This window comes from Amblyraja radiata, chromosome 41 (assembly GCF_010909765.2).
Source record: "Amblyraja radiata isolate CabotCenter1 chromosome 41, sAmbRad1.1.pri, whole genome shotgun sequence".
NCBI classification, from domain to species: domain Eukaryota; kingdom Metazoa; phylum Chordata; class Chondrichthyes; order Rajiformes; family Rajidae; genus Amblyraja; species Amblyraja radiata.
This window is the reverse complement of record NC_045996.1, coordinates 9,368,773-9,490,528: the sequence shown is the minus strand read 5'-3', so window position 1 is coordinate 9,490,528 and position 121,756 is coordinate 9,368,773. Positions and strand designations below refer to the sequence as shown.

At 48.3% G+C, this 121,756-nt stretch overlaps 8 protein-coding genes across 18 annotated transcripts; 3 read left to right on the top strand and 5 right to left on the bottom strand.

Moving 5' to 3' along the window:
* Positions 1-5,982: 5,982 nt before the first annotated feature.
* mia (MIA SH3 domain containing) lies at positions 5,983-11,884 on the bottom strand. The gene is made up of 4 exons (XM_033014458.1): positions 11,630-11,884; positions 9,241-9,374; positions 7,973-8,083; positions 5,983-6,164 (listed from the first exon to the last, which is right to left on the bottom strand). The coding sequence occupies exons 1-4, from the start codon at positions 11,784-11,786 to the stop codon at positions 6,144-6,146; spliced, it is 423 nt and encodes a 140-aa protein (XP_032870349.1). The 5' UTR covers positions 11,787-11,884; the 3' UTR covers positions 5,983-6,143.
* A 4,596-nt stretch (positions 11,885-16,480) lies between these two features.
* On the bottom strand, positions 16,481-24,781 carry snrpa (small nuclear ribonucleoprotein polypeptide A). The gene is made up of 7 exons (XM_033014457.1): positions 24,624-24,781; positions 22,879-22,989; positions 22,092-22,264; positions 20,850-21,017; positions 19,382-19,555; positions 18,434-18,522; positions 16,481-17,171 (listed from the first exon to the last, which is right to left on the bottom strand). The coding sequence occupies exons 2-7, from the start codon at positions 22,949-22,951 to the stop codon at positions 17,012-17,014; spliced, it is 837 nt and encodes a 278-aa protein (XP_032870348.1). The 5' UTR covers positions 22,952-22,989; positions 24,624-24,781; the 3' UTR covers positions 16,481-17,011.
* On the bottom strand, positions 24,591-25,151 carry LOC116967732 (glycine-rich protein DOT1-like). Its single transcript, XM_033014339.1, has one exon. It carries the CDS (start codon positions 25,149-25,151, stop codon positions 24,591-24,593), a length of 561 nt encoding a protein of 186 aa, XP_032870230.1.
* A 621-nt stretch (positions 25,152-25,772) lies between these two features.
* On the top strand, positions 25,773-34,657 carry c41h19orf54 (chromosome 41 C19orf54 homolog). Of its 3 annotated transcripts, none has more exons than XM_033014452.1 (7): positions 25,773-25,823; positions 26,432-26,776; positions 29,420-29,488; positions 30,003-30,127; positions 30,683-30,812; positions 31,993-32,063; positions 33,720-34,657. In XM_033014452.1, exons 2-7 carry the CDS (start codon positions 26,514-26,516, stop codon positions 34,076-34,078), a joined length of 1,017 nt encoding a protein of 338 aa, XP_032870343.1. In that variant the 5' UTR covers positions 25,773-25,823; positions 26,432-26,513; the 3' UTR covers positions 34,079-34,657. The 3 variants fall into 3 exon arrangements, with proteins under 3 accessions (XP_032870343.1, XP_032870344.1, XP_032870345.1); XM_033014453.1 differs by having other exon boundaries at positions 25,796-25,823; positions 26,427-26,776; XM_033014454.1 differs by lacking the exons at positions 25,773-25,823; positions 29,420-29,488 and having other exon boundaries at positions 26,304-26,776.
* Positions 29,888-51,397, bottom strand: gemin7 (gem nuclear organelle associated protein 7). Of its 6 annotated transcripts, none has more exons than XR_004410334.1 (3): positions 51,302-51,397; positions 49,324-49,823; positions 29,888-29,938 (listed from the first exon to the last, which is right to left on the bottom strand). XR_004410334.1 is itself a non-coding variant. In XM_033014459.1 (2 exons), the coding sequence occupies exon 2, from the start codon at positions 49,811-49,813 to the stop codon at positions 49,412-49,414; it is 402 nt and encodes a 133-aa protein (XP_032870350.1). In that variant the 5' UTR covers positions 49,814-49,823; positions 51,302-51,384; the 3' UTR covers positions 48,880-49,411. The 6 variants fall into 6 exon arrangements, 1 of the variants encoding a protein (XP_032870350.1); XR_004410335.1 differs by having other exon boundaries at positions 49,324-49,826; positions 51,298-51,370; XR_004410336.1 differs by having other exon boundaries at positions 51,298-51,370.
* On the bottom strand, positions 36,655-47,775 carry yif1b (Yip1 interacting factor homolog B, membrane trafficking protein). Of its 2 annotated transcripts, none has more exons than XM_033014455.1 (8): positions 47,676-47,775; positions 44,488-44,708; positions 43,031-43,135; positions 42,423-42,501; positions 41,889-41,946; positions 40,146-40,301; positions 39,352-39,445; positions 36,655-37,503 (listed from the first exon to the last, which is right to left on the bottom strand). In XM_033014455.1, the coding sequence occupies exons 1-8, from the start codon at positions 47,728-47,730 to the stop codon at positions 37,348-37,350; spliced, it is 924 nt and encodes a 307-aa protein (XP_032870346.1). In that variant the 5' UTR covers positions 47,731-47,775; the 3' UTR covers positions 36,655-37,347. The 2 variants fall into 2 exon arrangements, with proteins under 2 accessions (XP_032870346.1, XP_032870347.1); XM_033014456.1 differs by having other exon boundaries at positions 47,685-47,775.
* Positions 51,398-53,883: 2,486 nt separating the features above from the next.
* sympk (symplekin) lies at positions 53,884-89,774 on the top strand. The gene is made up of 26 exons (XM_033014507.1): positions 53,884-54,042; positions 55,925-55,990; positions 57,638-57,691; positions 58,105-58,178; positions 58,285-58,411; positions 59,257-59,506; positions 60,510-60,680; positions 61,927-62,166; positions 67,954-68,105; positions 69,581-69,731; positions 70,950-71,163; positions 72,931-73,081; positions 73,686-73,921; positions 74,657-74,738; positions 74,843-74,956; positions 75,746-75,893; positions 76,817-76,977; positions 78,099-78,207; positions 78,552-78,652; positions 79,703-79,793; positions 80,978-81,085; positions 82,675-82,862; positions 83,077-83,253; positions 85,712-85,801; positions 87,413-88,096; positions 88,604-89,774. The coding sequence occupies exons 1-26, from the start codon at positions 53,884-53,886 to the stop codon at positions 88,877-88,879; spliced, it is 4,374 nt and encodes a 1,457-aa protein (XP_032870398.1). The 3' UTR covers positions 88,880-89,774.
* On the top strand, positions 80,169-101,338 carry LOC116967874 (radial spoke head protein 6 homolog A-like). 3 transcript variants are annotated; one of them, XM_033014510.1, is made up of 8 exons: positions 80,169-80,179; positions 80,668-80,672; positions 91,127-91,684; positions 92,534-92,768; positions 95,210-95,971; positions 98,298-98,436; positions 99,549-99,666; positions 100,925-101,338. In XM_033014510.1, exons 3-8 carry the CDS (start codon positions 91,485-91,487, stop codon positions 101,160-101,162), a joined length of 1,692 nt encoding a protein of 563 aa, XP_032870401.1. In that variant the 5' UTR covers positions 80,169-80,179; positions 80,668-80,672; positions 91,127-91,484; the 3' UTR covers positions 101,163-101,338. The 3 variants fall into 3 exon arrangements, with proteins under 3 accessions (XP_032870401.1, XP_032870400.1, XP_032870402.1); XM_033014509.1 differs by lacking the exons at positions 80,169-80,179; positions 80,668-80,672 and having other exon boundaries at positions 91,013-91,684; XM_033014511.1 differs by lacking the exons at positions 80,169-80,179; positions 80,668-80,672 and having other exon boundaries at positions 91,028-91,684; positions 95,213-95,971.
* The last annotated feature ends 20,418 nt before the right edge of the window (positions 101,339-121,756 follow it).

Below are 121,756 nucleotides of genomic sequence, written 5' to 3'. Positions count from 1 at the left end.
CTCGTCGCAGGGAGGAAAGGGTTAATGTCAGACCAGCCGCCTGTGTTGTTGACCACCACAGATGGGAGGTAACAGGGCAGGCTTGCAGCGACAGCCCACCTCTGCCTGGAGTGGGAGAGCAGTCAGTGACTGGGGCGGGAGTGGATGAAATGTACGTTATGCTATTGGTTTATTATTGTCACGTGTACCGAGATAAAGTGAGAAGCTTTATTTGTGTGTTATCCTGTCAAATAATTCTATACAAGGGGAGAAGGCAGGAACGGGGTACTGATTGGGAATGATCAGCCATGATCACATTGAATGGCGGTGCTGGCCCGAAGGGTCGAATGGCCTACTCCTGCACCTATTGTCTATTGTCATATACATGTGTATAAACAAACCATGCATAAATCCAACACAAGAGTGCAAAGAAAAAAGTACCAGAGCTCAGAATGTAGTGTTACAACATTACAGTGACAGTGAAAGTGCAATTAGTAAAAAGTGCAAGGTCTGCAAGGAGGAGGGTTGGGAGATCTGGGTTAGTATGTGAGAGGTCCATTCAGTAGTCTGTTTACAAAAGGAAAGAAGCTGCTCCTGAATATGGTGGTACATGTTATCAACCTTTTGTATCCCCTGTTCGATGGGAGTGACCGGGGTGAACATGGTCCTTGATTATGTTGGCTGGCCAGGCGCACAGTAACGATTTTGAGGGACCTTACCCTCCCATGAGAGGGCAACACAGTGGCGCGGCGGGTAGAGCTGCTGCCTCGCAGCGCCAAAGACCCGGGTTCTATCTGAGAAATTGCCTGTTCTCCCTGTAACCGCGTGGGTTTCCCCCGGGTGCTCCAGTTCCCACATCCCAAAGAATTGCGGGTTTGTGGGTTCATTAGCCTCTAAATTACCCCTAGTATGTAGAGAGTGGATGAGATGACGTAAAACTAGTGTGAACAGGTGATCGATATGCGGTGGGCCGTAGGGCCTGTTTCCCAGCTATATCTCTGAACTAACCTAAACTCTGATCAAGTGTCAACAAACTAATTGCTGGGGTCCAGTCAGCAGCTTCTGTGGGGGTGGAGGAGGAACTGTCAATGTTGTGGGTCGATGTCGTGTGTTAGGACTTGGTGCAGCTTTCCAACCCAAAATCCCCTCACACAAATGCTTCTTGCCTTGTTCAGCTCCTCCAGAAATTTGTTTGTCGCTCCAGATTCCAGCATCAGCTTGTCGTCGGGTCACTTCATTGCTGCATGATAAAGTGCAGGGGTTTTTTCTCGATGCCTAACCTGTATGGAGCCATTTGGTACGGGAATGGACATATTAATTGTTTAAGAAGGAACTGCAGATGCTGGAAAATAGAAGGTAGACAAAAGGGCTGGAGAAACTCAGCGGGTGCAGCAGCATCTATGGAGCGAAGGAAATAGGCAACGTTTCGGGACGAAACGTTGCCTATTTCCTTCGCTCCATAGATGCTGCCGCACCCGCTGTGTTTCTCCAACACTTTTGTCTACCGATGGACATATTAACATGTGTGTCAGAGTAAGCCAGGAAGAAAGGTTGGAACAAATAGTTTGAAGTGTAATGTCAATTTTCCATCCCACATCTTACTGTGAAACCGGCCACGAGACTCTCTTCCTGAACATGTGCAGGGACTGCAAGCCCACTGTGTGAGGTTGGAGCGGCACAGTGGCGCAGTGGGTAGAGCTACTGCCTCACAGCGCTAGAGTCCCGGGTTCAATCCTGACCTCAGTTGCTGTCTGTGTGCAGTTTGCATGTTCGCCCTGTTTCCTTCTACACCCCAAAGATGTCGGTGAATTGGCCTGTGTAAATTGCCCCTAGTGTGTAGGGAGTGGGGTAACACAGAACTGGTCGCAGGTCGGGGTGGGCTTGCTGGGCCAAAGGGCCTGTTTCCATACAGTATCTGTAAACTAAGCCTGGGGATGGGGAGTGGCAATCGTGGCCAGATGTTAGAGTTAACAGTTGGCAGTCACAATGTTTGATATTAAGATTATAATAAAGATTTTAACCTCACACTGGAGACGAGAATTAATTTTAATCTGCAGTGGAATTTTTAATTAGGAAAACATTCATGGGATTTGCCTGCTCATTAAGAGTTTAATACGTTGCAGACTATAGGGTATGGTTGCTTGTAAGCTGGGGCTAGTTAGCACAGTACAGCACATGAAACAGAAAAATAGGTGCAAGAGTAGGCTATTCGGCCCATCGAGCCAGCACCGCCATTCTATATGATCATAGCTGATCATCTAAAATCAGTTCCTGCTTTTTCTCCATATCCCTTGATTTCGTTAGCCCTAAGAGCTAAATCTTTATGCTCCTGTCCCATTTAGGAAACCTGAACGGAAACCTCTGGAGACTTTGCGCACCACCCAAGGTTTCCGTGCGGTTCCCGGAGGTTTTTGTCAGTCTCCCTACCTGCTTCCACTACCTGCAACCTCCGGCAACCGCATGGAAACCTTGGGTGGGGTGCAAAGTCTCCAGAGGTTTCCGTTCAGGTTTCCTAAGTGGGACAGGGGCATAACTCTCTTGAAAACATCCAGTGAATTGGTCTCCACTGCCTTCTGTGGCAGAGAATTCCAGATTCACAACTCTCTGGGTGAAAAAATGTTTCCTCATCTCAATCCTAAATGGCCTACTCCGTATTCTTAAACTGTGACCCCTGGTTCTGGGTTCCCCCAACATCGGGAACATTTTTCGTACATTTAGCCTGTCCAATCTTTTAAGAATTTTATACGTTTCTATAAGATCCACTCTCATCCTTCTAAATTCCAGTTAATACAAGCCGATAATACAAACGGGGTACAGATTGGGGATGATCAGCCATGATCACATTGAATGGCGGTGCTGGCTCGAAGTGCCGATTGGCCTACTCCTGCACCTATTGTCTATAAAACAATCGTAAAGACATGCTGCACAGAATGAGGCCATCATACCCACACCTTTTCCATGCTGACTGTGATGTCTACCAACACTGATCCCACTTACCTACATTGGGGTTGCCCAGCGGTAGAGTTGCTGCCTCTCAGCGCCAGAGACCTGGGTTCGATCCTGACTACGGGTGCTGTCAGCATGGAGTTTATACATTCTCCCTGTGACCCGTGTGGGTTTGCACCGGGTGCTCCGGTTCCTCCAACACTCCAAAGATATGCAGGTTTGTAGGTTAATTAGCTTTGGTAAAATTATAAATTGTCCCTAGTGTGTGTAGGATAGTGCTAGTGTACGGGCTGATCGCTGGTTCGCTTGGACTCAGTGGGCCGAAGGGCCTGTAACTGCACTCTATCTCTAAAGTCTAAGGCCCATTATCCATTTATGTCTTTCCTGTCCAAACGCCATTTAAACACCGTAACTGTGTTACAAATGCTGCTACCTCCTCTCGCAGCTCGTTTCAAATATTCACCCTGTGTGAAAAATGTTCCTCTCGAATACCTTCAAATTTCTCCCCTCCTGCCTTAAAGCTGTGCCCTCTAGTTCTACTCCCATTGCCCTGTGAAAGGTTCTGATTATCTTATCTTTCTCCCACATGATTTTGTAAAATTCAATCCACTTCTTGCGAATGGCGTGCACAGCCTAATAGCTCTGTCCCACGGTACGAGTTCATTCCAAAATCAAACTCGTGGTAAGCACGGAGAATGAACGTAGCGGGTACGTCGGAGCTCGGGGACGTCCCTTAGCGGCTCGTAACGCTAACGGCAGGTACTCGGTAAGACTCGCTGACGGCAGGTAAGCACGGGAAGACTCGTGAAGATTTTTCAACATGTTGAAAAATGTCTATGAGAGCCCCGAGTACCGACGAGTGGCCATTACCATAAATCTCCAAGTTCAAATCAGGGCAAACTCGGGAGAACTCTTGGAATAATAATAATAATAATAAATTTTATTTAATGGGCGCCTTTCATACATCTCAAGGACACCTTACATAGTAATCGGAATAAAAACATATAATCGGAGTAAAACAAGTAATTAAAGACATCACAGTGACACAAATTAAAAACAGAATTCAATCCAAAAACAGAAAATCAAAAACACAGTGTGGAGAGAGAGCAGCGGCAACCAAATCGTGCCAGCGTCCACTCTCTCTTCACGGCAGCCATCTTGGACACAGACCTACAGGACTACAATTTGACAAAAAAATCATCCCCCCACAGTGGATAGCACTGTGGAGGAAGGCACAATGTCCAGTCCCCACCCCATGTTCACCCCAAAGTCAGGCCTATTGAGGCCACCGCAATTGCCTGTACGGAGGCCCGATGTCCCTGGCCGTTCTCACCGGGTGGTCTTGCCCCGGCGTCGGGAGAGTCCTTTCGGCGGCTGGGCCACTTGGAACGGCCGCTTCTTGGTTGGAGCCCGCGGCTGCCGAAGCCGACAAGGCCGCGCCGGTTTGGCGCTCCCAGGCTCCAGATGAAAAAGTCGGCGCCCGCTCTCCGCACTGCCGCCTTGCCGTCTCTCCGCACGCCGCCTCTCCGCTCCGCAAACCCGCAGCCCGGAGATGTTGCTCACGGCGGTCCAGCTCGCCAGAGCTCCAGCGCGGCGACCCAGGCAAGGCATCGCCCGCTCCGCTCCAGCGCTCCAATGCTGTGGCCGAGGTGCTGGGTGGTTCCCGCCAAGAAACGGCGCTCCAAGCCCGCTGGTAGGCCACGAGGACGGGTCGACGGGCAGCCCGGAAAAAAGGCTGCCACACCGACCAGGTAGGGACCTATAAATAAAGTAACACCTACCCCCCCACATTAAAAGACCATATCCCCTACAAACAAAAAAACAGGACTCACTAAAAACAAAAAAAAACGAATTTAAGACGGACGGCTGCTGGCTAGCAGCCGTTCACCAAGATGGCTCCTCCTCCTCGGAATGAACTCGTACCGTGGGACAGGACTTTAAAGTTGTAGGACAACTTGTTCTATTTGATTGTGCATGCCAGGTTGATTGCATTCATCAAAACAGGGCAGACCACATGAAGGTTGCATTCTCCCACCGTGTAAAACTCAATAATGTCTCCCCTCAGCCTATATTCCACTGAGAATAACCGCAGCCTGGTTAACACCTCCGTTTTGAAACCGGTAAATTAAACAAGTAAAAATTACCATCAATGTTGAGAGCCCTTGATCAGGTGGCAGCTCACAAGTGCCATCAACTGGCAGTTGTAAGAATTACAACCGGACCCCAACGATCAGCACAATCCAAATACAACCAGTGAGAAGAAAGATTCCACGAGCCCTTTGCATCAATAGTTTGCAATAAGATAGCCCAGGTAGAGATATTTTTTATTTGTGTTGAGAAACATTAAATTGCACCGATGCAGGTTACTAGCCAAAAAAAAGTTCTCCTGTAGGCACTAGAAATTCTGAGCCATCTGTAGCTATCACAGACTGTATGGACCCCAGGTGACGGGATAATTTAATCTCCCGTTATTACTGCCCTTGTCCCTTACTTTAGACTTTAGTGATACAGCGTGGAAACAGGTCGCTCAGCCCATCGAGTCCCCGCTGACCAGCGATCACATCTACATGCTAGGAACAATTTACAATTTTACAGAAGCCAATTAACCTATAAACCTGTATGTCTTTGGGATATGGGAGGAATACAGAGCACCCGGAGAAAACCCACACGGTCACAGAAACTCTGTACAGACAGCACCCGTAGTCTGGATCGAACCCGGGTCTCTGGCGCTGTAAGGCAGCAACTCTACCGCTGCGCCACCTGCTGTCCTTGTACACAGAACGGCACAGGACTTGTAGCCCACAGTGTCTGCGTCAAGCATTAATCCGAAGAAGGGTCCTGACCCGAAACGTCATCTGCTCATTCCCTTCATTGATGCTGCCTGACCCGCTGAGTTCCTCCAGCATTTTGCTTTTCTCTCACAGATACAAAGTCTGGGAAGAATAAGGGTCATTGCCATCCTGTGAGTGGTTCTGTGAGATGTTTTTTAAACAAAGGACGAGGTGTGGAAATACCGCCCCACCTTTAGCCACTGACAACGGCACAAACTAGAGAAACATTGACCAGCCTAGCAGCTATTTCCTGTTTATTTTGGATGTGAGTTAGCCATTATCACTACAGTTTACAAGGTGTTCAAATCTAATTCTACATAATCACTCGATGCTATATGGTTTGGTCTTCTGGTGACAGAATGACAGTCGCTCTCTTTGTCTTCCCTCTTAACAACGAAAATCCCAGTCCTACAAATGCAAGGAGACAGTGTTACAAAACGCATTGATTGTCAACCCACACCCCTCTTCAACATTCAACATTGGCGGCTTCAATGGAATAGGCTACCATCTTATGCTTTGCTCCAAATGTTCTCCTTCATGTGTGAGTCAAGTCCAGGGGCAGCTGAGGACAATTCCATAAGACCATATGAGATAGGTGCAGAAGTAGGCCATCGAGTTTTGTCCTCCGTTCAATCATGGCTGATCTACCCCATTCTCCTGCTTTCTCCCCCTAACCTTTGGTGCTCTTCCTAATGAAGAATCTATCAGTGGTAGAGATATGAGGATCAGAAGACACTGGACCCTTTGGATTCGGGACCTTTCTTCCAAAAGGAAAAACCTTTCTCCAACACTTGTTTTGCTCAATGTTCAAGAGTTTTGCAAACAAGCCTAAAATACACACAATTACACTCAGTACTAGACGGAGCAGTAGAAATTTCACCATCCTCTGCATGACTGGACTGTGAGTGGAAGGAGCACACCTGTCTGATAGCAGTCTGAACAAGGATCCCGACCCGAAACATCACTTACTCCAGCACTTGTAATTCAACCGGCATCTGCAGTTGTTCATATTCTAGTTATACAATGATACTCTATTACTCAGCATTCCCTAACTCGGTTGTAGTAGACACCATCCACACCCTGCCCATGGTCCCTCATTCTAATAACGGTTTACTGCAGTCAGAAGAGGGGTCTCGACCCGAAACATCGTGTATCAATGTTCTCCAGAGATGCTGCCTGACCCGCTGTGTTACTCCAGCAGTTTGTGTCTAACTTCAGGTTCCCCAGGTTCTATGTCCACTTGAGAAATAATGACTGAGCCAATGCAATGATAATCCAGGTGATGCTGTTGAATGGAGATCAGGGGTCACATCCACTGTTGTGCCACGTTAAGCTACCAGGAACTGCAAGTGCTGTTTTTTTTTTGTGTAAGCCAGCATCTGCAGTTCCTTGTTTTTACTGATATCGTTTGCTGTTAGCCAACTCCTCTTGCTCCAGTGATCCAGTGTATAGAGAGGACAGTGTAGCTGGGAGGAGATCACCATAACTCTGCCCCAAGCAGAGAGTGAGCAATAGTGAAACACATTGACTGCACCGCAGGACAAAGCATCGCCTTTATCGAGCGTCTCCGCTGATGATGATTGACCTGTTGAGAGTGTCCAGCACCAGGGTCAGGTCCCCAGCAGGTTCCCTGCTTAAGCCTGACGCTCTGAGGTGAAACTGAGGAGGAATTCGGCCTTTATATAGAGAATAATTAAACTACCCAAACTCATTGAAACCTCCCAAGTAATGAAGGGTCTGGATAGAGTGGATGTGGAGAGGGTTATACACAGTAGTGGGAGAGTTCAGGACCAGAGGGCACACCCTCAGAATAAAAGGATGTACCTTTAGAATGGAGATGAGGATGAATTTCTTTAGCCAGAGGGTGATGAATCTGTGGAATTCATTGCCACAGACGGCGGTGGAGGCCAAGTCATTGGGTATTTTTAAAGCGGAGATTGAGAGATTACATAGAAAATGTAACATAGAAAATAGGTGCAGGAGGAGGCCATTCGGCCCTTCGAGCCAGCACCGCTTGATTCTTGATTAGTGCAGGTGTCAGGGGTTATGGGGCGAAGGCAGGAGAATGGGGTTGAATGGGAAGGATAGATCAGCCATGATCGAGTGGCAGAGTAGACTCGATGGGCTGAATGGCCTGATTTGGGTCATGGGTCTTATGCCTGATGGCAGCCCTCGGAGGGGACGGGAAGCAGGGAGGAGAGAGGGAGAAGGCTCACCACTGTCGGCAGCTCTATCAGGTCGGTCACCAGGTGCTGGGTCACCTCCACCACCGACTTCGGGAAGAAACCGAGGACAGAGGTCTGCTCCCCAAAATAATCACCCTGGACCTAAACAGAGACAGGGATCAATCAGCCAGTGGTCAGTTACAATGAAACCCGTCTATCCCTCACTGGTAAACAGTCAGCCTGCCACGGCCAGAAACTGACCACACATGGTTTTGCCCTACATTCACAACACTCAAATGCCTCCCATCTTCGCTGTTGGAAGATACCTCAAAACAACAAACGCGGGCTGTGCAACGACGTTCACAAGTGATAGGAGTAGAAGTAGGCCATTCGGCCCATCGAGTCTACTGCGCCATTCACTCATGGCTGATCTATCTCTCCATCTTAACCCCATTTTCCTGCCTTCTCCCCGTACCCCCTGACACTCGTGCTAAGCAATAATCTTGTCAATTGCCTCCTTAAATATATCCAATGACTTGGCCTCCACAGCCATCTGTGGCAGACACTAAACTGCAAGGCAGAGACAGATCACCCCCCCCCCCCGAGACAGACAGGCCCACAGCCACTCACCTCACTGACCCAGACAGTGGGAGGACACACAGCCTAGACACAAACTCCAGACACAGACAGCAGCCAGACTTACAGCGCAGGCACCAGACACTGTAGATCCACAGTCTGGATCAAACACCAGGCTCATCCCAGGCACAGACAGCTGCCAGACTTACATCCCTGACCACAGACACATCGACAGTCTGGATACAAGCTCCAGACAGTCAGACAACAGCCAGACTTACATCCCTGACCACAGGCACACCCACAGTCTGGATACAAGCTCCAGTCAGACAGACAGCAGCCAGACACACAGTCTGGGCACAAACTTCAGATTCTGATAGAGAGCTGGCAGATTTACGGCCCTGATCCCAGTCAGACACACAGACTGCACACAGTCTCCAGACTCAGACACAGACAGACTTACAGGTAGTCAGTCACCAGACAGACCCAGACCCGCAGTCTGGATACAAACATCAGACACAGCCCAGCCACAGACAGCAGCCAGGTTTATAGCCCAGACCCCAGACAGTTTGTATCCGTTTGGATACAAACACCAGACGCGGACATAGACAGCAGCTAGACCCAGAGCTCAGACACTGGCAGGAGAGACCAGGCATGCCATGGTCAGTGCAGGAACCAAATGCCAGTGAGAGTCAGCAGACTCTCTGTTGCAGCATCAGACTGTGGAGACTCTGGTCCTCACTCACTGTGCCATGCCAGAAGTTGCGTCCTCTGCCTTTGAGTTTTCCGTACACGTAAACAATCTGCCCCTGGTGGATGTTGATGAACCTGCAGTCGGGGGCGGTGTAATCAGCCAGCGCTCGTCCCATGGAGATGGGATCTGTAAAGAGATGGACAGAATTCAATTCAATTCAACTTTAATGTCATTGCACAGATACAAGTATGGGTACAACGAAATGCAGTTTAGCGTCAGTCCGTAGTAATAGTGCAATATATTACTACCAGTCATTGAAAGTAGGCATGCAGGTGCAGCAGGCAGTGAAGAAAGCGAATGGTATGTTAGCTTTCATAGCAAAAGGATTTGAGTATAGGAGCAGGGAGGTTCTACTGCAGTTGTACAGGGTCTTGGTGAGACCACACCTGGAGTATTGCGCACAGTTTTGGTCTCCAAATCTGAGGAAGGACATTATTGCCCTAGAGGGAGTGCAGAGAAGGTTCACCAGACTGATTCCTGGGATGTCAGGACTGTCTTATGAAGAAAGACTGGATAGACTTGGTTTATACTCTCTAGAATTTAGGAGATTGAGAGGGGATCTTATAGAAACTTATAAAATTCTTAAGGGGTTGGACAGGCTAGATGCAGGAAGATTGCTCTCGATGTTGGGGAAGTCCAGGACAAGGGGTCACAGCTTAAGGATAAGGGGGAAATCCTTTAAAACCGAGATGAGAAGAACTTTTTTCACACAGAGAGTGGTGAATCTCGGGAACTCTCTGCCACAGAGGGTAGTCGAGGCCAGTTCATTGGCTATATTTAAGAGGGAGTTAGATGTGGCCCTTGTGGCTAAGGGGATCAGAGGGTATGGAGAGAAGGCAGGTACGGGATACTGAGTTGGATGATCAGCCATGATCATATTGAATGGCTGTGCAGGCTCGAAGGGCCGAATGGCCTACTCCTGCACCTAATTTCTATGTTTCTAAATACAGAGTAAGCAAACAATGTGGACGGAGAGACTGGAGAAATCTATCGGCGGGACTCCGAGTTCAGCAATGTGATAGTGTTGTTGTAGAAGCTGCTCCTAATCCTACTAGTACGAGACCTGAGGCTCCTGTACCGCCTCCCTGATGGGAGGAGGGCAAACAGTCCATGGTTAGGGTGGGAGGGGTCTTTGATGATTTTCCTGGCCCGTCTCAGACACTGTTTTCGGTGGAGGGCATCCATGGCAGGGAGCGGGGCACCGATGATGTACTGAGCGGTTTTCACCACCCGTTGTAGTGCCTTCCTGTCTGCTACGGTGCAACTGCTGTACCATACCGTGAAGCAGGTGGTCAGGATGCTTTCGATGGTACAGCGGTAAAAGTTGGTCAGGATCTGGGGGGACAGGTGAGCTTTCTTGAGCCTCCTCAGGAAGTAAAGGCGCTGCTGCGCCTTTTTGATCAGCTTGGAGGTGTTGAGGGACCAGGACAGATCCTCCGAGATGTGTACCCCGAGGAATTTGTAGCTGGAGACACGCTCCACCTCAGTCCCGTTTATATGGATGGGGGTATGTCTGCCCCCTCTGATCTTCTTGAAGTCAACAATAATTTCCTTCGTCTTCTTGGAGTTGAGGACGAGGTTATTGTTGGCACACCAGGTTGTCAGGTGCTGGACCTCATCCCTGTAGGCTGCTTGAACAGAGTGTACAGCATTGACCAGGGTCTTGCAGCAGCAGTTGGGAATAACCCAGGCATTATTCACCAGCAGTTTGAGGGTTTGCTCCTGGGCCTGGCCAAGATGGCCATCCGCGGGTCACGGCGCCAGGCTGAAGTGGGCTCTGCCCGAGTCGGCTGCCTGCCCCTTTTCCAGAACCAGGGGCCACACAGTTTAAGAATAAGGAGTAAGCCATTTAGAACGGAGACGAGGAAACACTTAGAGAGTTGTGAGTCTGTGGAATTCTCTGCCTCGGAGGGCGGTGGAGGGGCAGGTTCTCTGGATGCTTTCAAGAGAGAGCTAGATAGGGCTCTTAAAAATAGTGGAGTCAGGGGATATGGGGAGAAGGCAGGAACGGGGAACCGCGCCCGGGTGGCACTAGAGAGGGTCTACGCGCTGTCCACGGGCAACCTTTGGGGATTTCCGGGACCGCGGGGGGTGGAATGCATCCTCAATTAGGATGGTGATATTATCGTCTAATATTAGGTATCTAAGAACATTTGTTTTACGTATTTTGTATTGTACATATTATAAATAATTGTTTACATTTATTTTTGCTTTAAAAAAAACTTAGCCTCCCAACCTCTCTCTCTCTCCAAAGCACAAAGTTACAAAAGCAAAAAAAATCTTATGCATTCAAAAACAATGCAGTTTCCTGAGGTGCTACATTTCATTTGCACCCTGGTCGGTCTTGCAACAGCGCAAAGAAGGCTGTTTGAAGTACTTACAGCTGCATTCTTCATCGGCACACAGCTTCCTGTCTGCTAGTTTATGCACCGCTTGCTCCCTGCTGGACAAGACATCGCTGGTGCACACAACAAGCACACAAAGGAGAAGTACTGTCAAAGATGTCCCAGGCTGCGTTTTATTCCGTGGAGGAAGCATCCTTGATCCTCTGCAATAGACGAGGAGCCTGCGGGTGAAAAAAACCCTGAAATTCTGCCTGCCCTGTCCCAGGGACCCAGGCCAATGTTTGCTGAGCTCAAACGGATTGGTTTAGCAACCCAAATATCGCGTGGAATGTATTTCCCAGGGGGGACAGGCTCGAGGTAAACAACTTAAGAATAATCCCCTTATTGTAAACTTTTAAGCATAACAGTCAGAAGTGTGTTTACACTCTCTGCAAGGCGGAATAAAACTATTTCTACCCAAATCCTGCTATTTGAGCTGGATTGGAAAGTGTTTTGGAACAGCAGATTCAGGGGCAGTTTCTACCCAGCTGTTATCAGGCAACTGAATCATCCTACTACAACTAGAGAGCAGTACTGAACTTCTGTCCATCTCTTTGGTGACCCACGGACTATCCTTGATCGGATTTTGCTGGCTTTACCTAGTACTAGGTGAAAGGTGGAATCTCATGTAGATAGGGTGGTAAAGAAAGCTTTTGGTGTGCTGGCCTTTATAAATCAGAGCATTGAGTATAGAAGTTGGGATGTAATGTTAAAATTGTACAAGGCATTGGTGAGGCCAATTCTGGAGTATGGTGTACAATTTTGGTCGCCTAATTATAGGAAGGATGTCAACAAAATAGAGAGAGTACAGAGGAGATTTACTAGAATGTTGCCTGGGTTTCAGCAACTGAGTTACAGAGAAAGGTTGAACAAGTTAGGTCTTTATTCTTTGGAGCGCAGAAGGTTAAGGGGAGACTTGATAGAGGTCTTTAAAATGATGAGAGGGATAGACAGAGTTGACGTGGATAAGCTTTTCCCACTGAGAGTAGGGAAGATTCAAACAAGAGGACATGACTTGAGAATTAAGGGACAGAAGTTTAGGGGTAACATGAGGGGGAACTTTTTTACTCAGAGAGTGGTAGCTGTGTGGAATGAGCTTCCAGTGAAGGTGGTGGAGGCAGGTTCGAATTTATCATTTAAAAATAAATTGGATAGTTATATGGACGGGAAAGGAATGGAGGGTTATGGTCTGAGTGCAGGTAGATGGGACTAGGGGAGAATACGTGTTCGGCACGGACTTGAAGGGCCGAGATGGCCTGTTTCCTTGCTGTAATTGTTATATGGTTATACTAAATGTTAGTCCCTTATCATGTAAATTGATCGATTGTAACCATGTAGATTTAAAAAAATGCCGGAGAAACTCAGTGGGTGAATCTATGGAGAAAAGGAGTAGGCGACGTTTCGGGTCGAGACCCTTTTTCAGACTGATGTGGGGGGGAGAGAATCATGTATCCTCTCTCCGCTGGCTGCTTAGCACGCAACAAAAGCTGTTCACTGTACCTCGGTACGCGTGACAATAAAATAAACCAAACTTGTTTTTTAAATATTTCACCCACACCGGATGTGTTAGAATGACCCAGACTGATAACATCCTTTGAATGCATTCCTTGCATTTTATTTATGAGATTTCTCAAAGGTTCAATGATTCCTTTATTATCACGTGTACTGAGGTACATTGCAATTCTTTTGCATACAGATCAGTGAGATTATTGCCATACATAAGTACAATTCCTAATTTGAGGAAGGACATTCTCGCTATTGAGGGAGTGCAACGTAGGTTTACAAGGTTAATTCCCGGGATGGCGGGACTGTCATATGCTGAGAGAATGGAGCAGCTGGGCTTGTACACTCTGGAGTTTAGAAAGATGAGAGGAAATCTCATTGAAACATATAAGATTGTTAAGGGCTTGGACACACTAGAGGCAGGAAACATGTTCCCGATGTTGGGGGAGTCCAGAACCAGGGGCCCCACAGTTTAAGAATAAGGAATAAGCCATTTAGAACGGAGACAAGGAAACACTTTTTCTCACATAGGGCGGTGGAGGCCGGTTCTCTGGATACTTTCAAGCGAGAGCTAGATAGAGCTCTGAAAAATAGTGGAGTCAGGGGATATGGGGAGGAGGCAGGAACGGGGAACTGATTGGGGATGATCAGCCATGATCACATTGAATGGCGGTGCTGGCTCGAAGGGCCGAATGGCCTACTCCTGCACCTATTGTCTATTGTAATCCCCGGTTCAGTACATAATAATAATAATAATAATAATAATACATTTTATTTAATGGGCGCCTTTCAGACATCTCAAGGACACCTTACATAGTAATCGGAATAAAAACATATAATCGGAATATAACAAGTAATAAAGACATCACAGAGACACAAATTAAAAACAGAATTCAATCCAAAAACAGAAAATCAAAAACACAGTGTGAAGAATGCATAGAAACAGCCCACCTACTCTATATGTAAGAGTCGCCAGGTTTTGGCCATTTCCCAGTCCCAACTGCAGTTGACCATAAAGACCCGTTGTAGCCGTCCCTCTCCTCGCCCGCCTTCAACCTCCGTGCCCCGGGGGATGGGGCACCTCCCGTAGCCAACATTGACCCATGGCAAGAAATGGTGCATCGAGCCATTGCATAGGCTAAGGAGTTGCTGCAGTGTCCCATTGAATAGTGCCAGAATAGGGCCAGGACCTGCCCCGAAAGCAGTGGACAACCCTCAACCGCTTGAGGACAGGCATCGGACGCTATGGAGTAGCGTGGGGCCTCGTGGACAGCGCCTCCTGCAAGTGTGGGGACCCAACACAGACATTCGAGCACATAGTCACCATTTGCCCCAAACACCGGCCGCCGAATAGTGAACGAGGTCTGATTGACCTGGACGATGACACATTGGCCTGGCTCGCCTCAACGGAGCTGCAGGTCTAAAAGACACACGACAGAAGAATAATGCCAGTGTAGGGAGGGCACAGGAAGAGGGTGGGCGGATATGGGTTTGTTGGTGAACCTGCTCCCCTGACAGGTCATGGCAGCTGATGACCTTTCCAAGCTGCCTGCCTGCCTGCCGAGGTAATGCTTGCAGATACAAGGAATGGCAGATGCTGGTTTCCAAAAACAAAGTGCTGGAGCAACTCGTGTAAGAAAGAACTGCAGATGCTGGTTTAAATCAAAATGCTGGAGTAACTCAGCGGGGGAGGCAGCATCTCCAGAGAGAAGGAACGGGTGACGTTTCGGGTCGAGACCCTTCTTCAGATGTCAGGGGAGGGGGCGGGACCAAGATAGAAATTCTGGGGCAACTCTGTGGGTCAGGCAGCATCTCTGGAGAACATGGATAGGCAATGTTTCAGGTTGGGACCCTTCTTCAGATGGGGAGGGTGGGTGGGTAGAGGGGAAGAAAGCTGGGAAGATGTGGAGTGGGGACAAAGCCTGGCAAGTGATAGGTGGATACAGGTGGTGGCGGTTGTTTAGCTGGTGCTGGACAAAGGATAGATATGAAAAGGAGGCAAAAGGGTGTCAGATATAGTAGAGTGAAATGTAAAGCCAGAGGAAGGGATATATGTAGAAGGGGAAATAGGGGTGGGAGTGAAAGAAATGGAGGTGAAGAGGGAGAGGGTGCGAGGTGGGAATAGGTTGCTGGTTAGTTACCTAAAATTGGAGAATTCAATGTTCATACCTTTGGGTCATGTTTCCCAAGCAGAATATGAGGGAGGTGCTGTTCTTTCAGTTTGTACGTGGCCTCACTCTGCCAATGGAGATAGTGGTTGTGTCCGGGTGTTGCTATATGCAGTGTTCATTGATCTTGCTAGAGATCTTACAAGATCAGTGGGTACCACAGGAAACTGAGAGAAGGCCATTCGGCCCTTTGAATGCGACCGTGGCTGATCACCCAACTTCAGTCTGCTGACCTTACATGACACCTTTATCCAACTCCTTCCTGAATATATTTGGTGGGTTGGTCCCAACAGTCTTCTGTGGGAGAAAATTCCATAGATTCACCACTCTGGATGAAATAAATTATCCCAACTGATCCAAGATCAGTTCAGAGACCACCACCAATGAAATAAAATTGGAAGAAACATTTTTACCCAAGTGTCTAATGTGGAACTTGCTGCCAAATGGAATTGATGTGATAACTAGCCAATTCTTTTTAAAGATGTCAACCAAGTATTGGGGAAGGGTCAAGGAATAAAGAATCAATGGACACTGTTAAATTGATGGCAGGAGGTATCAAAGATTCAATGTCAGTCATACAGCATGGAAATAGGCCCTTCGGCCCAACTTGCCCACACCGGCCAACAGGACCCAGCTGTACTAGTCCGACATGCCCGCATTTGGTCCACATCCCTCCAAACCCGTCCTATCCATGTACCTAAGTTTCGTAAACGTTGGGATAGTCCAACTACCTCCTCTGGCAGCTCATTCCATACACCCACCATCCTTTGTGTGAAAACGTCACCCCCTCCCATATTCCTAGATCTTTTCCCCTTCAACTTAAACCTGTCCTCTGGTCCTCGATTCCCCAACTCTGGGCAAGAGACTCTGTGCATCTACTCAAATTAAATTCTATATGGAGAACAAATATGCTGATTATCCAAAACACAGTGCTGGTGTAACTTTGCGGCTCAGGAAGCATCTGTAGAGGTCTGATGGGTCTCGACCCGAAACGTCACCCATTCCTTCTCTCCAGAGATGCTGCCTGTCCCGCTGAGTTACTCCAGCATTCTGTGTCTAGTGGAGGGGATAGATAGATGACGCTTTGGATCGGGACACTCTTCAGCTAATTATCCAGCTCCGTAACACTGAAAACCAGATCTCAGGACATAAACAAACAAACACACACAGTAGGTTATATATAAAAAGTTTTATTTTTTGGAAAGCTCCAGGTGCAATGTCATTGAGACTCTGGGTGAACAGCTTTCTTGGTGCGATTAAGCAAACTTGCCTCAGTCAGCCAGACACTCATTTCATTCACTCAAAGCTGCAGGCAAATCAGGGCAGACTAACTGGAAGAAACTGAGTGGAGAGGAATCTCCATCCAATTCCTTCAGTCAGGGTTAAGGCCATTGCCAGTTTGGGAAGGATGGGGCGATTCAGATTGATGTACAGGGCCAGGTACACAACAACATCCACAACACAATCTGAACATGCAGCTCCACCAAGCAAGATGCTTGGCACACTCACACGGGGAATGCTGGAACTCTTGTCGAGAGTCCACTGGGGCAGGGTGCAGCTGCTAAGAGGGCCTCTTCACCCTCACTTACCTGAGGCACCTAAACGTTCGAATCTAATACACAAACCAATTATTTCACTAATTATATAAAAACACAAAAGGGCTTTGAAAGCAAAGCCACAATTAACCAGTGTGATCCACTTCAACCCCTCATTTCTTTGCGAATGAGATCTTCATTGCGTTCGACTGCGTGATCTTGAAGCCTTGCAACGCGTCTCGTGCTGCCCCCGCTTGCACCTCGTTATCGAACTCCACGAAGGCGATGTCGTGGCGGCCCGGCACCAAGCGCACCTCCTTAAAGCCAGGGAACCTGGAGGCGAGAGACAGACGGTCGGTCAGTGGAGCACAAGGCAACCGTCACAGCCAGCACTGCCCATCCACCCCCTCTCTCTGGGCACCCCAACCTGAGTTTACAGTTAATTAAATCACAAAGCAGACAATCTTCAAGACTTGCACCATGGGATTTATTTTGTTTTATATTCATCATGTGTAGACTGAAGCAAACGAGTGGCTGCATATCACTCCCTCAGTCAGTCTAGACCTTGCATCGCTTCTCAGTTGGGGGGCTCAACTTAAACTACCCTTTGACAAGGAGCAGCAGGCTACAGTGCAGCCCCTAGACTCATCATCAGCAAATATCTTTGCTGTACCATGAACGCAGGATGGCAGCATCAATAACCCAACCCCACAAGGAGCCTCTTGTCGCGTGAAGGCTAGTATATGGCTCCATAGGTTTTCACCCCTTCCAGCCCAAGGGAACTCCGTTTTAATCAACAGCTCCAGGGCAGCACAGCAGTACAGTTGCTGCCTTACATGGCATGCAGCGCCAGAGACCCGGGTTTGATCCCGACACGAGCGCTGTCTGTACAGAGTTTGTACGTTCTCCCCGCGACCGCGTGGGTTTTCTCCGAAATCTTTGGCTCCCTCCCACACTCCAAAGACGTACAGGTTTGTAAGTTCATTGGCTTTCTAGAAGTGTAAATTGCCCCTAGTGTGTGTAGGATAGTGTTATGTGCAGGGATCGCTGGTCGGCGTGGACTCAGTGGGCCGAAGGGCCTGTTTCCAGTCTGTATCTCTGGACAAATTCACCGTGTTCCTAAACAGAATAAGACTGCTCCTGGGTAGGAGGCAGCTGAAGGTTGAAATGCCGGTTAGTGGAAAATACATTGATGGAGGGCAAACACCAACAATAAAACAGAAAATACTGGAAACACTCACAGGCCAGACAGCATCTGTGGAAAGTGAAAGAAACCAACTTTTAAGTTGTTAAAAGGGACCATCCTTGCAACGTTCCTTGTTCTTAATGACCCAAAACATTAGATGTTTCTACCTCTACACCTGCTAAGCATTTCCAGCATTTAATTTTCAGCTTCCCCCCCAAAGCTGGAATGTTAGAAGGGGCCAGGGGAATCCTTTACACGCAGTATCACCACTCTGGGAACCTCAGCTCCCGCCCTTGCCACCATCAACTCCAGCCTCTCCGTCTACATCTCTACATTTGTTTAGCGCCTGTCGCCCCAGCTCAAAATCGTGGTTGAAGGACCAGCCATTTCAGCCCCATCTGGTACTTACTGGTTGAAAAGCATGGACAGCATCAGCTCATTGGTCTCCTCAGGCAGGTTGGTCAGGAAGAGGATGTGGTTGGGTGGATTTTCAGGCACCTGGAAAACAAAGATGGTAGTCAGCTTCCAAGCAAGTCACTCTCATCACAGGAGGTGCTGCAGTGAGACTTTATGTGTCGGAAGGAACTGCAGATGCTGGTTTACACCAAAGATAGACACAAAACACTGGAGTAACTCTGTAGGTCAGGAAGCATCTCTGGAGAGAAGGAATGGATGATGCTTCGGGTCGAGACCCTTCTTCAGACTGAAGAAGGGTCTCGCCCCGAAACAACACCCATTCCTTCTCTCCAGAGGTGCTGCCTAACCCGCAGTTACTCCAGTGTTTTGTGTCTATCTGCAGTGAGACTTTGCCCAACAAGCTGCTCCTCCAACTCTTCCATCCACTTCCCCAATGCCACGTCCTTCACTAACTGCCCCACTCCAACAGCTAAACCTAAAGCTGCTTAGCAGCTCAGCTCAAGCACTGAGCTCTGCTGTGTAACAGAACACTACAAGAAGTTAGCAGAAATAAACCATGGCCACAGCCAAAGGAATTGCAGGAATCCCAGTTAATCAAAATAGATGATATAGAATATTAATTTAGGCCAATCATTTCTAATTCAGAGAGTAATGGAGAGCAAATATTTAGTAATCATTTTATAAAAAATAACCGTAAAAGATTGGAGCATTACTTTTAGGGTCCCGTGCAGTGTTTTTTACCAAAAATAAAGTGAGGTTTTAAACACCTCACAAGGATACAATCTCTGGGCAGGAGGGTAGTCACAGAAAACAGGAAGGGAATTGGAGCATTATGAGCAGTTTTGAGCCCCATACTTAATGAGGGATTTACATTAGGAAATTTTCCAATTGCCAAAGTATTTGAACCCCCATGGTGCTAAAACACCAAGTGAACACTCACCGTCTGAGCAAGAGGTGGCATCTGCCCACCCATCATTTGGCCAGGAGGAATGGACCCAGGTGGCATCTGGCCAGGTGCCATCCCAGGAGGAGGCATCATGCCAGGTGGTGGCATGTAGGGAGGCTGTCCTGACATTTGCATCATCCGTGGGGCTTGATTCATCATGGGCATGCCCTGGAACGAACAAACAAACGAAGCAATGAATGAACAGAGACTGTAAACTTTACAGCAACAAACAGTGCATTAACAAGACACCCATCACCCTCTTCGCTCTGTACCCTCCACTGCCAATAACCATCTTAACCTAACCACAGATCCAGGTTCCAGACACCTTCTGGAGGTGCCGCTGAGAAGCAGAGGCCAGAGGTAGAGCCTCGCGGGTTGATGAAGCCCGAGGCCATCGGTGCTTGGGTTGACAGTGCCTGCGGCTGGGACCTGGGTCGGCGCCACAGAGAGGGCGGCCAATTAACACGCAGCGTTAATGGAGAGGTCGGCCCAGCGGTCGATGATGACGTCGACCGATGGACGAGGACGGGCACATGGAAGTGAGGCCGCCGCTGCCGAGGGAAGGAACAAAGGAGGACCCATGTGGGGGACCATCGTGAGGGGGGGGGGGGGGGAGGGAACAAAGGGGGAACTGGCACGGGGGGGGGGAGTGTTGTAACTTTGTAAAGGCCCTTTATGGGCGACAATGGACAAACAAAGAACTTCACTATGACTTGTCACATGTGACAATATTGTATTCAAGGGTTCTGCTGCAGCAGACCCTTGCCTCTCCAATATTGCCTTGATTGCATAAGCACACAGAAGACATTTTAGGAGGTGGTACCTGAGATGGTGAAACTTAAAGGTTACTAATAAACAAAGCTAGACATCGGTTCCTGAGAACGGCAACTGAGCTGGGACGCTTCATCCACAGAACCCCACTGGGATCAGCAGATGGAATGAATTGCAGGGAGGGGAAGGAAAATCGGCAACTCCGCTTTGCTCGCGTTTTAACTATTTTCGTTTTTAACTCGTTTTGCTCGAGTTTAAACTATTTTCTCCAGAGGTGCTGCCTGACATACTGAGTTATTCCAGCATTGTATGTCTACTAAATTGTGATTGTTCTTAAAAGAGACAACTTCTATTATTCAAAATAAAGCCAATTAAAAAAAATCAAGTAAAACACGCCGTTTAGATTAACTTGGAAAAGACACAAAACGCTATGCTGACTGGGATGAGCCTTTCAGAGTTGGCTGATCAACACCACGAGCAATGAAACATTGATAATGCAATGGTTCAGAGTGGTGGACAGTGACTACCTCATTAGTCTACAACCATCTCACTGTGGGTTACAAGTGTTGTCACTTTAGAGTATGAGAGAGCCTACTCAGCACAGCCAGTGTGTGTCAGACCCAGCAGGTCATATGAATCCTAACAAGTTACTTATTCCCCTTCAGATTGTGTCCTAGATGGTCACACTTACCGAGACGGACTGGGGTACAGCATTGGCTGTTAGTGGGGCATTTGCCTTCTTATTGACAGAAGGTTCCGGAACCTTCACCTTCCTCTTCTCCTTCTTCCGGTCACGCTCCACGTAGGTGCCCTTCATCTTGGCTATGATATCAGAATCAGTTTTTGAATACTGGATCCTCTGTTGACAAGGGGAAAAGTTGCATCAAATCACCGAAATGTCACGGGACCACTGACATGAAGGGAGATGCTAACTGCATTTCGTTGTCTCTGTACTGTACACTGACAATGACAATTAAAGTTGAATCTGAATCTGAATGAAGAGAAGTTGTGTCCCGTGGTTCAAACACAAGCTTCAGCAGAGTGGGCTCACTGCACTCCTCCTGGATCAATACTTTTGTTACATTTGCAGCCAAGAAAGCTGTGTAGAGAATACCAAGTTATAGTACACGAATACTATATTATAGTAGAGGAGAAAGAAAGGGATGAGTATCAGCTGAAAGCCATTCTAACTGACTAATGTGGGGATAGGACTTCAGTCAAGAGGCTCCATTAAACCTCTGGTTCAGTAGAAACATGCTGCACCCTGGATTAGTTGAAGGATTCAAGGCAATGCACATAGACACACATGGGAAACATTAGGAACTGCAGTTGCTGGAGTAGGGGGAGGGGGGAGGAAGGTATGGAATTTACTGCCAAAGGAGGTAGTTGAGGCAGATACTGTAACAACATTTATCAAACATTTGGACAGGCGCGTGGATAGAAAGGGTTGAGAGGGATATGGGTCAAATACAGGCAGGTGGGTCGGACTAGAGCAGATGGGGCATCTTGGTCAATTTGGGCCTATTTCCATGCTGAATGACTCGGACTTGAGCAAAATACAAAGTGCATTGGGAACATAAGACAGCATTTGTGATGGGAATGCACAGGCGACGTCTCGGGTAGGGACCCTTCTTCAAACCCAATTTAAGACCAGTCTGAAGAAGGGTCTCAACTAGACACACCACCCGCCCATTCCCTCCAGAGCAGCTCCCTATCCTGCCAAGTTCCACCAGCATTTTGCATTAAGCACACAAAGGAGAAGTTGTACTGACAAGGTTATTTAACTTTGAGCAGAGGGCATGCACACAGAGCAACCACACCAGGATATGTGAGGTGGGTCAAATGCTTTAACTGCAGGCCTGCCACAGAGGGGCATTATGTCACACACTTCAGTATAGCCAAGAATAGAACACAATCATCATGCGGAACTCACCATTGGCTTGTCATAAAACGGAAACCCTTGCATGGACCTCAGGGCATTGGTAGCACTGCTGACCTCCTTGAAAATGACAAAGGCCTGCCCTCGCATCTTCAAGTTCCTGGAGACAAGGATGTCCAGAATCTGGCCAAACTGGGAGAAGATGGCATAGAGGGACTTCTTCAGCTCTGGAGAGACACACACCTCAATCAGCTTCTGTTGCCACTCAACATAGATTACCAAGTATTATCAGACCTCAACCAGTACCATATTTTAGGTTCATTAGCATGCAGGTTGACAGCGATCCTTTTTGCTTACACACGTCACCACAGCACAGCAAATGGCTCCATGTTACAAAACGCTGAGGCACTCGGGCTGCAGGAACCACACTGCGACAGCATCAACCCAGTACAAGGAAAGAATCGATGGGCTGTGCTCCCTTAAACAAGTGGCAAGATCAAGGGAGAAATGTTAAATTATGATGGAGTTTTAAAGATTGATAGATGGAAGTTTTTTTTGTTGGCAGCTCCATAAAAAAGGTTGCAAGTCTTTTAAGGGGCGCATGAAAAACCCCAAACAGTTACATGGTGTGATTTGCTACATTGGGAATAGTTCAGTCCCTCTTGAAAAATAAGCCTGTTAAATACAAGGGAGAATGGAAAACAGTGATGAAGTATGGACCAGTTGGGTCAAATTGCATGATTTTGCAGTTTCCTTGCCACCCTCAATACCTGTGGTCAAACTCACAGAAGTGGCAATAGCAGAGGATGCTATTGCATCCAGTTGCTCCCCAAATACTTACCATCTTTCTTAATCTTCTCATTCAGATTATTGATGTAGATGGTGTGGTTGGGACGGGTGTCCTGGACAGACATGGCTCTTCACCAAGCTAAATGAGACCCGACAGCTATCCCTGCAAGACAAACCTTGTCACTGCGACAGAATACCAACAAACAAATCACTACAAGAGAGCAAAGGTTGACCTGAAATCACAAATTTAAATCCAAACGCAGCAACTTAATCCTAAAGTATTTTGGCTTTGACCAGGAAACAACCAAAGATCAACACGGACCCTGTAACCCTGATGTCTGTAAACCCTAACTGGTTTACAGACATCAAACAAAAGGATCCAATGTGATACGGGGATGCAAGAGATTGCAGACAGTGGAATCTTCAACAAACAAAAGATTGCTGGATGAACCCAGCAGGCCAGACAGCAGCGGCTAAGTGAAATTGTGTTTTGGGTCAGGATCCTTCTTCAGATCGTGAGAAGAGTCCTGACTGGAAATGCCTGTCCATTTCCCTCCATCTCACCTGCTGTGATCCTCCCGTAGTTTGTTTTGTTCAACATGGGTGCAAAGCGACTGTGAATGGATTGAAGACCCCCAAGCAGCCCAATCGTGCTGCAATGAAACAATGCCACTCCCATCCCAACTCAACCCATTGGGTTACTCCAGCACTTTGTGGCTTTCATTGGTAAACCAGTATCTGCACTTCTTTAATACTTTCCCTGTACCTTGTTCAGGGACTGATTCCTGGGATGTCAGGACTGTCTTATGAAGAAAGACTGGATAGACTTGGTTTATACTCTCTAGAATTTAGGAGATTGAGAGGGGATCTTATAGAAACTTATAAAGTTCTTAAGGGGTTGGACAGGCTAGATGCAGGAAGATTGCTCCCGATGTTGGGGAAGTCCAGGACAAGGGGTCACAGCTTAAGGATAAGGGGGAAATCCTTTAAAACCGAGATGAGAAGAACTTTTTTCACACAGAGTGGTGAATCTCTGGAACTCTCTGCCACAGAGGGTAGTCGAGGCCAGTTCATTGGCTATTTTTAAGAGGGAGTTAGTTGTGGCCCTTGTGGCTAAGGGGATCAGAGGGTATGGAGAGAAGGCAGGTACAGGATACTGAGTTGGATGCTGATCAGCCATGATCATATTGAATGGCGGTGCAGGCTCGAAGGGCCGAATGGCCTACTCCTGCAGCTAATTTCTATGTTTCAGTAACACCCCACACTCTGCCTCTCCTCAGAACTGTTCCCCACTATAGCCCTAAGGCTTATGTTAACAAGAGTCTCATCATCCCCACCCCGTCACCCCCGAGGCTAACACTCTGCCCCTTCCTCCCTCTCCTACAAACCCCTTCCCTCCCTCCTCTCCTCCTCACCCCAACTTTCCCTCTCATCTACCCCAGCTTCTTTCCTCCTTCCCTCCCTCACTTTCCGCCCCTTCCCTCACGAAACTAACCCTTTCCCATCCCTCCCTCTCCACGCCGTTCCCTCTCTGGCTCCACGCCGGCCATTACTCCCCCTACACAGACACAGTCTCCCCCAGCCACACCAGGCTCACCTCCCTCCCTCCCATAGAGGCCCATCAGACCCAAGCGCCTCCTCCTTCCCTCCCCCTGGGCCGACCGGCACCGTAAGCCCCGCCCGCCGGGACGCGGGCCCTCTCCCAACCAGCCCGGTAAGATGGCGGCCGTGAGGCCACGCGGGAGGGAGAGCCGGGTCAGCGCGTTACCCCGCGTACCCGCCGCTCCCCCGACTCACAATGGCCGCCGACGATCCTCCGCTCGATTTCCCGCCGCCGCCACCCGTGTCCCCGACACCGCCGATCCGATGCAACGACGCGCCAACTGCCGGCCGCTCCCGCCTTCCCGCTCCAACCGCCGGCCCGACGCTGCTCGCTCCCGCGCGCGACCCGCTCCAACCGCCAACCTCATCTTCCGCCCCCGCCCGCTCCCCATTGGCCAGCCCCGCCGCCCATCCGCGCGCCGATTGGCAGCCGCCACCGTCGATCATCACCCTCCCGTCCCATGTCCCGCCCCCGCCCACTCCCCATTGGCCAGCCCCGCCGCCCATCCGCGCGCTGATTGGCAGTCGCCACCGTCGATCATCACCCTCCCGCCCCCGCCCGCCCCATCCGCGCGCTGATTGGTAGCCGCCACCGTCGATCATCAGCCTCCCGCCCCCGCCCGCCCCCATTGGCCAGCCCCGCCGCCCCGTCCGCGCGCTGATTGGCAGCCGCCACCGTCGATCATCACCCGCCCGCCCCCATTGGCCAGCCCCGCCGCCCATCCGCGCGCTGATTGGCAGTCGCCACCGTCGATCATCACCCTCCCGCCCCCGCCCGCTCCCCATTGGCCAATCCCGCCGCCCCATCCGCGCGCTGATTGGCAGCCGCCACCGTCCATCATCACCCCCCCTCGCAGCGCAAAGACCCGCCCAAAATAACCGCCGCCCTTTAACCCCGCGGTTTCTCACTAAGTTTATTCACGCCCCGCCGCTCCGGCAGCAATCATCCTGTCAGTTATAAACGCCCGCATCTTGGTTTTTAAAAATTTTTTAAACGTTTCTGGCCCGTTAAATGATATCCGGAACCTGATTGGTGGGCGCCGATGTCAATAACGACGCTGTGAACCAATCGGGCGAGGGGTGCGACCTGAAGGGTCCCGCCCCCATCGCGGTGACGTCATGCCCCTCCTCCCCCCCCTCCATCTGTTGAGTTTAGCACTTCCTCTGTCCAAGCCCATGCACTACTGTGCAGGAAGGAACTGCAGATGCTGGTTTACACTGGTTACACTGGTTTCCAGAGAACCGGCCTCCACCGCCCTCTGAGGCAGCGAATTCCACAGACTCACAACTCTCTGAGAGGAAAAGGAAAAAGTGGTTCCTCGTCTGGGAAGAAACCGGAGCTCCCGGAGAAAACCCACGTGGTCCCAGGGAGAAGTTACAAACTCTGTACCCGAGGTCAGGGTCGAACCTGGGTCTCTGTCTCTGCCGCACAACCTCCCTAGTGACAACTGCCTTCCCCTTCCCGCACCATGCTCAATATCATCCTGCACTCTCTCATCTCTCCTCACCTACTCCGCTCCTTGCCTTAATAATAATAATAATAATGGATGGGATTTATATAGCGCCTTTCTAATACTCAAGGCGCTTTACATCGCATTATTCATTCACTCCTCAGTCACACTCGGTGGTGGTAAGCTACTTCTGTAGCCACAGCTGCCCTGGGGCAGACTGACGGAAGCGTGGCTGCCAATCTGCGCCTACGGCCCCTCCGACCACCACCAATCACTCACACACATTCACACACAGGCAAAGGTGGGTGAAGTGTCTTGCCCAAGGACACAACGACAGTATGCACTCCAAGCGGGATTCGAACCGGCTACCTTCCGGTTGCCAGCCGAACACTTAGCCCATTGTGCCATCTGTCGTCCCTAATGACCCTACATCCCAGTCTGTGACGAATACAGAATGTGTTTGGCATTAAAACCTAGACTAATTGTCACTATTTTTTCTCTTGCGTACGCATCATAACCTGTCGGTCAGGATTCCCAATTACTGAAGAAAAGTTGGCAAATACAGATTGAAAAATACCAACATTCAGAGGATGCCCAGCCTGTCTAATGAAACCATTGAAGCGTAAATTAACTGATGTCGCGTGCGAAGTCCAGAACACAAATGTCGCAACAATGGAGGGCAGGTTCCTGGGAGGACAACTCTGTGATCTCTTCAGAATCAGAAAGTTTGCAACCACATCTACCTCCCCCTCCCCCTCCCCCTCCCCCACCCCCACCGTGTTCCACCCCACTACCATCACCTGCAAAGAAGCTGTACCAAGTTCTTGCAGAAGGTCAATTGAAGCCAAGAAATGTCCGAGAAGATTTGAAGGCGCTATTCCAGAATCGATCTGACAGGTACAGAAACCTAAACAATGCGAGCCTGCTAATGGTTTGCATGTCTTTCATTCATTTGTTCTATATCTCTCTATACCACCATCTACATCTCTCGTTTCCCTCTCCCCTGACTCAGTCTGAGGAAGGGTCTCGACCCGAAACGTCACCTATTCCTTTTTGCCAGAGATGCTGTCTGACCTGCTGAGTTGCTCCAGCTTTTGTGTCTATATCCCCTGCTAATTGTTACCTCCTTTGTCTCTCTCTGGCTGGCTGCTAATATCAATAGGCCGGCACAGTGGCGGAACGGGTAGTGAAGCTGCCTCACAGCGCCGGAGTGCCGGGTTCGATCCTGACTGCGGGTGCTGTCTGTGTGGAGTTTGCACGTTCTCCCTGTGACTGCGTGGGCTTGCTCCAATTTCCTTGCACATCCCAGTGCTTGTGTGTGTGTACGTTAATTTGTCCTCTGTTAATTTGCCCCTGGTGTGGATGAGAGAGTGAGTTAACGTTGAACTGGTATGAACGGGTGATCGGTGGACTTGGTGGGCCAAAGGGCTTGTTTCTATGCTGTATCCTTCAATAACTGCAGCAGCATTTGGAATATTGCATGTGGTTCACCTTGCCCTGCTCCAGGGAGGATGTGGAGAAAGGGTGCAGAATAGGTTTATCACAATGATCCCTTGATTACAGCGCCTTAACTACAGGGAGAGATTGAACAGATGAGAGTCCAGTGTTTAAGAAGGAACTGCAGATGCTGGAAAATCGAAGGTAGACGAAAGTGCTGGAGAAACTCAGTGGGTGAGAGTCCAGTACAGTTCTATGTTCTATGTTAGGCGGTGGAGGCCGGTTCTCTGGGTGCTTTCAAGAGAGAGCTAGATAGGGCTCTTAAAGATAGCGGAGTCAGGGGATATGGGGAGAAGGTAGGAACGGGGTACTGATTGGGGATGATCAGCCATGATCATATTGAATGGCGGTGCTGGCTCGAAGGGCCGAATGGTCTACTCCTGCACCTATTGTCTATTGTTTATTAGCACTGAACAGAATAAGGTGCAGAAGGGCAGAATACATTTTAATAGATAAACCACTACCACATGCTAGTCAATGATAATATTGAACTCTGTGTGATTAGAGGCACAAACAAGGAACCTTGAATACAGCTAAGTGTTGGACAAGCTGGGTTTACATCCAATGCAGTTGAGAAGAGTGAGAGGGGACTTGACTCAGACACATACGCCATGAGGAGATTTGCCAGGGTGGATGTAGCGAGGATTGTTTGTTGTGGAGAATCCAGAAGTAAAGGTTGTTGTTTCAATGTAAAGGGACAGTAGCATAAGTAGGCCATTTGGCCCATCAAGTCTACTTCCCATTCAACCCGTACTAAGAAAGAGTTGAGGCACTTTTATTTCTTGAAGCGTAGAGTGTGTTTGGAACTTTCTTCCTTAAGGGGTGGTGGAAGCAGTCTTCCAATGGGGAGGTAGATAGATTCTTGATAAGAAGTGGGTGAAGGGTTAGCGGGGAGAGGCATAGATGCTGGCAGATCAGATGACAGAACTCGCTCAAGGGTCAAGTCTTATTTATAATCTGAATGTTCCTATTACAGATTAGTAATATAGCCTGCAGGTTAAAGCAAGTCAGTGTCACTCCCTGCGTGTCATTGCAAGTTAAACATACATCCACGCTAATGCATTTTAAACCACAAGTATTGCATGTTATTACCAACTAACACACGTGTTGCAGGCTTGTAAACTCCTGTTGTAAACTCCTATCTCACCAGGGACTAACTTTACTGTACCATTCTACTGTTTTTATTAAATTGCTGTTTTCTTTCCCCTTTTTCCTTCCGCCCACAATATTTAATATGTTAAAGAATATATGTGATTCTGTTCCATTCTGTTTGTAGTTTGTTTGTTTGTTTGTTTGTTTTTTGTACAAAGTCCGCGAGCATTGCCACTTTTCATTTCACTGCACATCTCGTATGTGTAGGTGACGAATAAACTTGACTTGGCCCTGTTCACCTCGGCAGGTTAGCTTTCTACCCGATTAGAGGCTGACAGTGCATCTTGTTGTCTTTACGCATTAATCTTGCACCCTTTGTGCTATTTAGTTTAGGTTTAGAGACACAGCGCGGAAACAGGCCCTTTGGCCCACTTAGTCCGCACCGACCAGCGATTCCCGCACACTAACACTATCATACACACACTAGGGACAATTTACAGAAGGCAATTAACCTGTACGTCGTAGGAATGTGGGAGGATAGCCGGAGCACCGGGAGAAGACACACGCAGGTCACGGGAAGAAGGTACAGACAGCGCCCGTAGTCATGATCGAACCCGGGTATGTGGTGCTGTAGGGCCGGTGTGTTACCATTCCGCACACATTGAACATCGTAACCCTGCGTGCTATTCAACATGGACCCTGTGAACTGTTTATCCCCAGTATATTAACATAGGTGACCTGCTACAAAGTGGCAGATGTTTAAGAAGGAACTGCAGATGCTGGAAAATCGAAGGTAGACAAAGGTGCTGGAGAAACTCAGCGGGTGCAGCAGCATCTATGGAGTGAAGGAAATAGGCAACGTTTCGGGTCGAAACCCTTCATACTGAACCAAAGTGGCAGGTGCTCCTCCAGCAATTAAGATTTTAGCAGTTTATATTTTTATTCTTTCAGTTTTAGCAAAGAGTTGAACTGGCTGCTGATTAACAACCCGGTGCCCTCATTGATCCAGGATGGTCCACAGTAAGTAGCCATTACCTTTTATTTGTAAACCATTCATTTGTCTAAATCATTGGCATCTTGATATTTTTAAGAAGGAACTGCAGATGCTGGAAAAATCGAAGGTAGATAAAAATGCTGGAGGAACTCAGCGGGTGAGGCAGCATCTATAGGGCGAAGGAATAGGTGACGTTTCGGGTTTGAGACCTTCTTCTGACAGAAGGAAAAAGGCAACGCCTCAGAGGGCGGTAGAGGCAGGTTCTCTGGATGGTTTCAAGAGAGAGCTAGATAGGGCTCTTAAAAATAGCGGAGTCAGGGGATATGGGGAGAAGGCAGGAACTGGGTACTGATTGGGGATAATCACATTGAATGGCGGTGCTGGCTCGAAGGGCCGAATGGCCTACTCCTGCACCTATTGTCAATTTCTCCAGAAATGCTGCCTGACCTGCTGAGTTACTCCAGCATTTTGTGTCTATCTTTGGTATAAAATCGCTGCATTCCTCAGCTCTGTTGTTTCAAAGGTTTTCTTCTATTCCAGGTGCGGCCTGGTTGCTCTCTGGATGGCTGGACACTTGCTGGACGCATCTGAAGCCGTGAGTCTGGAGAAGATTGTGAACTGTGCAGTGAAGAATAACTACACTGCTCAGGGAGAGATGTTCTCAGGTATCTATAACAAGCAGCAGGAGATAAGACAGTGACAGATAGATTCTTGATTAGTACGGGTGTCAGGGGTTATGGGGATTAAGGCAGGAGAATGGGGTTAGGAGGGAGAAATAGATAGAAACATAGAAAATAGGTGCAGGAGTAGGCCATTCGGCCCTTTGAGCCTGCACTGCCATTCAATATGATCATGACTGATCATCCAACTCAGTATCCCGTACCTGCCTTCTCTCCATACCCCCTGATCCCTCTAGCCACACGGGCCACATCTAACTCCCTCTTAAATATAGCCAATGAACTGGATTAGCCATGATTGAATCGCAAAGTTCACTTGATGGGCCGAATGGCCTAACTCCGTTCACATATGAACTTATATCGCTGCTTCCTCCGCATATCTGATAGACTCCCATCCTCTCTACTTCAGCCTGGTTCAGTGACGTAGGTCACAGAACTAGTTTAGGCATAGGCACTAGTTTAAGAATTTCTATATTTCAACAGTAGCTAAACTGTGACATCCTTATGGACTAAGGCAGTCTCTTGTGTATTTTCTGATTGCAGGTGATAATATGGTGAACCTGGCCAAAGAGGTCTTCACATGTCATGGTGAACTGCTCACTGATGGTTTAATGGGCAACAACAGATCCAGAATACTGAGCCACCTGAAGGCTGGTTATCCCGTGTTAATACCGTATCCTTGGAAACGCTCGTCAAGGTGTCCCCTGCCCGTACTGACCTGGAGACACCAGGAACTGCAGATGCTGGGTTACAAAAAAAAACAAAAACAAAGTGCTGGAATAATCCAGCGGGTCCAGCAGCATCTCTGGAGAACATGGATTTATGCCCCTGTCCCACTTAGGAAACCTGAACGGAAACCTCTGGAGACTTTGCGCCCCACCCAAGGTTTCCGTGCGGTTCCCGGAGGTTGCCGGAGGTTGCAGGTAGTGGAAGCAGGTAGGGAGACTGACAAAAACCTCCGGGAACCGCACGGAAACCTTGGGTGGGGCACAAAGTCTCCAGAGGTTTCCGTTCAGGTTTCCTAAGTGGGACAGGGGCATTTATTCTCCAGAGATGCTGCCTGACCTGCTGAGCAGCACCAGCACTCTGTGTCTTAGACAATAGACAATAGGTGCAGGAGTAGGCCATTCGACCCTTCGAGCCAGCACTGCCATTCAATGTGATCATGGCTGATCATCCCCAATCATATCCCCATTCCTGCCTTCTCCCCCTATCCGTTGACTCCACTATTTTTTAAAAGCCCTATCTAGCTCTCTCTTGAAAGCATCCAGAGAACCTGCCTCCACCGCCCTCTGAGGCAGAGAATTCCACAGACATTATTTTGCCTCCCCTCCCCCAGTCTCAGTGTGGACCAGCAATCGCCTCGTGTCTTATTGTGACCCCCACAATCCCCCAAGTCTCTCCTGACCACACTCCCCCCCCCCCCACAGTGACCCCACACTCTCAAGGCAACCAGTCCCACACACCACCAATCCAACCAAGGCCACAGGGTGAAGAGCAACCACCTCATCTCCACCTCCAACGCCCCAACAAGGAATTTGTTTAAGAAGGAACTACAGGTGCTAGAAAATCGTAGGTAGACAAAAATGCTGGAGAAACTCAGCGGGTGCAGCAGCATCTATGGAGCGAAGGAAATAGGCAACGTTTCGGGCCGAATGAGATGGTGCTTGACCCGCTGAGTATGTAAGCGGTATAAACCAGTATAAACTCAGTATAAACTAGCATCTGCAGTTCCTTCCTACGCATTTAAACATCCGTGGGGTCGAGGGTTGCTGTGGAACTGCTAATGCCGGGTGAGAGGGCGCATGCTGCTAACACAGAGTAAATCGGTGTAATTCCATAACGACAGGAAGCTATGATGAAGATTTCAACCACGAGCCGTGCCTGAAGAAAGGACACCGAGCCCACTGGGCTGTACTCACAGGTGGGTCCCCCTTCCCTTCCCTTCCATTGCAATTGACAAGATACAGTGCAGCTTCACTGCCGATATTCTGGCAGTTTGTGGTCCGCGGCGCCTCCTTTAATCCGGACAAAATTCCGAGAGCGCACTTGAAATCCCCCTGTAACTGTGCCGGGTAACTTCCACGGCCGAGCGGCGGGTCGAACTTGCCCCCTGTGGCCGGGGCTATGGATCTCTGGCCTGGCCGGAGCCGGCAGATCCACTCCCATAGCCGACTTCAGAGGCCAACTCGGTCCCCCGACTGCTGAGGCGTACTGTTCCGGTACCGTCCGACTCCTCTTGGAGGTCTTGACCTCTGTTGGTCCGGTACGACGGATAATCCAGCAAGGTTTGGGAACCAAGGGTGCCAGAAAATCGGTGGTGGACCTGTATCTAATTTGCTCCTGATAGAGATAAAGCATAGGAAGAGGTGCTGGAGGAGGTAGTTGAGGCAGGTACTACTGCAACGTTTAGAAACATTGGGACAGGTACGTGGATAGAACAGGTTTAGAAGGATATGGGTAAAATACATACATGTTGAACTAGTGTAGGTGGGACATGTTGGGCGGTGTGGGCAAATTGGGCCGGTTTCCCTGCTGTAGGACTCTGTGGATGACAATAGACAATAGGTGCAGGAGTAGGCCATTCGGCCCTTCGAGCCAGCACCGCCATTCAATGTGATCATGGCTGATCATCACCAATCAGTACTCCGTTCCTGCCTTCACCCCATATCCCCTGACTCTGCTATTTTTAAGAGCCTTATCTAGCTCTCTCTTGAAAGCATCCAGAGAACATGCCTCCACCGCCCTCTGAGGCAGAGAATTCCACAGACTCACAACTCTCTGTGTGAAAAAGTGTTTCCTCGTCTCCGTTCCAAATGGCTTACTCCTTATTCTTAAACTGTGTGGCCCCTGGTTCTGGACTCCCCCAACATCGGGAACATGTTTCCTGCCTCTATCGTGTCCAAGCCCTTAACAATCTTATATGTTTCAATGAGATCTCCTCTCATCCTTCTAAAGTCCAGAGAGTACAAGCCCAGCTGCTCCATTCTCTCAGCATATAGAAACATAGAAAATAGGTGCAGGAGTAGGCCATTCGGCCCTTCGAGCCTGCACCGCCATTCAATATGATCATGGCTGATCATCCAACTCAGTATCCTGTACCTGCCTTCTCTCCACACCCCCTGATCCCTTTAGCCACTAGGGCCACATCTAACTCCCTCTTAAATATAGCCAATGAACTGGCCTCAACTACCTTCTGTGGCAGAGAATTCCACAGATTCACCACTCTCTGTGTGAAAAATGTTTTCCTCATCTCGGTCCTAAAAGATTTCCCCCTTATCCTTAAACTGTGACCCCTTGTTCTGGACTTCCCCAACATCGGGAACAATCTTCCTGCATCTAGCCTGCCCAACCCCTTAAGAATTTTGTAAGTTTCTATAAGATCCCCCCTCAATCTTCTAAATTCTAGCGGATTGAGGGGAGGATCTTATAGAAACTTACAAAATTCTTAAGGGGTTGGACAGGCTAGATGACAGTCCCGCCATCCCAGGAATTAACCTGGATGGGTGAATAGCCTAAAGTTGAATTTCCTGTACAATAGCTATTTCAGCAGGGTTGTTTGTTGCTTCTTGTCGTGCAGGTGTGCTGCTGGGACTGAGGTGTAAACTGCTGGAGGATGTCTATGAGAAGGACCGTGATATCCCTGGCCTCCACCACCTGGCTGGAGGTGCCGCTGGAGCCTCCTACCCCGAGGACCGTGTGGTCGAGGTCTACCTGCTGGCCAAACAAGGGAAGAGTCTGAAGTACCAGCTGTGGGAGTACGAGCGGGTGCACCAGAGCAATGTGCAGCTGGCAGAATTTAGTCCCAAGCGAGGGGACGACGGAACGGCCTACATCGTGCCCGACGGCGGTGTGAAGCTGGGGCTGTGTGGGGTTGTAATTCTCCTGCAGCCATTGTTCCCAGTATCAAAGCTGACAACCCCCACTACTAATAACTGAACAATAACCTTTGTCATATCAAGTCTACAGCATCTCAGGGTCTTCCAGCAAACAAAGCACTATTATGCCCCTGTCCCACTTAGGAAACCTGAACGTAAACCTCTGGAGACTTTGCGCCCCACCCAAGGTTTCCGTGCGGTTCCCGGAGGTTGCAGGTAGTGGAAGAATGACAAAAAACTCCGGGAACCGCACTGAAACCTTGGGTGGGGCGCAAAGTCTCCAGAGGTTTCCGTTCAGGTTTCCTAAGTGGGACAGGGGCATAAGTCACTGCTTTTAATGTAGGAAATTAGCAAGACATGCTCACAATCCCCCTCCTTATCTGTTTGCAGTGATGCTTAAGGGGGCAACACACCTTTTCACACAGAGGTGTATAAAACAATCTTGAGGGGAATAGATAATATGAATGCAGATTCTTTCACCTCGAGTAGAGGAATCAATACCTGTACAACATAGGTTGCAGGTGGAAGGGAAAATATTTAATGGGAGCCAGTCTAGAAGAGCAACTTTTTCACTCAGAGGGTGGTGGATTTGTTTAGTTTAGAGATACAGCGTGGAAACAAGCCTTTCAGTCCACGCCGACCAACAATCACCCGTACACGAGTTCTAGTTCTTCACAGAAGGGTTTCGGCCCGAAACGTTGCCTGTTTCCTTCGCTGCATAGATGCTGCTGCATCCACTGAGTTTCTCCAGCATTTTTGTGTACCTATAATTTACAGAGGGCCAGGTAACCTACAAACCTGCACGTCTTTGAGGAAACCAAAGCACCCGGAGAAAGCCCATGTGGTCACAGGGAGAACGTGCAAACTCCACACAGACAGCATCCAAGGTCAGGATTGAACCCGGGTCTCTGGTGCTGTGAGGAAGCAACTTTTCCTCAGCGCCTTCCCGATATTTGGAAAGACCTGGGGAAGTTGAGGGAGGTGCTATAACAACATTTAAATGGCATTTTTATAGATACGTGGATAGAAAAGCTTCAGAGGGTCCCGGGCCAAACACAGGCAGGTGGGACAGATGGAAACTTGGGCCGAAGGATCTGCCTGCAAGCTGTATGAATCTATACGAGAGAATCAGTGTGGACTAGGACAAGACAGACAATTCCATCACCCTTTAAATTAGTGCTACAGATTGCACTCTCTTATATGAGAGGGTAGGTTCTTTTAATGGACAATTGCTCCATTGCAGATCATTCTATAATACTGTGAGGGTTTGAATAATGCTGAGACCTCGATCATTTAAAGCATGCAGCTTACATAGGGGAAAGGCAATATGTTGGAGGAGTTGGACATTGTGCTGATTATTACTGTTGAACTGCTCCAGATATATCGACTGTAAAGCACAGGAAATACAAGGAACTGCTGGTTTACACTTGAAAAAAGGACACAAGATGCTGGAGTAACTTAGCGGGTCAGGCATCATCTCTGGAGAACATGGCGATGTTTCAGGACAGGGGCCCTTCGTCACACTTGGACAGCATTGCACATCGCTTGGACCTACCCGTCATGATAAAACGTTGCCTGCACACAACACCCACGCTGTATTTCTGACATTTCTGCAGATTTATGATCCTTTGGATCAAATGGGTAACAGTTGCCCTTCAGTACTGCAGTAAGGAAGGTGCAAGACCTGGCACTCGTGCTAACACAACATCGGTATTCTCCCCATCAGTCTGAAGAAGGGTTTCGGCCCGAAACGTTGCCTATCTCCTTCGCTCCATAGATGCTGCTGCACCCGCTGAGTTTCTCCAGCACTTTTGTGTACCCTCGGTATTCTCTTCTCAACTGCTCTGTGTCACAGCACATCTGGCAAAACCGCACGGTTAGAGAACGTGCAAACACCACACAGATAGCACCCGAGGTCAGGATTGAACCCGGGTCTCTGGCGCAGTGACATCCTCACTGGGGATCTCATTGAATCCCACCAGATAATGAAAGACCTAGATAGAGTGTACTTGGAAAGGATGTCTCCGGTAACAGGAGGTAGACAAAAATGCTGGAGAACCTCAGCGGGTGAGGCAGCATCTTTGGAGCGAAGGAATAGGTGACGTTTCGGGTCGAGACCCTTCTTCAGACTGTACTTGGAAATGATGTTTCCAGTAACAGGAGAGTCTAGACCAGAGGGGACAGCCTCAGAATAAAAGGACGTACCTTCAGAGGAAAATAATTAGTGGTGCTAGAGGATGGTGAATCCGTGGAATTCATTGCCACAGACGGTTATGGAGGCAAAGTTATTTGGTATTTTTAAAGCAGATTGATAGATTCTTGATTAGTAAAGATGTCGAAGGCAGAATGGAGTCGAGGGGGAATTGATCAGCCAGGATTGAATGGTGGAGTTTGACCCGATGGGTTGAATGGCCTAATTCTGCTCCTGTCTTATGGTCCGTTACCAGCTATCCCCAGATTTATTTCTCCAGTGTGAACCAGGTTCTATCCTCCCTGCCTCCAATGCGTGGTGGTGGGAATTAACTGAAAGATGCTAAAATAGCCACCTCATAAACTGGAACAAAAATGGGCTGTGAACTGAAAAGAGGAGCAGAACATTCTTCAGTCCTGCTGAAATAAATGGCTAAGATTCACCGATTAATACATTACAATTTTTATTTGCTCAATGTGTTTATAAATAGGTATTTTTTTTAAAAATCCCATCGTGCGGCAGGCAGAGAGCACAGTAGATATGTCCATTAGCTTGTGTTTCCTTGCACATTGGTAATCTGGGGCGGAGGTGATCAGTTAAACCTGTGGATGATTATATGGGCAGTCCAGCAGAAAAGGTTCACCAAGGATGGATTAAATCCACATTCCAAGTCCATCCTTTGAGAAGACAAGAGTTCCCTGTGTTCCCGACTTCCTCCGATTTCCTTGCTTCATGAGGAATGGGTTAGTCACACCCTCACTTGGGATAGGGTGTCAGGAGCAGTGAGGAGAATGGGGTTGAGAGGGAGAGATAGATCAGCCATGATTGAATGGCTGAGCGGCCTAATTCTACTCCTATCACTTATGATCCCACGACTGTCACCCAGGGGAAAGCACACGCACACATAAACACAAAGATGAACGCACACACAAACACACGCACGCATACACACAAACCGCGCACAGACACAAGTACCCCATCTCGCTCAGTGAGATGGCCCACCCACCCTGGCCCTAGGAAGGCAGCCGGCCTGTGTCACCCGCCTGGGGTGATGGGCTCTCCGACCCACTGCCCCACCCCTACCGCGGTGGGAGATCAACGAGCCCCAGGGAACGCAGGGGGTTTTCTTTGCAAGCGTCCTATCTGATCAAGTGATAGGTGAGCCAGTACATGAAGAAAGGCTGCACTGCAGCGATGGCCATGGTCAGGTACATCCGCAGCTGGTTCCTGGTGCCCCGGACCAGAACACCCTCGGCCGCAGCCTCCGACAGAATCTTCAGCCTCAAAGTCCGGATCTGAAAGATATTTCGAAAGAAAATTAAGGGATTGTGAAGATGAAGTAAACAGTCTGGGAGAAGCTGGTCAGCTGTGTTATTGGTGTTTAACTTAATTCATATCAATCGGTAGTAGGACCTTAGAAACACTAAGCGAGAGGTGACTTTTTCCACACAGAGGAGATGGTGGGTGTATGGAATGAGTGCCATAGAAGAGGTAGTTCAGGCAGGTACTATAACAGCATTTATAAGATACTTGGAAAGGTACATGGATAGTAAAGGTTTAGAAAGATATGGGCCTAACACAGGCAAATGGGACTAGCTTAGATGGGGCATCTTGGCCAGCATGCGCAAGTTGGGCCGATCGGCCTGTTTCCATGCCATAAGGCTCCGAGTCTCTAATGGCACAGTGGCAGAGCTGCTGTCCCTCTCCGCCAGAGACGCAGGCTCTAGGTTGACCTCAGATGCTGCCTGTGTGGAGTTTGCACGTTCCCTCAGCGACTGCGCCTCTGGGTTTCCTCCCACATCTCAAAGACGCGCGGGTTTTTTCGGTTATTTGGCCTGTGTAAAAATTGCCGCTGGTGTGTCAGGAGTGGGATAACATGGAACTAGTGTGAACGGGTGATCGATAGTCAGTGTGGACTCGATGCTGTCTCCATCAACTTAGCCCAGGATGGGAGGCGAGTTCATGGATGGCAGACAAGGCAATAACTGGAACAACCTCATGACCGTGATGGTGGAATGTCCTTCAGGGGCAATGACAGGTACAAAGGGGACTGGGAGAGAGAGCAGCACCTGGCACAGGTAGATGCTGCTTCACCCTTTGGGGACCAATATTCAATCTTGACCTCCTGTGCTGTCTGTGGGGAGTTTGTGTATCTCCCGTGACCGCATGGGTTTCCCCCAGGTGCTCCAGGACACAACAAAGGACGTGCACGTTGGTAGATTAAATGGCCGCTGTAAATGACCACTGGTGGGTGGGTGGCTGGTGGACCTTGGGACAATGCGATGTGATTACTATAGGATTGGTGATAATTGTGGTGGTGTCTGATGGCACAGACCTGTTGTGCCGAAGGGCCTGACCATATGTGATGTGACTATCCCTAGCACTTGAGCCTGGAGCCATACCCAAGGGAGAGTCAGTGCTCCAAGAACCGTCCTGCAGAGAAGCCAAAAATGGAAGCAGGAGAGTTGATATTCCTGGAACTTTACTCTAAAGAGTCATCAACCCAGGAGCAGCACAGTGGCCCAGCAGTAGAGTTGCTGCCTTACAGCGCCAGAGACCCGGGTTCTATCCTGACTACAGACGCTGTCGATACGGAGTTTGTACGTTCTCCCCGAGACTCTGTGGCTTTTCTCCAGGTGCTCTGGCTTCCTTCCACATTCCAAAGATGTGCAGTTTTGGAGGTTAATTGGCTGATGTAAATTGTCCTTATGCCCCTGTCCCACTTAGGAAACCTGAACGGAAACCTCTGGAGACTTTGCGCCCCACCCAAGGTTTCCGTGCAGTTCCCAGAGGTTGCAGGTAGTGGAAGCAGGTAGGGAGACTGACAAAAACCTCCGGAAACCGCACGGAAACCTTGGGTGGGGCGCAAAGTCTCCAGAGGTTTCCGTTCAGGTTTCCTAAGTGGGACAGGGACATAAGTGTGTACAATGGAACCAGTGCACGGGGTGATCGCTGGTCGGCGCAGACTTGGTGGGCTGAAGGGCCCGTTTCCACTATGTATCTCCAAATTAAACCCCGACACTCAGTCGGAATCCTGATTTGCAAGAAAGAGATGGAGGGAAAAGATTTTTATTCCCTTAATGGGATAAATATTTTTGTGGAGCTTTTGAAGCCAAAGGAGAAATGAAGTGAAGTACACCCACCATGAACACCACAACTGAGATGCAGCACCAGGCCAAAGCAATGTAGTATCCCATTCTTCCAAATATCAACCCAGCTATGATTCCAATGATCATCCTGTGTGGGAGAAAGCAGAGTAGAGATGAGGCGGCTGCAACATTGCAATATTATCAATGTCCACCCTCCCACTTCAATGGTAGTCTATTCCCATACGTTTTAAGCGCAGAATTAGGCCATCCGGCCCATCAAGTCTACTCCGCCATCCAATCCTGGCCGATCCATCTTTCCCTCTCAACCCCATTCTCCTGCCTTCTCCCCATAACTCCATCACCCAAACTCATCAAGAATCTGTCAATTTCCACCTTATAAATATCCATTGACTTGGCCTCCGCAGCCGTCAGTGGCAAAGAATTCCACAGATTCACCACCTAAAGGAATTCCATCTCATCTCCTTTCGAAAGATCCGTCCTTTTATTCCGAGGCTATGGCCTCTAGTCCGAGACTCTCCCACTAGTGGAAACATCCTCTCCAAATTCACTCTATCCTGGCCTTTCACTATTTAGTAAGTTTCAATGAGGCCCCACTCATCCCGCCAAACTGCAGCGAGTACGAGTCCAGTACCTTCAAATGCTCATCATATGTTAACCCACTCATTCCTGGGATCATTCTCGTAACGAGTCACATGTACCCAAGTCATTGATGCCCTTCACAGTGCCTGACCCAATACCCACTCAGTGCCAGGACATGCTTGCAAACTGACCCAGCCTCAGCCCAAAGACTCGCCCTGTCCGCCCACCCCCAATGCACACACACCTACCCAACGTATTTGTACCCTGCAAAGGCGACAAGGTCGATGGTGGTGAGGTCCGTGTTCACCGTGATCAGGTACAGACTGAGCAAGACGGCGAACACTTCGATAACCAGCCAGATCATCGCGGTGCTGGCCAACATGCCCAGCATCTCTGGGGAGAACCTGTGGGAAAAGACAGAGCAAGCTTAGTCAATGCTCGGCGTGAAGGAAAAAAATGGTGCAGGCTCGACACATCTTGCAGTGACACAATGCAGAGCCATCCCACCCACAGCACAAGGAGGCAAACTCCCAACTGGAAATGAAAACCATTCCACAATTTACCCATGTATTCCCAGCAACCAGCTGGAATTTAGTTTAGTTTAGAAATACAGCATGGAAACAGGCCCTTCGGCCCACCGAGTCCATGCCGACCAGCAATCCCCGTACCGCTTAGCACTATCCTACACACAATGGACAATTTAAACCTAGTTATTAACAGCGGGTCAGACAGCATATTTGGAGCGCATGGATAGGTGACATCTGACTAAGGTTAGATGAAGGAGTATCTGAAGAATGGTCTCAACCTAAAGTGCTACCTATTCATGTTCTCCCGGATGCTGCCTGACCTGCGGAGTTACTGCAGCATTTTGTGTCTTTCTTTAATAAACCAGCATCTGCAGTTTCTTGTTTTTACTGGTTATTGCTATCCTGTTCTATACAAGAGCTTCTTGTCAGGTACATTGAACAGTTTGTTTTGCACGCTATCCAATCAAAATCAGATAACACTATAAATAAATACAATCAAGTCACACTCAAGTACAATCAGCGGAGCAAAGTAAAAGGTACCGAGTGCAGAATATTGTTCTGAGCATTATAGCGCAACAGATCCAGAGACAAAGTCCAATGTTCACAGTGTTGTAGAGGAGAATCAGACAATGCCCTAACTTATGGAAGGATCGTTCAGAAGGCTGATAAGTCAAGTCAAGTCAATTTTATTTCTATAGCACATTTAAAAACAACTCTTGTTGACCAAAGTGCTTTACATCAGTGCAGGTACTAACATGCTACATACAGTGGTACATAGATCTACAATACATACATAAATATATACATACAGCGCTCCCTCCGAGGACCTCAAGAAAGGCTTGAGTAGAAATAAGTTTTAAGTCTAGACTTAAAGGAGTCGATGGAGGGGGCAGTTCTGATGGGAAGAGTGATGCTGTTCCACAGTCTAGGTGTTGCAACCGCAAAAGCGCGGTCGACCCTGAGCTTATACCTGGACCGCGGGATAATCAGTAGCCCCAAGTCGGCCGACCTGAGGGACCTGGAGGTGGAATGGTGGGTTAACACACTTTTGATGTAGATGGGGTCAAGCCCGTTAAGGGCTTTGTATACATAAAGGAGGAGCTTGAAATTGATTCGGAACCGCACTGGGAGCCAGTGGAGAGAGGCCAGAATCGGGGTGATGAGGAACATGACCGTGATGGGACACGTCTTTCATTATGTTGGATGTTTTACCCGTGGCTGCGTGAGGTGTAGATGTCAATGGTGGAGAGTCTGGAGCGTGCAAAATAGAATACATCTATAAATATGCGTCCATGGCTGGCAAGACAACACACCAACCAAAGACTAACATTTCCTGGTGCTCATGTCCTTTAAGCATAGCACTGATTACTGCAGTACTCCAACTCCAGACATACCACGTAAACATGCTCAACTGTTGGATCAGAGAATGGGGAGACACGACTGTCAGTGATAAAAGGTTTTTACCTGCTCTGTATCCCAAGAGCAAATCCAGCCACCAGTAAATATGTGATGAATGCCATTGCTGGAGAAGGAAAGAGAAACAGAACCATGAATGGTATCAATTCACAACAACATGCCATGATAATTCAACATGTTCACATGGAACAACTTGTACCTCTATGGTATTTTAGTTTAGTTTAGAGATACAGCGCGGAAACAGGCCACCCGTCCCACCGACCAGCGATCACCGCACATTAACACTATCCTAAACACACTGGGGACAATTTATACTTATACCAAGCCAATTAACCTAAAAAAAACATGTACTCTCTGCAGTGTGGGAAGAAACCGGAGATCTTGGAGAAAACCCACGCAGGTCACTGGGAGAACGTACAAACTCCGTACAGACAAGCTCCCGTAGTCGGGATTGAACCCGGATCACTGGCATGGTAAAGCTACGCCATATCGCCGACTGACTAATGTTGACTATAGTGAGGACCCTGTGAGAATCCATAGACCTGGTTATAACTATGAGCACTACCGAGTTCAGACACTCACCTGGAATATACAAGTCAGGAGCATTTATTTCCACTCGAGGGGCCACTGGAGTGTCTTGTTGGTACTGTACCTCCCAATTCTGTCAACAGAAAAGGTGAAAAGCATCCATTCTTTTTCCAAGACTGACCCTTGTTCCACTTTTCCATGTCACTGTGGAACACCATCACCCTGTGCTCAACCATCAAGACGTACAGCATGGAAAAAGGCCCTTCGGCCCCACACCCATGCCGACCAAACTGCTCCATCTACACTAGTCCCACCTGCCCAAATTTGGCCCATATCCCTCAAAACCTTTTCCATCAATGTACCCATCCAAATGTATTTTAAATGCTGTTATAGTAACTGCCCCAACTACCTCCTCTGGCAGTTCGTTCCTTGTGCCCACCACCTTCTGTGTGAAAAAGTTGCCCCTCAGATTCCTATTAAATTGTTTCTCTCTCCCTTAAACCCAAGTCCTCTGGTTCTTGATTCCCCTACTTTGGATAACAGACTCTGTGGATCAACTCTATCTATTCCCCTCATGATCTTTAGACTTTACAAATACAGCGAGGAATAGGCTGCACCTACTTTCTATGTTTCTAAATGCAGAGAAGGACCTCACTCCTTACCTGGTGCATGTAGGGGAAGACGAGGAGACCCAGCTTCTTTCCAACATAAATCGTGTCCACGGCAAAATAATACTTCAATCTGCTGATTGGAATAAAACGATCGATCTGCGGGCAGCAAGAGGCACATTGTATCAGTAACTGAAAATTGAGCAAGTTTCAGAGGATGATGCTGCTTCTGGAAGGCTACTATGCCCTATAGTCATGGAGTTATACAGCACGGAAATAGACCCTTCAGCCCATCTCGTTCGTGTCAACCAAGATGTCTTCCTGAGCTAGTTCCATCTCCTGCATTTGGCCCAGATCCCTCGAAGCTTTTGAAGCTATTTCTTGACCAAGATCCCGTGGCTGAAAGTTCCTGGGTCAGGCACACTCCTCCTCTTCCTGCCGAGTTGGAGAATCTGTGGAATTCTCATGAATGTTAGAGAAATATTTAAAGTGGGGGTAGATACATTTTTGAAAGATTCGAGGATTGAGAAGTGCGGGAGCTGGTACGGAGGCGGAGCTGTGGTAGATTAGCCTTCATTAAAGTGGATGGTAGAGGCAGGCCGGAGGGGCCCAGTGGCCCAGTCCTATTTTCTTGTATTTTATTTAAAAGACATTTGGACAGATACATGGATGTGGACAGCTCGATTGTAATCATGTATTGTCTTTCCGCTGGCTGGTTAGCACGCAACAAAAGCCTTTCACTTACATCTCGGTACACGTGACAATAAACTAAACGGGCACAGTTTAGAGGGATATTGGTCAATGCAGGCAGGTGAGACTAGAGAGGGCATCTTGGTTGGCTAGTTGGTCTGAAGGGCCTGTTTCCATGCTGTATGTCTCTATGAGTTAACAGAAATCCCAACCCTTATGCAGTGCGGATTAGCTGGGTGCCAATGGATTTTGGCTTGGAAATGATCACTCCCTCACCCAAGGGTTTGCCATGGTTGTGGCTGTTTATTCCACAGTCAGAGTGGTGCATTGCCCCACTGGTGCACAGTATCCAGCAGTGATCCTTTTCCACAACCACTGTCATTGGAATTGAGACCATACTCTCAGCCAGAGCAGATGCTCAGATTAGTTTAGAGGTACAGCGCGGAAACCGGTCCTTCGACCCACCGAGTCTGCACCGACCTAACGATCAGCATTCCCCGCACATTACACACACACAAGGGACAATTTACAATTTTACCAAAGCCAATTAACCTACGAACCTGTTCGATTTTGGAGCGAGGGAGGAAACCGCAGCTCCCTGAGAAAACCCACGCAGGTCACAGGGAGAACGTACTGACCGCACTCATAGTCAGGACCGAACCTCTGTCTCTGACGCTGTAAGGCAGCAACTCTACCGCTGCGCCCCTTTGCCGCCCCAACTGTGTGCTGAACATCCTTGGTTCAGATGGCAAAGTGGATGATGCCATGTGCTGTGAGAAGAATTCTGATTTGCCTTCACTCACTGTCACAAAGCCCCTTACATTTTTATCCACAATGTTCTTCCCTTGACTTGCCAAGCTGCTCCCGTAAGCCATCGCCAGGTTAGACATCATGGGGTCGCTGAGGATGCCGGGTCTCGCCAGGCCAAAGCCCGCCGTGGGTCCCTCGTACACTGGTTCGAACGGCTGAGCATCCATGTTTCCGCTGGTGTCTTCAAAGAGGTGACTGGGATGCCCTGGAACCCTCGTCCTCACCTTGGCAGCTGCAATGTAGAGTGGGAGAGTCAGCTGGCCAGGGTTACAAACAGAACAAATCCAGCTGCTCAGTGCCGCCTTGTTCAAAGTCACCAGAATCCCTACCCCTGTCCTACAACTCAGTTCACGGCAAAATAACCAACAAGGGGACATGTTTGACAAAGTCAGCACAGGGTGAGATTGGACGTGGAACTAAAATTTAATTTCCAAAGTATGTTGCACAAAAACATGGGATGAAAATGTAAATGGGGGTGATCGCCAAGTTTGAATATGACAGAAAAGGTGCCAGAGGTGCAGTCGGTGCGGAAGGTCATCGAAGGATTCAGTAGGATTATTGACGAGATGGAAATACAGGGAAAAGACAGATGGAAATTAATCTGTACAAGTGTGAGGTGATGCATTTTGCAAGGTTAAATGCAAGAGGAAAGAGTGCAGTGAATGCCAAAGCCTTTGGGAGCATTCATGTACAAAATTACTTTGGGGTGCTAGTCCATAACTCCCTGAAAGTGGCAACACAAGTAGAAAAGCAGCATCGCTTTACAGGCAACCAGTCACAGAATGAAGTTGACACTCTGGCCACTGACCATTACAGGAATCTATGATTCCCAGACAGAATTTACACAAGATTTACGTCATGGAATCAGACAACATGGAAACAACCCCTTCAGTTTTTATTGCTTCATCATTGTGCTGCCTGTTGATCTACATTCTGCAACCTTAGACAACGTTCTTCACTGTCCACTGTCCCACTAATTTTGGTGTCATCCACAAACTTGTTCAACATTCCACCTCTCTATCCCTCCCCCACCCAAGTCGCACGAGATTCTCATTTTCACCCCACAAATAGCTTACCATTCTCATCCAAATCCTTAGCACAGATGACACCGCTCACCGATCCCTGCTAACACCACTGGTCATAGGCCTCCAATATGAAACACAACCCTCTACTACCACCAAGCCAATTTTGTATCCAACTGGCTAGCTTACACCGTATCTGTACTATAGAGCCATTAATGGAAAGATTAGCAGGAATATACATTTTAAAAAAAGGCTCAATATACCATTGTATGTTGAGTGGTATTAATAAAATTGTCAGGATAATTGGATAGTAATGCAGCTACAATAAGTGTGGAATACTGAGAGGGAAACTTGATTCAAAAGATAGTCTGTCAGCTTAGTCTTTAGAATGAGAATTGAAATCTCAAATCCTAGAAATAAAACCCACAATCTCAAATCACGTGTTGTAAGTGGACTATCCTTACAACGCCAGTCTTGGGTTCGATTCTGACTACGGGTGCTATCTGTACGCCGTTTGTACGGTCTTCCTGTGACCGTCTTTTCTCTGTGTGCTCCAGTTTCCTCCCAAAATCCAAATTTGTACAGGTTTGTAGGCTAATTGGCTTTTGTAAATTGTCCCTAGTGTGTAGGATAGAACTAGTGTATGGGTCAGCTTGGACATGGTGGGCTGAAGGGCCAGTTTCCACCCGAAACTAAAGAAAAAAATTAGTTCCCTAAAAATTGAGGAACAGCGGTTATCTCAGGGTCAAATCTCCAATTCCACTCAAACCATTCAGTTTTGCTTCAAAATGCAGAATCTTTGGAGGAACATATTACTCTCCTGACATTGTGGGGCTATTTGGTGTATCCTTACCTACCCAGAGTCAGAGGGATATCAGAGAAGTGAACGAGTGCTATTTTCCCCAAAGCCACCAGACACAATTCTCCTCACACTCGCATTTTAAACTATCTCCATCCCACAGACCTCTGCACCACACCACTGCCGCACTCATCTATCCCGTGCACCCGCTCCACACCCACTGACCTTTCCCACCATACCCACACACCTTTCCCCATGACCCTGATGTCCCCTCACTCTACTCCATGGGGCCATAGAGCCGCTCTCCCTGTCCCCCACCCACACGATCGCCCTACCCAAATCTCGAGACTCCACACCCTTCCACGCTCCAACCTTTACGCCCCCAAACATTACCGCTCAAGGTGCCTTGTGCCTACACCTTCCACACAGGACCCTGGCACCACCCTTGACACTCCCCGCAGGACTTGTTCATCAGTCACTGAAAGTAAGCATGCAGGTACAGCAGGCAGTCAAGAAAGCTGATGGCATGTTGGCCTTCATAACATTTAGAACAGAGATGAGGAAAAACATTTTCACCCAGAGAGTTGTGAATCTGTGGAATTCTCTGCCTCAGAGAGTTGTGAATCTGTGGAATTCTCTGCCTCAGAGAGTAGTGAATCTGTGGAATTCTCTGCCTCAGAGAGTAGTGAATCTGTGGAATTCTCTCCCTCAGGGAGGCCAATTCTCTGGATGTTTTCAAGAGAGAGTTAGATAGAGCTCTTAAAGATAGCGGAGTCAGGGGATATGGGACAGGAACAGGATATTAATTGTGGATGAGCAGCCATGATCACATTGAATGGCCGTGCTGGCTCGCAGGGCCGAATGGCCTACTCCTGCCCCTATTGTCTATTGAGTGAGTGAATGAGCCCACAAGCCGTGCTGAGTGAGTGAGTATTGTCTACTGACTCTGGCACTTCCCAGGACCCAGACATTCTCCCCGGGTCCCTTGGCACTCACTCTGGACTCGAATACCCCTGACCCTTTGCTCCGGCCCCTGTCATCCACTGACCCTCCATCCCGTCACCCATTGATCCTCCCCCAACCCCTGCTGACCCCAGCCCCTGACACCCCCCACCCCGACCTCGACCTCTCGTCTTGGCAGCCTCTGACTCCTCAAACCCCTTCCCCTGAAGCCCCCTGACGCCAGTCCCTCCTGTCTGGCCCCTGAACTCTCCCCCCTCCCCCCTCCTTTGCTCCCTGTCAACCCGGCCCCATTTCCCGCCTCCCCCCCAACCCTTGATCCTCCCCCCCCCCCGGCGGAAAACCACCACATATTTCGTTAACCTTCCTGCCCCTGACCGTGACCGTGGCCAACAATTTAAAAAGGCGGGCCACATACGTAACTTACGGTGCCTGAAGCCGGCGGGGCCGCTGTTGCTGCCGTTGTGGTCCATGGCGGCGCCGAGCTCCCGCCCCAACCGCCGGGGGCAGCAAAGCGCATGCGCGGACGCCGGCCACACGCCTGCGCACACCGTCCCCCGCACCTCCCCCACTCAATGACTGACATCCCACCCAGCCAATCAACAAACGAGACCCACAGCGCGATGACATCACCCGCCCCACGATTGGTCAGTGTCACCCGGCGAGTGGGCGGGTCTAATCGCACGTCTCTTTTGTTTTCTGCCGACACTAATTCTTGAGGCAATTAAAGTCACAATCTTGGATTAAAGTCTGGTGTTGGATGACGAGCTCGATGGGCACCTGAGCAGGCAGCATAGGTCAGAGAGAGTGCACCTAGTTTAGGTTATAAACTTGCCCAACACTCATTTGAGGAAGGACATCCTTGTGCTTGAGGCAGTGCAGCGTAGGTTCACGAGATTGGTCCCTGGGATGGCGGGACTGTCATATGAGGAAAGATTGAAAAGATTATACCTTGTATTCACTGGAGTTTAGAAGGATGAGTTGGGGGGGGGGGGGTCTTATAGAAACATATAAAATTATGAAAGTACTGGACAAGCTAGATGCAGTAAAAATGTTCCCAATGTTGGGCGAGTACAGAACCAGGGTCAACAGTCTTAGAATAAAGGGGAGGCCATTTAATACTGAGGTGAGAAAAAAACGTTTTCACCCAGAGAGTTGTGAATTTGTGGAATTCCCTGCCACAGAGGGCAATGGAGGCCAAATCATTGGATGGATTTAAAGAGAGAGTTAGATAGAGCTCTTGGGTATAGAGGAATCAAGGGATATGGGGAGAAGGCAGGCACGGGTTATTGATTGGGGACGATCAGCCATGATCGTAATGAATGGCAGTGCTGGCTCGAAGGGCCGAATGGCCTCCTCCTGCACCTATTTTCTATGTTTCTAACACATTTAAAATAGGGAAGCAGCAAATAATTTCAGTTCTAGTTCTAGAAAATACAGCACAGAAACATGCTCTTCAGCCACCGACCCCATGCTGACCATCGATCACACATTCACAGTAGTTCTGTTATATGTGTAATATGTGTTTCTTGGTGTGAAAATCTTGGTGTGAGAAATGGCAAGAGGAATCTCATATTCAACACATCTGTATCAACAAAGAATGGAGAATTTTGGAATCATGCTTTTATAAACTAAACATTTTAATTCAAAATTTTACCGCACAAACCAAATTTGCACATATTAATAATAACAGTGCACTTTCCACCTCTCAACTCAGACCTCCAGTAATTCCCCTCCTGATACAAAGGTAATGGAATGGGTGCAAAAATCCTCAATGGGAGAAGGAATAACATTTAGAAACAGCGAACTGCAGATGCTGGATTACCAACGAAAGACAAAGTGCTGGAGTAACTCAGCGGGTCAGGCAGCATCCCTGGTGAACATTGATAGGTGACCTTTCGGTTCGGTACCCTTCTTCAGATGAGTTACTCCAACAGTTTTTCTGTATATCAGCATCTGCACTTCCTTGTTTCTCCATCCCAATTTCAATGCTCAATATGTAACTGCATAAGCTGGTTGAAAACCAAACATAGACACAAAATGCTGGGGCAACTCAGCGGGTCACTTTCCGAGGAATAAAAATCTCATTCCCAGTGTTGTGACTCTGACCCGACCATGGTCAAGCCAGACAGGTAACAGGGTATAACAGCCTTTCTAACAAATAGTCGGAGTGCATTCAAGGTCAAATGTACAAGCAATGATGTCAGTACAGCGCAGTAAGGCTTCCTTCTGAATGCCTAATGGCGTCTGCAAGGCCGTGACTTGGAAGTTGAGGATGTCAATGTCAGAGGCGGTGAATGCTGCGGTGACAATCACCTGCTCATACATTGTAAAGGTCACCGGCTTCTTCGTCATCGTAATCAAACTTTGCAGAAAGCGTTCCCGGAGCAGAGAGCGGGAGCGCTGCTCCTCTGCCAGGCAGACACTGGAGCAGTTGTTCGAAGCTCGAATGGTGGAGGGTGCCAAGGCGTGGTAGCGGGCAGATGTGGGGTCAAAGCCTCGGCTCTGTCCCTCCGGGCCCCGTGGGAGACGCACAACTAACACAGGGGACGTCATTCAGGAGAGGCTGCTTGGAAGCAAACACAAATATCCAAATTAGACCATTGATTCGGATTTTCATGGATGTTTTTACAGTCGTTACTCTAGAGATACAGCACAGAAATAAGCCTTTTGGCCCACGGAAAATTGGTATGGACAAGTTGGGCCAAAGGGCCTGGTTCCGTGGCTCTAAAAATAAAGCGAGCACTTGTTTAGGCCTAACATTTTAATTTACAGCTGTCTGCATTGTTGTTTCTTTTCCCCAGCACATAATTCAATTGCATCTTCCGCACTGTCAGTTTTTGTGCTTATCAAGGCAATACAATTCTGCATGGTGCAATGGAGACACAAAGTGGTGGGACTAGCTTAGTTGGAGCATCCTGGTCAGCATGGACGAGTTGTATCAAACGACCTGTTTCCGCAAATGCTGGTATCTGGAGCCAAAACATAGATCTGGAGACATTCAGCAAGTCAGGTAGCATCTGTGCCCAAATGCAGAGTCTTGACCATCCCTTTGTTTCCACAAATGCTGCATATCTGCTGAATTCCTCTAGAAGTAAAATTGAGACAGATGGAATGGCAGATACGGGAATTTTGCGGAGAACACAAATGCTGGAGTAACTCAGCGGGCAGCATCACAGGTAGAATTCCTCCAGCAGTTTTTTTTTTGTCACTGTGCACATCCAACACAAATCCAGCCTCCTAATTTACACATTCGTACACCCCCACGGGCAATATCAGCCAATCATTCTCTTCCTCCCATAGTCAATGTGTGCATTTCTCACAAAATTGCCTGAACTGGGATCAGATGCAGGTGAAATAGACAATAGGTGCAGGAGTAGGCCATTCGGCCCTTCGAGCCAGCAACGCCATTAAATGTGATCATGGCTGATCATCCCCAATCAGTACCCCGTTCCTGCCTTTTCCCCATTTCCCCTGACTCCGCTATCTTCAAGAGCCCTATCCAGCTCTCTCTTGAAAGCATCCAGAGAACCTGCCTCCACCGCCCTCTGAGGCAGAGAATTCCACACACTCACAACTCTCTGCGAGAAAAAGTGTTTCCTCGCTGTGAAAGCTGCAGGGAAGCGGAAATACTTTGGAACATGTGGACTCATCCCTCGGCGTGGATAAATAAACAAGGCAACTTGGGTATAAGCTTCCAGCAAAGTGAAGAATGGTAAAGAGGTAAAATAGGATCTTTGGTAAATAGCAGACAGCTCACCAGCACTGAGCTCATGGGAAAAGTTGGAATCGCACAAAGGCTAATTTGCTTCCCCTCTCATCTCCCCCCCTCCTCCCCTCCCCCCACTTCCCCTCCCCTTTTCCTCCACCCTCACCACCTCTCCTCTCCCCCTCTCGTTCCACCTCCCCTCTCCCCTATCTCTCTCCACCCTCCTATCCCTCTCACCTCTTCCCCCTCCCTTCCGCTCATCCTCCTCTCCCTCTCTACCCCCTCCTCTAGACTTTTCCCGCTCCCCCGCGGCATTATGATGAACAATTCCCTGCCTGCTGCTCTGTCTTGCTCCTTCGTCAAAGTTGGAACCAAGCCAGACCATGTGCAACATCGAACAGCTACCCCGGTCCCGCACTAAACCCTCCCCCCGGAACATTTGTTCCCAATCAAGGCCAAAGATCTTATATCTTTGATCAAGGCCAAAGATCCTATAGCAAGCAGCAAAGATCTTCCATATAAGATCTTTGGCAGGCAGCACAGCAATAGACCCGACAGAGCTTTGTTCTCCAGCTCTGGAGAATTAAAACAAAGGCAACAACAACAAAAAAATCCTTCGGAGCTAGTGAAATTGAGGATGTCATTTAGATACTATTTCCGTTCTAGCACTTTCATTTAAGCTCAGAAAAAAACAAGTCTATCTCCTCTTTTCAGTTCAAAATGGCTCTGAAATCCTCAGCCACGTCTGTAAAATACAACCTGCTGGAGAAACTCAGCGGGTCAGGCAGCATCTGTGGAGGGAATGGACAACCTTTTATACAGTCTGAAGAAGGGTCTCGTCACCTATTACCTTTCTCCAGAGATGCTACCTGACCCGCTGAGTTACTCCAGCAGTTTCTAGACTTTATGCAGTCCAATAGTGCAAATGACTTTATGACTCTATCTTGCAGTCTCTCTTGTCTCTACTTTACATCTTATCTTGTCACCCAAACATTCAATGTTATCAAATGCTGATGGCAATAAAATACTGGAAGTACTCAACATCTGTGTACAATATTTCAAGTGTGCAGGGAGGAACTGCAGATTTGAAGGAAATAACTTTATTTCTCCCTATTCCCTACACACTTGAAATATGTAAACAGATGCTGGTTTAAATCGAAGGTAGACACAAAATGCTGGAGTAACTCAGCGGGACAGGCAGCATCTCTGGAGAGAAGGAACGGGGTGACGTTTCGGATCGGAACCCTTCTTCACACGGAAAGTCACGGGAAAGGGAAACGATAGAGTCGATGATGAGTTGCTCCATCATTTTGTGTCTGCCTACAAGACTACAAGACCTACACCAAACCCAAACCAATTAGGAGCAGACGAGGGCATTCGATCCAATTTGTGATCCCAGCTACAAAGACAGATGTGGACAGCAATTCGTTCTTCCCCCGCACAATTAAAGCATGGAATAATCTCCACCCAACTATAGGGTGATTTCACGAAAGGTCACTGGAGCGTAAATCCCCACTCACGTGACCGAAAATTTTAACTGTGGGACAAGCGTCACTTCCGGTACATGTTAGTGAATGGGAAAACACGCACTTTCACACCCGTTAAAAACATCGAAAACGGCCAGGTTTTGAGCTGCAATTTACGGAGCCGGTCCGGGTGACCGTGAGGAACAGCTACCTAAATTTACAGTCCAAAAAAAAGATAGAAACTAAGGTAAATACAAGAGCGAGCTGAAGGTGTAAACAAGGCGGAAGTGCTAGCGGACTTTTTTCTTGGAGATTTAAAGATCCAAAATATCGGGAATTATCGCGTTTGCTCGCTGCATTTCATCAAAAGTGGCATTATTGACTTTGTTATCTTTATTCATTTGTTATATGAAAAGTATTAAAAGTTAGAAACCCGTCAGTAAAATTGCAAAATCGCCCATGGTTCTCAGGTGGGTTTTAACATGTAAAATGAACACGCTTCTGAAGCTCCATTTACCATTTAAATAATCGTAAGCTTGCATCTCAGTAAAATTTATTTCAAAACGCATTGATAGTTTACGATTATTTAAATGGTAAATGGAGCTTCAGAAGCGTGTTCATTTTGCATGTTAAAACCCACCTGAGAACCATGGGCGATTTTGCAATTTTACTGACGGGTTTCTAACTTTTAATACTTTTCATATAACAAATGAATAAAGATAAAAAGTCAATAATGCCACTTTTGATGAAATGCGGCGAGCAAACGCGATAATTCCCGATAATTTGGATCTTTAAATCTCCAAGAAAAAAGTCCGCTAGCACTTCCGCCTTGTTTACACCTTCAGCTCGCTCTTGTATTTACCTTAGTTTCTATCTTTTTTTTGGACTGTAAATTTAGGTAGCTGTTCCTCACGGTCACCCCGACCGGCTCCGTAAATTGCAGCTCAAAACCTGGCCGTTTTCGATGTTTTTAACGGGTGTGAAAGTGCGCGTTTTCCCATTCACTAACATGTACCGGAAGTGACGCTTGTCCCCCAGTTAAAATTTTCGGTCACGTGAGTGGGGATTTACGCTCCAGTGACCTTTCGTGAAATCACCCTATAGTTACCCAACCAGATGCAACTAAATTTAAAGTAGCTCTTTCTTCCCAATAACCCTTTCTGGCTTAAGTCCTCCCTTCACCACCTCCAGTTTAAATTCCATTTGGAATATTTTGGAAGACCAAGAAACAACACCTGCAACATCAGAGCCAATAAAGTTGATTGAAGGACACTGCCGCGGGTATCTCTGGGTAATGTAGTTCAATAAGGCGGGTTACTACCGAGCATGCGCACTGTGCCGCGGGGATCTCTGGGTAATGCAGTTCAATAAGGCGGGTTACTACCGGGCATGCGCACTGTGCCGCGGGGATCTCTGGGTAATGCAGTTCAATAAGGCCGTTACTACCGGGCATGCGCACTGTGCCGCGGGGCTGCTTGAGGCGCGGACGGATGGACATGGCGGCGATTGGAGCGACCGTCGATAGCGGCGCCTCACGCCGCTGCCTCGCCACCCAGTACTTCAACGAGGAGGAGAACAACGCCATCGAGAGTCTGACCACCAGCGAGAGGGTGAGGAGGGGGTAGAGTGTGTGTGTGGTGGGCAAAGGGCGGGGAGGACGCGGCCCGGGCCCAGGGTCATGGATGGAGAAGGAGCCTGGGGTTGGGGGAAGAGAGGGGGCCCAAGCTGAAGGGCTGGGTGGTGGTGTGAGGGGAGTCGAGGGGGTGAGAATGAGAGGGGAGCCCAAGCTGGGAGGTGGGGTGAGAGGACCTGTTGTGAGGGGCTGGGGGGAGGGAGCCTGGGGTGGGGGTTAGAGAGTGAGAGGGAGGAGTGTAGCTGGGGAGACAGATGGGTTATTAGGTCGCAACTGATAGGAGCAGAATTAGGCCATTTGGCTCATCAAGTCTACTCCGCCATTCAATCATGGCTGATCTATCTCTCCCCCTAACCCCATTCTCCTGCCTTCTCCCCATAACCCTTGACATCTAGAAACATATAGAAAATAGGTGCAGGAGGAGGTCATTCGGGCCTTCAAGCCAGCACCTATGTTAATCAAAAATCTATCTCTGCCTTAAAAATATCCATTGACTTGGCCTCCGCAGCCTTCTGTGGCAAAGAATTCCACAGATTCACCACCCTCTGATGAAAGAAATTCATCCTCTTCTTCCCAAAGTAATGTCCTTTAATACTGAGGCTAAGACTTCTAGTCCTGGACTCTCCCACATATCCTCTCCACATCCACTCTATCCAAGCCTTTCACTATTCATTAAGGTGCCCCCTCATTCTGCTGAACTCCAGCGAGTGCAGGCCCCGTGCTGTCAAATGCCCAACATAAGCTACCTCACACGTTCCTGGGATCATTCTTGTAAACGTCCTCTGGGCGCTCTCATGGGCCCTTCCTCCGATATGGTGCCCAAAATTGCTCACAATACTCCAAATGCGGCCTAACCAGCGCCGTATGGATCCTCAGCATTATATCTGTATTCGAGCCCTCTTAAAATAAATGCTGGCATATCTTTTGCCTTCTTTACTACTGACAGGTCAAATATGATTCATTGTGTAGGAGGAGTAAGAAGCACAGGAATGATGGGGATCGAGGCAGTGTGGATTGGGTGAGGATGTGGGTAGAGGGGTGGGTAAAGAGCGTGAGGCTTGGAAGAAATTGGCAGCATTTCCCAACCAAAATTCCATGTTTTGTAAAATGTCTTTGCCTGCCCTGACATCGATCCCAGATCAGTTCCTCAAGCCCCTTCCCCAACTCCAAGATTCAAGAATGTTTTATTGTCATATATCGCCAAAATGGAACAATTAAATTCTTTCTTGCAGCGGCATAACAACAGTGTAATGACAGTACTCTGTGACACCATAACAAACAACAAAAAATAAGTTTGGAGATAGACAAAAATGCTGGAGAAACTCAGCGGGTGAGGCAGCAGCGAAGGAAATGGGCGACGTTTTAGGTCGAGCCAAAGGGTCTCGACCCGAAACGTCGCCTATTTCCTTCGCTCCATAGATGCCGCCTCATCCGCTGAGTTTCTCCAGCATTTTTGTCTACCTTTTGATTTTCCAGCATCTGCAGTTCCTTCTTAAAAATAAGTTTGGTTTATTTTAAAAGAAAAGAAGCAATAAATGAGCAAAGTCAAAAATGACAAAGGACAAAGGATGCCCCCAAGTGTATGTAGTTTGGAGCAAGGGGCGATCTTGATTAAATAATTGGTTGGCATGGGTTGATTGGGCTGAAGGTTTCTGTGTTGTCTTGTTCTATAACTCTGGAAAATTGTTCTAAGAAACAGTGTAATCATTTTAGATATTTTTTTAAAGATCATTCTTCATCTTTCTGGTTGAAGGGAACCTTGGCAAGTTTGTGTAACCAGTCCTGACATTACAATTATTGGAGACTTGCAAGGAATTGTTTGCTAAAACTGTGAATAATCAAGTGTTTTGTTGTTGCAGGTGGTGGATTTGCTGAATCAGGCTGCGCTCATTGTGACTGACAACAAAATCACTGTTCTCAAACAGGTCTGTAGACGCGAGGAGACTGCAAAGCAGATTTTTTTATTTTAACCTATTTTGTATATATTCCAGGGCATTGCTTAGTAATTGAATAATGGTGTGAATTCCAAAGCAATTGTTATGCAATACATTATTCAACTGAGGTGCTTTGTTGCCTTTCATCATTCTAGCCCATGTCTTTAAGTCACTTTATTTATTTGTGAAATATTGATAAGTGTAAGATATTACGGTAGTTGCAAGTAGATAGAAACAAAGACAGGTTGGGTGGGTCTTTATTTTACTAAAGTACACTGCACATCACACACACACACACACATTCACGAGACTGATAAGATAATGAATATATCACATGGCACAAATCACACCATTCTGGTACTCAGTTCTTAAAGGTAAAGGTACCATTATTCACATGACAGCAAGTGTATCTTTATCATTAAGATTAAATTCAAAAATGGTGCACAAGGACTTTGCCTTCCATCACAGTGAGGAGGCGATTCACTGTGATGGATGTTTGTGTGAATTGAATTGTTTGTGTGTCTTGTAGGAATTGTTTTGTTTGTATGGCTGTAGAAACAGAGTTTCGTTTGAGCCTCACTGAGGTTCAAATGACATTGAATAAATATTGTATTGTATTGTAATCACTGGTTTTATCTAGTAGTAGTTTCCTGTCATATTGCACAGAGGACACAATTGTCAGATCTTTTATGTACATTATATCTCCAATTGAAGAGCATTGCACTTCCCTTCTCAAAAATGGTATCAAAGATAATTTAATGCACAAGATGAAGTTAGGATAAAAACAGGGCAGAAAGTGCTAGAGTAATTCGGCAGGTCAGGCAGCATCCCCGGAGAATATGAGTAGGTGACGTCAGTCTGACGGAAAGGCGACCTATCCATGTTCTCCAGAGATGCTGCCTGACCCGCTGAGTTACTCCAGCATTTTTAAATTATTTTTTTGGTAATCTGGCATTTGCAGTTCCTTGTTTCTACATGTGGTTAGGATAGATGTGGAAAAGATCGGTCAGTGAAATAGGTTTTAACGTCTTGAAGAAAGAATAGGTGAGATTGAAAGGGGGATTTTAAATTGGGATGAGCTGGAATCTTGATTGGAGAATTGCAATAACCTTCGGGTTGGAGCAACAGGGAAAGGAGTCTATGGTAGAATTTGAAAATAAGGCTGCAAATTTTAAAAACCTGAGCATTAGGTTATAATTTTTCTTAGCATTTAGGGTGGCAGAGTCGCGCAGCGGTAGAGTTGCTGCCTTACAGCGTGTTCGATCCTGACTAAGGGTGCAGTCTATAAGAGGATGTCTCCGATAGGTTAAAACCAATGTGACATGGCCATAAACTGCAACAAGCATATTGGGCCAATGAATGAATGGGAGCAGTTAGTCAATGAGGACACAGGAGTGCAAAATGCTGAGTATGATGATGTGACAAAGGGTTTCTGATCTGAACTGTCAACTGCTTCTCTTGCCACAGATGCGGCCTGACCTGTCGAGTATTTCCAACACCTTCTGTTTATTTTTGGTTTCCATCATTTGCAGTTCCTTTTAATTACCCTTGTGATGACAGTGCCCCTTTACTAATTGCAGGAATCATTGCAGTGAGCAATGTCAGTTTAATTCTGATCCATGTTTCTCCCTTCCCCAGGTTCAAGAGCTGATTGTGAATAAGGATCCCACCCTCCTTGACAACTTTCTCGATGTGAGTAAACTCATGGCTCCAAGAAAACAGTATTTTCCAGTTGAAGGCGCAAAGTAACTCAGCGGGTCAGGCAGAATCCCAGGGTCTGAAGAAGGGTCTTGACCAGAAACATCACCTATTCATGTTCTCCAGAGATGCTGCCTGACCCACTGATTTATCCTGGCACTTTGTATCATTTCTGGAGACAGGTGACATTTTGGGTTGAGACCCTTCTCAAAGCTCTTAACCTGAAATGTCACCGATCCATGTTCTCCAGAGAACTGCTTGACATGTGGAGTTACTTCAGCACTTCGTGTTGTTTTGTGTATTAACCAGCATCTGCAGTTCTTTGTTTCTACAGCAAATCTGATACAATTGAATTTTGGTTACTGCTGTAATGAGGGTACCTGATGAATCTATTTTATTCTTTGTAGGAAATCATTGCATTTCAGTCAGATAAATCCATTGATGTTCGCAAGTTTGTGATTGGATTCATGGAGGAGGCATGGTTAGTTTAAATCGTGGCTTTTTAAATCATTTTTCTGCCTGCTTCTAAAGCTCAAATCATCAGTTATTTTGTTCTTTCCCCCCCCCCCCCCCCCCCCCCCCCCCAGCAAGCGGGACAATGAGCTGCTGCCGAAGCTAATCGCTAACCTCAACATGCTGCTGAAGGACGAGAACGTCAATGTGGTGAAGAAGGTTATTTTGACCATGACCCAACTGTACAAGGTGGCACTGCAGGCAAGTGGCACGTCAGGGGATATGGGGAGAAGGCAGGAACGGGGTACTGATTGGGGATGATCAGCCATGATCACATTGAATGGCGGTGCTGGCTCGAAGGGCCGAATGGCCTACTCTTGCGTCTATTGTCTATTGGTATCATGTTACAACCTCCATGTCTCGGCCACTGGACGGTTCAGTATTTGTAGATGCTTCTCTGTTAAACCGACAGCAAGAAAGTGCCTTTATAGACTGCATTTTGTTTTGCAATATAAGCTCCAGTGACTCGCCAGTTAGAGAGTGTAAATCATTTGAAATTGTTGCTGTTGTTGGAGGATGCAAATTTACGCGGTACAGGTCGTCCACTGAAATGTGGCGCCTCGGCCAGGTGAGGTGGCTTATGTCGACCTCGTTGGAACTTCCGCGGCCGATCGTCGGGTCAAATTTGCTCCCTGAGGCCAGGACCCTGGAACTCTGGCTGTGCCGGCAGTTCTGTTCCCATAGTCGGCTTTGAGGGCCACTATCTTGGCTACTATAAATAATGACAGGTGTCTGAGGTTATGGGGAGAAGGCAGGAGCATGGGGTTAGGAGGGTGAGATAGATCTCATTCCTTTAAGATGCATTTGAAAACCTATCTGTCTGCCCAATGATTTGCTCAACTGTTCACTTCTCTCTGGCTGTGTGTTGAATTATATTGAATTATATTTGACTTTGTGTCTGTGCACGGCTTTGGAATGTTTTATCATGTTAAAGATGTGATGTACAAATCAGAGCATTGTTCATATATGTATATGTTAAAGTGGCTGGTGCTTATTTAGCCAGGAATATTTTAACCCGAGATTATTATGGCTTTTGTTCTTATCAGTGGATGGTGAAGTCAAAAGTCATCAATGAAATGGAGGAGGCGTGCTGGGATATGGTTAGCGTCATGAAGGATGACATTGTCTTGATGCTGGACTCTGATAATGACGGAATCCGAACTCATGCCGTCAAATTCATCGAGAGTTTAATCATCACCCTGTCACCTCGCACTCCCGATTCTGACGTGCCGAGGAGGCAGGAGAACGACATCAGCCTGGATCGCATTGTGAGGGATCACTCTTGCATCAAAGCCAGTGAGTATCTGCATAGTGATTTGCCACCAATGGTGCAGTCATAAGGAAAAGATTGGATTATAATTCTTCTATGTCCTTGTGTGCTTTGTGTCACTTCATTGAATGCGAGATTGTGAGCTTTGGTAGCACGCAACAAAAAAGCTCTTCATTGTACACGTGATAATAAACTAAACTAAACTTAACTCAACTAAACTATAGTAAACTGAACTAAACTGAATTAAACTAAAGTAAATAAAACTTTTGAATGGTCCTGAAACCCTCCAGAGAAGTTCAAACCCTTTGGTTGTGGTTAGATGGGGACAGGCGTGAAGATTATCAGAGGCTATGCACTTTTTTAGGTACAAATAATATTAAATTAAACAAAAAGCCATTTAATAGAGATGGGGACAGCTACATGGATAGGAAAGCTTTAGAGGGAATGTAATAAGGAACTACAGATGCTGGTTTATACAAAGATAAGCACAAAAAGTTGGAGTAACTCAGTGGGTCAGACAGCATCTCTAACCCGCTGAGTTAATTCACCTTTTTGTATCTACCATCGGTTTAAACGAGCATCAGCAATTCCTTCCTACCCATTGAACTTATGCTGGTTGTGACACCTCTAGGAAACAAATGTTTGGTGACTTTTGCAAATTACTGCAATTAATAACAATTTCTGCCACAATCCTGCAATTTTGTCAGCCTTGTCTGTAATTTGGCTGAAATTCTTTGAAGTTTATCCTCCAATTTAATTGGGATTATCTAGCCTTAATTGTAGTGTGTACTAAGATACCCCCCCCCCCCCCCCCCCCCCCCCCCCCACACACACACACAAACAATTCACACTGTAGCCATTTGGTGCATTGTCTATTTTCATTTTCAGAATGATTCCATATAAAACCAAATCTTCAATCTCACACTTTTACAGTTTAACTTATATCTGTGTTTAATGGCAGGACTGTTACTTCGCAGTCTTCTGAGCCTTGCAGTCTCATCGATTCTTTGTGATCTGCATCCTTTTCAGGTGCACTTCAAGAAGAGGGTAAAATGGCTCTGGATCAGCTCCTGAAATTCATGGTTCACCCTGCCATCTCCAGCATCAACCTTACAGCTGCCCTGGGCTCCTTGGCCACCATCGCAAGGCAACGACCCATGTACATGTCTGAAGTGATCCAGGCATATGAAACCCTTCATGGTGAGGACTCTGAAAGAAAGATGACGCCTTTCGTGGAAGGACACAGAGTGCTTGAGTAAATCGGCAGGTCAGGCAGCATCTCTGGAGAATATGGAGATGCTGTCTGACCTGCTGAATTACTCCAGCACTTTGTGTCCTTTTGTGAAGTAACTAGCATCTGCAGTTCTTTGTTCCCCCCCCCCCCCCTTCTTTCTAATCTCCCAACGGCAGCTGAGTGGAGCAGCGGGTAGAGCTGCTGCCTCACCGTACCGGAGACCTGGGTTTGATCCTGACCTTGGATGCTGTTTGATGTTTGTCTATTGTCTATATTGTTTCTTGTCAGTGTTGATTGAAGGATGAACATTGACCAAAGCATTGAGGACAACACTCCTCCTCATGTTCAAAGTTGTGCTTGTAATCTAATGTGTATATGCGGGGGGGGGGGGGGGGGAGGGGGAAACTGTTTGAAATCTCTTCCCTGTCTGGGAGACCCGACCTTTTCCCTGTCGGGTCTCCGTTGTCGTTGGGGCCTAGCACCGTGGAGCGGCCTCCAGCCTGAACGACCCGGGGGCTCGGGAGACTGCGGAATGCGGAGCTGCGGACTACACACCATCGTGGGGCTGGCCGGCCTCGGTGCGTGGGGAGCGGTGGTGACTCGCTGCTGCGACTCGACTCCTGGGGCTCGGAGGTTCCAGCAACGCAGCCGCAGGTCCGGTGGACTGGGACATCGGGAGCTCGCGGGTCCGGGGGGAGAGAGAGACCGCTTCCCGGAGCTCCCGCAACGCGACTTCTCCAGCCCGTGTCGCGGGGTTGGAACGAACCGGAGCGGGGTCATACATCGCCCGGCGCGGCTTCATGGCCGTGGGACATTCCAGCGCCCATCGGGGGCTCCAACTTCGAGACTTTTAGACCGGGAGCAGGGCCGTATAAGTTCTCCTGGGGAGTATTGGGACCTAGTTTGTCATCAAATGCAGAACCTCTGAGAATAGCATTGGAAGAAGAACCAGTGAGTCTAAGCTGGCTCTCATCAATCTTGTTCCCCCCCCCCCCCCGTTATTCTTTCTCACGTACTTATCAACTCTTGAATATTAACCTGACTCTCCTATCAGTACCAGCTATTTCTGATTCAAAGCTGGGCCTTCCCAAGCTCCCGGGCTAACAATCATGCACAGCATGTGGAGCTGCTGGGTCCCGGTTGTGAGGGGAAGACGGTCATTCATTGAACCGTGCAGGTGTTGGGTTTTTCACGTCCGTTTCCTGATTGCAGCCAACTTGCCGCCGACGTTGGCGAAGTCGCAGGTCAGCAGCGTGCGCAAGAACCTGAAGCTGCACTTGCTGAGCGTTCTCAAGCACCAGTCCTCCTTCGAGTTCCACGCCCAGATCACCACGCTGCTCCTGGACCTGGGCACGCAGCAGCAGGAGATTGTGCGCAACATGCCCAGCCTGAAGGACGTGAGGAAGCGACACCGCGAGGAGACTGACCAGGGGCTGAAGAAAATCAAAATAGGTAAGGGGGCTCTTTATCCAAGTTCCCAAACCTGCCAACCCTCTGCCTGGGGAAGGGGTTTGATGTGTCAAACCATTGTTAGATTTTTAACATGATTTGCAGTGCTGAACATTGTAAGGTGACACAGTGGCGCAGCAGCGGAGACCCGGGTTCCATCCTGACTCTGGGTTCTGTCTGTATGGAATTTGTACGTTCTTCCCGTGACCACATGGTTTTACACCGTGTGCTCCGGTTTCCTCCCGCGCTCCTCGGATGTACAGGTTTGTAGGTTAATTGGCTTCGATAAGTTGTAACATTGTCCCAACGTGTGTAGGTTAGTGTGTGGTGGGATGATCACTGGTCGGTGTGCACTCAATGGGTCGAAGGGTCTGTTTCCACGCTGTATCTCTAAAGTCTAAAGCAGAAACAAGGAAGTGAGGATGCTGGTTTGCAAAGAAAGGACATTGTGTGGAATTCTCTGCCTCAGAGGGTGGTGGAGGCTGGTTCTCTGGGTGCCTTCAAGAGAGAGTTAGATAGAGCTCTTAGGGATAGCGGAGTTAAGGGATATGGAGAGAAGGCAGGAACGGGGTACTGCTTGTGGATGATCACCCATGGTCACATTGAATGGCAGTGCTGGCTCAAAGGACCGAATGGCCTGCTCCTGCGCCTATTGTCTATTGACATGGTTTTGGACTAATTCAATAGTTCATGCAGCCTACATGGAGAACGTTGATAGTTGACGTTTTGGGTCGGGGTCCTTCTTCAGACTGACATTAGTGAAAGCACTATTTAATTAACACAGCTGCACAATAAGTACATTGAACAAAGCAGATATATCATGGAAGTCCACCAGCGTAATCAAGGACCAGTCTCACCACAGTCACTCCCTCTCCTCTCCTCTCCCATCGGGCAAGAGGTATGGAAGTGTGCAAACTCACCTCCAGATTCAGGGACAGTTTCTTCCCAGCTGTTATCAGGCAACTGAACCATCCTCTCACCAACTACCTGCCTACCATCTATTGCATTGGAGGCCCTTTGACTATCTTTAATTGTACTTTATTGGACTTTATCTTGCACTAAATGCTATTCTCTTTATCCTGTATCTGTACACTGTGGACGGCATGATTGTAATCATGTGTCGTCTTTCTGCTGACTGGATAGAAACATAGAAACATAGAAAGTAGGTGCGAGAGTAGACCACCAGGTCCGTCGAGCCCGCACCGCCATTCGCTCATGGCTGAACACTAAACAGACACACTTACCCACAAACAGTAGACACAAGACACAGAACACAAGACACTACCCTCCCCTTTATACCGCTATCACCCCTCTCCACCCCAAGAACCTCGTGATCTCCTGGGGGAGGCAAAAAAACGGATAAAAACCCAGGTCCAATTCGGGAAAAAAATCCGGGAAATTCCTCTCCGACCCCAATCCAGGCGATCGACACTTGTCCAGGAGATCACTCAGGTCTTACTATACTAACCATACCTAGGTCCATATCCCTGCCCTCTCCCCGTAGCCCCTTATCCCCTTGGCAGCTAAAAAACCATCTATTTTAGTCTTAAATATATTTAAAGTTTCTGCTTCCACTGCTCCCTGGGGCAGTGAATTCCATAAATTAACCACCCTCTGGGTGAAGAAGTTCTTCCTCATCTCAGTTTTAAAAGAGCCCCCCCTTATTCTGCAACTATGTCCCCTAGTTCTAGTTTCCCCGATCATTGGGAACATCCTCGGTGCATCCACCCGATCAAGGCCCCTCACGATCTTATATGTTTCAATGAGATCGCCTCTCATTCTTCTAAACTCCAAAGAGTAGAGTTCCAGCCTACTTAACCTTTCCTCATATGTCAATCCCCTCATTGCAGGAATTAATCTTGTAAACCTTCGCTGCACTGCCTCCAGGGCTAGTACATCCTTTCTTAAGTATGGACCCCAGAACTGTACACAGTATTCCAAATGTGGTCTCACTAATACTGTGTACAGCTGCAGCAAGACCTCCGTGTTTTTATACTCAATCCCCCTAGCAATAAAGGCCAAAACTCCATTGGCCTTCCTGATTGCTTGCTGCACCTGCATACTAACTTTTAGTGATTCATGTACTAATACCCCTAGATCCCTTTGCGTTGCATTACAACGCAGCTCCTCCTCATTTAGAAAATAACTTGCCCTATCATTTTTTTTCCCAAAGTGAATGACTTCACATTTATTAGTATTAAATTTCATCTGCCAAGTTGTTGCCCACTCACCTAGCTTATCTATATCCTTTTGCAGACTCTTCCTATCCTCCTCATCCCCTACTTTTCCTCCCATTTTGTATCGTCCGCAAATTTTGATATATTACACTTGGTTCCCTCCTCCAAATCATTTATATAAATTGTGAACAACTGGGGTCCCAGCACCGACCCTTGCGGAACCCCGCTAGTTACCGGTTGCCATCCCGAGTATGAACCATTTATCCCCACTCTCTGCTTCCTATTTGTTAGCCAATCCTCTACCCATGCTAATATATTACCCCCAATCCCATAATTTTTTATTTTTAGCAATAGTCTCTTATGTGGCACCTTGTCAAAAGCCTTTTGGAAGTCCAAGTATACCACATCCACCGGTTCCCCTTTATCCACCCGGGTTGTTACTTCCTCAAAGAATTCGAGCAGATTCGTTAAACAGGACTTCCCCTTCACAAAACCATGCTGGTTCTGTCCGATGAAGTCATGTTTATCCAAGTGCCCCGTTAGTGTTTCTTTAATAATTGTCTCTAACATTTTACCCACCACCGATGTTAGACTAACCGGTCTATAGTTACCCGCCTTCTGTTTACTTCCTTTTTTAAATATAGGTGTTACATTGGCCATTTTCCAATCCACTGGGACCGTTCCTGCCTCCAGGGAGTTTTGGAAAATTATCACCAATGCATCCACAATCCCCACCGCTATCTCCCTCAAGACCCTTGGATGTAATCCATCAGGCCCAGGGGATTTATCCTCCTTCAGTCTCATTAATTTCCCTAATACCACCTCCTTGGTGATCTTAATAGTATTTAGCTCCTCCATTCCTACCGCCCCCTGTTTATCCAGCGTTGGAATATTTTTTGTGTCTTCTATGGTGAAGACTGATACAAAATACTCGTTTAATGCCTTTGCCATTTCCATGTTCCCCACCAACAACTCTCCAGTCTCACCCTCCAATGGACCAACGTTCACCTTAGCCACCCTTTTTCTTTTTATATAGCTATAAAAACTCTTACTATTAGTTTTTATGTTGTTCGCTAAATTCCTTTCATAGTCTATTTTCCCCGTCTTAATTAATCTCTTAGTTATTTTTTGCTGACCTTTAAATGCTTCCCAATCCTCTACCCTCCCACTATCTCTGGCTACCTTATATGCCCTTGCCTTCAGCCGAATACTATCCTTTATAGTTTTACTGAGCCATGGCTGACTGTTCTTACCCTTACCCCTTTTTTTCTTCATAGGAATAAATTTTTCTTGAAGGTTATACAGTATACCCTTAAACGTACACCACTGCTCATGTACCGTCTTATTCTTGAGTCTGCTATCCCAGTCAACTTTGATCAGCTCAGTCCTCATACCTTCATAATCCCCCTTATTTAGACTAAGCACCCTAGCCTGAGTTTCAACCTGCTCCCCTTCTATTTGAATATGGAATTCGACCATATTGTGGTCACTTGTTCCCAACGAGTCCCTAACTATGACATTTTTAATTAATCCTGCTTCATTACACAGAACCAGATCCAAGATTGCCTCCCCCCTTGTCGGTTCTGTGACATACTGTTCTAGGAACCCGTCTCTAATACATTCTATAAACTCTTCCTCTAGTCTACCCTGCCCAGTTTGGTTTGCCCAATTAATATGAAAATTGAAGTCCCCCATGATTACAGCAGTTCCCTTTTTACATGCGTCAACTATTTGCAGATTTATGTTCTGACTAACAGCGTCACAGCTATTTGGAGGTCTATAAATTACACCCACTAGTGTTTTTTTCCCCTTATTATTCTCTATCTGTACCCAAGCTGTTTCACTATCCTGATCCTTCAACGCAATATCCTTCCTCTCTATTGCCGTTATTCCCTCCCTTATTAAAAGGGCCACCCCTCCTCCCTTTCTTTCCTGTCTATCTTTCCTAATTGTCGAGTACCCCTCTATATTTAACTCCCAGTCCTGATCTCCTTGCAGCCATGTCTCCGTAATGGCCACGATATCATAACTATATATACTTAATTGCACCGTTAATTCATTTATCTTATTACGAATACTCCGTGCGTTTAGATAAAGCACTTTCAGATGATTTTTACTACCCTTCCTTTCCATTTTTGCCCCTTTTACATCTAGAGCTTTATCTTCACACATTCTGTCTCCTGTCACATTTGACTTTCCGCTTCCCCACTGATACCCTGCTCTATTTCCTCTACCCCTGCCGTTATTACCCCCCTTGATACCTCCCCCCCGCTACTTAGTTTAAAGACCTCTCTACTGCCCTAGTTATATGATTTGCCAGGACCCCAGTCCCAGCACCGTTCAGGTGAAGTCCGTCCTTACAGAACAGATCCCCCCTGTCCCAGTACTGGTGCCAGTGGCCCAAGAAACCAAACCCATTATTCCCACACCAGTCTTTGAGCCACGCATTTAGCTTTCTAATTTTACGTACCCTCGCCGATTTGGCCCGTGGCTCAGGTAGCAATCCGGAGATCAGTACCCTCGAGGTTCTGCTTTTTAATTTATTCCCTAACTGCTCAAACTCCTTCAGCAGATCCTCCTTCCTCGTCCTTCCTATGTCATTGGTCCCCACATGGACCACGACCACTGGATCCTCCCCCTCCCACTGCAAATTTCTCTCCAGCATCGCAGAGATATCCTTAACCCTAGCACCGGGTAGGCAACACAGCCTTCGGGACATGTTCTGCTGGCCGCAGAGAACCTTATCTACCCCCCGAATAATACTATCCCCTATCACTACGGCATTTCTTCTAACTCCCCCCTCTTGAATGGCCTCCTGATCCACGGTGCTGCAGCCAGGTTGCTCATCCCTCCCACAGCCCCTGATCCCGTCCTTACATTGAGTAAGAGCCTCGGTCATGCTCGTCAGGGACAAGGGCTGTGGCTCCTGCCGCATCTCCTCCTGGTTCCCCCTACCTGCCTCGCTTATGGCCACACCTTCCTTTCCTTGCTCACTGCCTACTGAATTAGTTAAACTGGTCGGTGTGACCATCCCCTGGCACAAAACATCCAGGTAATACTCCCCCTCCCTGATGTACCGCAGCGTATGAAGTTGGGTCTCCAGCTCATCAATGCGGAGCTGGAGTTCCTCTAGCCTCAAACTTTCAACAAAAAGGCTTTTCACTGGTACATATGACAACAATAAACTAAACCATACTCTTAAGATAGACACAAGATGCTGGAGTAACTCAGCGGGTCAGGCAGCACCTTTGGAGAAAAGGAATTGGGTCGGGACCCTTTTTCAGACTCCGATGTCTGAAGTTTGGTCTTGACCGGCAACGTCACCTATTCGTTTAATCCAGAGATACTGCCTGGCCCGTTGAGTTACTCCAGCATTTTGTGTCTTATCTTTGGTGTCAACCAGCATCTACAGTCCCTTCCTAAACCATACTCTTGCCCACCGACCTGAGATTTCAAAGGAATATTCACCCCGATGGGGAATATTGCTGGACCTCTTATTGTGACCGCAAGAGTGGGAATTATTGTGCCAAGCTGATAGCTGCCTTTTATTTGGCCAGCTTCTCCTGGCCTTGCGTGCATTGTAAGACCAGTGCCGATTGTGTTTTCCTTTCAGAGCCTTTAGGAGAAGATGATGAAGACAAAGATCTTGAGCAAGCGTCCGTTTCCATGGTTAAACCATCGTCATCCCAGAACACGCAGTCTGCCATTGATGTTTCAGCACAGTATCTAATGCCTCTGCTTTCGCCAGAGAACGTGGCGAATTTGGTGAGTATGGGACCAAGCTGAGTGCTGACTCTAGTGGTGTCCGGTGGAGTGTAGCATTGGCTCACACAGCCAAAGGGAAAGCCTGTTGGTCTCCTCAGGAAAATCCCTGCTGAAGAATCCGTGTAATCTGTGCAGCACTGTGTGATTTGCTTTGATGGACACGTGATGGTGGAGTAACTCAGTGCGTCAGGCAGCATCTCGGCAGAACATGGGTAGGTGATGGTTTGGTTGGGATCCTTAAGGGGGCAGTTATTGCCTGGATTATGAGGGAAATTAGGTGAATAATTGTATTTCAAAGTCTTTATTTGGGGATAATGGCAGTGTGGAATGTTTGGGCCAAATGCTGTTCAGTTCTGGGCACTATGTTATAGGAAAGATGTTACGTTGGAAAGGGTACAGAGAAGATTGACAAGGATGTTGCCATCGAGGAAGGTCATTCTTGCTATTAGGGGAGTGCAGTGTAGGGGAGTGCAGCGTAGGTTCACCAGGTTATTTCCCGGGATGGCGGGACTGTCATATGTTGATAGAATGGAGCGGCTGGGCTTGTACACTCTGAAATTTAGAAGGATGAGGGGAGATCTTATTGAAACATAAGATTATTAAGGGTTTGGACACGCTAGAGGCAGGAAACATGTTCCCGATGTTGGGGGAGTCCAGAACCAGGGGCCACCGTTTAAGAATAAGGGGTAAGCCATTTAGAATGGAGATGAGGAAAACGTTTTTCACACAATTGTGAGTGTGGATTCTCTGTCTCTGAAGGCCGGTTCTCTAGATGCTTTCAAGAGAGTTAGATAGAGCTCTTAAAGATAGTGGAGTCAGCGGATATGGGGAGAAGGCAGGAACGGGGTACTGATTGTGGATGATCAGCCATGATCACATTGAATGGCAGTGCTGGCTCGAAGGGCTGAATGGGCTACTCCTGCACCTATTGTCTGAGCTATAGGGAGAGATTGAGCAGGGTGGGACTCTATTCCCTGGAGTGCACAAGAATGAGGGGTGATCTTATAATGGTGTATAAAACCATGAGAGGAATAGATTGGGTGGGCACACCGAGTCTCTTGGCCAAAGTGGGGGAATCAGGAATCAGGGGTACTAGGTTTGAGGAGAAGAGGGAAAGAATTTATAGCAATCTGAGGGGTATTGTTTTCTAGCAAAGGGTGGTGGGTGTATGGAACGAGCTGCCAGAGGTGGTTGTTGAGGCAGGGACTATTGCAACGTTTAAGAAGCAATTAGACAGGTACACGGATAGGACAGGTTCAGTGGACTATGGGTCCAATGCCGGAAAGTGGGACTAGTGTAGATGGGATATGTTGGTCGGTGTGGACAAGTTGTGCTGAAGGGCACATTTTGACACTGCTTGACTCTATGACTGTTGTATGTCTGTCAATTCCTATCATTTTCAGCAGCAATGTTGAGTATATAAATGCCCGAGTGGTGTGAGGGACCCCTACTGAGCTCACGGCTCTGTGTTTCAGGTTCTGATCAGCATGGTCTATTTACCAGACGTGATGCCGGCATCCTTCCAGGCTACTTATACCCCAGTAGAGTCGGCAGGGACGGACGCCCAGATTAAACACTTAGCCCGACTCATGGCCACACAGATGACGTCAGCAGGTCTCGGACCAGGTAATGAGTAAACGCTGGGTGCTTTGACTGGCTTTTGTTAGCACAAGGCTCGTATTGTTTTGTGTTCCCATTTTATTTGGTTAAAACTGGCATAAATATTAGTGCCCTCCATAATGTTTGGGACAAAGACCCATCATTTATTTGTTTCAGAATGAACTGCAGATGCTGTAAAATCGAAGGTACACAAAAATGCTGGAGAAACTCAGCGGGTGCAGCAGCATCTATGGAGCGAAGGAAATGGGCAACGTTTCGTCCCGAAACGTTGCCTATTTCCTTCGCTCCATAGATGCTGCTGCACCCGCTGAGTTTCTCCAGCATTTTTGTGTACCCATCATTTATTTATTTGCCTCTGTACTCCACAATTTGACATTTGTAATTAAACAATCACATGTGGTTAAAGCACATTGTCAGATTTTAATAAAGGCCTTTTTTTAGGGGAGCGTAATGTTTGGGACACAGCAATGTGATTCCGTGGCCCGTGCCTGTTGCAATCATGATGTGATCTTTTAACTTTATGTACAGTCATGCAGTGATTTTGAATGCATGATGTACCTTCATTTCCAAATATCTATCAGTCTTGAGTATTCAGTGATTGGGCTTCCATTTCCTTCTTGGGAAACCTTGAGGGTGGCCAGTGGCGCAGAGTTAGAGTTGCTGCCTTACAGTGCCAGAGACCTGATTGATCCTGACCATGTCTGTGCGGAGTGTACGTTCTCTCCGTGATCTGCGTGGGTTTTCTTTGGGTGCTCCCGTTTCCTCCCACACTCCAAAGAGGTACAGGCAAGTAGGTTAATTGGTTTGGTATCATTGTAAATTGCCCCAAGTGTGTTTGGGATAATGTTAGTGTGCGGGTATCGCTGGTCGGCGCGGACTTGATGGGCCGAAAGGCCTGTTTCCGCACCGTATCTCAAAACTAAAAACTAAAAATAATTAAGGTTTGCAATGCTGTTTATTTTTAAGTCGTCTCTTTTTACGAGGATATTTTTACTCGTCTCTGTCGAGGAAGCAAGAGATTCACACTCTGTGGGGCAAAAAAAAACTTGCCGCACGTATCTCCTTTAAACTTTGCCCCTCTTGCCTTCTCGCATGCGCTTCTAGTCGTTGACATTTCCACCCTGGGTATTTGGCGAGTGATCGGCAGCCTGCCTGTGCCACTGTGATGACCGATCGGTTGGCGTGACGGGCGACTGTTCTCACGGTTACTTGCTGTTCCCTCAGGTGTTGACCAGATGAAACTTCAGGCCGATGACGACTCGAAACTGGGGAAAGATGTTAAAAGTGACGGCCTGGTCATCAAGCGGCGCTACTCCACGTTGCGTAAGGGGCAAGCGATATCTGTCGTGGGGGCACCCGTACCTTTCTCGCAGCCCGGGAAAGAGGAGATGCAAACGAAGCGGCGTCCAGAGCCCATTATGCCTTCCAGTCAGCAAAGGTATTTGGACAGTGCACTGATTGCTCATGTGGCTTTGTCATATAGGATCTGAAACCTCCCCCCCTCCCCCATCATTGGAATGTGTCCAATGCATTTATTGCGTGGTTTGGGTGTGTTTTATTTGCAAGGCATGCACCGTCTTTAGAACATTTCAAGGTGCTCTTTGGAATTTTAATCAAACACATTTAATTAATAATGAGCATGTAAAGCTGAGTAGACAGAGCTACGCAAGCGACCCGGGCTGGTCGCCACAGACCCGGTTGCCACGCTGTATCTCTAAACTAAACTAGGCTGCCACAGGTCCTGCTACTAGTTTCATTGTCGCCCTGGAGAATTTCATTGTCTGTATAACTCGTTTTCACCAAGCCCACAGCTAGTAATGGCCCGTTTCCTTTATCATTAACATTTTTTGCATAGATAATAATAAAATTTATTTAATGGGCGCCTTTCATACATCTCAAGGACACCTTACATAGTAATCGGAATAAAACATATAATCGGAATAAAACAAGTAATTAAAGACATCACAGTGACACAAATTAAAAACAGAATTCAATCCAAAAACAGAAAATCAAAAACACAGTGTGAAAAGAGAGCAGCGGCAGCCAAAGCGCGCCAGCGTCCACTCTCTCTTCACGGCAGCCATCTTGGACACAGACCTACAGGACTACAATTAGACAAAAAAAATCATCCCCCCACAGTGGATAGCACTGTGGAGGAAGGCACAATGTCCAGTCCCCACCCCATGATCACCCCAAAGTCAGGCCTATTGAGGCCACCGCAATTGCCTGTACGGAGGCCCGATGTCCCTGGCCGTTCTCACCGGGTGGTCTTGCCCCGGCGTCGGGAGAGTCCTTTCGGCGGCTGGGCCACTTGGAACGGCCGCTTCTTGGTTGGAGCCCGCGGCTGCCGAAGCCGACAAGGCCGCGCCGGTTTGGCGCTCCCAGGCTCCAGATGAAAAAGTCGGCGCCCGCTCTCCGCACTGCCGCCTTGCCGCCTCTACGCACGCCGTCTCTCCGCACGCCGCCTCTCCGCTCCGCAAACCCGCAGCCCGGAGATGTTGCTCACGGCAGTCCAGCTCGCCAGAGCTCCAGCGCGGCGACCCAGGCAAGGCATCGCCCGCTCCGCTCCGCTCCGCTCCAATGCTGTGCCGCCACCCAGGCCGAGGTGCTGGGTGGTTCCCGCCAAGAAACGGCGCTCCAAGCCCGCTGGTAGGCCACGAGGACGGGTCGACGGGCAGCCCAGAAAAAAGGCTGCCACACCGACCAGGTAGGGACCTATAAATAAAGTAACACCTACCCCCCCACATTAAAAGACCATATCCCCTACAAACAAAAAAACGACTCACTAAAAACTATTTAAAAAAACGAATTTAAGACGGACGGCTGCTGGCTAGCAGCCGTTCACCAAGATGGCTCCTCCTCCTCAATCTAGATAGCTAGATAGGGCTCTTAAAAATAGCGGAGTCAGGGGATATGGGGAGAAGGCAGGAACGGGGTACTGATTGGGGATGATCAGCCATGATCACATTGAATGGCCTACTCCTGCACCTATTGTCTATTGTCTATATCTTTCATTCATTTGTTCTATATCTCCCAATATCACTTTTTTTGTTTTTGTTTTTGTTTCCCTTACCCCTGACTCAGTCTGAAGAAGGGTCACGACCTGAAAGGTCACCTATTCCTTTTCTCCACAGGTGCTGTCTGACCTGCTGAGTTGCTGTTTCTATCTTCCCAATAGCTTATTAGTTTGTGTGTCGCATTTCAGGCTGATGAGTCAGAGCGGACGGAAGAAGGTTTTCCGACTGTGCGATGTGTTGCAGCAGCTGCCTGTGGAGAAGATGGACAAGCTGAAGATTGGAGCTCTGCAGCGTATCCTCAACTCTGAGAAAGCAGTGGCACGAGGTGGAGCTGGTCCGGTAGGTGTGACTTTAATTCACTGTAGCCACAACCCCTCTCTTTCTGGCTGGGCACTTAATGTATGAGAGATACAACGTGGAAACATCGGATCCGCGCCGACCAACGATCCCCGCATGATAACCCTATCCTTCACACACTGGGGACAATTTTTTTGTTTGTTTTTACATTCACCAAGCCAATTCACCTATATGTCTTTGGACTGTGGGAGGAAACCAAAGATGCAGGCTCGAAGGGCCGAATGGCCTACTCCTGCACCTATTTTCTATGTATCTATGTATCTCTGAGCAAACCCATAGACTGCCTGCTTTTAGCCAGTATCCCTCTAATCCTATCCTATCCATGTACCTGTCGAAATGTTTTGTAAACATTGCAATAGTACGTGCCTCAACTATCTTCTCCGGCAGCTCATTCCTTACACCCACCACCCTTGTGTTAATTTAATATTAAAAAAAACAAGGTTATCCCTCAGGTTCCCATTAAATCTTCGTCCCCTCACCTTAAAACTATGTCTTCTGGTTCACTTGATTGTGATGTTTTTTCCGTTCGTTGACATAGATGGATGAGTTAGTCGGGTTTGTTGACTTTTTTTTTTTTTTTCCCCAGATTCGTGTGAAGATCCTGGCACGTCTCGTGACGCAGTTTGACGGGAAAATGAAAGGGGAGATGCTGGATTTCATCCTCGAGGACATTCGAAACCGCGTTGATCTTGCCTTTGCGTGGCTGTACCAAGAGTATAACCTGTACCTCAGCCACTGGCCCAACGGCATGCTTGACAATTATGATGCGTGCCTGACCAGCCTGTTGTCGGGCTTGCAGGAGAAACCAGACCAGAAGGATGGGTCAGTACAAGTGACGTGTAGGAAGGAACTGCAGATGCTGGTTCAAACCGATAACTCAGTGGGGCAGGCAGCATCTCTGGAGAGAAGTCGAGACCCTTCTTCAGACTGGTTTGGGATATTGGGAAATGATTTATAGGCGATGATGTAGAGAGATAAAGAACAATGAATTAAAGATATGCAAAAAAGTAATGATGAAGGAAATGGGCCATTGTTAGCTGTTCGTTAGGTGAAATCGAGAAGTCAATGGATATTTTTAAGGCAGAGATGAATAGATTGTTGATTAGTCCAGGTGTCAGAGGTTATGGGGAGAAGGCAGGAGAATGGGGTTAGGAGGGAGAGATAGATCAGCCATGATTGAATGGGGCAGTAGACTTGATGGGCCGAAATGGCCTAATTCTACTCCTATTCCTTATGACCTTAATTTAAAAAAACTGCAGTTTATTTTGTCATTCACCTTTAACTCTTGTCAATGCGGTTGTGATTGGGAAGAATTTCTAACACCACAAAATGGTAAATTGTTCCTAGTGTGTTTAGGATAGTGCGAGGGTCGCAGGTTGGAGCAGACTCCGCGGGCCAAAGCACCTGTTTCCACCCTGTATCTCTAAACTAAAAGTTGTCACTGTTACTATTCACAATGTTTAGGTTCTTATAGTTCACCTGTTGACCAGTTTCTGTGTATTGGAATACTCCCTGTTCTTTGTGGCATTTTTCTCATTCTTTGTCTCCTTCCATTAGACTGTTTACAAAGCTGGTTCTGGAGGCTCCGTGCATAACTGACAATGCATTGGAGGTGATCCGGAGATACTGTGAGGATGAGGTGGGTTGCAAGTCACTTTGCTGCATCTGTTTGGTGCCGACTGTCGCATGGTTTAACGTGTCCCCATGCAACACTGACGCTGCTCTCCTCCACCCTTCCTGCAGACTCGCATCTATCTGGGAATGTCGACACTGAGGGACTTGGTCTTCAAACGCCCATCAAAACAGCTGCAGTACCTGCATGTGCTGCTGGATCTAAGCTCTCACGAGAAGGATAAGGTGAAGTCACGGGAAACGACTTTCTCTGCATTTTGTCTGTCTTCGGTGTAAACCAGCATCTGCTGTTCCTTCCTACACATCTCTCCAGCTTTGGGTGGAGAATTGGGGATTGGTATGGAGATCTGATCTATTTCCCACTGTAAACCCTTGGCTAGAATCTCCTGGCTTTCCTGAAGCTGGAATTGGTGGTGAGTCAGAGCTCCCTTTCCAGAAACTTTAAGCTCCAAAGAGCGCAGAGAAGATTTACGAGACTGTTTAGAGATACAGCACGGGAACTGGCCCAGCGAGTCCGTGCCGACCAGCGATCCTCGCACACTAACACTATCCAACACACCAGGGACAATTTACAATTTTACCAAAGCCAATTAACCTGAAAACCAGTACGTCTTTGGAGTGTGGGATGAAACTGGAACGCCCGGAGAAAACCCACGGGGAGAACGCACAAACTCCGTACAGACAGCACCCGCAGTCACGAAGGAACCAGGTCTCTGTCACTGTAAGGCAGCAACTCTACCGCTGCGCCACTGTGCCAAGCCCTAATGTGCTTCTGTAAATTGTCCCTGGTGTGAAGAATAGTGTGCAAGGTGATGGCTGATCGGCAGGGACTCAGTGGGCCGAAGGGCCTGTTTCCATGCGGTATCTATGAAGTCGTTGGGTAAAGCCGCGCACACAGGGGAAGCTGATGTATCAGGTTGGGTGCTTCCTTTGAAGTTGGCCTGTTTACATGCTGAAGCTGCCCAGCGAGCACTCGTGCATCACACTGTATCTGATGTTGTGTTCTGCCTCCAGGTCCGTTCACAGGCACTGATGTTCATTAAACGAATGTATGAGAAGGAGCAGCTACGCGAGTACATCGAGAAGTTTGCCCTGAATTACTTGCAGCTGCTCGTTCATCCCAACCCGCCCTCTATTCTGTTTGGGGCCGACAAAGACACAGGTGAGAACTCTCCACACAGCTGGGTTGTTTGAAATCGAGGTAAATAAGGCAATTTGTCTGCAGTGGGCAGATCTTAAGTGTGAAAGGCTATGGCGAGTTAAGACAAGTTGAGTGGGAATCTGTGTGTTGTGCTAGTAGTCTGGTTGGGGTTTTAGTTTGATTTAGTTTCGAGATGCAGCGCGGAAACAGGCTGAGTCCGTGCCGACCAGCGATCCCCGTACACTAGCACTATCCTACACACTAGGGACAATTTACAATCTTTACCAAGGCCAATGGAGTGACTGGGTTTGTTTACACTGGAATTTAGAAGGATGTGTGAGGGGGTCTTATTGAAACAATAGACAATAGGTGCAGGAGTAGGCCATTCGGCCCTTCAAGCCAGCACTGCCATTTCAGATTATTAAGGGATTGGACACGCTAGAGGCAGGAAACATGTTCCCGAGATTAGGGGAGTCCAGAACCAGGGGCTACAGTTTAAGAATAAGGGAAAGGCCATTTAGAACGGAGATGTGAATCTGTGGAATTCTCTGCCTCAGAAGGCAGTGAAGGCCAATTGTCTGGATGCTTTCAAGAGAGAGTTAGGGCTCTTAAAGATAGCAGAGTCAAGGGATGTGGTGAGAAGGCAGGAACGGGGTACTGATTGTGGATGATCAGCCTTGATCACAGTGAATGGTGGTGCTGGCTCGAAGGGCTGAATGGCCTACTCCTGCACCTACTGTCTATTTTCAACACAAACCTGATTTTTAGAATGTGGGAGGAAACCGGAGCACCCAGGTGGGGATAGTGTAGATGGGACATGTTGGTTGGGGTGGGCAAGTTTGGCCGAAGGGCTTGTTTCCACGCTGTTCACTCTGTCTGTTGCGCCTGTGGAGTGCTCCTTTTGTCTGCTAAGTTTCTTTTGTGTTTCTTTTTGTCCGCGTCAGAGGTGGCAGCTCCTTGGACGGAGGAGACGGTGAAACAGTGCCTGTATCTGTACCTCGCCCTGCTTCCCCAGAACCATAAACTCATTCACGAGCTGGCTGCTGTCTACACGGAGGCCATCGCTGACATTAAACGCACGGTGCTGCGGGTCATTGAGCAACCGGTAAGTCCAGGGTTCAGAAGCTAGAACCCTCTCGTCTGAATTAAACTTGTGTGTTGTTCCTGAGATTTGTCCATAATTATGCTGCTGGCTTGGGGAAACGCTGGGATGGGAGGTCTGTGGTTGAGATCTGGAGGTAGGGCCCAACAATCTTATAGCGGAGCAAGATAGACCACTCCTGCTAAATGCAATGGACTGATGTGTAGTACGCAACGGAGCGGAACGTGGGCCTTTTTTTCATCCATTTCAGTAACCCGACCCGACCCGACTCGCAGTGTAATCAACGTTGCGGGGGAACAGTTTGTGTTAATAAATTATAATTCTGAAAATGAGAAGATTTTTACCAAAGAACTTTTATTTTTACGAGGATTTTTCCGTAACCGGCTTCCGTCTCCGCACTTGTATCTTTGCTCCACTACGGGATCTATGGTGCGGAGACGGAAGCCGGTTACGGAAATGGGGCCGGAAATTACCCATGAATCTGCACATGACCGTACTACGTCTTTTTCGTCGAGTGATCCATCTTGCTTGCTTGCTATAGGATCTTTGGTAGGGCACAGTCTGCCCTTGGGCAGCAGAGAGAATCAACGGCTGCCCACTGCCCTCTCTGGAGGACATTGCCACCTCACGCTACCTCAGCAGAGCCACTAACATCATCAAAGACTCCACACACACCACCTTTTTGAACTGTTGCCCTCTGGCAGGCGTTACAGGTCAGCCAAAACACGCACCTCCAGACTCAGACAGTTTCTTCCCCAAAACACTCTTCACACTCAATATGGAAAAAACACGGAGTATTATTAATGCTGCACTCTTCCATGCTGTTATCCACCTTGCACCTTGTGTTTCTGGATCTAAGATTGGTCCTGGAACTTGCTGCTGCTGGCATGCCTAGAATTAGGTTTCTGCATCAGGTGTGAGATACATTTGTTCATAAGTGATAGGAGCCGAACTAAACCATTCAGCCCATCAAGTCTACTCCACCATTCAATCATGGCTGATGTATCTTTCCCTCTCAACCCCATTCTCGTTCAGTGATGGTTCGGCGCTGAAAGGAAACAAACGCCTCGAACTATTGGGTTTCCATCTTAATTTTTTTTTATTTTTTTTTGTGTGTGTTTCAGATTCGAGGAATGGGAATGAATTCACCTGAGCTTCTCCTGCTGGTGGAGAACTGTCCGAAAGGTGCGGAGACACTCGTCACTCGCTGCCTGCACATTTTAACAGACAAAGGTAACTATTTCAGCACCGCTAATTTGACATCTTTTGTCCATGCTTTGCAGCATTTGACCGGAGCATAATTAATGAGAAATATTTACTCCGAGGCTTTGGGCATTGGGAGGAATTACAGGGAAATAAATGTCTGTCCCAAAGTGGGCGGCACGGTGGTGGAGTTGCTGCCTCACAGCGCCAGAGCTCCTCAAGGTTTCAGCCGGCTAGTCCAAGGGTGCCAAGTCATATCCGCCATTGGATTTGACTGTCATGATCTGCTTGTCATTTGCCTGCATCGGTTCCAATGTAAAGTTGTGTTTGAATTGGCCTGAATGTCATCCAGTGACTGTCTCCTGTGGTTTCAGTGCCTCCGTCCCCTGAGCTGGTGAAGAGGGTCCGTGATCTCTACCACAAGAGGGTCCCCGATGTCCGATTTCTGATCCCGGTGCTTAACGGCCTTGAGAAGGTATTGTTCGCAAACTGGAGTCTTGACAAAACAATCTGCTGCTGGTGGGGTCGTGAGTAATGATGGAGGGAGTGAGAGAGAGCAGTGATGGAAGGGTGACTAAGGATAGTGTAGGAACAAACAACTGTAGATGCTGGTTAATACACAAAAGGACACAAAGCGCTGGAGTAACAGCAGGTCAGTGGCGCTGTGGTAGACTTCCATTACAGTGCCAGGCTTCAATCCTGACTACGGGTGCTGTCTGTATGGAGTTTGCACGTTCTCCCTGTGACCGAGTGGGTTTTCTCCGGTGCCCGGGTTTCCCCCTACACTCCAAAGACGTACAGGTTTGTAGGTTAATTGGCTTTGATAAAAATTATAAATTGTCCCCAGTGTGTAGGATGATGTTAGTGTGCGGAGGGGGGGGGGTTTCTGGTTGGCATGGACTCTGGGCCGAAGGGCCTGTGTCTGCTGTATCGTTAAGATCCAAAGTCAGGAAGCATGGATAAAAGAACACAAAGTGCAGGAGAAGCCTTAACTGGAGAAGGGTCTCGTCCTAAAACGCCACCTGTCCGAGTTCTCCAGAGATGCTGCATGAGCCGCTGAGTTACTCCAGGACTTTGGGTCCTTTTAAGAGGACAACTTGATGAGTGATTCCAGTTCTGGGGGATGCCAAGGAGCAAGAGGGTTCCTTCTCCAGTCTTCTTGTTTCATGACTGACTACTCTGCAGCACTTTACCCTGGAATCTTTAGGCGACTCGCGGGGTGATCCCTGTATGGTCGTGAGTAGTCACCCAGAGAGTCGTACCTTTTTCTGGTCGCCGCTGGATTTTCAACATGTTGAAAATTTTCGGCGACTGTGACGGGTGCTGGCAAGTTGCCGGAAAAATCGCGTAAGTGGGACAGCGCCTTAACGCAGCGTTACATGTGGGTTTGGAAGATTATTTTTAGTTTTATCTCAAAAGTTGAAGAAAAAGTTGAAGCCGGCTGAGTAGGCAGTCTAAAGCTTCACCTTGTGCTCGTTTTACTTCTTGGAATAATGCGTATCCTTGCACTAACTCTCTTCCGCAGAAAGAAGTAATCCTGGCGCTGCCCAAGCTGATCAAACTCAATCCCATCGTGGTGAAGGAGGTCTTTAACCGGCTGCTGGGAACCACACACAGTGAGTTACCGCCACCTTGTGTAGGGGGAGGTGGACGGGGATGGAGCGGAAACTGGTGGAAAGTTTAAGGTAGAAGGTTTGCATTCATACAAGGGAAAGTAATATTTAGGGTGACGCAGTGATTGAGTCACTGCACACGAGGCCCGGGTTCGATCCTGATTACGGGTGCAGTCTGTCAGGAGGTTGTACATTCTCCCTGTGACCTGCCTGGGTTTTCTCGGGATGCCCCAGTTTCCTCCCACATTCCAAAGATGTGCAGGTTTGTAGGTTAATTGGCTTCCTTAAATTGTAAATTGCCCCTAATGTGCAGGATAGTGCTGATCGTTGGTCGGCGTGGACCTAGTGGGGCTGAAGGGCCTGTTTCCATGTTGTATCACTAAAGTAAAGTCTAATTTCTGTCTCTTCGTCTTTGGCTGCAGGATAATACCAGAGGAACAGCCTAGCATCTCATTCTGCCTCTTTAATATTAGTGTAACATTCCTTGAGGGGTGACCACTCTTTATTCGCTGAAGAGAAGGTTGCAGGCAATGTATTGTTGACTTTACTTCGCAGACATGGTGTGCTGCTGCTGAGCTTAAGCTGGGGGTGAACATGAACGGTTTAGTTCAATGAATGACTGGTACTTTATTGTCACATACGCCAAGTCACAGTGAAATTCTTTGTTTTGCATACCGAGATGCAGGAAAAATGTGCTAGATGCAGGAAAAATGTTCCCAATGTTGGGCGAGTCCAGAACCAGGGGCCACAGTCTTAGAATAAAGGGGAAGCCATTTAAGACTGAGGTGAGAAAAAATTTTTCACCCAGAAAGTTGTGAATTTGTGGAATTCCCTGCCACAGAGGGCAGTGGAGGCCAAGTCACTGGATGGATTTAAGAGAGAGTTAGAGCTCTAGGGGCTAGTGGAATCAAGGGATATGGGGAGAAGGCAGGCACGGGTTATTAATTGGGGACGATCAGCCATGATCGCAATGAATCGCTGGCTCGAAGGGCCGAATGGCCTCCTCCTGCACCTATTTTCTATGTTTCTACGGTATGCAAAGAGTCGCCACATAAAGGGCGCCGACAATGTTGACAAAGTATCCCACGCCGGGTCCTCCTTTGTTCTTTCCCCCGCCCCTCCCTATGCCGGCTCCGTACATTGAAGGGTGATGTTGCCACTGTGATGTCTGTTAACCTCTCTTACAGTGGGTGAAGGAGGCTCTGCAGCGATCTCACCGTTGACCCCTGGTGACCTTCTCATTGCCCTGCACAACATCGACTCTAACAAGTGCGACATGAAGTCAATAATCAAAGGTAACTCAAAGGTCAAAGGTATTTTATTAGTCACATTCACATACACCCAGGTGTAGTGAAGTGAAATGCTTCTTGCCATTTTGCAGCACACAAAAAAAAGAATACAGACATAACACCAATAAGAGTCTTAAACACAAAGAACATCCCCCCACAATGGCTCCCACCATGAGGGAAGGCACAAAGTCCAGTCCCCAACCCCAGTTCACCCATAGTCGGGCCCATTGAGGCCTCCACAGTTGCCTCTACGGAGGCCCGATGTTCCAGGCCGTTCTCGCCAGGTGATTTTGCTCCGGCATCGGGAGAGTCCTCCCAGCGGCCTGGGAACCCTGGGAACCCTGGAACGGCCGCTTCCGCACTGGAGGCCGCGGCTTCCGAAGCCAACAAGGCCGAGCCGGTTGGAGCTCCACAACTGGCGATCTCATCTAGAGATCCCAGGCTCCCAGTGTAAAGTTCAGCGCAGCTGGTTGCTCCACAGTCCCGCAGCTCCGCGATGTTTTCCCCAGCGATCCTCAGCTCACCGGAGCTCCAGCGCGGCGACCCGGGCAAGGCATCGCCCGCTCCGCGATAGCGCTCCAGCGCTGTGCCGCCGCCGAAACCGAGGTTCTGCGCGGTCCCCGACAAGAAACGCCGCTCCAGGCCCGCTGGTAGGCCGAGAGGACGGGTCGAAGCTGCAGCTCGGAGAAAAGCTGCCTCTCCGACCAGGTAGGGACCCTGAAAGATAGTTTCCCCCTTCCCCACCCCCCACATAAAAAAGTCTAGACCTCCAAACAAAACACTTAACTAACTAAAATAAAAAATAAAAGATGAAGAGACAGACAGCTGCTGGCTGGGCAGCCATGCACAGGACAGCGCCCCATTATCCATTGTACCCCCATCCTGCCTCAACTGCCCCCCCCCCCCCCCCCCCCCCCCCCCCCACACACACTTACTGTACAGCCCCAGCATGGAGCCTGAGTCTCTCTTGATGAATCCGGGGTTCTTGAGGCCAACTACACTGAACATGGTGATGGTTAGAGAAAGCTAATTGTTGAAAGAAGGAAACCAGGCTAGTTTACCAATGAAAGATACAAAATGCTGGTGTAACTCGGAAGGATGAGTGGGGAACTCATTGAAACTCACTGAATAGTAAAAGACCCGGGTAGAGTGGATGTGGAGAGGTTGATTCTACTAGTGGGAGAGTCTAGGACTAGAGGTCATAGCCCCTGAATTAAAGTACGTTCCTTTAGGAAGGATATGAGGAGGAATTTCTTTAGTCAGAGGTTGGTGAATCTGTGGAATTCATTGCAACAGAAGGATGTGGAGGTCAAGTCAATGGAGATTGGTAGATTCTTGATTAGTACGGGTGTCGGGGGTTATGGGGAGAAGGCAGGAGAATGGAGTTAGGAGGGAGATAGATCAGCCGGTGTAGACTTGATGGGCCAAATGGCCTAATTCTACTCCTATCACTTATGAACGCTGGTCTGGCTGGGAAGCGAGTTCTGTGCTGTGAAGGATTTGGGATTTCTCCAACTTTAAGGTTCTTACCTCAATGCATTTCTGTTGTGCTACCCTTGGAGTCGATCACTGACTGCTTGAATATTTATTTTCAGCGACGAACCTGTGCTTTGGTGAGAGGAACGTGTACACGTCGGAGGTTCTTGCTGTTGTGATGCAGCAGCTGATGGAACAGAGCCCACTGCCCATGCTGCTGATGAGAACCGTAATCCAGTCGCTCACCATGTATCCACGTCTTGGGGGTTTTGTCATGAACATCCTGTCCCGACTCATCATGAAACAGGTAACAGTGTGGGGGGCGGGTGGTTATAGATGGTGTTGACATTTCTTTGGCAGTGGGAGGCACGATGGTGCAGTAATGTCTAGTAGCGGCAGGCACCCGAGTTCGATCCTGACTCTGGGGGGCTGTCTGTACAGAGTATGTTTGTCGTTGACTGGAGATGTGACTCCATGTGTCACCTGGCTGTTGAACTGTGCCTTCTCTGTGCTGACTCTAGGTCTGGAAGTATCCCAAGGTGTGGGAAGGCTTCATTAAGTGCTGCCAACGGACAAAGCCGCAGTCATTCCAAGTGCTGTTGCAGCTTCCACCCACGCAGCTCACCAACGTCTTCGAGAAGTGCCCGGAGCTCCGAGAACCTCTCTTGACGCATGTGCGTTCGTTCACACCGCACCAGGTACGTCAATGCTGCAGCTTCATCACCAGCTGTAGGGGCAGAATTGGACAGTTGAGCCCACCAAGTCTACTCTGCCATTCAATCATGTCTGATCTATCTTTCAAAGTCAAAGTCAATTTTATTCGTCACATGCACCCAAAGGTGCAGTGAAATGAATTTGCCAGCATTCTCCATTCTCCTGTCCTCCCCATAATCCCTGACACCCGTACGAATCAAGAATATGTCAATCTTCGCCTTAAAAATATCCACTGCCTTGGCCTTCACAGCCGTCTGTGACAAAGAATTCCATAGATTCACTCCCCTCTTTCTAAAGAAATTAATCCTCATCTCCTTCCTAAAGGAAGACAGATGGCACAATGGGCTAAGTGTTCGGCTGGCGACCGGAAGGTAGCCGGTTCGAATCCCGCTTGGAGTGCATACTGTCGTTGTGTCCTTGGGCAAGACACTTCACCCACCTTTGCCTGTGTGTGAATGTGTGTGAGTGATTGGTGGTGGTCGGAGGGGCCGTAGGCGCAGATTGGCAGCCACACTTCCGTCAGTCTGCCCCAGGGCAGACGTGGCTACAGAAGTAGCTTACCACCACCGAGTGTGACTGAGGAGTGAATGAATAATGCGATGTAAAGCGCCTTGAGCATTAGAAAGGCACTATATAAATCCCATCCATTATTATTATTATTATTAAAGGTACGTCCTTTTATTCTGACGGTATGGCCTCTGGTCCACTAGTGTAAACATCCCCTCCACATTTACTCTATCCAGGCCTTTCCCGATCCAGTAAGTTTCAATGAGATCTCCCCCCCAATATCCTAAACACCAGTGCATATAGGATCTTAAGAGATAGGAGTAGATTTAGGCCATTTGGCCCATCACGTCAACTCTGTTATTCAATCATGGCTGATCTATCTCTCCCTCCTAACCGCATTAGTCTGCCTTCTCCCCATAACCCTTCACTCCTGTACTAATTAAGAATATATCTCTGCCTTTAAAATAACCATGGACTTTGCCTCCACTGCTGTCTGTGGCAACGAATTCCTCAGATTCACCGCCCTCTGACTAGTGAAATTCCTCCTCATCTCCTTCCTAAAAGCGCGTCCTTTAATTCTGAGGCTATGACCTCTGGTCCTAGATTCTCCCACTAATGGAAACATCCTCTCCACACCCAGTCTATCCAAGCCTTTCACTATTCAGTATGTTTCAATGAAGCCCCCCCCCCCCCATTCTTCTAAACTCCAGTGAGTACAGGCCCAGTGCCGACAAACACTCATCCTATATGTAACTAATCACCCTGGGGTCGTAAACCTCATCTGGACCCCCTCCAGAGCCAGTGCATCCTTCCTCAGACATGGGGGCCCAAAACTGCTCGCAATACTCCAAATGTGGTGTCACCAGTGCCTTATACAGCCTCAGCATTACATCTCTGATTTGTATTCTAGCCCTCTTGAAATATATGCTCGCATTGCATTGGGCCTCCCTTACTACTGATTTGACTTGCAAATTAACATTTTGGGAATCCTGTACCTGCGCTCCCTAGTCCCTTTGAAAGTAGTCTGCGTGTGGGTGGCACAGCTATAGAGCCACTGCCTCACAGCACCAGAGACCCGGGTTCAATCCTGACTACCGGTGCTTGTCTGTACGGAGTTTGAACGTTCTCTCCGTGACTGTGGGTTTTCCCCCACATTGCAAAGATGTACAGCTTGTAGGTTTATTGGCTCCGTATAATTGTAACTTGTCTCTAGTGTGTGTTTAGGATTGCATTAGTGTGCGGGGATCGCTGATTGGCGCAGACTCGGTGGGCAGACGGCCTTGTTTCAGCTCTGTATCTCTAAATTAAGCCTTGATTCCAACAACCAAAATGCATGGTTCAACACGTTGCTACGCTGTATTCCATCATTAAGGGATGTCCGGCATGTGTAAGGCTTTTAAAAGCGAGATAGGGAAAGTCCAGGGACACCATATACTCCCATTAGAGCTGCCAAGATTGTAGAACCTGGTTCAGTTCAGAGATACAACGTGGAAACAGGCCCTTTGGCCCACCGAGTCCACAACGATCCCCACACGCTAACACTATCCTACACACACTTTAAATTTACATTTATACCAAAGCAAATTAACCCACAAATCCGTACGTCTTTGGAGTGTTGGCGGAAACCGAAGATCTCAGAAAATCCACGCAGATCACAGGGAGAAGGTACACAAAATTGCTGGGGAAACTCAGCGGGTGCAGCAGCATCTATGGAGCGAAGGAAATAGGCGACGTTTCGGGCCGAAACCCTTCTTCAGACCCCTTTTTGATCACAGGGAGAAGGACAGGCAAGCACCCGTGGTCAGGATCAAGCCTGGGTCTCTGGCACTGCAAGGCAGTAGCTCTACCAAGGAGCTACAATGCCACCCTGACAAGGAATATTGATGATGCTCTGCTCAGATAAATTGTCATTAACTAACTTTGCCTTCATTGCAGCAAAACCACATTCCAAAATCGATAATGATTGTGCTGGAGGCCAACTCCAAGTCAGAAGGAGAACCAATGGAGGCTAAACCGATGAATGAGGTGAGTGACTCTGGAACTGTCTGGGAACATTATGATGGATTGAATTGTAATCACTGGCCCTGCACTTCCTTGCATAATGAAATATAAACCTGGATAGAGTGGATGTGGAGAGGATGTTTCCACTTGTGGGAGAGTCTAGGACCAGAGGCAATGGCCTCAGAATAAAAGGATGTACCTTTGGAAAGAAGATGAGAAGGGATTTCTTTTGTCAGAGGGTGGTGCATCTGTAGATCCACAGACGGCTGTTGAGGCCAAGACGATGGATATTTTTAAGGCAGAAATTGACAGTTTAGACAAAAGACAAAGGTGCAGGAGTAGGCCATTTGGCCCTTCGAGCCAGCACTGCCATTCAATGTGATCATGGTTGATCATCCCCAATCAGTACCCCGTTCCTGCCTTCTCCCCATATCCCCTGACTCTGCTATTTTTAAGAGCCCTATCTAGCTCTTTCTTGAAAGCATCCAGATAACCTGCCTCCACCGCCCTCTGAGGCAGAGAAATCCACAGACTCACCACTCCCTGTGAGAAAAAGCGTTTCCTCCTCTGTTTTAAATGGCTTACTCCTTATTCTTAAAATGTGGCCCCTGGTTCTGGACTCCCCCTACATCGGGAACATGTTTCCTGCCTCTAGCGTGTCCAAACCCTTAACAATCTTATATGTTTCAATGAGATTCCCTCTTATCCTAAACTCCAGAGTGTACAAGCCCAGCTACTCCATTCTCTCAGCATATGACAGTCCCGCCATCCCGGGGATTAACCTTGCTAATTTATTGATTAGTAGGGGGTTATGGGGTGAAGGCAGGAGAATGGGGTTGAGGGGGAGAGTTAGATCAGGTGTGATTGAATGGTGGAGTAGACTTGATAGGCTGAATGGCCTAACTCTGCTCCTAGAATGTATCAACTTATGAACCAGATGAATAGTCCTAACTCGACACACCCCATCTATATGTGCCTATCTGAAAGCCTCTTTAATACCTCTATATTATCGGCCTCGACCACCAATTTTTAAATTGCGGATGCTGGAAATCTGAAATAAAAACCCGAATCTGTAAGATGAACATGGGCAGTGGGACTAGTGTAGATGGGACATTTTGGTTGGCATGGGCAAGTTGGCCTAAGGGCCTGTTTCCACACAGTGTGACTCTTGGGTGTAGGAAGGAACTGCAGATGCTGTTTTACACCAAAGATGTGCACAAATGCTGGAGTAACTGAGCAGGCCAGGCAGCATCTCTGGAGGAAAGGAACAGGTGACGTTTTGGGTTGAGACCCTTCTTCAGACGCTGCCTGACCCGCTGAGTTACTCCAGTTGTTTACGGCTCTCTTCGATATGAGTCTAAATGGAACTCAGTAAATCTGCAAATTTGGGGGATATTGCACTTGTATATGTGTTACCTCACAGCCAGCTGTTTAATGACTGGAGAGAAGGGATGGGTAATGATTTGGGTCAAGACCCTTCTTTGTCACCCATGCCTTCTCTCCAGAGATGCTGCCTGTCCCGCTGAGTTACTCCAGCATTTTGTGTTTATCTTCAGTTTAAACCAGCATCTGTAGTTCCTTCCTTTCCCACATTATGGCTGTTTAATGACTGGGTTGGTTGTCATTGCCTTGCAGGAAGAGCTGCAACACCTGACCATTGTTCATGCGCAGAAGGATATGATCAACATGCGCCTGGCTCAAGAGAAAGCCTTGAAGAGGAAACTGGAGGAGGAGCAGAAGTTCAAGCAGCAGCAGCTGGCAGCCCAGTTACACTCCGTCCTCGCCCTGCCGAGCCTCATGTCGCTGAAGCCCCTCGGCCTGACAGTCCCTGTCTCTCCAGACCTGGGAATCTTAAAGCCCCTCATCCAGCCTTTGCTGGGCACCTTCATGCAGCCCCCTCCCAACCCCAGTGCGCATGCTCCGTTGAAAGCCCTCGCCCCACCTCCAGTGAGTGCCCCTGCCCTGGCTCCATCCATTGCCCCTCTTCTGACCGTCGTGGCATCCCCCGCCAAGCCTGCCGTTGGCTCGCCCGGAGAGGCCGCCAAAGCTCCTCCCCCCAGCCAGGCAGCCGCCAGCCCCCTTGATCAGCCCGCCCGGCCCCCTCCCACCCTGGTGGCCAAGTCCGCCGCCGTGCTGCCAGTGGGGGAGCCGATGGAGGTCGGCAGCTCTGCCCCCGATTCCGACGCCGTTCAAGAGCCGCCGCACCCGACCATCACCATCAACGTGAAGGAGGAAGATGAGAGGCCCATGGCTCTGGATGAACCGTCCCAGGCAGTGGTGGTCATGGACACTGGGCCCGAGGGACAGATCGTACTCGAGGTAAGGGAACTTCATCACATGCCTACACATAAAATAGACAATAGGTGCAGGAGTACCTATCCAGCCAGCACCGCCATTCAATGTTATCATGGCTGATCATCCCCAATCAGTACCCCGTTCCTGCCTTCTCCCCATATCCCCTGACTGCTATTTTTAAGAGCCTTATCTAGCTCTCTCTTGAAAGCATCCAGAGAACCTGCCTCCACCAGAGGCAGAGAATTCCAGACTCGCCACTCTCTGTGAGAAAAAGTGTTTCCTCGTCTCCGTTCTAAATGGCTTACTCCTTATTCTTAAACTGGCTGAAGAAGGGTCTCAACCGGAGTTTGATCTGATTGGGCAGCGCCAGGGTTACTTCTTTCTGCGGAACAGAGTTGGTGCAAGGTCAGGCAGCATCTCGGGAGGAGGGAGGGGGGGGGGGGGAGGATGGGTGGGTGACGTGGGCCAACGGGCTTGTTTCCACAATGTATCTCTGAACTAAACTTGCCTTTCCCTCTTGTGTTGGTCCAGGATACAATGGCGGGGGAACAAGCTAGTCAACAGCCTCTGCTCCACGAAGTTGGTCACCTGGTGGCGGCGGACATGACTGAGAGGGTCATCCTCATCCGGGACGAGCCGCCAGTGGTGGGCGAGCCGGCTTCTGGCGGAGAGCGAGCGGCCAAGCCCCCCGGTGAGGAGCCGGACGTGGTGCCCGAGGAGACTAGTGGCGAGGGGAGCCAGGACACAGGAGACGGAGAGCAGCAGCCCGTCACCAAACGCAAGTCTGCTCTGAGGAAAAGCCCCTAACACAGACATGTCCTTTACCTTGTCACCACTCGCGGCAGCAAAACGCTGTCTGAAGCAGACAAAGTAAAGTCTCGTACTATAAAGGACAGTGGAAGCCCTGCCTCCTGCTGGAATAGTGCCAGGGAGTCTGGTTTAATTATTTTTTAAGTTAGTAGTTAATTCCACATGGGCTATATTTAAATAACCGGCCGCTGTTTATTTAGCCGATGATAGTGGTTGAGGGGAGAGTGTCGTTCAGAGTACTTTGCTCCACTTTGACGAGTTGGCACAAGCTACGCTAGTTGACTGTTCCGATTGTGGACTCATGCCTTGTATACCCGGATTTGAGTTCGAAGCCTCCTCCTTTCACTCGGCTCTGCCCAGCTGGTCAACCAAAACTCTTGGCGTCGTCCAAGATCGCCAAGCATTGGAAACGTCCAGCCGGTTGTCTGCCATTTTCGGGCACTTCACTGCCCACCCGATTGAGAGTAACAGCCCTGCTCTGCCTGCTCCGGATATATTTATGCAACTTGGGGGGAAAAAAACGGCCCAGAACGGATCCAAAGGCAACCTGGAACTGGGATTGAATCTCGGATAAACATGCACATCGGCTGTTTCAGAATTCCAATGGGTTTAGCACATCTACTGCGCGTGGAGACACGAGATCCGAACATAATTCTCAACAGTCGTAAACTCTTGAGTGGAAACCAACTCTGAACAGTGGCAACACCTGTTTGTTTCCTTTAGAAATTCTATAAAATACGTTTTTTGTGTTTATTTTAAAGTTTTGCGGATGTCTGGTTGTTTTTCTTTGTGAAAAGAGACTGTGTGGTACGTGGAGTGGGCTGACTGCTCTGGAGTTTTACCTCTGAAGCTGTAAAAAAGTGACATGAATAAAAGTTTGGAGAGTTGGAAATGTGTTTGTAAGAATCCAATGTCTGTACTTATAGACACAAAAAGCTGGTGCAACTCGGCAGGACAGGCAGCATCTCTGGAGAGAAGGAATGGGTGACGTTTTGGGTTGAGATCCTTCAGACAAAGTCACGGGAAAGGGAAACGGGAGATACAAACGAAGATGTCGAGAGATATAGGGCAATGAATGAAAGATATACAAAAAAGTAACGATAGTAAAGGAAACAGGACTTTTGTTAGCTGTTTGTTGGGTGTAAATGGGCCTCTGGGTCTAGGTCAGGATTGTGATGTTAGATTCACACTGCAAACGGATAGAGTTGAACACTTACCACATCCTTGCTCGCATGTTATCATCAGTTTCCCTTCTCTCTCCACACCCATCCTTAGGCCCACTTGCAGAGAGCAGCGCTGAACTACCATCTACCTCATCAGACTATCCTTGATCGGACTTTGCTGGCTTTACCTTGCATTAAACATTATGAATCCATACGCTGTAGACGGCTCGATTGTAATCGTGTGTAGTCTTTCTGCTGACTGGTTAGCACGCAACAAAAGCTTTTCATTGTACCTCGGTACACGTGACAATAAATTAAACTGAACTCCCTCCTTGCCTACTTCACAATCCCTTTACTCTCTTACCCCTGCTCACTGCCCAATCCACCTCCCATCTACTCCATTCAAGCCCCATTATGGCACAGCAAAGCACACCATGGTTGGCAGGTGAAATGAGGGGAAATTGAATTGAAGGGGGAAAGATTTTAAAGGAATCTGAGGGGTAACTTTTGATACAAAGGGTGTATGGAACAAGCTGCCAGAGGAGGTAGTTGAGGCAGGGACTCTCTCAATGTTGAAGAAACGTTTGGACAGGTACATGGATAGGATAGGTTTGGAGGGATATGGGCCAAATGTAGGCAGGTGGGACTAGTGTAGATGGGACGTGTGGGCAAGTTGGGCCGAAGAGCCTGTTTCTTTGACTATGACTGTGTCCCCCTCTTATCCACCCCCGCAGTCACTGTTCCTCTACTTCCGCATTACGTGTACGGTACGCCGCCGTGACGCAGAACGTACGTTGTGGAACGCTCACCTTGACGCAGGGAGACCCGGTGACGAATGACTCGCGTTGCGGCGTGCCCTCTGCCGTCAGCCGCCTACGCCACGACGCGTTCCCCACGACGGCGATGACGCAAGACGCACGTTTCGGGCCGCTCGCCGGCATTGTTTGGCGTTGCCTAGCAACGCGCCATATGATAGCAACCGTTGCCCGGGAAACAGAGGCCTAGGCAGCCTGGGCCTTGGAGTGGAAGAGGAAGAGTGTGATATTATTAATAACACAAAGAGATGGACAGTGATTAAAAGTTACTAAGAGAGAGTATGTTTGTGATAGAGGGTAACAGGTGATCAGACTTAAGTTTGAGGCGATCGAAACTGAACTGGAGTATTATTGGGGAAGGGGGAAAGTGGAGGAGAGAGAAATAGGGAGAAATAATCCATATTGCTGTGTGATAGAGAGATAGAATAAGAACTAAATAAACAAGGAGGGGGGGGGGGGTACTATCGAGTGGGGAAAGTGAAGCAGAATTGTAGAGCCACAGAATGATAGGGGAGAAGTTAAACTGAACTAAAGAAAGGAAAAGAGATTATATAGAGAGGGCAGAAACTGTCAGAGGGCAAAGGGGGAATAGAAAGTACAACGAGCTAGAGAGAAGGAATCAAAATGATGGAGCGGGAGGATAAAGCGTACAGTCCAAACCCGACTGAGTCGCAGAAGCAGAGTGAATTTCCTAGTGCCACAGAGAGTGATGAGAAGATGGTACAGATGGAGCCCGAGCTGAACCTGGATTTCGCAAGTGAAACTATGATCCGAAATGCAAAGGCTTATTTGCTGCAGAAAAGCACCATATCTAACCTCAACCTGTGAGTATTTAAATGTAAAGTTTGTAAAAAAAAAAAAATCTTGGATTATTGAATGTTATTTTTCTTCTTATTTGTATTCTATTCCATTTGCTTGACTGCCCCCATTAGCTCTCTTCCTTTAAACTCACAGCCTCTCACATCAATTCTCCATGCTTCACTTATAAGTAAGTTCATAAATCGTAGGAGCAGAACTAGGCCATTCGGCCCATCGAGTTTACTCTGCCATTCATTCAATCATGGCTGCATTGCCCGCATTTGGCCCATATCCCTCCAAACCTTTCTTATCCACGTACCTATCTAATTGTCTATTAAATGTTGTTATTGTACCTGCCTTAACTACCTCTTCCAGCAGCTCGTTCCCTGTACCCACCACACTCTGAGTGAAAAGGTTGTCCCTCAAGCTCCTATTAAATCTTACACTTCTCACCTTATACCCACATCCTGTCTTTAGTTCCTTTCTTTAGTCAGTTTAACTTTTCTGCTGCCATTCTGTTGCTCTGCAGTCTGCTTCACTTTCCCCATTCTAATGTATCCCCTCCTTGTTTTATTATTTCTTATTCTATCTCTCAATTACGCAGCATCGTGAATTATTTCTCCTCTCCCGACTTCTCTCTCTCCCACTCAGTATTCTTACCTCTGGGCTGTAAGCTGCCCAAGCGAAATATGAGATGCTGTTCCTCCAATTTGCGTTTAGCCTCACTCTGACAATGGAGGAGACCTAGGACAGAAGGTCTGTGTAGGAATGGGAAGGAGAATTAAAGTGTCCAGCAACCGGGAGATTTCAATGGTTTAAGTTAAGAAGAAAGTATCGTGTGGGAGGCACCTAAGTCTCTTTGTGCTCCCCTTTAGCTATGATCACCTCTCTGAGTTAATGACCAAGGTGCTGGACGAGCGGCCCATCGACGCTGTGGACATCATCGAAGATATCAGCAAAAAGATCAAGAAGTCACGCTTCTCCAAGAAGATAGACACCCTGCGAGATGAGTATGAAACATCAATGGCCCACAGCCTGGCTGAGGTTCAGAAAACTCTCTTCATCAAGGCAACGGAGGAAGAGGACGTAGCTGACCACGAGGAGGAAATGGTAAATATCGCAATCCTCGTTCACTCATCTAGAGTCTTTGGGGATAACTTGGGCCAGAAATTCCTGGTAATGTTCCGATTACTTTACTTCAGAGGTACGGCATGGAAACGAGCCCTTTGGATCAGCGAGTCCACACCAAGCACTGATCTCATATTCACACATGTTCCATGTTATCCCACTTTCTCATCCACTCCCTACACATTACAGGCAATTTACAGAGCTCAATTAACCTACAAACCCATACATCTTTTTGGGATGTGAGAGGAAACTGGAGCACCCGGATGAAACCCACCCGTTTTTTTTTTAGAGAGATACAGTGTGGAAACAGGCCCTTTGGTTCACCGAGTCCGCTCCGGCCAGCGATCCCCGCACACTAACACTATCCTACACACACTAGGGATAATTTACATTTACACCAAGCCAAGTAACCTGAAAAACCTGTGCGTCTTTGGAGTGTGGGAGGAAACCGAAGATCTCGGAGAAAACCCACGTGGTCATGGGGAGAATGTACAAACTCTAGCATGTTCCCGATGTTGGGGGAGTCCAGAACCAGGGGCCACACAGTTTAAGAATAAGGGGTCGGCCATTTAGAACGGAGACGAGGAAACACTTTTTCTCACAGAGAGTTGTGAGTCTGTGGAATTCTCTGCCTCAGTGGTGGCCGGTTCTCTGGATACTTTCAAGAGAGAGCTAGAGAGGGCTCTTAAAGATAGCGGAGTCAGGGGATATGGAGGGAAGGCAGGAATGGGATACTGATTTGGGATGATCAGCCATGATCATGTTGAATGGCGGTGCTGGCTTGAAGGGCCAAATGGCCTACTCCTGCACCTATTGTCCAGCTCTTTGCGTCTATCTTCAGAAAATAGTGTTACAGCTGCAGGGAAAGTGCGGACAAAAGGGAAAAAAAAGTGCAAGGGCCATAATGAGATAGATTGGGGGAATTGGGAATGCATCCTTAGGTTATGGGAGGTCTGATCAAGAGTCTGTACGGCCACAAACCGTTTCATTGATTAGTTTGAAAAGTTACCCTATGTACAAAACTACAAGTTAAAGATTCATATCAGACTAGAAGACCCACTACTGACCTCTGGTGGACAACATACCAAACTTCCTTCGCTCCATAGATGCTGCTGCACCCGCTGAGTTTCTCCAGCATTTTTGTGTACATACCAAACTTCCCTTTGGTCTCTGAAGAAACTGGAGATTTTAAAATAAAATCATAATTACTCTCTCCTCCTGCCTCGTAACTAGTCTTGTATTGGACAGTTACCATCTCGTTAAACTCATGAGATTTAATTTTGCTGCCAAATCTGTTATTCTTTAACATGTCAGCATTTTCTACACAGATCAACTGCTCCACCATTATATCATTGCTCCATAATTTGGACAGCACTGTGGCGCAGCTGTAGAGTTGCTGCCTCACAGCGCCAGAGACCCGGGTTCGATCCTGACTACGGGTGCTGTCTGTATGGAGTTTGTACGTTCTCCCCTTGACCTGCGTGGGTTTTCCTCGGATGCTCCGATTTCCTCCCACACTCCAAAGACGTACAAGTTTGTAGGTTAATTGGCTTTGGTAAAAATTGCAAATTGTCTCTAGTGTGTAAAATAGTGCAAGTGTACGGGGTGATCCCTGGTTGGCGCTGACTCAGTGGGCTGAAGGGCCTGTTTCGGCACTATATCTCTAAACTAAACTAAATTAAATTTAGCTCCAACTAAATCTCAGGTTGACAAAAGTGCTGGAGAAACTCAGCGGGTGCAGCAGCATCTATGGAGCGAAGGAAATAGGCAACGTTTCGGGCCGAAACCCTTCTTCAGACTGATGACTGAATCTAACTGAATTCCAACTAAATCTCACCACTTTTGTGCTTCGGTTCTTTAAGCTACTACGTGTGTCTTATGTGTAGGAAGGAACTCGGAAGAAGGGTATCGACCCGAAGCGTCACCCATTCCTTCGCTCCATAGATGCTGCCTCAGAAACATAGAAAATAGGTGCAGGAGGAGGCCATTCGGCCCTTTGAGCCAGCACCGCCATTCATGGCTGATCATCCCCAATCAATAACCCGTGCCTGCCTTCTCCCCATATCCCTTGATTCCACCAGTCCCTAGAGCTCTATCTAACTCTCTCTTAAATCCATCCAGTGATTCGGCCTCCACTGCCCTCTGTGGCAGGGAATTCCACAAATTCACATCTCTCTGGGTGAAAAAGTTTTTTTCTCACCCGCTGAGTTTCTCCAGCATCTTTGTCCACCTACGATTTTTCCAGCATCTGCAGTTCTTTCTTAAACACTTATAAAGTGCATTTGTTGTAAATTGATTTGAAACAGACTTGAAATGGTGAAAGATTTTGTGGAAATTAGCGAGTTAATTTTGGTTTTTTAGTGTGTTTTCAGAGTGTGCTCCCATTTATATTCCTCTCGTTTTGTTTCCCCCCCCCCCCCAAGCAGTTGGAGACTCCTCTCCCGAACGTGATGGAGATGGCCTTTTACTTTGAGCAGGCAGGCGTGGGCCTGAGCAGGAACGAGATGTACTGCATCTTCCTGGCCCTGAAGCAGCTGGTCGAGACGCAGCCGCTGCAGAAATGCCGCTTCTGGGGTAAAATCCTGGGGCTGAAAGGGAATTACATCGTGGCGGAGGTGGAGTTCCGGGAGGGCGAGGAAGACGCAGAGGAGGTGGTGGAAGAGGAGAAGGAAGAGGAAAAGGAAGAGTACAAGGAGGAGACGGAGCCGGAAGCCGAGGAAGAGGGAGAGGTGGTGGAAGATAAGCCTCCAGCATCGACATACAAACCACCGCCGGTTATCCCAAAGGAGGAAAACCGCTCTGGAGCCAACAAGTTCACCTATTTTGTCTGCAGCGAGCCAGCCAAAATCTGGACAAAGCTTCCCACTGTCACACCAGCGCAGATCACCACAGCCAGGAAGATCAAGAAGTTCTTCACCGGCAACTTGGACGCCCCCATCACCAGCTACCCGCCCTTCCCTGGCAACGAGAACAACTACTTGAGGGCACAGATCGCCCGCATATCCGCCAGCACTCAGATCAGCCCGCTGGGCTTCTACCAGTTTGGGGAGGAGGAGGAGGAGGAAGAGGAAGGGCCGGTGAGGGAGAACTACGAGGAGAATGCCGACTTCGAGAGCATCCCGGTGACAGAACTGTTGGACAACCTGGCGAACTGGGTCCACCACACAGCGCACATACTCCCACAGGTCTGGCTGACATCCACCTGCTCTTGATCTACTCCACACGGTGGCGCAGCGGTAGAGTTAGACAATCGACAATAGGTGCAGGAGTAGGCCATTCAGCCCTTCCAGCCAGCACCGCCATTCAATGTGATCATGGCTGATCATCCCCAATCAGTACCCCGTTCCTGCCTTCTCCCCATATCCCCTGACTCCGCTATTTTTAAGAGCCCTATCTAGCTCTCTCTTGAAAACATCCAGAGAACCTGCCTCCACCGCTCTCTGAGGCAGAGAATGCCACAGACTCACCACTCTCTGTGAAGAAAAAGTGTTTCCTCGTCTCCGTTCTAAATGGCTTACTCCTTATTCTTAAACTGTGTGGCCCCTGGTTCTGGATTCCCCCAACATCAGGAACATGTTTCCTGCCTCTAGCGTGTCCAAGCCCTTAACAATCTTATATGTTTCAATGAGATACCCTCTCATCCTTTTAAATTCCAGAGTGTACAAGCCCAGCGGCTCCATTCTCTCAGCATATGACAGTCCCGCCATCCCAGGAATTAACCTTGTAAACCTACGCTGCACTCCCTCAATAGCAAGAATTGCTAAAATGTAAAAGTTGGTGCCTTACAGCAAAATCAGCACCGGAGACTCGGGTTCGATCCCGACTACGGGCGCTATCTCTACGGAGTTTGTACCTTCTCCCCGTGACCTGCGTGGGTTTTCTCCGGGTGCTCCGGTTTCCTCCCACACTCCAAAGATGGATATGTTGGTTAATTAGCTTCTGTAAATTGTCCCCAGTGTGTGCAGGAGAGAACTAGTGTACGGGTGATCGTTGGTCAGCGTGGACTCGGTCGGCCGAAGGGTCTGTTTCCCTGCTGTATCTCTAAACTAAACTAAAAACTAAGCCTAAAGCTAAAACTAACACTAAACTAAAGTTCCCTTTGGGTGAAGGTAGACAAAAATGCTGGAGAAACTCAGCGGGTGAGGCAGCATCTGTGGAGCGAAGGAAATAGGCAACGTTTCGGGTCGAGACCCTTCTTCGGGGATTTTGCTGGGACTAAAGAATGTTCTGTGTTTGTGACCCACACATATAAATCTAGGAGTTTAGCATCTTGGTGTACGGTGCCAGTTTGGAGCGTTTGAGCTTTGACGATCACAGCAGACCTGGTCATTCGTAAGGGACATGCAAACTGTATGCGTGGTAGTTTAGTTTAGAGATACTGCGTGGAAACAGGCCCTTTCCGCTCCGACCAGCGACCCCCACACACTAACACAATCCTACACTCACTAGGGACAATTTTTACATTTACCAAGCCAATTAACCCACAAACCTGCATGTCTTTGGAGTGTGGGAGGAAACCGAAGATCTCGGAGAAAACCCACGCAGATCACGGGGGGGGGGGGGGGAGGGGGAAACGTACAAACTCAGTACAGACAGCACCAGCAGTCAGGATCGAACCTGGGTCTCCGGTAAGGCAGCAACTTTACCGCTGCACCACCGTGACCAGGCCCCATAATAGTAATCGTGGGGAAAGTGCTGTCTGACCTTTTTCCCCCAGAGAGTTGGGATTCTGAGGGATTCTCTGACACAGGAGGCAATGGAGGCCGATTCACTGGATGTTTTCAAGGGAGAGTTATGCCCCTGTCCCACTTAGGAAACCTGAACGGAAACCTCTGGAGACTTTGCGCCCCACCCAAGGTTTCCGTGCGGTTCCCGGAGGTTGCAGGTGGTTGCCGGAGGTTGCAGGTAGTGGAAGCGGGTAGGGAGACTGACAAAAACCTCCGGGAACCGCACGGAAACCTTGGGTGGGGCGCAAAGTCTCCAGAGGTTTCCGTTCAGGTTTCCTAAGTGGGACAGGGGCATTAGATTTAGCTCTTAGGGTTAACAGAATCAAGGGATATGGGGAGAAAGCAGGAATGGGGTACTGATTTTGGATGATCAACCATGATCATATTGAATGGTGGTACTGACTCGAAGGGTCGAATGACCTACACCTGCACCTATTTTTCTATGTTTCTATGTTTAAACTTTGTTAAAGTACCTGCCACGACGACCTCCTCTGGCAGCATGTTTCCTATACTCACCACCCTACTCGCTAAGTGAAAAACATGCCCCTTGGCCTTGGGTTCCTATTAAATCTTTCACCTCCCATCTATTTACAGACTAAATGTGTGACCAAGCTTTGGTCAGCTGTCCAGAAGTGCCTTGACCATCCGTACTTTGTTCAGGCTATTGTAGGGATAGAAGGTGGGCCAAGAACCTTTCAAGGAAACCACAGTTTCGATAGCAGAGAAGGGGGAGTGCATTGATTGCATCTTGAGTGGTTTGACTTGCTGCTTTCTCTGATCGCAGGGCCGATGTGTGTGGTTCAATGCTGTTCAGAAGAAGGAGGAGGATTTTGATGAGGAGGAGGAGGAGGAGGAAGAGGCACCAGACGAGCCCGAGCCAGAGGTGGGACCTCCTCTGCTGACTCCACTGTCAGAGGATGCAGGTAGCCACCAGAAAAACCCCCCTGCACATTGCAATCCTCCTTCATTTAGTTTTGAGCTGCTGAGTTTAGTGTGCAGGGAAACAAAAGGGAGGCAAGGTGGCGCAGGGTAGAGTTGCCGCCTCACAGCACCAGAGACCCGGGTTCGATCCTGACCACGGGTGCTGTCTGTACGGAGTTTGCACGTTCTCCCCGTGACCTGCGTGGGTTTTCTCCGAGATCTTCGGTTTCCTCCCACACTCCAAAGACGTACGGGTTTGTAGGTTAATCGGCTTCTGTTAATTGTAAATTGTCCCCTGAGTGTGTAGGATAGCGTTCGTGTGCGGAGATCGCGGGTCAGCACAAACCCGGTGGGCTGAAGGGCCTGTTGCTGCGCTGTATCTCTAAACTAAAAATACAGTGGGTAAACAGGCCCTTCGGCCCACCGATTCCGTTCTATCCCTATTCCACACACTAGAGACAATTTCCAATTTTACCGAAGCCAATTAACCTACAAACCTGCACGTCTTTGTGGTGTGGGAGAAAACCGGAGCACCCGGAGAAAACCCACGCAGGTCACAGGGAGAACGTACAAACTCCATACAGACAGCATCTGTTGTCAGGATTAAACCCGGGTCTCTGGCGCTGTGAGGCAGCTACTTTATACAGCGCTGCGTTCACTTTTTTTACCCCAAATGACCTTTGACAAATCCCATGATTCCTTGCGTTTATCGGAATACCGAACTCGCTTATTAAAGAGGTGGCTCAGCGGTGGAGTTGCTACTTTACAGTGCCAGAGACCCGAGTTCGATCCTGACTACAAGTGTTGTCTGTACGGAGTTTGTATGCTCTCCCCTTGACCGCGTGGGATTTCCTCAGCTGCTCCGGATTCCTCCCACACTCCAAAGACATACAGGGTTGTAGGTTAATTGGCTTTGGTAAAAATTGTAAAATTGTCCCCAGTGTGTGTGTAGGATAGTGCTAATGTACAGGGATTGGAGATTGCATTTCAGCGTAGACTCGGTGGGACGAAGGGCCTGTCTCCTTGCTGTATCTCTAAACCAAACTACACTAAAATGTATCAGCAAGCACAGTTTTCCTAATGGTTGGTTTCTGGTCATTTTCCCCCACCCCAGAAATCAGTGGTATCGCCCCTTGGTCAATGAAGGCTTCATCCATTCTCATTCCTCAATACGCCATTGCTGTGGTCCGCTCCAATCTCTGGCCAGGATCGTGGACCTTCGCCATTGGAAGGTGAGTATCTACATAGAAAATGGGTGCAGGAGTAGGCCATTCGGCCCTTCGAGACAGTACCGCCATTCAATATGATCATGGCTGAACATCCACAAACAGCTTTCTCCCCATATAGAAACATAAAAACATAGAAAATAGGTGCAGGAGTAGGCCATTCGGCCCTTCGAGCCTGCACCGCCATTCAATATGATCATGGCTGATCATCCAACTCAGTATCCTGTACCTGCCTTCTCTCCATACCCCCTGATCGCTTTAGCCACAAGGGCCACATCTAAGTCCCTCTTAAATATAGCCAATGAACTGGCCTCAACTACCTTCTGTGGCAGAGAATTGCACAGATTCACCACTCTCTGTGTGAAAAATGTTTTCCTCATCTCGGTCCTAAAAGATTTCCCCCTTATCCTTAAACTGTGACCCCTTGTTCTGGACTTCCCCAACATCGGGAACAATCTTCCTGCATCTAGCCTGTCCAACCCCTTAAGAATTTTGTCCCTTTTATCCCTTGATTCCGTTAGCCCGAAGAACTAAATCCAACTCTCTCTTGAAAACATCCAGTGAATTGGCCTCCACTGCCTTCTGTGGCAGAGAATTCCACAGATTCACAACTCTCTGGGTGAAGAATTTTTTAGTATTTAGTGTCTCGGGAAATGTTTCCCAGACTTGTTTTCATCCTTCCAGCAAGGCTACGTTAGAGTGGCACAGTGTTGGTGCTAGTAGATCCGCTGCCTGATAGCTCTGGTGACCCAGGTTCAATCCTGACCTCGGGTGCAGTCCGTGTGTTGTCTGTATGTTGTCCCTATGATTGCATGGACTTCCCCTGGTGTACCCATTTACTTCCACATCCCAAAGATGCAGGTTGGTGGATTAATTGTCCTGCATGTGTAAGTGTGAAAATCTTGAGGAAGCTGATAAAAAGGGGGGGAGAATTAAAAATGGGAGTAATGTCGGACTTGTTGGTAGTCGGTGCGTCTTGATGGGTTGAAGGGCCTATTTCTATAATCCCTAGGATTCTGTTTAGCTCAAAACTTTCGATTGTGGGTTGCACGGTGGGGCAGCTGGGAGAGCTGCTGTCTTATGGCACCAGAGACCTGGTTGGGTCCTGACTTCAGGTGCTGTCTGTGTGGAGCTTGCATGTTCTCCCTGTGACCCCGTGGTTTTTCCTCCTGGTGCTGAGTTACTCCGGCATTTGGTGTCATCCGGCATCTGCGGCCCCTTCCCCAACGCACGCTTCAGCCCCCCGCGCTTTTTATCCCCGCAGGAAGTTCGAGAACGTGTACCTGGGCTGGGGCCACAAGTACAGTCCGGAGAACTACAGCCCCCCTGCGGCCCCCTCCGTGCAGGCAGAGTACGCCAGCGGGCCGGACACCACCGAGGTCGACGACCCAACCGTGGAGGAGGAGCAGGCGCTGCGAGCCGCCATCGAGGAGCGTCTGGCAGCCGCTGAGGAGGCGGAGGAGGAGGAGGAAGAGGAGGAGGAGGAGGAAGATGAGAACTAAGTCGGGCAAGCAATTTCCCCACTCACACTAAGACTTTGCTTTGCTTTTGTCTTTTTTAATGTTAAACCCAAATGATTATATTTACCCAGGACAAATACCAACTCTGTAAATTTAACTAACTCTTGTTTTCGAAAGATAGGTGGATTGGAGATAATAAAGGTTTTCTGCATTGTGAAGCGAGCTATCACTGATGGAAGGTCATCAGGTTAAAAATAATTATAATGCCCCTGTCCCACTTAGGAAACCTGAACGGAAACCTCTGGAGACTTTGCGCCCCACCCAAGGTTTCCGTGCGGTTCCCGGAGGTTTTTGTCAGTCTCCCTACCTGCTTCCACTACCTGCAACCTCCGGCAACCACCTGCAACCTCCGGGAACCGCACGGAAACCTTGGGTGGGGCGCAAAGTCTCCAGAGGTTTCCGTTCAGGTTTCCTAAGTGGGACAGGGGTATTACTCTGCTCCACTCTCTGCTCCGTAGCTGTTGCCTGATCTGCTGAGTGCTTCCAGTGTTTGGCCTTTGTTAGTTTCGTTTTTTTGTAGTTTAAAGATACAGCACGGAAACAGGCCCTTCGGCCCACCCAGTCTGCACCGACCAGCGATCCCCGCACACTAACACTATCCTACACACACTAGGGACAATTTACACCTACACCAAGCCAATTAACACACAAACCTGCACGTCTTTGGAGTGTGGGAGGAAACCGAAGATCTCGGAGAAAACCCACACAGGTCACGGGGAGAACGTATAAATTCCATACAGGCAGCACATCTAGCCAGGATCGAACCTGGGTCTCCGGCGCTGCAAGTGCTGTAAGGCAGCAACTCTACCGCTAAGCCACCGTGCTGCCCTTCTTCTAACTGGGTTTGAACGATGGGAGAGTTTCGAAGGGGTGGGAGGGAGAGCCATGGTGTGAGCGATGGAAAGGGGGGGGGGGGATATGGGATGGAGGATCAGGGAGCTAAAGGTCATAAGTTCATAAAGGATAGGGGCAGAATTAGGCCATTTGGCCCATCAAGTCTACTCCGCCACTCAATCATAGCTGATCTATCTCTCCATCCTAACCCCATTCTCCTGCCTTCTCCACATAACCTCTGACACTGACACCCAAACTAATCAAGAATCTATATCTGCCTTAAAAATATCCATTGACTTGGCCTCCACAGCCTTCTGTGGCAAAGAATTCCACAGATTCACCACCCTCTGGCTAAAGAAATTCCTCCTCATCTCCTTCCTAAAGGAACGTCCTTTAATGCTGAACCTATGAGGCCCAGTCCTAGACTCTCCCACTAGTGGAAACATCCTCTCCACATCCCCTCTATCCAAGCACTTCACTAATTGGTAAGTTTCAATGAAGTTACCCCCCCCTCGTCCTTCTGAACTCCAGCGAGTACAGGCCCAGTGCCGTCAAACGCCAACAGCGTGGGGGAGAGGGGAGGAGGTGGAATGAGGGGCCGCATGGAGTGAAGCCCAAGGCAGGAAGGAGGGAGAAGATGAAGGGGGGGGTGAAAGAACGGAGGTGGTGGAGCAACAGCGAGGGCAGCGGAATGTGGAGGGGAGAGCGCGGACACGATGAGGTGGATGGACAGAGAGGGAGATCAGAGTGAGGGAGAGAGTGGGGGTGAGGGGGGAAGGAACAGAGTGAGAAACAGAGAGATAGTGTGTGAGGGGATGAGGTGAGGCAGAGAGAGTCAGGAGGATGATAGAGAGGAAACAGCGTGAGGGAGGGTAGCAATGTGAATGAGCTGGGGGGTATAGGTTAGACAATAGGTGCAGGAGTAGGCCATTCGGCCCTTCGAGCCTGCACCGCCTGATTACTCTTTGTGTTTGACAGTTCAACATGGGAGGCATTATAAGAAAGACCACACATTGATGGAGATTCAGATCACCCCGTACACGAGCACTATCCTACACACCAGGGCCGATTTACAATTCACAGATTCCACTTAACCTGCAAACCTGGAACGGGGAAGGAGACAGGAGCACCCGGAGAAAGCCCACACGGTCACGGGGAGACCGTACAAACTCCGTACAGACAGCACCCGGGACTCTGACGCTGTGAGGCAGCAACTCTACTGCTGCGCCACTGTAATGGTTTACAGTGGTGGAGTAACTCAGCGGGTCAGGCAGCATCTGCGGAGAACATGGATAGGTGACGTTTCGGGTCGGGACCCCTCAGACTGAGTGTGTTGTCAACTGTTCACTCTTGCTCAACCTCCTCTTTCCTTTTCACAATTAGCCCCATTCTTGCTATTGAGGGAGTGCAGCGTAGGTTTACAAGGTTAATTCCCGGGATGGCGGGACTGTCACATGCTGAGAGAATGGAGCAGCTGGGCTTGTACACTCTGGAGTTTAGAAGGTTGAGAGGGTATCTCATTGAAACATATAAGATTGTTAAGGCCTTGGACACGCGAGAGGCATGAAACATGTTCCCGATGTTGGGGGAGTCCAGAACCAGGGGCCACACAGTTTAAGAATAATAATAATAATAAATTTTATTTATGGGCGCCTTTCGAGAGTCTCAAGGACACCTTACAAAAATGTAGCAGGTAGAGGAAAAACATGTAAGGGGAATGAAATAAATAGTAGAGACATGACTAGTACACAAAGTAAAGACAGAATTCAATACAAAACACAATATGAGGCAATTAATGCACAGATGAAAAGGGAGGGGGACGTGGGGCTAAGGATAGGCAGAGGTGTAAGAATAAGAATAAGGGGTAAGCCATTTAGAACGGAGACGAGAAACACTTTTTCTCACAGACAGTTGTGAGTCTGTGGAATTCTCTGCCTCGGAGGGCGGTGGGGGCCAGTTCTCTGGATGCTTTCAAGAGAGGGCTGGATAGGGCTCTTAAAGATAGCGGAGTCAGGGGATATGGGGAGAAGGCAGGAACGGGGTACTGATTGGGGATGATCAACCATGATCACATTGAATGGTTCTAAGGGCCGAATGGCCTACTCCTGCACCTATTGTCTATTGTCTATTGTCTAAAGATGACTGGGTTCTCCCCAATGTAGCAACTGACTTGGCCGGAGCTAGTCCTGTGTCACCAGTAGATGGCACCACCTCCACACAGCGGAAAGTCACCACAGCCAACCTGAAGCCCTCGCCAACGCATTCGCAATGTTTTCGCAGACTTCAGCACGGTGTGTTGCCATGGGAATTATTCCAGGAGCAGCAGCTATCCAAACACAGCAATATTTTAGTAAAACAGATTCAAACGTTAAGACATGGTCAGACACGTCGCAGCTGCGGAGACTGGGTCAATCAACAGCACAACATTGGGACAGGCAACATCTCTGGAGGGAAGGAATAGGTGACGTTTCAGTTCGAGACCCTACTTCAGAAGAGTCTGAAGAAGGATCCCGACCTGCAACATCACACCCATTCCTTCTCTCCAGAGATGCTGCCTGTCCCGCTGATTTACCCTGAAGAAGGTCTGAAGATCTGAGGGTCTGAAGAAGGGTCTCGACCCGAAACGTCACCTATTCCGTCGCTCCATAGATGCTGCCTTGCCCGCTGAGTTTCTCCAGCATTTTTATCTACCACTGAGGTACTCGGTCACTTTTGTGTCTATCAAAGGAGGTGATAACGTGGAATTATACTTTATTAGCCAAGTATGTTTTGCAACATATGAGGAATTTGATTTGCCACACAGTCATACCAATAAAAAGCAACAAAACACACAAAATACATTTTAACATAAACATCCACCACAGTGACTCCTCCACATTCCTCACTGTGATGGAAGGCGAAGAAAAGTTCAAATCTCTTCCCTTCTTTGTTCTCCCACGGTCGGGGGCCTCGAGCCTCCCGTAGCCGGTGGTCGGGCTCTCCACGTCGGGTCGATCAGGCTCCTGCATCAGGGGGGTGTCAGCTCCCCGCGTCGGGCGATCGAATAAGGACATCGTGAGGCTAAAAGGTGAGTGCAAAGTGGAGGCCAAGTTGAATCAGTATCCAGTGGACAAGAGCAGGAAACACAACTGTGTGTGGGAAGGAACTGCAGATGCTGGTTTACACCGAAAATGATAGACAATAGACAATAGGTGCAGGAGGAGGCCATTCGGCCCTTCGAGCCAGCACCGCCATTCAATGTGATTATGGCTGATCATCCCCAATCAGTACCCCGTTCCTGCCTTCTCTCCATATCCCCTGACTCCGCTATGTTTAAGAGCCCTATCTAGCTCTCCCTTGAAAGCATCCAGAGAACCGGCCTCCACTGAGGCAGAGAATTCCACAGACTCACCACTCTCTGTGAGGAAAAAGTGTTTCCTCGTCTCCGTTCTAAATGGCTTACTCCTTATTCTTAAACTGTGTGGCCCCTGGTTCTGGACTCTTCCCCCAACATCGGGAATCCTTAAGTCAAGTCAAGTCAAGAGAGTTTATTGTCATGTGTCCCAGATAGGACAATGAAATTCTTGCTTGCTGCAGCACAACGGAATATAGTAAGCAAAAATACAGAACAGTTCAGATCAATATACACATAAATAAGCAGATAAGGTGCAATAGGTTGTTACACACAATCCTTTGTCCCAGAATGGGAGGGAATCTCATTGGAAGCGGAACAAAGAAGGTCTCACCTATTGCAGGAAGGGCTGAGGCATAGGGAAACTAAACAGATTCCCATGGCAACAGTTTAACAGTTTTCGTTTGGAGGAAGTGAGTGGAAAGAAAGAAGAAGTTGTTCAATGGGGGAACATGCACAGGCCAAACGGAATAGGTTGATAGAGGCGGGGAACCGCGATGGGCATTCGTTCAAGGAAGCAGCAGAGAGGGGGAGCCTGGGGTTGGTCCGATGGAGCAGAGAGCTGTGGAGGAAGACAGGGCAGGGCAAGTCTGAGCAGAAGAGGTATCTCACTCTTTCCACGCTGTATCTCTAAACTAAATTAAAAAAAGTAGGAAAGTATAACTTCCCTCCCACCCACCCCAGTCAGGAAGCAACTGGTTCTATGCCCCTGTCCCACTTAGGAAACCTGAACGGAAACCTCTGGAGACTTTGCGCCCCACCCAAGGTTTCCGTGCGGTTCCCGGAGGTTGCAGGTGGTTGCCGGAGGTTGCAGGTAGTGGAAGCAGGTAGGGAGACTGACAAAAACCTCCGGGAACCTCCGGGAACCGCACGGAAACCTTGGGTGGGGCGCAAAGTCTCCAGAGGTTTCCGTTCAGGTTTCCTAAGTGGGACAGGGGCATTAGGGAGGTTGGGGAGAAGGTAGAAGCAGTTTGGTAGGCAGTAGAGAAGGGGGGGAGAGCAGAGGCCACGGAAAGGAGATCTCTAAAGATAAGGGCAATGGCCATAAGGAAATAGATTTAAAAAACTGGAGTAACTCAGCGGGTCAGACAGCATCTCTGGAGAAAAATCGAAATAAGGGTCTCGATCCGAAGCGTCGCCTATTCCTTTTCTCCAGAGATGATGTCTGACCCGCTGTGTTACTCCAGCTTTTTTTGTGTGTAATATCTTTGGGTTAAACCAGCATCTGCAGTTCCTTCCTATACACCTGGCCATTAGGAAATGGTTGCTTTGTCTTCGGCAGTAGGGTTATCGACCAGGGCGAGGGGAGGAGCGGAGGGGGGGGGGGGGGGGGGGGGGGGGTCAGGGAGTCTTTTGTACCAGGAAAGGAGGCGAGGGATAGAATATGGACTTTGGGCCGAAGTGCATGTTTCCACACTATATCTTTCAATCAAACAACTTAATGGACCGAATTGCTGGAGAAACTCAGCGGGTGCAGCAGCATCTATGGAGCGAAGGAAATAGGCGACGTTTCGGGCCGAAACCAAGGGTTTCGGCCCAAAACGTTGCCTATTTCCTTTGCTCCATAGATGCTGCTGCACCCGTTGAGTTTCTCCAGCACTTTTGTCTACCTTCGATTTTCCAGCATCTGCAGTTCCTTCTTAAAAACTTAATGGACTGAATGGCCTCATACTATGTTTTGAGGTGCCAGGAGATTAAGACTAGGCTCTGTTTAGAATCATAGAGGGTGAAATTAGGCCCTTCGGCCCAACTTGCCCATACCGACCAACATGCCTGCGTTTGGCCCATAATCCCTCCAAACCTGACCTATCCATGTACCTGTCTAAATGTTGCGATAGTTCCTCCCTTAGCTACCTCCTCCGGCAGCTTGTTCCATACACCCACCACTCTTTGTGTGAGAAGGTTGCCCCTCAATTTCCTATTAAATCTTTTACCCCCCTCACCTTAAACCTATGTCCTCGGCCTCTCGATTCCCCTAGACTCGATCTAATCCTCTCATGGTTTTGTATGCCTCTATAAAACCACCCCTCACCCTCCTGCGCTTCAAGGAACAGAGTCCTCGTCTGCCCAGCCTCTCCCTTTAGCTCAGGCTCGAAGGGCCGTATAATAATAATAATAATAATGGATGGGATTTATATAGCGCCTTTCTAATACTCAAGGCGCTTTACATCGCATTATTCATTCACTCCTCAGTCACACTCGGTGGTGGTAAGCTACTTCTGTAGCCACAGCTGCCCTGGGGCAGACTGACGGAAGCGTGGCTGCCAATCTGCGCCTACGGGCCCCTCCGACCACCACCAATCACTCACACACATTCACACACAGGCAAAGGTGGGTGAAGTGTCTTGCCCAAGGACACAACGACAGTATGCACTTCAAGCGGGATTCGAACCGGCTACCTTCCGGTTGCCAGCCGAACACTTAGCCCATGGCTACTTAGCCCAGTAGCCGAATGGCCTACTCCTGCACCTATTGTCTATTGTCTATTGTCTATTGCCCTCGAGTCCTGGCAACATCCTCGTAAATCTTCTTTGCGCCCTTTCCAGCTTGACAAGTTTGAGGGTAGACCGAGACACTCGGAAGCAATGGAAACGAAATACAAATTTTCCCCTTTGGGCAATAAAACTCTGCCCAAGACTGGTCTATTCCTGAACTATCGACCCCCACACTTCCTGGGGTTATAAAACGACCTGCTACATTTTCCACTTGTCCTATAATTAAAACCACCACATAATCTGGTGGTCAGTTCTCTTTTTTTTTTAAAAACTCTAATAAAATAAATAAGAGTGTTTCTGTAGATAATTCTGTGCTGACTGTACTCTCCAGGGCGGGTGACTGGGAGTTTCGCAGGAAGTCTGATCAATGGGTATATTGAGTGTAGTAGCGTGTGGTACTAGCTGAGGTACACTGTGCTGTATGTTGGTTATTTAGACCGGGGAGGAAGTCTGACTGGCCCCAGATGAATTTAGTCACTAAAATGCAGCATTTTTTCATGTTGTTTTTTAAGATCCTTGGCTATTCGGCACGCAGACTATTTCTGAACATCTTTATTTATTAACTGTAGCAATCTGTCTCTGACAGGGGGGTCAATGCGGAGCAGGACAACAGGCAGCCAAGCATGTCATCTCTGGCCGCCCGCTCTACCACCCACCAAATGGAGCAGTGTCAGGGCCTGGCAGACGTTGACGCCAACAGAGGCAACGACCTGGCTGCTCAACACCCGGCTTGAGATCGAACTGTTCCTTTGGTTTATGTTTCATTCGCAAGAAGAAGAGGTTCTGTCTCTGACGCTGAGGTGGGAAGGACATAGGGGTGGTGGGGTGGGGTGGGGGGGGGGGGGGGGGGGGGGGGGGGACACAGAGGCTGCATCTATCTGCTCCGTCTGTGGAATTCTCAGCCTCAGAGGGCGGTGGAGGCAGGTTCTCTGGATGCTTTCAAGAGAGAGCTAGATAGGGTCTCGGCCCGAAACGTTGCCTATTTCCTTCGCTCCATAGATGCTGCCGCACCGGCAGAGTTTCTCCAGCACTTTTGTCTACCTTGGACAGATGAGAGTCCAGGACAGTTCTATGTTCTACGTTAGGCGGTAGAGGCCGATTCTCTGGATGCTTTGAAGGGAGAGCTAGGTAGGGCTCTTAAAAATAGCGGAGTCAGGGGATATGGGGAGAAGGCAGGAACGGGGTACTGATTGGGGATAATCAGCCATGATCACATTGAATGGCGGTGCTGGCTCGAAGGGCCGAATGGCCTACTCCTGCACCTATTGTCTATTGTCTATTATCTTGCCCCGTCTGCACCTACAGGACATGAGCTGGAGTTTCACTCACTTGGTCACTGTGTATATGTGGACTGTTGGTTTAATCCTTCATACACAGTCAGATCACTGTATATGTGTAGGAAGAAAGATGCCGGTTTAAACTGAAGATAGACTCTAAATGCACGAGTAACTCAGCGGGACAGGCAGCATCTCTGGAGCGAAGAAATGGGTGATGTTTCAGGTCGAGACCCGTCTTCAGACTGAAAAATTGCCACTAATGTGTAGAAAGTGGGATAAAGGCGAACTTGCAGGAAACTGGAGCTCCGGAGAAAACCCACGCGGGCACAGGGAGAGCTCGGACAGCACCCCAGGTCAGGATTGAACCCTGGTCTCTGGCGCTGGGAGTTACGGCTGCCCTGGGCCATAGTACATAAGTATAGTGTGTTAGTGTGCAAAAGTGTGTAAGTATAGTAAGCTAGTGTACAGAAGTGTGTGAGTGTAGCATCCTAGTGTGCAACAGTGTGAAAGTGCAGTGTCTTAGCATGCAATAGTATGGAGTGGCACAAGTGTGCAATAGTGTGTAAAAGTAGTGTCTTGGTGTGCAATAGTGTGTAAGTATTGTGACTTAGCATGTAGAAGTGTGAGTGTAGTGTGCAGATGTGTAAATATAGCACCTTGGTGTGCAATAGTGTGTGAGGGTAGTGCCTTAGCATGCAATGGTGTGTAAGGCCAGTGTGTAGTCAAGTGTGCTGACTACTCACAACTCCTGCCGTCAGTTCAGCCCTCTCCCTGCCCCATCCCGCAAGCCCAGTGCCCACAGACTCCAAGTTCCAGGTGGGAACGGGAGGTAGAATCTGCCCCCCACCAGCGTTGAACTAAACAGTTTGCTCTGCCGGTTCGATCACTCTTCCCTCTCCGACAACTCCCAACTCTCCCTCATTTTCATACTGGAATTTGAAGCCTGCTTTGTTTAACCGTGACAGATGCAGGATTTAGATCCGGATATCTGTGCCACATGCAAACTTTCTGAACTCCTCACTTCGATAACAACGAAAGTGAGATTGCACTGAAGTGCTTCTTGGCACGGCTGATTGTGCTATTGTGTGTGAGGTGATTCGCGGGAAGGGGATTAGTCTGTGGGCCTGTTCTCTCCATTAATTCCCAGGATAGTTAACTCTTGTCAAAACAAGGAAGTGCAGAAACAAAGAGCTGCAGGTGCTGGTTTATACCAAAGACAAACACAGAGTGCTGGAGTAACTCAGCGGGCCAGGCATCATCTCTGGAGAACATGGACACAGAGTGCTGGAGTAACTCAGCGGGTCAGGCAGCATCTCTGGAGAACATGGATGGGTGACGTCCCAGGTCGGGACTCGGGACCCTTCCACCGTGACTCGTCCTAACTCTGCGATCCAATTGCCTCACTGTGCATCGAACCTCTTTGCCTTTTGCTCGTCCCAGTGTGTGTATGTGTGTGGGAGTGCGACTTGTTGGGTCTCTTTCCTTGCCCCCGGGCTGCAGTGAGCACAATATTGATACCACCGTGGTTGACACCGTGCCAGCCAGCCAGCAACAGGACGTGTGGGCATTGGCTTATCGGGAAATGGATTTTTTGTAAAAATGCCTCACTGGGCCTTATCTCAGGAACACTACATGTCCTAAACCCACACCTGCTGCCTTGCCTCACCCTCCATCAATCAGTAACTAGAACTTCCTGCTGGTTGGAAAGTAAGTGGAGATGAGAGCTCTCCAAACTAACACAAATTAGTCAAGGACACTGATCCATTCATTAAAACTCCAGAACGTGGTCACTAGCTTCAGTCAAACACTCAAATCATTCACGAAGACTTCGAAACCCATTCACGAAAACACACCAATTCATGAACTAAAATATACACACCAGACCCGACAACTGACACACAACTCGATTCACTAAAAATGCAAACCTATTCATTAAAGTATATAGACATAAATATTTACAGCGGGCGCACTCTCTAATGGACCCATTCACTCAAGCTCACAGGCCCATTCATTTAAATGTTAAATCCCATTCATCGAAAATATCAGGGCCATTGCTAAAATACGCAGTCCTCTTCACTAAAATACACCGGCCAATTATACACACACCTGTACTCTAAAACACTCACCTCTTAGCCGATACACAGCATTGATTGAAGTAAAGGACCTTGCACTAATGCACCGGTTAATGCACTAATGCACAATATGCTACCATAAATAGACCAGGGTCCAATGCAGCCAGCTGACTGCACTAGTCACTGACTGCATGTCTCCCGAATGTCTAAGTGGCATTCTACAAGAGCGCATATCACACTAAAGAATGCAATGGCTGGTGAAAGGCCAAGAGAAAACCTGCCCACAGCTTCACCGAGTCATCGGACAATAGGTGCCGAAAATAGGAGTAGGCCATTCGGCCCCTCAAGCCAGCACCGCCATTCAATATGATCATGGCTGAGCATCTAAAATCAGTACCCCGTTCCTGCTTTCTCCCCATATCCCTTGATTCCTTTAGCCCTAAGAGCTAAAGTAGGGTGTGGGAGGAAACCGGAGCGCCTGGTGGAAAGCCACATGGTCGCAGGGAGAACTTGCAAACTCCGCACAGACAGCACCCGAGGTCAGGATTGAACCCGGGTCCCTAAAGTAACCCCTGCATTCCCTCTCCCTCCATCCCTCCCCCACCCAAGCGCACCAGCTTCTCGTTCCCACCTAGCAAACAGCCTGTTTCCTTTATCATCATTATTTATTTGCATAACGTTCATTCATTGTTCTTTATCTCTCCATATCACCGTCTATATCTCCCGTTTCCCTTTCCCCTGACTCCCAGTCTGAAGAAGGGTCTCGGCCCGAAACGTCACCCATTCCCCCTCTCCAGAGATGCTGCCTGTCCCGCTGAGTTACTCCAGCATTTTGTGTCTGTCTTACATAAGTCGGGAACAGTAAGGAATTAACAGCAGGCTGATGAAACAGTAGCTACTGAAGCAAAGGAACTCCTTGCATTGTATGAATAATTCTGTGATGTTGTCAAACAGGGTATAAGGTGTCAGCAGTTTCTGACAAACATTTACATACGGGATTACAGTCATCAGGAACATTCACCACCAGGATTGCCAATAAGGAAGGCAAAGAAACTGTCCAAGCCACAAAATTAGCAAACAATCCTTAAATATTTAAACGACATTCATCTTTGCATGCAAGAACATGATAGCAATTTATTTTCAAACATTTCCTTATATTTGTTTACTACAAGGAAGGAGGCCATTCACCCTTCCAGTCTATCCCATCAATCCCATTCCCTGCTTATTTTTTGAAACCTGTTCTGTTCTTTTTATAGGTCTCATCGACTCTCCTCTGAATCTCTCCCCCCTCTTCTCTCCCCCTCCCTTCTCCCCCCCTTCTCTCCCCCTCCCTTCTCCCCCCCTTCTCTCCCCCTCCCTTCTCCCCCCCCCTTCTCTCTATCCCCTTCTCTCCCCCTCCCTTCTCTCCCCCCTCTTCTCTCCCCCCTACTCGCTCCCCCCTTCTCTCCCCCCCTTCTCTCCCTCCTTCTCTCCCCCTTCTCTGCCCCTCCCTTCTCCCCCCCCTTCTCTCTATCCCCTTCTCTCCCCCTCCCTTCTCCCCCCCCCTTCTCTCTATCCCCTTCTCTCCCCCTCCCTTCTCTCCCCCCTCTTCTCTCCCCCCTACTCGCTCCCCCCTACTCGCTCCCCCCTTCTCTCCCTCCTTCTCTCCCCCCTTCTCTGCCCCTCCTTTTCTCTCCCCTTTCTCTCCCCCCCTTCTCTCCCCCCCCCCCCCCCCCCCCCCACCACCACCTACATACTTGGGGGTATTTACAGACAGTAGCCAATAGACCGACCAACTCACACGTCGTTTGGGGGGGTGGGGGAAGAAACCAAAGCACCAGGGGGGAAACCCAATCGACACGGTGGCACAGCGGTAGAGTTGCTGACTTACGGTGCTTTCAGCGCCAGAGACCCGGGTTCGATCCCGACCTCAGGTGCTGTCTGTACGGAGTTTGTACGTTCTCCCCCTGACCCGCGTGGGTTTTCTCCGAGATCTTCGGTTTCCTCCCATATTCCAAAGACGTGCAGGTTTGTAGGCCAATTGGCTTGGTATAAATGTAAAAATCGTCCCCAGTGTCGGATAGTGTTAATGTGCGGGGATCGCTGGTCGGTGCGGACTCGATGGGTCGAGGGGCCTGTTTTTCCGTGCTGTATCTCTAAACTAAAAATCAGGAGGATGTGCAAACTCCACACAGGCAGCAACCGAGGTCAGGATTGAACAGGGGCTGTGAGGCAGTGGCACTACCAGCTGTGCTATCATAGGGAAGGTGGTCTCACCGAGCGTGGACTAGAACACTGAGGCTCGGTGGTGAACTAACATCCCAGCATCTTATGGGAGTGTGGATAAAGTGTCTAGAGCCTCAAGCCAGAATGTCCAGAGTCCATTGGAAACTTGGGTTAGGCTTGGATAGAGTGGATGTGGTGAGGATGTTTCCACTAGTGGGAGAGTCTAGGACCAGAGGTCACATCCTTAGAATTAAAGGACGTTCTTTCAGGAAGATGAGGAGGAATTTCTTTCGTCAGAGGGTGGTGAATCTGTGGAATTCTTTGCCACAGAAGGCTGTGGAGGCCAAGTCTGGATATTCTTCAAGGCAGAGATAGATAGATTCTTGATTAGTACGGGTGTCAGAGGTTATGTGGGGAGAAGGCAGGAGAATGGGGTTAGGAGGGAGAGATAGATCAGCCATGATTGAATGGCGGAGTAGACTTGATGGGCCGAATGGCCTAATTCTACTCCTATCACTTATGACTTGATGACCTTATGAGTACCCAATAATCAGCTTGTTTGTTTGTAAAGGTTGAATGATACTTTAAGGTGAGGTATACCTTGATGGCGTGAAATTATTGGTTTTGCATACAATTTAGTAAAATCTTACTATGCATAAGCACAATTGTGCGACACAAGACCTGCTGCCTCGCAACGTCAGAGACCAGGGTTCAATCCTGACCTCGGAGCACCCGGAGAAAACCCACGAGGTCAAAGGGGTAACATAACACTCTGGAGTTTAGAAGGATGAGAGGCTATCTCATTGAAACATATAAGATTGTTAAGGGTTTGGACACGCTGGAGGCAGGAAACATGTTCCCGATGTTGGGGGAGTCCAGAACCAGGGCCACAGTTTACGAATAAGGGGTAAGCCATTTAGAACGGAGACGAGGAAACACTTTTTCTCACAGAGAGTTGTGAGTCTGTGGAATTCTCTGCCCCAGAGGGCGGTGGATGCCGGTTCTCTGGATGCTTTCAAGAGAGAGCTAGATAGGGCTATTAAAGATAGCGGAGTCAGGGGATATGGGGAAGAGGCAGAAACGGGGTACTGATTGGGGATGATCAGCCATGATCACATTGAATGGCGGTGCTGGCTCGAAGGGCCAAATGGCCTACTCCTGCACCTATTGTCTATTGTCTAAACTCTATACAAACAGCACCAGTAGTCAGGATCGAACTCAGGTCACAACCCCAAACCACCACCTTCAATGTTCTCCAGAGATGCTGCCTGACCTACTAAGCTACTCCAGCACTTTGTGTCCTTTTTTTTGCAAACCAGCATCTGCAGTTCCTTGTTTCTACAATGTTACTGTCATCAGAAGGGTAGAGGAGGGGAATCGAGAACAAGAGGACATGGGTTCAAGCTGACTGGGGAACTATTTAATAGGAACCTGAGGGGTAACTTTTTCACACAAAGGGTGGTGGGTGTATGGAGCGAGCTGCCAGAGGAGGTAGTTGAGGTACGTAATACTGTAAAGTTTAAGAAGCATTTAGATAGGTACATGGATAGGACAGGTTTAGAGAGATAGAAACATAGAAACATAGAAAATAGGTGCAGGAGTAGGCCATTCGGCCCTTCAAGCCTGCACCACCATTCAATGTGATCATGGCTGATCATCCAACGCAGTATCCTGTACCTGCCTTCTCTCCATACCCCCTGATCCCTTTAGCCACAAGGGCCACATCTAACTCCCTCTTAAATATAGCCAATGAACCGGCCTCAACTACCTTCTGTGGCAGAGAATTCCAAAGATTCACCACTCTCTGTGTGAAAAATGTTTTCCTCATCTCGGTCCTAAAAGATTTCCCCCTTATCCTTAAGCTGTGACCCCTTGTTCTGGACTTCCCCAACATTGGGAACAATCTTCCTGCATCTAGCCTGTCCAACCCCTTAAGAATTTTGTACGTTTCTATAAGATCCCCCCTCAATCTTCTAAATTCTAGTGAGTACAAACTATCTAGAAGTCTATCTAGTCTTTCTTCATATGAAAGTCCTGACATCCCAGGAATCAGTCTGGGCCAAACGCAGGCAGGTGGGACTAGTATAGATGGGACATATTGGTCGGCGTGGGCAAGTTGGGCCGAAGGGCCTGTTTCCGTGCTGTATCACTCCATGACATGGTTTAGGGCTTGTTCGCACAGTATAAATTAAAATCTCGCCTCACCTTATCTAAGTGCATTGTCCCACTCACACCCAATCCCTTTCCCACCTCACTGGGTCTAATCCATTCTGTGGCTGACATCCAAATCCAATATTGCTCCACCCAGTCTATCGCTGCACCAGCTGCCCACTCACTAAACCCTTTAACACCTCAATGTGTAGGAAAGAACTGCAGAAGGTACACAAAATTGCTGGGGAAACTCAGCGGGTGCAGCAGCATCTATGGAGCGAAGGAAATAGGCGACGTTTCGGGCCGAAACCCTTCTTCAGACTGTAGATGCTGGTTTAAATCGAAGATAGACACAAAATGTTGGAGTAACTCAGCGGGACAGGCAGTATCTCTGGAGAGAAGGAATGGGTGACGTTTCAGGTCGAGACCCATCAGTCTCGAAAGATCTCGTCCCGAAACGTCACCAGTTCCTTCTCTCCAGAGATGCTGCCTGTGCAGCTGGGTTACTCCAGCTTGTTGTGTCTGCCTTTAAAGCCTCTCCTCATTTAAGCCTTATCGCAAGCAATGGCTAACCCTGAACAGTATCCGCACCCTCCATGCAAGAACAGCCCATCACCTGCACAAGTGGGGGATGGCAGACAGCCCTGCTTGTGACTGGGGACATCCGGACCAGGCCATCCCATGCATCATGAATGACTGCTCACTGAGGCTTTTCCCTGGTGGCATTAAAGCCATCCACCCAGTAACTGATGCTGTCCTGGCCTGGATGTCTACCCTTGATCTACAACTCTAGGCTGTGCACGCCATACGCAAGAAGAAGAAGATTTAAGCCCTCTCACTCTCCACTCTCTTCACACCCGCTACCCCTTTCGAAAGAGTTGGTCATCTCTTCTTCATCAAGTCTGTGGCCCATTTCTCGTCACAGCCTTTATCTATGTGGGGATCCCAACCTCGCCTGCCATCCATGTAGTTCCACACTCCATCATCAATGGGACGACAGATGGCACAATGGGCTAAGTGTTCGGCTGGCAACCGGAAGGTAGCCGGTTCGAATCCCGCTTGGAGTGCATACTGTCGTTGTGTCCTTGGGCAAGACACTTCACCCACCTTTGCCTGTGTGTGAATGTGTGTGAGTGATTGGTGGTGGTCGGAGGGGCCGTAGGCGCAGATTGGCAGCCACGCTTCCGTCAGTCTGCCCCAGGGCAGCTGTGGCTACAGAAGTAGCTTACCACCACCGAGTGTGACTGAGGAGTGAATGAATAATGCGATGTAAAGCGCCTTGAGTATTAGAAAGGCGCTATATAAATCCCATCCATTATTATTATTATCAAACTCGAAAACAATGGCTCCCTGTTTACTTTAAGGCTTTATGTTTTTTTTTGTATGACTTTGCTCAAATACCAATAAATGTAAATAATTTGGTGTGCATATAGCTGCTGGTGTACATATAGCTGCTGGTGTACATATGGTGTCCATATGGCTGCTAAATTTGTATAAGATAATTATAAGCAGTTGAATAAGGGGTGGGAATGAATAAGCTTTGGCTTCTTCCTGCTCCTTTTCGGACACATACGATTTCATTTATTTATAGATATTGTTTATGACACTTTATAAATATCCTCGTTTTGTTTTTCGTATGCTGTTTCACACTTGCTTTTTATTCTTTTATTCTGTTCGAAATAAATAATAAAATAAAATAAATAATAAATAAAAAAATCTTGTTAGAGGTGGTGGATGATCACGAGTTCCTACTTCATTCTGGGAAACTGGATCACAGGACCCGGACAAAAGCCTCACACAGGGAACATTTGCAAAATATAATAAAACATCGGCTGCGTAGAAAGGAACTGCAGATGCTGTTTTTTTACAATACGATACTATAGAACTTCACTTATCCCAGGAGGAAAATTGATCTGCCGACAGTCATAAAATATCATTCCTTCTCTCCAGAGATGCTGCCTGTGTACTCCAGGACTCTGTGTCTATAATAAAATATTGGGTTGTGTTTGCTGCAAATGAGATGGATTAAGTCTTCAAGAAGCTGCAGGGAGATGATAGGGGCGATAAGAAGAAGTTTTCACTTCTTCTTCTTCTTGTGTATGGCGTGCACAGCCTAAAGTTGTAGGACAACTTGTTCTATTTGATCTTATTTGATTGTGCACGCCGGGTTGATTGTGTTCGTTGAAACAGGGCGGACCACGTGAAGGTTGCAATCTCCCACCCCTATCGTTTTCACTGGTTGGAGAGTATAAGGCAGTCGAGCAGAATCTAAAAATGAGAGTTAGTGCCACGTTTTGCAGAAATAAAGTTAGGAAATCTTTCTACACATAGTGGCTAGAAGTTTGGAATTTACATCTGCAAATAGCAAGTGATGCTGGGTCGCACGATGGCGCAGCAGGTAGAGCTGCTGCCTCACAGCGCCAGAGACCCGGGTTCGATCCTGACCTCGGGTGCTGTCTGTGTGTGGAGTTTGCACGTTCTCCCTGTGACCGCGTGGATTTCCTCCGGGTGCTCCGATTTCCTCCCACATCCCAAAGACGTGCGGGTTTGTAGGTTAATTGGTCTCTGTAAAATTGCCCCCTAGCGTGTACTGGGTTAACAAGTGTGAACAGGTCAGCGGGGACTCGGTGGGCCGAAGGGCCTGTTTCCACGCTGTATATCTAAAATAAATTATTCATTTAAAATCTCAGATTGATAGATTTTTGATAACCGAATGTATTATGGGTGACAAGGAAAGGGCGGATTATGGAATTCGATTATGGAATTATGGACTTGTCTATGGAACTGATGCTGTACAATGCTGAGAGCAATATTCTGCACTCTGTATCTTCCCCTTTGCTTTACCTCCCCCCCACGTCTCCATTCAAGGACCCAAGCAGTCGTTCCAGGTGCGGCAGAGGTTCACCTGCACCTCCTCCAACCTCATCTATTGCATCCGCTGCTCTAGATGTCAGCTGATCTACATCGGTGAGACCAAGCGGAGGCTTGGCGATCGTTTCGCCGAACACCTCCGCTCGGTCCGCAAGAACCAACCTGACCTCCCGGTGGCTCAGCACTTCCCCTCCCATTCCGTAGCCGACCTCTCTGTCCTGGGTCTCCTCCATGGCCAGAGTGAGCACCACCTGAAATTGGTGGAACAGCACCTCATATTCCGCTTGGGGAGTCTGCATCCTGGTGGCATGAACATTGAATTCTCCCAATTCTGTTAGCCCTTGTTGCCTCCTCCCCTTCCTATCTCTCCCTCAGCCCTCGGTCTCCTCCTCCTCCTTTTTCCTTTCTTCTCCCCACCCCACCCCCCATCAGTCTGAAGAAGGGTTTCGGCCCGAAACGTTGCCTATTTCCTTCGCTCCATAGATGCTGCTGCACCCGCTGAGTTTCTCCAGCTTTTTTGTGTACCATCCCCTTTGCTCTACCTAGAGGTTGCTAGCATGTTGGTGGCTGAATGGTCTGGTCTGTATTGTGGATCCTCAGTGCCAGCCTAAATCATTTATTAGTCATAGAGTGATACAGTGTGGAAACAGGCCCTTCGGCCCAACTTGCCCACGCCGACCAACATGTCCCATCTACACGAGTCCTACCTGCCTTCTTTTGGCCCTTTTCCCTCTAAACCTGTCCTATTTATATTTAGTACCTGTCTAAATGTTTCTTAAACGTACCTGCCTCAACTACCTCCTCCGGCAGCTCGTTCCATACACCCACCACCCTTTGTGTAAGAAAGTTGCCCCTCAGGCTCCTATTAAATCTTTCCCACCTCACCTTAAAATATTTTGAGTTACTCCTCATTGAAAGTATGTGGAAGTTGATTAAGGCGTCTTTTAGAACGTGCAATGTGGTGACATTTGCTGCATTTGCATCACCCCTTGACTCAGAGGTGACCCTTAGATTCGGTGCAGTTGGGAACATTGTCTGGCTGCCAACACAAGGGTTTACAGTGAAATACTGCTCCCAGCAACCCAATAAAACAATTGTCCGTCACAGAGGGACAATTGTTACCTGTCAGCCCGGCAGCAAGTTGTGAAATATCTTCAGTGGTCTTTGACACAGACCACACAGCACATTCCAGTGTGGGGAAACAGGGGAAAGATTTCACCAGAACCTGAGTGACAACCTTTTCACACAGAGTCATAGAGTGATACAGTGTGGAAACAGGCCCTTCGGCCCAACTTGCCCACACCGGCCAACATGTCCCATCTACACTAGTCCCACATTTGGTCCATATCCCTCCAAACCTGTCCTATCTATGTACCTGTCTAACTGTTTCTTAAACGTTGGGATAGTCCCAGCCTCAACCACCTCCTCTGGCAGCTTGTTCCATACACCCACCTTCACCGTCTGTGTGAAAAAGTCACCCCTCAGATTCCTATTAAATCTTTTCCCCTTCACCTTAAACCTATGTCCTCTGGTCCTCGATTCCGCTACTCTGGGCAAGAGGCTGTGTGCATCTATGGTGGGTAGGTGGGTGCAGAGGTGGTGGGTAGATTGGAACAAGCTGCCAGAGGAGTCTTTTACTCACCTTAAGGTGAGAGGGGCAAGATTTAATAGGAACCTGAGGGTCAACTTTTTCCACACTGAGGGTGGTGGGTGTATGGAACGAGCTTCTAGAGGAGGTCGTTGAGGCAGGTACTATCACAGCATTTAAAATACATCTGCAGCTTGACAGGCCTTTGGTTAGGCTGCATTTGGAGTATTGCGTGCAGTTTTGGTCGCCCCAGAACTGCATGCATGCAGAGGAGGTTTACCAGAATGATGTAAAGGAAGGAACTGCAGATGCTGGTTTAAACCGAAGGCAGACACAAAATGCTGGAGTAACTCAGCGAGACAGGCAGCATCTCAGGAGAGAAGGATCGGGTGACGTTTCCGAAGTAGTCTCAACCCGAAACATTACCCATTCCTTCTCTCCAGAGATGCTGCCTGTCCCGCTGTGTTACTCCAGCATTTTGTGTCTATTCACCAGAATGATGCCTGGATTAGGAAGGTATTCGCTACAGGGAGAGGTTGGACTGACTTATTTGTTTTCTCTGGAACACCGTAGTGTGAGGAGAGACATGATTGAAGTTTATAAAATGATGAGAGGCTTAGAGAGGGTAGACAGTCAGAACCTTCGGGTCAAGAATGATCCATGTTTGGGTGCAGTGAGGCAGCGCCTGTACCAACTGCACCACTGCTCTGAGTTAGGTACGTTTAACCTAGCAACAACTAATGTACAGAATTGTCAATGATATCGAAATAGGTGATGCATTTAATTGTTAAACTATATTGTCATTCAAGAAGCTGTTAGAAGGGCATGTGGATATGCAGGAAATGGAGGGATATGGATCACATACAGGCAGAGGAGTTTAACTTGGGATCACGTTCTCCCTGTGACCGCGTGGGTTTTCTCCAGGTGCTCTGGCTTCCTCCCACACTCCAAAGACGTGCAGGTTTGTAGGTTAAATGGCTTCTGTAAAATTGTAAATTGCCCCCAGCTGTAAGGATAATGGTTGGCGCAGACCCAGTGGGCCGAAGGAACCAGTTTCCACACTGCATCTCCAGCGCCTCTACTTCCTGAGAAGGTTACGGAGAGTCGGTTTGTCAAGGAGGACTCTCTCTAACTTCTACAGGTGCACAGTAGAGAGCATGCTGACCGGTTGCATCGTGGCTTGGTTCAGCAACTTGAGCGCCCTGGAGAGGAAGAGACTACCAAAAGTAGTAAACACTGCCCAGTCCATCATCAGCCCTGACCTTCCTTCCATCGAGGGGATCTATCACAGTCGCTGCCTCAAAAAGGCTGGCAGTATCATCAAGGACCCACACCATCCTGGCCACTCACTCATCTCCCTGCTACCTTCAGGTAGAAGGTACAGGAGCCTGAAGACTGCTACAACCAGGTTCAGGAATAACTTCTTCCCCACAGCCATCAGGCTATTAAACCTGGCTCGGACAAAACTCTGAACATTAATAACCCATTATCTGTTATTTGCTCTTTATCTGTTTATTTATTCATGTGTTTTGTAGTAAATGCCTACTATGTTCTGTTGTGCTGAAGCAAAGCAAGAATGTCATTGTCCTATCAGGGACACATGACAATAAACTCACTTGAACTTGAAGTCTGAAGTAAAGATGCTAGATTTATAGATTCTTGATTCCCAGCAGTTTTCTTTTATGTTTCTAG

Bases quoted from the DNA above. Each gene is read 5' to 3' on its own strand.
- snrpa (XM_033014457.1), bottom strand. From the start codon at position 22,951: ATGTCTGTCCAGGACACCCGTCCCAACCACACCATCTACATCAATAAT. The intron at 22,265-22,878 runs GTAAGTATTTGG...GTGTCTCTCCAG, and splicing joins TGAGAAGATTAAGAAAGATG to AGCTGAAGAAGTCCCTCTAT. The intron at 18,523-19,381 runs GTGAGTGTTCAC...TTTGTTTTCCAG, and splicing joins TGCCACCTCTTGCTCAGACG to GTGCCTGAAAATCCACCCAA.
- c41h19orf54 (XM_033014452.1), top strand. From the start codon at position 26,514: ATGTCGCGTGCGAAGTCCAGAACACAAATGTCGCAACAATGGAGGGCA. The intron at 26,777-29,419 runs GTACAGAAACCT...TTATTCTTTCAG, and splicing joins TTCCAGAATCGATCTGACAG to TTTTAGCAAAGAGTTGAACT. The intron at 30,813-31,992 runs GTATCCTTGGAA...AACGACAGGAAG, and splicing joins GGTTATCCCGTGTTAATACC to CTATGATGAAGATTTCAACC.
- sympk (XM_033014507.1), top strand. From the start codon at position 53,884: ATGCGCACTGTGCCGCGGGGCTGCTTGAGGCGCGGACGGATGGACATG. The intron at 54,043-55,924 runs GTGAGGAGGGGG...TTGTTGTTGCAG, and splicing joins GTCTGACCACCAGCGAGAGG to GTGGTGGATTTGCTGAATCA. The intron at 58,412-59,256 runs GCAAGTGGCACG...TGTTCTTATCAG, and splicing joins TGTACAAGGTGGCACTGCAG to TGGATGGTGAAGTCAAAAGT.
- mia (XM_033014458.1), bottom strand. From the start codon at position 11,786: ATGCTTCCTCCACGGAATAAAACGCAGCCTGGGACATCTTTGACAGTA. The intron at 8,084-9,240 runs GTGAGTGAGGAC...GTCTCTGTTTAG, and splicing joins GCAACTTCTGGCATGGCACA to GTCCAGGGTGATTATTTTGG. The intron at 6,165-7,972 runs GTGAGCCTTCTC...TTGCATTTGTAG, and splicing joins TGATAGAGCTGCCGACAGTG to GACTGGGATTTTCGTTGTTA.
- LOC116967874 (XM_033014510.1), top strand. From the start codon at position 91,485: ATGATGGAGCGGGAGGATAAAGCGTACAGTCCAAACCCGACTGAGTCG. The intron at 95,972-98,297 runs GTCTGGCTGACA...CTCTGATCGCAG, and splicing joins CAGCGCACATACTCCCACAG to GGCCGATGTGTGTGGTTCAA. The intron at 99,667-100,924 runs GTGAGTATCTAC...TTATCCCCGCAG, and splicing joins TGGACCTTCGCCATTGGAAG to GAAGTTCGAGAACGTGTACC.
- LOC116967732 (XM_033014339.1), bottom strand. From the start codon at position 25,151: ATGGGCGGCGGGGCTGGCCAATGGGGGCGGGCGGGTGATGATCGACGG.
- gemin7 (XM_033014459.1), bottom strand. From the start codon at position 49,813: ATGACGTCCCCTGTGTTAGTTGTGCGTCTCCCACGGGGCCCGGAGGGA.
- yif1b (XM_033014455.1), bottom strand. From the start codon at position 47,730: ATGGACCACAACGGCAGCAACAGCGGCCCCGCCGGCTTCAGGCACCGT. The intron at 44,709-47,675 runs GTATGTGGCCCG...TCTACATTGCAG, and splicing joins CTTCAGGCACCGTAAGTTAC to CTGCCAAGGTGAGGACGAGG. The intron at 41,947-42,422 runs GTGAGTGTCTGA...TTCCTTCTCCAG, and splicing joins TCCTGACTTGTATATTCCAG to CAATGGCATTCATCACATAT.